This window comes from Polyodon spathula, chromosome 5 (assembly GCF_017654505.1).
Source record: "Polyodon spathula isolate WHYD16114869_AA chromosome 5, ASM1765450v1, whole genome shotgun sequence".
Taxonomy (NCBI): Eukaryota; Metazoa; Chordata; class Actinopteri; order Acipenseriformes; family Polyodontidae; genus Polyodon; species Polyodon spathula.
Genome location: NC_054538.1, coordinates 26,511,084 through 26,655,262, shown reverse-complemented (window position 1 = coordinate 26,655,262; position 144,179 = coordinate 26,511,084). Strand labels below are relative to the sequence as shown.

The window sequence follows — 144,179 nt, the reverse complement described above, 5'->3', positions numbered from 1 at the left end:
GTAACTAAAGTCTGGGCACCCCTGGTGTACAGTATTTTCTTTAGTTAAACATTGGTATTTGTTATGCACATGTAGCCATTATTTAAAGTCCTTATTTCTGTTTTCGGTTGAATCACTGAATTGCCATGACATTGCTAACAATAAATTGACAAGTGTAGATTAGAAAAATTGCCAGAAGTAATTACCTCATGTAAACCCACTGCAACAAGATGGCTGAGTGATGATGGTCCCAGACCAAAAAACTGACAGAGACACAGGAATTAGCGGATGAAAGCGCTGGTGCGCCCAGCACGAGTAGCAATTGCTTTTACTTTCTGTTTTGTTTTAGATTTTCTTTCAGCTCGCTCACGTTCCTCCTTCCAAACATCCACAATACATTTATTTACATGGAAGGCTTTGCCTTGCCCCCTCTAATTATGTGTATGGCTTTTCCTCTGCCCTGACATACGCACCCTAAAAGGAAAGGCAGTATTTTAGTGTCAGGAATCAATGGCGCCTCATCCCCAAAAAACAGGTTGCCAAAATATTCTTAGGTCGCAAGGTGACCATTTTAGTCGCAGTCTGGAGCCCTGCTATTGCCACATTCTTATTTTTTTCATATGTAACAAATTCTATTAAGGTCCATTTAAGTAAATTGTTCATACTTTGCGTTATTTTTTTTTATTTTTTTTTATGTCAGTACCATCTTTAAATATATTTTAATATTTATCAGTTCTTATATTTCTGAACAGCATACTGAAGTTGTTTAAAGACAGCGCTCACATAAAAAATGCATGCAAAGTAGGAACAATTTGTAAAATTGCAGGAGGTGGACCTACAGAGTTTGATACACATGGAAAACATAAGAATGTGGCAATAAGTTAAGTTAATTTCTGCAAATATACCCTATGGTAGTTTCATTAAAGGTGAAACAATTTCCAAGGTAAATATTTATTTTTGGTCATCACTTGCAGGCAAAATTCCCATCTTCCAGAATGTTGCCCTTTCTCCAAATAACCAACTCAGGTTCACAGGTTCCCCACCTCCCTGCCCATCTTCAGATGTAAAATGATTTATTTGGCTGTCATTACCATAATCCAATTAGTAATGTCCAATAATTGAATTCCTGCCGTTGTACAGCTGATCTCAGTTGCTGCTTGTTTTAGCGTTATTATATCCAAATTGTTGGGATTCAAACAGATGTAAACCCTGAAAAATGAATAATGTTGTTAGCAATCTTGAGCCATATCACATATGTACTTATCAACTCTTTGCTTGCGTAAATCAGCATACATCATATATGTAGCTCAAAGAAAATACACATAATGAGAGAAAGAACAAGGTAGAGACATTGCACATTTTCATTGTCCTACTGTTTTCTCAATTGTCACGTTTTAGGATCATTCTTTTTTTTTTGTCCAAGTCACTTGTACTCTGGTATTTAAGATAACAGGGGTTGGAACTGAAGCTGGAATGTGGCATCATAGATTTTTCCATTATTAATTGCTGCGGTGACTATAGATAGTTGCACCAAATATTTGTTGTGTTGCTATCTGAGGGTTTACTTGGGTATGCCAAGTAATTACATCATACAAGTATCGGTTATGACTCTGGATTTTTCCACATTAATAAAATACTTGTACTTCTTACTTGTAGCACATTATTTTTTATATAAAAAATGCATTGTTAGTTCCAGGTTGCAATTGGACAGGACTACTGTCTAAGCCATCCAAGACGTAGGAGAGATGAGCACTTCACAAATAGAGAGCACAATAAAGAATAAAGACTAGGTTAAAGTGAGCTATGACCTTGAGGCTTCACAAGAAGCTGAGTCACAAGTGATGGCCTAACACAAAAGGATTTGGGCATGTTAGATTTATATAATTATACCTTAGTCTGGCTATGAAATATAATTTTGTAAGTATTTCCTTTTTGATCCAATTTTCCCTTAAATTATGGTAGCACAATTTAAATCTAACTTGCCATCTTTACTTGTTAGGACATTAGTCACCAGAGTGGAATTAATCACCAAGAGCACAAGATGAGAAAACAGGAAGTTGGCAACCTAGCAACCATTGTGTTTGTTTGTTTATAAATCAAAAGGGCATATGCATGCTTATTTATTATTATTTATTTCTAGCAGACACCCTTATCCAGGGTGACTTACAATTGTTACAAGATATCATCTTATTTTCACATATAATACACTGGTACATAAAGATAGATACAAACTGCAGAAATGACTGATCTGTGAACATATACTGTATTACAAATAAAACACATTAGTATATAGTTTTTTGTTATTTTTTGCGCACTTTAAAATTATTTGGAGATGTTTTTGACATTGACATTGACCAATAATCACATTATTGGTTATTGTGCACTTTTATTTTATATTTTGTTCCCAAAAAATATTTGATAACTGTTTATAAGCTAAACATTAACAAACAAACAAACACATACTTATTTTTTTAACACATATAAAACAAGGAATTTAGACTTGAGTAAGATAAGATCTAAACTTGTCGCATTTTCTAGGTGTACTAAAACTTATAGGGCAATACTCATAAAGCGTGTTTACCAGTCATTCAGCTTTAGAAGTTGCTAAAAGTTACAGGAGTACAAATTGAGTTTAGCGTGTCTACCTAAAAAGGGCTTTCTATGAAACTTTGATTTAAACACAGTTTTAGCTATGATCATGCAGATACCAGTAGACTATGCTTATAGTCTAGTGCAGGGGTCTGCAACCCTGGTCCTCGAGGGCCGGTGTCCCTCCTGGTTTTTATTCTAACTGTACACTAAATTAATTAATTGGACCAATTAGCTTTTAATAAGCACTTAATTGGTCCAATTAAGTAATTTAGGGTACAGTTAGAACAAACAACCCTCCAGGACCAGGGTTGGAGACCCCTGGTCTAGTACAATCGATTATATTTTTATAATGCAGTCAGCACTTGGATGTACGACACTCAGATACACGAGTCACATTTTACCATTCTTGTATTAAGAAACAAATCAATTCCCATTATATTTATGTAACAAATTAATGCACTTACCCGTCACATGCAATTTCCAACTCTGTCACCAGTTTTCTGATACATCTCTTCAATGTTATAATGTACTTGTTTATCTGTCACAGCCTGCGTTATTTTTCTTTCTTTCGTTATTTGTCTGTCTTTATTGTGCAGTTACACAGCGCTTCCTCCAATTTCACATAACGAAAATGCAGCAAAAACAAAGTGCACGAGACAAGCTACGGTAATGTAAAACAGTTACTGGCAATCATTAAACAGTTTTAAACACTGTGATGTATTTTTTTTTTAAATCTGTGATCTTTAGTTGTTTTTGTGCAATTTCATTTGCAAGTGAACTGTGATAGGGTCGTATCGAGTGCTATATTCAACAATTTTAGTCAGTTCTTTGCTGAATAACATTTTGATTTAATTTTGATGTTGGGTCGCTTATGGGTGTAACAGGGGAGACCTGTGCTTTTTGTCTTTTTGATGATGTCGGACAGGGTCCAACATTGGACTGGAAAGGGAAAATTGTAATGTCGGACCTGGAACGACATAGGACAGCAAAGGGTTAAATTATAACGACTGTATTTCTCACATACCTCTTTAAAGACGTGCATACTGATAAATCCTCCCCTGAGCACTTGTTTTATCACCTCAATAATGTGATCCAAGTCATTATTTTATTACTATAACATCTCAAAAAGCTCTGCAAATGTCTGTGATATTCTTTGAGCGCTTCAATTTGCAGAAACAGCTATTTCCTTTGTTTATGTCCATGTTATCTCTATGGTGCATGGGGCTATTAGATACACCCTTTTTTCGGCTTTATTCTGCTTCTATCAGTCTCACTCGGCCATTGAAAGGTTTTCTTGGCTTTTTCCGGAGAAAAAATGACCAGAGACCTGTTTTTTACGTCTTTTTGACAGGGTCCGACATTGGACTCGAAAGGGAAAATTGTAATGTCGGACTTGGTCTGACATAGGACTGCAAAGGGTTAAATCATACAATAACAACATCACCTGTTCAAACACCAAAACAATACACTATTTACAATACATTTACCCTGCCCGCTAATTATGTGCAGGGCACATAATTTACTTTGCCCTGCCACAGGACCAAAAACCTTTTGATACATCAAGTTCAGAATAATACTTGGCATCAGATAACAGTGAAGCTATTACATCAGGTGGGGCAGCTACTATCGATGGATGTGTGGGTGTGTGTTTGTTGAGCTCCCCGTAATCAATAGTAAGGCACCAGTTGCAATCTAGCTTCATGGCAGGCCAATTGGGTGTCTACTAATCAATTGTCACAGTGGCCCCGACCTTAACTTCAACTACCAGCCTCTCCCATTAATCCCTAAGCAATGACGCCTTCTCTCTAACAGAGGTCAAACACTTCTATGCAGAATTGGACTGGGCGTCATCCAGCCCCGCCTTTTTCAATCTCTCCTTTATTTCCTTCAATTGCAAATGCAAGTCATGGTAAGACTTTACTGTCCCTGCCTTCACACTCTGCCTTTTTAGGGCAAAACTTGGAAACCTACCCTTTGTCCTCACAGTAATAACACACAAACGTAGCCTGTTTATTGCATGCAGGGAGTCTTTCACCCTTTACCTGCTTACATCATTAGGGACCTATCCCTCTGTCTTTCACATCTGTTTTGTCTGTGCATCTTCTACTGGTTTCTTTTTCCCCTCCCATTTATTGTTGTTACACTCTGTAGATATCAATGAGGTTATGTCCAACAATGCAAGTACTTGTCATGAGTGTGTTGTAACATTATTTCAGTTGCTGTAAGCATAGGTGGTTTTTGTTATTGCCTTTTGATACCATATCAATGAAAAATAAGTGCATTTATCCTGTATGATGGTATAGTTGGCAAATATGTGATTCCTAAAGATTTTTTAGCAGTTGATTTGGTATAAGTAAGTAACTTAGTGATTCTCTTTACTGTTTACATTGTGTACTACAGCTGTATCAAGGCTTGCCATGATGTTTTGTTGTTTGTTTATTTCAGCCCCTCCACAGGAAATTTGATAAATCGCACACTGACCAAAACCATAGATAGTGTGTGCTTTAAATTGTTGCAGTTAACAAATTAAAAGTCACCTCATTCTTGATTTTTCTTCTATTTAGTCAGCAAGGGGTGGCGATCCTGTCTGTTATTGAGCAGCTAAGAACTTTTATTTATTCACTTCAATTGCATGTTGTTGCAATGCCTTAACAGCAAGTATCAAAGTGTAGAAACATTTTACTGAAGTGTAATCATTCCTAACGTTCTGTAATGGGTCAAAGTTGTACTAAATTGTATTCTTTGATGATTTTCAAAGTTTCATATATATGGTATGTTTAATTAGAGTATTTTATTACCTTTATTAACTGTTAAGGTTTTACTGGATTGTATTAATGGAACGATTGGTAAAGCGTTGTCATTCTGTCTGCTTAATGTGATAGCACAGGTTACTACCTATATATCATCAGTAGGTAATTGTGCACTAAGTACTTGTGTATGTTAACTTAATTCTATACATTATTAAAGGTACAGTAATTGTTAGTAATACCTGTTCGATTATCCATACAAATTGATTATGTGGACTAGTATCAGTCCCAGTTAGTCTGGATCATTGACTCTCTACTGTATACTTAAAGTAAAAATAATGCAATTATGTTTTTCTTTTTTTTTTTTTTAATAGCTTTTCATAATAAAGATAAAATTGAACAAATGTTACATTGCCTATTGGTACCAAGTATTGGAGTCACCCAGATTTATATTAAGTTTGGTGCGATGCCTCTCTAAACTCTTCTTCCTCCTTCTCCTCAGATCTCCCTCTCCCATTCATCTTCTGCCTTCAGCGTCGGTCGCTGGCTTATTTTGAAAACGCTGTGTTTAACATATGTCTCGATAAATTCCTCCATGCTAATATTCTGTTCCAACAATTGTCATTTACTCTCTGCTGTACCCAAAACGGTCTTCTATTGAGATCCCACCCAAGACTTATTTGTGTGCTCGTCTGACAACTGCAGGTATACTATTGCAGTCTTCTGTGCCTTGATGTAGCGGGACTTAGAAACCTATATTCATATTACTGTTGCTCCTATATAAAATGACCCATTTTCTGCAATAACTATTTATACATTAAAAACAAAACAATGGGTTTGCAAGAGTGAGATTCCCTGAACTGTCCCTTCTCCACCTCTACATTCTTAAATGGAGCATATTCAGTCGAGCTTAATGCAGAGTACCTCCCCTCTACTGTCCTTTTGTCTAACAGGAGATAGAAAAAATCGGCTGTACCAATGCAGATTACTCAATTCATAGTCATTTGGGGAGGGGATATTTAAATGTCATTGTCTGCTTAATAAGTAGAAAAAGAACGACTCTGAATATCGTGAGGTGAGCTTCATGAAGATAAAAACATTTAACAAGAGAAATTAATTCACGTGTTGTTCAGCAGAAACATTTCGATCAGAAAACTGCAAAGCTGCAGGTTGTAACAGCTCAACCTGGATTCTGTGCTACGAGTGACACATGCAAGATAAATCATATGCTGCTTTTGTTTTAGATTAAAAACTATTTTTGTTTTCACAGTTTTGAATGTGCATATACCTGTTTGCACACCAGTTGTGCTCCGTCTTTCACGTCTTGGTTTTGATAGCAGGCAGCACGCAGATTAGTCTCATTCATAAACATTCTCAAAATTATTTTATTTCCTCGATTATCATATATCCTTTTTTATCCTTCAAAATGCACTCACTTCTATACATTGACAGCTATTAAATACAAAATAATGTAGCCATTATACTCGAGTCTAGAGAGCAGCATTCAAAATTACTAAATTTAACTCATTTGACTTCGTGCTGCTACAGCGTCTCTCAGCCTCTCCCATGAAGCAAACTTTCCTCCTGCCACCAAATAAATTTCATGTAATACATTAGTTACTTAACAAAATTGTGTCAGCAACACAAATGCCTAGAAGTAGTATTATCTGTACATATCTGTCATGTCTTGATCAGGACCCTCCAGTTTTCAAGACCAATCTCCTGGTCAGAAACAATCTCCTGCCTGGGACCCGTTTAATCTAGGAATTTCCTGGTTTGTATATTAGGCTAAGTATATTATTTTTGTCTTATTTATTTAAAACATATATCAGCCCAAAACGCATCTTGATTTATTGGTACGCTTAGGTTTTATAATTTTGGAATTATGAATCACTGTTTTTGTCGAGCCAAAAATATGTCTGCACCTGCATTTTGCGCTTTGCTGCGTTTTTTGCTACCCTGTTTGAAACGGCACAGCGCTTTGAGATGCTTTGCATTAAGGTGCCAAATAAAGTAAAAGTTATTATTATTATTATTATTATTATTATTATTATTATTATTATTATTATTATTACTATCGCACCCACCCCCCACTGCAATAATGTATAAAGTTACAGGTATATTTTAAATGACTAAGCTGCCCGCTGGTGCATTCACAGAATAATGTACTTGATCTTATTTCCATGTGATTTTGTGTGTGTGTGTTTTGTGTGTGTGTGTGTGTGTGTGTGTGTGTGTGTGTGTGTGTGTGTGTGTGATTTTGTGTGCGTGCGTGTGTGTATTGTATATAACTGAATTTTGCAGTTTCCATCATCGTGCTGCTTATATGTATACGTTTTAAAATCGTATATATATATATATATCTATATATATAATATATATATATATATATATATATATAAAAAAAAACCTATCTTTGAATCGATACTGACAAAGGTTTCCATTGTTTAAGTGTTAACAAATTCAGACCTCGCAAGTTTCTCTTCTCTATGAGCTGAAATTGCATCGAAGCAGTTTGCCTACATCAATTGACTGTCTCCTGGACTCCATCAATTTACATCTCAATGGCAGCTTAAACTTAATTCTATATCATGCTTATTGCTTATAATAATAATAATAATAATAATAATAATAATAATAATAATAATAATAATAATAATAATAATAATAATAATAATAATAATCAGAAGATTTGCTGAGTTCATTTTATTTTTTTCTAAAAGTTTGATGTAAAAGATGAATTTTAGAAGCGCATATGCATATATGTGCAATACAAAATGAGAAGAATTGTGAGGCCTATGAGTCATTGAATATTACTTAAGTTTCTATGTAGATTGCAAGTAGATGAAAACCAACCATTTACATATATATATATATATATATATATATATATATATATATATATATATATATATATATATATATATATATATCGTATATCGTGTGTATCAAGGATGGGCCACCACCCAAAGGACATCCAGCCAACGGCAGGCCAGTGGTTGAAAGTGGCTCATTGATGAAAGAGGCCAAAGGAGGCTGACATGAATTTTGCAGAGTAACAGACGGACGACAGTTAGTCAACTGACAGTCAAGTACAAAATCGGTGGCGAAAGACCCATAAAAGAAATGCACAACTCGTCATACCTTAACAAGAATGGGGTATGGCAGCCGACGACCTAACAAAGTTCCACTTCTTTCAGCAAAACACAAGAAACTGCGGTTACAGTGGGCTAGAACGAAAAAACACTGGACACTGGAGGATTGGAAAAACACTGCCTGCTCTGACGAATCCCGGTTACTGCTGTTTCACGCTGATGGGAGGACTAGGTTATAGAGAAAACCACAGGAGTACATGCATCCATCATGCCGCGTGTCAACATTGCAGGCTGGTGGTGGTGGTGTGATGGTGTGGGGTTTGTTTTCATGGCACACACTTGAGCCCCTTGATAAAAGTGGAGCAACGTTTAAATGCCACAGGATATTTGAACATCATTGCCAATCATGTGCATCCCTTCATGGCAGCAGTGTATCCATCTGCTAATGGATTTTTTCAGCAGGATAATGCCTCATGCCGCAAGGCTAGGATTATCCAGGAATGGTTCCTCGAACATGACAGCGAATTCAGCTTACTGCAGTGGCCTGCCCAGTCACCAGATCTCAATCCAATTGAGCATCTGTGGGATGAGATGGAACGAGCTATTCGGAGTAGAGATCCACTACCAGCCAACTTGACTTGGAGTCAACATGGGCCAGCATCCCTGTGGAATGCTTTCGACACCTTGTAGAGTCCATGCCCCGACAAATTGAAGCTGTTCTGAGGGCAAAAGACGGTGCAACTCAATATTAGGAAGGTGTTCCTAATGTTTTGTATATTCAGTGTATATAGCATGTTTGGAACATAATTTGAAGTTTGTAGCCAAAAAAATAAGTTGTTGTAATAAAATGTTAATTGGTTAAATGCTTTTACTGACATGAGAATGATCAATAAATACAAGACCACATTTGTTAATATAATTCCATATTCATGTTTTGTTTTCTAGGCATCTAAATCAAAAACATCCTTCTATTCATGCTGAGTATGGGGAGTTCCCAAAGCTAAGTGCAGCTTCCGCTTCTAGGTCACAGCCATCTGTTGCAGTAAATGTTTTTATTCACCTTTTCAGGGTGTGTTTTTTTCAGTTGTTACATTTATTGTATTTATTTTGTTTATTAAAAAAAATATAGCTTTCAAAAAATAAATAGTTATTATTATCATTGTTGTTCTTCTAGCTCGTACGTTTGGTCTTGGTCTTGGTCTCAGTCTCGGTATGTTTGGTCTCAGTCTTGGTCTTATTCTCGGTACGTTTGGTCTTGACTACATCATTGCAGGGGCCAGGCAACTTTGTGGGCTTTCCTTCATGGCACCTCCTTAGATGAGTTACGCAATGCTGCTCCATGGACAGGTAGTCAGACATTTGCATGATTTTACTGCCTTGATGTTGCAAACCGAGCAAGACCCTCTCTGGGCTCTAGAGTGTTGCAGGCGGCATGCCCTTAAGCGACATGTGGGCTCTGAGGCTATCGCCGTGGGGCTGTACTCTCGGTAATCTAGAGCTACGACAGCTTTAGTACAGTTTTCCATTCGGTACTGGTTGTCATTCAATTGAAAGGGAACATTAGGTTATTACCATAACCCTGGTTCCCTGAAAGAGAATTAAAACCATTACCCTTCGAGGTCGTGTTCCCAGCTGACCTCTGTTTTCGAAAGAAAATGGCGATGTGTTACTGTGAGGACGTCCCTCTTCAGCAGGAGGTGGGAGGGACTTTCCCCTCACAGAAGGGCCCTGATAGGGCAGCTTTTTTTTATATATGCTCAGTGATTGGCAGTCAGAGAGGGGGGCTCTTCCCATTTGGTAATGGGTGTCATTCTCTTTCAGGGAACCAGGTTTATGGTAATAACTTAATGTTATAATACATGTAGATATGAGATGAATATGAAAAATATTTGGAATGGTTTCATTGGAATTGTCGGTGGGTATTTCCTCTTCATGCCACACGTCTCTCTGCACCTGTGATGAATGGATTGTTAATCTACTAATATTTGCATTCTATAATAGCCAACATGCTAGTAATAAAACTGCAATTTATATAACCTGATGTTCCAGATTATGTGCATCAACCTCTATGCTACTGAATGCGATCACAATCAGTAATTCGCGTTATAAAATTTAAAAAAGGATTCCTAGGTTTAATTGGATATCAATACTTTTCTTCTATGAAAAAGTTTAACAGAAATTATATAATAGTTTTTTTAAATATATGATTTTCAGTTTCTGCCTCGTGCGTGTGTACATGAGGTTTGCAGTCTAGAAACGACTTATAAATAATAATTGATGCATGCCATGCACTGACTGCCATACCTACTGGAAACTTTTAAAAGTATAATCATTACCTATTCCTTATCAAGGGTCCAATTATGCACAATGACTAGTAATTTGTTTTGGGTAGCAATAGTTTCAGGTGTGTTAACTGCCCCACCCTTATTTGTCATATGAAAGTTTTTTTTTTTTCTTTTTTTTTTTATGGAGAGATGTCCTATGGAGAGATTTGTTCTTTTGTTTGTAGAAAGTCATTACAACACTATATGTCTGACAGACACTTACAAAAACTGAAAGAAAATCGCTGTGCAAGAGACAGTTTTAAATAGAAAGGATGGGAATGAATGGAGAAATTATGAATGTATTGTTTAACTGGTGAAGTGTAACTGATGGCCAGCCATCTTGCCATTCAGGTTAGAATAGGCTAGTTGTTTACCACTTTGTTCCACAGGGTCTTAATGGAGGAACTATTAGTTCAGTTCAAATGTCTATCACAGGTATTACATTGCTGTTTTTGCAGATTATATTTCAGTGTCCAGATCTGTTCAGAAAGAATAATGGCATTCAAAATGTATTTAATTTGAATGGTGTCATGGCTCTATTGTAGACCTACACAGAATAAATCAACCGTAGGAATTTACAGGAATGAAAGAATGGGACTTCACTAAATGGACCAGCAAAACACTTCTTCAGCATAGGGAAAGTGCACATTATCCAGACTAAAAGAAACCAACTGTCTCTGGGCTGTGGAATCATACCCCTATACTGTAGATAAAAGAAATGTTAGCTCAAATTTTATTTGACCAAAGTTCCTTATTTTTTTACAGTGTAGACTGGAATTTTGATGCATCATTTTAATAACCACAAGAGCACATGCCTCCACCCATCAACCCTTTATTAACAGTTGTCATACAATAAAATGAACTTTGATTAGGGGTGGACTCAAAGGAACACACTCATAAAGACGAGAGTTGACCATCTGATGTTTAATTGGAACAAGACTCCCAGTACATCTGCAGTCACCTAATTGTTGTTTTTTTTTTTTTTTTTTTAAAGTTATTTCTAGGAATCTAGCTAATACTATTCAAAAATGGAGGAGCAAAAAGATAGATCAAAAAAAAGAGAAAAAAGACATGAGTGAGTTGCTGTTTCACCTTTTCATTGTTTTGATATAATTTGGGAAATTTTTATTTATTTAATAAAATAGAACATTTAACATATACTGCTGCACAGTAGCACAAAATGTCATAAATGTCTACTTTTGTTCTTTCTGTTCTATGAAATCATTTCATGATTACCTTTAATGATTATTATGTTATTTCTATATTAACACTGATAGCAAACAATAAAGTACATTTCCTGATATAAATTATATAGTATAGTAAAGTACATAATGATTAATTTGTTTGACACAATTATACATATTTATTTGTAATTCTGAATTTAAAAATATAACTTTCAATGGATTACTAAAACTTGAAGTAGAATTCCATTATACATTTGCATTATTTTATTAGAATTATACTTTGAATAACGTTTGTTTGTTTGTTGGGGGACTTTTAATTACCCATTTGATTCCAAACAACTGGAAAAAAAGCTTTGTATAGCTCAAAGTAGGCTCACATCTTGCTTGCTTTGGAGAGAGGTACCCAGAAACCAAGTTATAAACCTGCTGTAAAAATATCCGTCCAATTCTTTTTACAGTACCTGTATCAGTTTTGAACTGTTTATAAGCCAAATGTGTCTGCATTGTTTAAAATTATGATTTGAAAATGCTTTTCATATATCATATAATATTGTGGAGTATGTTCATAACTATGTTGTTGAATTGACATTTTTCTTCTTCTTTTACACACATTCTTTTGAGTAACTTAAACATAAAGCAGCGCATAATACTGTCTAATACTGGTTTGGCTAATAGTTTTACAAGTTAGTTTACAAGTTAGTCATTGTATCAGATTGTATAAATCAATAGTCAGAAATGAATTTGAATTGGTATTTTTTTTTTTTTTTTTTTTAATGTTTTTATCATACCTGTATTAGTTAAGGTGATGTGCTTTTGTTGAACACTGGTTCAGTAGCTGGCTGTTATCTCAGTGATATGAAAGCAGGTTAGCTGACTAAAAAGTACAGGCACTTCTAGGTAAAAGTACATCTGACAAAATATATACAACACTTTGAAGCACAGGCTTATGGTGTAAACAGAATTATTATATGTTTGTGCCAGTGATATTTATGAAACAATTTCCTGTATACAAACTGCCCCTTTCTCTATATTCAACAGCAGAGCAAAATAGTTGTACAAGTTAAAGTTAAATATAGGACATTAACATAAAAGTAAAAGAAACTAGTTTCACTAGAGCATGTATTTAACTACAAACATTAGACACTAATGATACCATCTTATAGTTCTAGAAATAAGCTAACATTATTTACTGGTACATTAGAAAACAAAAAAAACAAACGTAAACGTTTTCAAAAATAGGATCTCAACTGAGTGATCTCGATTTCAAAGGTTTAATGTGTGCATTATGTATTTGTATGATCTCAGTGGCTAAAACTAAAAACTTTAAATGTCTGAAACAGTTACAGTAAAAAAGATGAACCTCAGAAAAGGCACTCGAGTCCCAATGGAAATCTCTAATAGAACAGATTTTTGTTTTGGCAGAGAGACCTGGGATCCTTTTCAGCTAAATCCAATTGGTGCCGAAAAAGAACGTAAAAGAAGAGGTTTTGTTTTTTTGCAGCATCTGTTTGCTTTCTTTGTTGGACTTTTAGTTCTGGGCTCTGCGTTTATTAGTAAGGTAAGTTACTGTTCAAATCTGTCATAGCAAATTTAAGCTTCTTCACTGGCTTAGTATGATGCATCACAAGCCAATGTAACAGCCTCATTAGTTTTGTTCATTATAAACCTGAACTATGACATATTGATTGTGGATTGTTTCTACACTTCACTTTTACAACAGGTATTATTTCAGAAACTGCTTGTAGTAATTATATTTTCACTCCCAACGATGCCGAAATCTACAGTAATATCTCTGTGTCTCCCCGGTCACATGTCTCATGCAATCAGGAATGAATGCTACAGTAAGAGCTGGAGATGAAACTTGCATGGTATTTTACTGTTTGTGGATTTATAAAACATATAGCAATATTTTTGTTTCTTTCAATACAGGGTTCCCTGCTAGTTCTTACTACAATGGCAAGTGAGAATTCTTTGATTAAAAAGGACAGGGCTTTCCACCTCCTTATGGTTGCATGCAGTTTAGCCGTACCAAATGTGCTGCTATTTCTGAAATCACTTTGGAAATGTGCATTCAAGAGCTGTGTGGCACCTAAAATTAAAACAGTGCTTGTGGTAAGTTGCTTGTGGTCAATGTCATCTTGTGTAGTTTGGTGAGTAAACCGCAAAGTAAAACTAAGTGGTTCTGACTGCCCAAACAACAAAATCTGTTGTGAAATCTTTACAAATCAGTAACTGTGATTGGTTGATTTTCTTATATGTGTTCTATAATGCTTTACCATGCTTGCCTGTTCTTTACACTCCAGTACGTTTTTACCAGGAAAGCGTATTTTTTGATAGAACCTCCCCCAAATTTATTAACTATATTTATTCTTTTTCAGCTGTATTTAATTGTGCATTTTTTATTATTATTTTAAAAAGTCTAGTTGCATTTCATATTGTTTTTTATTTGGTAAATTGTATATTTTCATACTAAAATGTGTTTTGTTTTTCTTCTAAACTGCAATTTCTCTATTTTTGTTTTAGATATGCCTGATTGAATCCTTTGTGTCATTTGGTACTTCACTCCTTGCACTAGTTGCAATGCCCCATTTTGATATTCTGACCAGCCTGTTCATATTAGGCAGCGTTTGTTTTTTCTCATCAATTTTCCAGGCAGCATTCCATTTACAGAAGAAAGCTTGGAAAATAATTTTTCCAATTTGTTCTGTTGTGTTTGTGTTAGCCGGCTACATTCTTTTAGGACTAGATTATTATATACGAACAACATCGACTATTACTAATGGGAATTCATCAAAGGACTATTTGTATGTTGGTCTTGGTATATTTGCATCTATCCTGGTGTCTCTTAACTGGTGGGAAAATTCATTCCAAGCTAGTGATAAACCGCATAATACCCTGATAGAGTTGGAAGGATTCAGAGACTTTGTATTTGTGATTTCTAGCATTCTGAGGACAGCTGTTATTGGCATAGTGTTTGCAGTATATATCACAATTGAAGGTGTTGATTGGTCAGTTTTCAGTAACGTTCCAGCTGATACTGTCCAACGAGGTGTTGGCCTTTTTCTATTGCAAGCTTTTGCCTCTGCTGTGTGCCACTGGTTTGGGGTGGTGAGCTGTAAAATACATGCTGTCCGCTGCAGCTTTGCTCTCCCCATTGTGCTAACAACACCTGCGGTAGTCATTGCATTTGTGGCATCATTCTTGGTGCAGTTTAGCAATATCCTTGAAAACAATATCAATGCCACCATTGGAGGGTTTTGCTCAGATTTTTATGATTACAAACTTATGGACACTTCAAAGCTGGTCTTGGATGAAATCTCCAATAGCATTTGCCATACATCAGTACGGTATAACGAGCCCTGGGGCCCTGCAGTAATGGGGCTAGAAGGTCTGTGCTGGTGGGTCGGGCTGTTGTGTTCAACCTACTACATTTGGACTCAGAAATTCCAGAGAATAGAACGGACATCTCAGATATTTGTTCGCCGACTCTATGAAGCTGCCTTCATCGATCAATCCTTACTTTTAAACACCAGGATCATCAAAGAGAGAAAACAAGAGAGGTACATCCAATTTATTTTGTGTTCTTTCACAAACATTTAGTGTTACCTGACCTATTGTGATTAAAAACCTATTGTAAAAGAACCTTGGATAAAATTTTTTGAATATGACCAGAATATGTAAATGTATACATTTTAGGATTAACTGTAACCCGCTATTTTTTTCATATCAATTTTTTTTTTAAATAATATACTTTTCATGTTTTTGTTAGATAACATATTTAATACTGTGATGAGAATGTAACTGTTAATATTTATTTATCTTTTAGTGGTAAAAAAGTTGAAAATTGCGTAATTTACCTCTGTGCAACAATGTGGCACGAAACTTACGATGAAATGTTAAAGATCCTCACATCAATGTTCAGGTAATATTACTGCGTGCCATTAGTTTATATTCATGTTACAGAAAATAAGTTATTTAACTTTTCATAAACCCCATTGTATTATATTTTTCACTTTAGGTTGGACAGATATAGGGGTGATGTGAAAGAACAACATAAAGATAAGTTTGATTTTGAATGCCATATATTTGTGGATGATTCATTTGAGAAAGATACCTGCCATGTCAACAAATACGTGAAAGATCTTGTCAGTGTTGTAATAGAAGTTTACAGGTAATTAAAACAACATTGCTCTTCTTTTGAGATTTTTTAGTTTTTGTTTTATTTGTGTTTCAGCTATTACAGTTTATACTGAAAGGCTAGATGTTCGAAACTACAGGATAAATAGAAAATCTAATGGAACTGCTGTATTGATAATACAAAATATTGAATTTTGTGTGAGGAAAATTACAAATATAGCCATACCTCATTAGTTATGTCTTTCCTCACTTGTGGTTTATTTTTTTGAATAGTTATACAATAGATACATTGCCGTAGTTTCCTTGACATTTAGTATTCTCCTCTCAACCTCCCCTGTTCATTTTGTAGGGTATTTACCAATAAGGAGCCTGATGAGGTGTCAATATTTGAAACACCATATGGAGGACGATTAACCTGTATACTTCCAGAAGGAAATATGTTATATATACATCTGAAGGATAAACAGTTGATCCGTAACAAGAAAAGATGGTCGCAGGTACCTTTATTGAACATTCTCTAAAGCGCTCCCTGTTCACATGCTCTAAAGCGCTCACTGTTCACTGAAAAAGCTTGTTATGCTGTACACTATTTTTTCAAAAGATGAAAACTACTATATTGCATTGTTTTTTTCAGATTATGTACATGTACTATTTGCTTGGATGGAAAGGCTATATTGCTAATAATCCTCAAAGATTGCAGGTAATAGACATTTTATTTTCATTTACCCTTCATTTCATGTAAATACCCATTACACATGAGTAAATGGTCAAGGGGTATGGGGTTATTACAAAAAATGACTACATGGTGACAACAAATCAATTGCAAACGTCAACATTAATTGAAATATTATTGAAATGACACTGGTCTTCTGCTTCCTGAGCAGGCAATGAACCACTTGGGTATTCAATTAATATATTTAGCAATCGATTAGGAAAAATACGCAGAATACAAATGTAGATGCTGTGCAATAGCAATTTTAGAATTATTCTATTTGCATGTTAACATAGGATAATATTCTCAAATCTATTTACTGCAAATCGTCAATGGCAATTTTTTTTTCTGGAAGAAAAAATACCAAATACATTCTAAAAAATGAAACAACTTAAGACCACTTATAAGCAATAATAAAATGTCTGAGTTTTTTTTTTTTTGTCAGGTGTGGTAAATTAGTTTGGTGCTTTTTTTCAATTTTGAGTAAAGAGCTTTGAGAAAGATCTCATTAAGACATTTTACAATATCCAGTAAAGTATAAGCAGTGGTGTAGTCTGAAATGTGAAGACATTTTTAGTTCGTAATAGAAGACGTTCCTAATGCTGTTTTCATTGCATCAAGACGGCTACTGACTGAATCAGACAGTTGTGCGGGTGATGTTAGTCATGTGACTTAGCTTGCTTATTATGTGAGTTCCGGCTTGACTTCGCCACTGCTGCCTACAGAAAATAGAACTGGAATGGTGTTCCGGAATATTCCGGCTTGACTGCACCACTGATTATAAGACGGTTACAGTCCAGCCTGCTTACACTTGGCTCTCAAGAAACCTCATGGTCTTTAGACACTGTTGGCTTTTATAAAGGTGACTTACAACAGGAAATATTTTCATAGCAGCCTTTTTACCAGAGTCGTGGACATACTATACATGACATACTATACATGACATACATGACATACTATGCGTGACATACATGACATACTATGCGTGACATACATGACATACTATACATGACATACATGACATACTATACACGACATACATGACATACTATACATGAAACATGTTTTCATACTATACATGACATTTAGATTTGATGGTAAACAGAAACACCAAAATAACAAAACCAGGTGTCTTTTTACAGGCAGCCATTTTTGTTGTCTCATTTACCTGTCTTGCTTCTTCCTTTCACAGACAGTAGTTAACCCCTGTCGAGCAAGTCTTATATCAATGAATGGAAATGCCTTCATTTTGCCTCACGATGAAAATAACAGGAGAAAAAATATATCGGATGATAACACATTTATCATGGCTTTGGACGGGGATACTGACTTTCATCCATCAGCTTTGATCTTGCTGTTGGACCGACTTCGAATGTATCAAAATGTAGGAGCAGCTTGTGGAAGAATACACCCTACTGGAATGGGTATGTAGAGGTTGCCATACCTGCAGAATCAAAAGGGCAAGTGAGCAAACAGAAATGCTGTCTTACCACTGTGTCACCAGTCGGTGATAGTATACTTTTATAATATATATATATATATATATATATATATATATATATATATATATATATATATATATATATATATATATATATATACTCAAGTCTCAATTTTTAATTATATGTTATCTCTTTTTGCCTCTGTCATTATTATTATAAAATACATTTGAAAGACTACATTTGATAGATTGCTGAACCTTTGGTTTCCTTATTGCAGGTCCTATGGTGTGGTATCAGAAATTTGAGTATGCTGTGGGCCACTGGCTCCAGAAGACAGCTGAGCATGTTTTTGGTTCTGTTCTCTGCAGTCCTGGATGCTTCAGTTTATTTAGGGGATCAGCACTTATGGATGACAATGTTCTTAAACGATATACAACTACCGCAACTAAAGCCTCGGAATATGTCCAGTATGATCAAGGTGATTTTCATGCCTTTATTATTTCATTAATATCAAATGCATCCTGTTAGATTCCTTGTACCTGCACTGTACATTCTCACTGACCTTCAAGATTACAAGATTACTATATGCAGATGAATATATGTCATGTGCATTTTATTTCTCCTTTGAAAAAAAAAACATTTTTGAAGTGTTTTAGTTTTTATATCTGCTGGGAGAAAGTAGTTCCTTTAAAAATGTTGTGATTAGCCAGTTATTGAGGTGAAATGGGAGATGATGTTTGACCGTGTTGTTAGCAATACTAATATGAGGCAAGAAATGTAATCCCTTGGCTATACCTTTTATTTTATTGGAAGAGCTGGAAGGGGTACTGAGAGAGATGAGAAGTCATTGTAGAGTATAGTGTAACAAATATAAAAGAAAGCAACCGAAGCTTAGCTGACTGAGGAAATACAGTACTTAACAGCACAGGTGCTTATTATTAAGAGCTTTGTCCATCATGTAATATAAAAGTAATACATCTTCACTTTCTTATGAACCAATTAAACAGAGACTAATTTTTTTCTCATACTGTAGTCTCTTTGATGATTTCAATGTAATGACATTTTTGTATGTGGGTATAGAGGTCAATGTTTGGGTTAGGTGGGGCCGTCCACTTGTGCAGTTCATTACAATATAGAGTGCAGTACATTTTACTTTAGTTTATACAGCAAGTTGCTCTGTGCTGAGCTGAATACTATTTATATCACTACTCATTGAAACATATTTATACCACCTTAATGGCTTTGTAATTCAGCAGTTATTAAGTCTTTATGATTTGTGCTATAGTTATATGTAGTCCCCTCAGATATGTTCTTTACGTTGTGTGTTATTATCTACTATTTTTCTAAAAGGCGAGGATCGCTGGCTGTGCACACTGCTTCTTCAACAAGGCTGGCGAGTTGAGTACAATGCAGCTTCTGATGCCTACACCAATGCTCCTCAGGAATTTAATGAGTTTTACAACCAAAGACGGCGCTGGGGACCCTCAACGCTGGCCAATACCCTGGACCTCCTGCACAGTGGTGCAGAAACATCTAAAAGGAACAGCTCAATTTCCAGAGCGTACATATTTTACCAAATATTCACAGTTGGTTCGTCCATTCTGGGACCTGCTTCTGTTTGTTTGATGATAGCAGGTAACTGACTTACTTTTTTTTACACATTAGTTTAGTTTAGTGCAATCCCACTGCAATCTGCATTGTCTTTGCAAATGCTAGTGTGTTACTGACTATTCTTGACGTGACACAACTAGAGTAAACTCATTTGTCATACTTTTTTGTTTATCTTTTTTTAGGTGCCTTTTCTTTTGTGTTCAATTGGAATGCAAACTTTGCTATTTTATTAAGTGTTATTCCTCCTGCTGTCTACATCATAATTTGCTACACAACCAAACCTTCATTCCAGCTGGCAGTGGCTGCAATTCTGAGTGTATTGTATGCCTTTCTGATGACTGCAACCTTCTTGTCTATTATAGGTAGGTTTCTACACAGCTCCATCTTCATAACATCAACTTCATAATTCAGTTATACTAAAAAGGAAACTTAGTAATTGAGTACTTGTTTATGACAAGGAATGCTTTAGGTCTTTTTTTTTAAATCGTGTTAACTGAATTATGAGTATCTACATCTGATTTATATTTGATTTCCGCTTAAATTGAATGATATAATTGAAGTAAATTTGTACAAATCTGATTTGCTTCTTTTTTGGTTTCAGAGCTGTATCTCATGCATAAAATGTAACCACAGAGTATGTTCATTATATAGTGTCCTCACTATGCCATTTATTATTTTTCGTCAGGTCAAATGGTAGAAGAGAAGACCTTTATCACACCATCAGGCCTGTTCCTTGTGTCAGCCAGCATTTTATATGTAACGACAGCAATCCTCCATCCCCAGGAGTTTGGTCTACTTATTTATGGCCTGATGTATGTAATCTGCATCCCAAGTGGGTACCTGCTGTTAGCTATATATTCAATGGTCAACCTCCACATTGTGTCATGGGGTACCAGAGAGTCCACCAGTGAGGTGGGAAAAAAGAAAACTATGGGTGTGGTGTGTGACAAGAGGTGCACAATGTGCTGCTGGGATATAAAAATAGAGGTCAATCAAGAGACTAAGAATGTGGTCTTACAACAACTCCAACAGACAATTCAACAAAAAAATCTAAACAAACAACAAAATATAAATAATCTGCAAGAAATCCAACTCCAGACCCTCCCACATGGAAATGAGGCAGCACGTTCCAAAAGGTAAATATGTAATGTTGGAGGTTTTAGGGTGCCTTGGTGATCTCATTCAGAGATGTCCGAGTGCAGTAAATTGCATACTGTATCTTTCCCATTTCTCTTGATTTTTTAAAATACTTTTAGATACACATGACCCTTTGGATTTGATTCGAGATTTGATAAGTATAAATATTACAGCATAGTAACTCAATATTATCTCTTTGATGGCCATACAAATGATATTGTGCTACAAAAAAAATGTCATACAGTACTGTAGTGTCATGTAATAGTGCACTGCATATAAAGCAATGTATTTCTTTATTTTATGACACAATGTTTTAAATGGCTGACAGTTACTATATTCTTTGATGGAATCTGTCCCGGCAGGTACTGTTATGTTCAAAAGTTTTGCATCACCTAGGATTTTAGGATTGAGACATAATACAAAAAAATATATATGAACATAATTTAGATCTTTTATTTACCTTTATGCAATCAAAGAAACTACAAAATTATATTGCAAAAGTTTACCGTAGTGCAGTATTTCATGTATTTTTTGTATATGGAAAACTGCAAATTCTGCATGTTAATGCAACATTATTCAATAGGTTTCATTCGATTTATAAAGCAAAAATAGTTAATTCTATAGGGTGATGCAAAACTTTTGGCCATTGCTGTACTGCTGATTCTCTGTATTCTAGCATTAGACAAATGACAACTGTATTTGCAACACTGACAAACTACAATAAGTGTAGCCTGGATCTACAATGGTCTGTATTGTATAGCGAGATTTGTTTTATATACATACCGCTTGGAACTTTATGAGTTTGTTCGCCTCATGAAATTCCTTTAGTAAATGTCTACTTACACATAATTACAATGTAAAGTGTTACCATTTTTTACATTTTGTTACAGTGAAAACTCTGACGATGAATATGAAAATGACAAAGAAAATCACAATCACTTTGAGGTTGAGGATGAGGAGCAGGAGCAGGAGGAGGACAGGCAGCAGGACGGAATGCAAGATATACCTGAAAGTGGTAAGTATATACAGGGTATGAAATTCTTTGCATCACATACTACTAATCAATCCAAATATGTTATAAGAAATTTATAAAAAATGATTTTAACATGTTTTGTTACGAGCATCATATACAATTTCCTTGAGCTGTATTGTTAAAACTATTTATGAACAGACAATCAATGTTAAACCCAATTTGAAAATGAAACTGGAAAATAAAGTTAAACACATGTTTTTTTTTTTCACTTTTCTTTAAGTTTGGATTAAACCGGTTCAAGAAGAATTCCTAAAAAAACTTACTTACGCTAACTTGAAAAGAAACCTGGCCGAGCAAATAAAGCATGTGCTGAGAGACAAAAGGTACAAAGATGTGTGTGATGAATTGGTTCTCATGCTAACAGACACTTTGAATCAAGAACTATATGGCACAGTAGGTCCAGAAGATATATTACCTGACAATTTGATAGAAGAACTTAAGGAGTCCCTATATTTTTCCGCAAGAAGAATTCTGGCAATGGATGAAATGGAAATTCTGGAAATGAGAATAAAAAGAGCTATTGAAAAAACCCTAATGGCTCCTCAGGTGGAAAAACTACTTGATGTAAGTTATTTTTGCTTTGATATTTAGGTTAGAAACACCAGCCTTAAATAGCACACACTTTTGTGCTACTATGATGATCGTTACATCACTAATGATTTAAAGGGAACTTATATGTTTTGTAAATCTGACTCCATCACAAGTGCTAATATCTCGTAAACTCTAACCTTCACTTTGACCCGTGACTTAAAATGGCTGCCATATTTAGGTCAAGTGACTTTGGAAGTTTCTGCTTTCGTGAGGCAGTATCCATTGAGTTTATAAAGATTGTTTGTTGTATTTCTCAGGAAGAAAATGTCTTTTGGATAAAGTTAATTGAAAGATACTTGGAACCTTTGTCAGAGGACCAAACCCATAAAGAAGAGGTTAAAAGGGAGCTGAAATCACTTAGAAACAAGGTAAACTGAATTGCACAAGTGTAAATATTATAATATCTTATAGATAATCAGTTAGAACACATACATCAGATGTATAAGTCCAGACGTATCTAAAATAATTTATATTTACTAAATTAGTGTCTGGAATTCTGCAAATTTACATTTTAACAGCATCTGTGGTATCCGCAGAGATCCCCTGGTAACATTATGTAATGAGCAAGTCCCTCTGCCCTGTTGATTTAAGAGATTTATAGATTTATATTGTCACACCACAGCATTCCTTAATTCAGCACTGGATTTTAAAATATCAACACCAAATTCCAAAACTGCCATTGTAAAATCAGTAGTATGAAAAGCTGATGGATGTCAGTGGTCACAGTAACCCCTATTCTGAAAGTCAACAGAGTGTTCCTTAAAATGGCAAACGGTGACATTATCCAAATTGATTTGTTGACATTCATTGCTGAATTTCGGAATGCATCCAGTTCTGTCACAAGAATACAGTTTTTGCAAAACGTTATCACTGACAAGTGTAATACGTTGTTTACATCCATCTTATGTGAGCTCAGTTCAATAGATATATTTACATTAGGTATGCAAGTCCAAACTTTGTGTTTATTGGAGTTTCTTATTAGGAACTTTACAGTACTGTATTTTAACAAAGATTTATTTTTATTTATTTTTTTATTGACTGAATGCATGTTCTTCATATTTTCTGTCCCAGGCAACATTTCTTTACTTCATTGTCAATGTCCTCTGGGTGGTTGCTACATTTTTCCTTCAAGCCATTGGGGAAGCTATCAGTATCAAGATTCCCAAAGTCTATCCCAATGGCACAGTCACGAATGAATATCTTAATGTGGAGCCCATCGGATTGATGTTTCTGCTGACTTTTGCAGTGCTACTTATTGTGCAGTTTTTGGCAATGCTGTATCACAGGTACAGTAAAAACAAACTTCCCTAAAAAGGCCCTTTTACACTATCAGTAAAATTTTAGCAGTAAATAAGAACCAGTCCTAGTTCTAAATCAGTTTGCTATTTCCATTATTGCAAGGTTCAAAATATCTGTTAGAATAAACAAAGCTGATATTTCAAGATTGCCATGCTTCATGTGTGCTTGCACTGTTGTAGCTCCTTTATCTTTATATGCAGTACCGTAGTAAAAGCTTCCATCTATCTTTTGACCATTGCTTATATTGTTGTTTCCCTTTGCAGGGTATATACCCTTATTCATGTGGTATCCTACAGAAGTAAGGAAAAAGATTACAATACCAAGGACTCTGTGAGTGGCAACAGACTACCATAGCCAGCTTTGTTTTCTGTAAACATTAATTAAACAATACATGAAAATACTAAATCATCTTTGCTGTACCACTAGTGATAGTCAGTTGATTTGATACACAGTGCACATTTTGCTATCCTACAAATAGCTAAAACAGTGGCATTTTTTTTTTAATTCGGAATAATATAAGTGTTATACAGTTGGATTCCCATATCATTATTAGATCATTTGAATGTAGACATTAAAATAGACCCTGAATGTCTTTTGAATTGACATTTACTATTTAGTGCTATTCAATGGCCATTTTAATAAGGAGTAATTCTGATGTATAATCACTAAATAATGTCCCCCAAAAAGTGAAATGTTTTTTTTATTGTTTGTTTGTTTGTTTTCTCTCCTAAACACTGATATGTTCCTTTTTTTACAGGATGATGAAGGTAAAGATGGATTGACAATTTCTAACAACCTCTCACCTATCTTACTATAGATGAAGGCACTCTGATGTGAAAATACAAAATAGGAATTATTGTTACAGACCTGTTCTGTGCTGATTTATTAGCTGTTGGGACCAGTCGTTTGCTTGTTTTATTGAATGTTTGTAGGGCAAGCATTGCATTTTAACATTCTAGAATTTCAAAGATTTACCCCAAATATAATAATGATTGAGAAAAAAAAAAAACTTTAACATGTTTGGAAATATTACATACTGTATTATTATTATTTTTATTATAAAATTCTAATATAATTCCACTTTCAATACACACAAATGAATAACACATCAATATTTCGGTACATAAATGGTCAAATAAGTATAATTTATAGTCCCTGCACATTAGAAGTGTTTTGTTATTATTATTATTTGGGCTTCATAACCTCTCTATTTATAAACTACAGCTTTGGCCAAAAGTTACAGGCTGAAAAGGATGTCAGTCATTTGGGGAAGCAGTTGATTGGTTACTAACAGGAAAGGCAGCCTTGAAGGAGTGGGGGCAATTTCATTCCAAGAGCAAGACTATCAGAAAGCAAGCTATTAGAAATGTCTTTTACTTAGTGTGCAGCTATGGCCAAAATGTTGCATTACCTAGAATTTTAGGATTGAGACATAATTCACATTTGTCAGTTTTTCATTAAGTATATGTAAGAATATGAAGTGCTATGTAATTCAGTATGTTAACGTAACAGTTTTCATTTGAATTTATGAAGCAAAATTAATTAATTCTATAGGATGATGCAAAACTTTTGGCCATAGCTGTATACTAGTGTGTTGGTATTTTATTATTTACATTTTTGGCTTACTTTAACTTGCTTGATATTTATTCTCTTACCTTTTATATATGTGCATTTAAGCACAGTTTATTTTTAATTAGTTTCATTGTTTTACTACAAATTGTAGCTTATTGTAAATTATGTTTGAAAACTTTGTACAGATAATAAATTATTTAATTATTTGAACAACTTATTTGTGATATCTATATTGAAGCCTATTTTAGCCATCCGGGGTAATATCATATCTTAAAGCAACAGAGGCATGCAGCATGTATTGCTTTTGTGCCTGCTACAATCATTCCCAACATGATTAATTTTTATAACGCCATGAAGATAAGACAAGCTTCTGTCCTGCTGCTGTATGGGATAGAAGGGGGCATTGATGCACAGTGAGGTAAACTAACCCCAGAAGATTTTCCGACCAAACCACACGGCAGTGCAAAGGTCGATGCAACACTCCCCACTGGTGCCCAGCCAAGATTAGTAACTAAGCACAACCAGGATTCAAACAAGCATACTATTATTCGCATGACTCCATGCAGCAGTGCCTTTACTAGATGAGGCTATAACCCTTGTGCACCCAAAGTTATCTAATGTAGTACTGACTATGCCACCCCTTGTCTACAGGAGACCCTCTAACCCCTCAATTAGAAACTATGCACACAGGTTCTTTGTTAATGTAGTTAACATGCTTGTCTTTCACACAATATACCCAGCATGAATCAAAACCAAGTCCAGCAATAGCATTTAACAGTTTATTCACAATTACTGCTAACAGTCTCAAAGTAGCAAGTATCTAATTAAATGGTTTTCAATAAGAGGAGCGTTTTGACTCAATAGAAATATGTTAAATGCAATACAGGGTATCTAAAAGTAATACAGTGTAAGAAGTATACAGCAGCTACCAATCTAACATCTATATTCATCGTTCTGTCAAATAGGCACAACTGTTGCATTTGTAGACATCAAGTGGCAAATAATCAATTAATGTATTCTAATTAAAACTAACAGTTTTAATTCAATACAAAGATTGAAGTGCATCTAAAATACAATCAAATAAAAATCAGGGTACTTTTTTTAATACTTATAAACAATGCAAGTTTAAAACTATTAAAATAAAAAAACTGTATCAAACGTTCTACCCTTACATACAAACTACAGGTAGAGGATTTACAAATAGCAGACAGCACAAAACCACAGCAGCAGCGAACTGTCAACTATATTGAATCTGCAAGTGTTTAAACTCAGTCACAAAATATACTGGCTTTGATTCCCTTGACTCGAATCTAAAGGGAACGGCCATCCATTTCACCCCTTTAATATACTTAATAATATTATTAAATTATATATATTTATTATAATATATTATATTCATATAATATATATATTATATATATATATATATATATATATATATATATATATATAACATATACTGTCAATGCAAAAGTGTCGGTTTACAATACAGCTGAAGGAAAAACTAAATAATAGCATTAATTCACAGGGATGGGTGAAGGTTCCTAGTATATATCAGTAAATTAGGAAATGCCACATGAAAGGGATATCTTTTTTCATATTTTTGCAAATGGTTGTCAATAACTTCTTATTACTCTTGCCTTGAAATCTATTGAGGTATTTGCTGAACAAGACAGGAGCAACCACTAGGGGAGCTGTAATGTGCCTTCAATGATAGATCAATTAGACCTTAAATCTCATGACATGACGGTAAATTCCTTTCATTATCCCATAAGATACGACACACTATCAGTAGCTCCCACATTAATCAAATGTGAAATAAGATAAACGTTAACCATCCAACAATCGTTTGTGTAAATAGGTATTGTAATGAGGAAGAACTCCCATTTTAAGATTTGCATGATCTCATTTACCAATATTTACTAGGAACTTTCACCCATCCTTGTGATTTAATGCTTCTGTTTAGTTTTGTCTTCAGGTTTATTGTAAACTGTCATTTTGCGTGATGGTTTTTTATATAGGCTATAACAACGCTGTGTAAAACAACAACAACAAAAAAACAGTCGTGTTGGACTAGTAATTATTAGCTATTAAGTATATTAAAGTGGTGAATTGGATGGCCATAGATACAGGCAACTGAAACGGAAGTAGAACAGTTTAGGTGATCTTTTTCATCTATAAACCTTCAACATGTGTTTCATGAAAACAGAAGTTTTTGGCTAAAAAAAAAACAAGTTATGTATATTTTGAAAAAAATTAAATAAATTATTGACCACAATTTATATTGGATCAATCAACAGTCTCCATAATGTTTGACTGAAAACACATAGCACATACAGTATTTATGAACAATAAAAAAATGTGTACTTTTTTGTAGTGTTGCCCACATGCCTACATAAGGAAGGCATATAACAGTCACAGATCACCAGATTTACATTGACAAATGCTTGTAGATCATGGTTGACTCGTCGGGGCAGGTTTGCAATGGTGGCATGACAGTTATTATATTATTGGTTGGCAGGTTATTACATTATCAGACAAACCAAGTTATTACATTGTGAGTAAAAAATTATTACATTATAGGGCAGAAATTTTTATTACATTATTTAAGTTATTACATTATCTGGTGATTATTACATTATAGGCAAAAAACTATTACATTATAGAGTATTATTACATTATCGGTTAGTTATTACATTAATAGTTGTTACAGGCGACCAACACTGCAAATCCAAGGGGGTGTTCCCAACCAAGTAAAATAATTAACCACTTGTATCTCCTTGTGCTGTGCTGCAAGATCTGCACTGCTGTTCTCTGTAGCTGCTGTGCTCTGTCCTTCTGCTCTGCCCGTGTGGCTTTTATCTGTATGTCACTGGAGCTGTAATCAGGACAGTGGAAAAACAATGAGAGGCTGGTGTCTTGCATTTAGATATTTTACTGGTGATGGCAATAGGTGTAAGTCTGTATTAACTGTGCAGCTAAACAATTAGTGATTCATCTTACAACTACAAAGAAAATCCAAGTGCAAAAAGTAAATAAATCAATGCATCACAACAAAATAACATGTTCCATAAAATCAAGAAAGGAAAAATAAAATAAAATCAACAAACGTGTGCTCGCTATACAAATAAAAAATATTCATTACATTGTTACAAGGGTTCACCATTGGCTTTTTTAAGAAAAAAATAATATACAGGTGGTCATTTTCTTTCAATTACCTTGCTTTTTATAGCAAATATGATTTAATGTGGAGCAATGGATTTAATGCAAGATCATTTTATGTAAATACACAGTAAAATAATTGTCAAAGCTAATTACCAGTACACTATAAATGAATGATGGGGTTTTGGTGAACTGACTGCTTTTCCACTTGAACCCATGGAAATCCAAGCTTTCAAATTGTTACCACTTCAATCTGAATACTCACCCAATTAACTTCTTCTTAGATTTTTTTTAGATTTTAGCTTTGAGTGAATATTGCAATCCACCAGACTTTGAGCAGGTCTGATATTATACAGATATTATTAGAAATCATGTCACAGGGATTTCTATTTGTCACGTGGTTGTGCGAGTTGGGTGTGTTGCGCTGGCAATATGATGATAACCCCAAGCCATGAAAGGGTAGGACAGTAAGAGGCTATTTTTATTTCTGCCTTTTTCTTCTTGTATTCTTGTTTGCATTGGGAGAGACCCAACCCTTTTTATACTGTGTTATGTGCATTATAAAATAATTATTAATTGTCTGATCTTATATTAACTGAGTAGATGAGAGATTTTTTATGTAACATGTTATGGCAGCCATTTCATAAACAGCATTTGAGATATACTAATTGGTCTTCTTTTATGATCTTGGAGTAGTGTTGCCTCCGGGAATTGGCATCTGTGTCCAGGTGGCAGGAATTAACAAACCCGGACGCCCTAATGTCCGATCTAAGTGAAACACATAAGAAACAACATCCTTCTTTTAATATTTTCTTTGACTAAAGTATAATGTGAAATTTTGGTGGAAAATTTATTTTGACTTTGTTGGTGGTTTTGATTGGTATTGCCAATAACTCTCCCATCTTTGTTGTTCTCCAAGTTCCTGCAGTGACATTGTACAGTAGGCCCTATAATGAGTTACTGTAAATGAGACAGATTTCATTAAGTAAACATGTATTTTAATGTTTTTGAATTAAAAGTATAAATACAAAACTGTGTGGCATTTTTCGTTGTGAAAGTGTTAAGAGACATTTTTACTCATTTTGTCTCTTTTTACCGACACACAATCAATTGTGCCATTGTTTTGTAGTTTTTTACATGCATTAATAACGTTTGTTAATATTTCTTATGGGGGTGGGGGGGGTGGGGGGGGGATTTGCCTTGACATAACGGTTGTAAAATAATTCTGACTGTCACAAACGGCCTTTTCAGGCTCAGAAACCCAGTGATTATTGATTTGTACTGAGTGGTATTGTGTTAAACTGTATTACAGTATACTGCAGTTTTACAGTATACAGTATACTGTTTTGATAGACCTAGGATGACTGAGACATATGTCTGTGGAAAAGGTGGCAACCCTGCCTTGGAGTCTGGTCAGGGTTTAATATGTTTATTGTAACAGTGTAAATCAGTGGTCCCCAACCCTGGTCCTAGAGAGCTACTGTGGCTGTTGATTTTCATTTCAACCAATCTCTATTACTTAATTCAACCAATTATTATCTTAATTAGTCAAGATTAGCAGGTGTTCCAGATCTTTAGCCACTGATGATGTAAAGACACCTATAAAGCCTGCTGGATAGGGGCTCTCCAGGACCAGGGTTGGAGACCCCTGGTGTAAATAATCTGGGGTGATAAGGAGTTACATTGCTATACAGGCTGTTAATACTCATTGAATGTCGAAATCACCTGTTGCATAGTAAATATTTCAAGACTGATAATGACATGAAAATAAACCCTGTCACATCTGTTTGAACCTCTTTGATTGCCACACGAGTGAGACGTATTGGGTTCTGTTCACAAAGTTTTAATGCATAAGTTATTTATTGAAACTGAAACTGTTTTGGGCTATTGATAGCTTCATTAACAACAATAAAGAACAATTTGATACATAACTTTATTTTGTTGATAAAAACATGCTTTGAAAAAAAAAAAAATCTTAAACCACTCATGAGTTAAAACAGTACTATAGAACTCTTAAAAGGAACTGGTAAACTTGTTAAGCATGTTTCTTTAGAATTTCACTGTCAAATTTCTGATGCAGCTGAACAGGATTAATGCAGAAATGCTTTATGACTAAAGTGGCATGTTAGTTTGTTAGACAACCATAGTTACCATAAACATACCTTTTTTTTAATCCATTGTTTAACACATCTATTTTGGAGGTTTGTGTTTGAAAGGTGCAAATTATTTTCTCTCCACACCTGTAATAAATGATCAGGTGGTTTTAATTTACATAACTCTATTTGATGATTAGTAATTGCTGTACAAAATATAGAACATAAGAACAAAAGAAAGATTAGAAACAAGAGGAGGTCATTCAGCCCATCTTGCACATTTGGTTGTTAGTAGCTTATTGATCTCAGAATCTCATCAAGCAGCTTCTTGAAGGATCCCAGGGTGTCAGCTTCAACAACATTAGTGGGGAGTTGGTTCCAGACTCCCACAATTCTCTGTGTAAAAATGTGTCTTCTATTTTCTGTTTTCAATGCCCCTTTATATAATCTCCATTTGTGACCCCTGGACCTTGTTTCTTTTGTCAGGTTGAAAAAGTCCCTGTGTTGACATTGTCAATAACTTTTTAGAATGTTAAATGCTTGGATGCTTGGATGCTCTCAGATTTAATTGTCTTTGTTCAAGACTGAATCGATTCAATTCTTTTAGCCTGTCTGCATATGACATGCCTTTTAAACTCTGAATAACTCTGGTCACCCTTCTTTGCACTCTTTGTAGAGCAGCAATATCCTTTTTGTAGCAAGGTGACCAGAATATTCTAGATGAGGTCTTACTAATGCATTGTAATGTTTTTACATTACATGATTTAAATTCAACACTTTTTACTTTATATCCAAGCATTTTGTTGGACTTTTTACAACTTCCACACATTGTCAAGATGAAGACATTTCTAAGTCAACATAAACTCCTAAATCTTTTTCATAGATTCCTTCTTCAATTTCAATGTCTCTGTGGAAGAGCAAAGCTCTGCCCTTTTTAAATTGGCAGGGATGGGGTTAACTTCCCCTACCTGCCTTGGTTCATTGTGTTCAGGTGGCTGGGGTTGATTAGATGATTAGTTTAATTAACGATCAATCAGCGCCCAGCCACCTGACATAAAAGGAGGCCTCTGCGTCTCATTTGGAGAGAGGGAGCTGAGGAAGCAGGTTGGGGTTTTTTTTGGTTGTTTGGAAAGTTTGAATCCAGTGAAGGCATTGCCCAGCCTGGAAATTGTTATTTTTGTAAGTTTTGCTTTTTGTCTTTCTTTGTTTAAATTGCTTTGTTTTGGCCCTTGTGCCCTTTCATTTTTGTGTTTATTTATAATAAAATAGTTATTTTTTTGAACTGCAGTCTGTCTCTGGGCCTCTTTCCACTCGCCAGCCTGCCACAGTCTCCCATATGGTATTTATAATGGACATTTTTATTGCCTGCGTGCAGTACCTTACACTTTTCTCTATTAAATGTCATTTGCCATGTGTCTGCCCAGTTCTGAATCTTGTCTAGATCATTTTGCTGCTGCAACGGTGTTTGCTACTCCTCCTGTTTTTGTGTCATCTGCAAATTTAACAAGTTTGCTTACTATACCAGAATCTAAGTCATTAATATAGATTAGGAAGAGCAGATCACCTAATACTGATCACCCTATGGTACTCTAATTAGTACTTTCTGTTTAGTACATGTTAACTAGTCCCTAATCCATGTGCATGCATTTCCTTGAATCCCTACTGCGTTCAGTTTGAGAATGAATCTTTTATGTGGGACTTTGTCTAACTCTTTCTGGAAATCTAAATAAACCATGTCATATACTTTGCGATTATCCATTGTTGATGTTACATCCTGAGAAAAATCAAGCAGGTTAGTTAGACACACTCTCCCTTTCCTAAAACCATGCTGACAATCACCCAGGATACTGTTACCATATAGATAATTTTCTATTTTGGATCTTATTATAGATTCCACAAGTTTACATATAATACAAGTCAAGCTTATTGGTCTATAGTTACCTGGTTTGGTTTTGTCTCCCTTTTTTGCAGATTGGTATTATGTTCGCACTTCTTCAGCCTGTCGGTGCAATCCCTGTCTCAGAGACTGTTTCATGATCTTAGTTTGTGGTTTGTAAATAACTTCTTTCATTTCTTTGAGTACTATTGGGAGGATCTCATCCAACACAAGGGGTTGTGTATTTAAAGGGCTCCTAGTCCCTTTAACACATATGCTAAAGTTGTTGAAAACTGGATAGGAACAGGTCAACATGTGGGGAATGTTCTCCGTATCCTCCTATGTAAAAACTTGTGAAATGTAATAATTTAATATATTTGCTATTTTTGTCTCTTCATCTATGATTTTGCCATTTGTATCTCTTAGGCATTTTACTTCCTCCTTGAATGTTCTTTTGCTGTTATAATATTGGAGACACTTTTTGGAATTGGTTTTAGCCTCCTTGGCAATTTTTAGCTGTTACTTTTTGGGGTTTTACAAGCACTCCAAATGAGACCATGTTGTGATCTGAGTTTGCCATTGGTTCTCTCACCTCTGTTTTGGTTATTCTGTCTTTGTTATTTGAAAAGACTAAATCAAGGCATGCCCCCTCTCTAGGATTTTAAGCTTGACAAATTGCATTAGGAAGCAGTAATTTGTCATTTTTACCATTTAAATTTCAGCTGTTGTGCTCCCCACTGGGTTTTACCATTTTATATGGGTGAAGTTAAAATCTCCCATTAGTATGCTACATGCACTTCTAATGTCATTGTAGAACAGATTATTTTGCTCAGTATCTGAATTTGGCCTTCTATAGCATGCCCCTATTATTATGCTCTTTGAATTTTTGTCCATTATTCTGACTCATATTGATTCTGCGTTCTCCCAGATTTCAAGCCTGGGCTTCAAGACTATTTTTAATGTTTGGCGCTACCCCTCTGCCTCTTCTGTCCTGCCTGTCTTTCCTATACAGTGTATACCCACTAATATTATATTTGTCTCCATCACTCTCTGTGGCGGAGTTTCCCGCCCCTTTGTTTATTTTGTATTGTTATTATGATTTAGATTTATATATGTTGTTGAAAAGCTGTGTTTTACTTATGCTTTCTATTTTTAAAAACCTTGTGAGGATGCGTGACTGATCAGCTACTGATTAATTAACAAGCTGACAGTCACACATCCTTATTAAACTCGTGCAGACTATGGCCGAGGGGTAATAAGGTAATTAATTAATAGCTAGTTAACCCCTCGGCCAGAATATAAAAGCCTGAAGCTGTCTGCGCTCAAGGTTGTGTCAGAGGAGAAACATGAGTCTGGAAAAAGAGTAAACAATTGCTAAAAACCAGCACGATACTTGTTTTGTTTCTGTTTATTATTTGTTTATTTGTTTGGCCAACGCACCTTTTGTTTTGTGTTTATTTTGTTAAATAAATATACTGAGCGCCATGGCTCAGTTTTCACCCGCCAGCAAAAGTGTGTTTTGGAGCCTGTTTCTGGTCTGATGTCACCCCTGCAAAGAACACCAGTTCACACTCTCCGATAACCAAGTTTCAGTAACACCTATCACATAGTAGTTACTTGTTAGTGCAGTAGCTTCAAGTTCTAACATTTTGTTTTTGAGACTTCTAGCATTTAGATAAATACATTTAATGTCTATCTTACCTGAGTTGTTACCCTTGTTTTGATGTAGTCTCTCCTGTTTTTTGTTTATATCTCCCCCCTTCTTTTATAGTTTAAATGCATCTGAACCTCCTTGAGGATCCTTTCTCCAAGTAGATTGGTTCCCTTTTTTTTATTTAAGTGCAGTCCGTCCTGCCTATATAAATAGTCTTTGTTGTAGAATGTGGTCCAATGTTCAAGGAAGGTGAAGCCTTCCTGTGTGCACCACGATTTCAACCATGCATTTAGCTTATTTATTTCCAGCTGTGTTTGCCGGCAGTTTCCCAGAAAATACCAGTTTTGGTCTTGTCTTCTAATTTCCTTCCTAGCTCTCTGAATGTGTTTTGCAGGGATCTAGGTCTGTCTCTTCCAACGTTGTTTGTTCGTTCTAGGAACCTGTACATGTTTTCAGTGATATGTGTGACAAAGGCACCTGGAAGGCAATACACTGTTTTTATAAGGGGGGGTCCAGACTACACACTGAACTTGTTGTGTTTCTCAATATGGAGCCCCTGACTATCACAACCTCACTTTTGTTTTGCTGCCTGGTGAGCACCGTTTATGGGGTCCTGGATGCTGTTCCTTTCGTTCTCTTGATGCTGGTTTTGATCATCTCATTTCGTGCAGCTCCATTTCTAGCACACTTGTTGAAACAAGTCCTGGATCTTGCATCACTTTACACACACTTGGTTTATCATATGGTTTCACACATATGATGAAATTTACCCAGCAGCATAAATACACAATGGGAAACAATCACCAGGTGATGCCACAGATAACATGGGTGGCACTGATTTTATTAATTTGATGTTAAAAACTGTTATCAACATCAATTGCAGTGTCAGTGAAGCTACCATTTCTTTATTAACCCTGTAAAACCCTGTGTCTGTATCACATATATAAATAAGCTTTTTTTTTGTTTAACAATATCACTAAACCTCAGAACTAAAAAAAACAAAAAAAAATCCATCCATACAAAAACGATTTAAACACATTATCAGAATGGAGAATCCGCTATGAATGAATGGCAATCAATTACTGATGGTGATTGCAATTGCAGATTTTACTGTGAAGGGCGCTCAGGGCCCAATGACTGTGGAGGCTGCCCGACGGCTACTTGCGGAAGGTCGGCTGGAAATACATGAACAGTTACATGCATACCAGTGCCGTAGATAGGAAATGACTATGGGCAACCTCCCCCCGGGACGAGGCATTCTGTGAGATGGTGGCTGGGGAGGATGGAGGCTGAATCAAAAAGAAGTGACAAGAATGAATAGTACACAGAGCTTTTCTGCACATGCTGATGACGTATGAGTTCAGGGCGGACTCTCCTTGCAGAAAAGCAACCAAGTTTACAATTCAGCGTGGAGAATCTGCTATGAATGAATGAATGGCAATAAATGAAAGGCAATGAATGATGATGATTGCAAAAGCAGATGATTTATAAACTGTGAAGGGCACTCAGGGCACTCAGAAAAATTTGGCCCGACGGCTACCTGCGTGAGGCCGGCTGGAAATACATGAACAGTTACATGCATACCAGTGCCACAGATAGGACGTAGCTATGGGCCACCAAACCATGAATGAATAAAAAACAAAACTCCTTCAATTCTTGCACTCTGACAGTGTGCATGTAAAAGTATTTGTATATTTTCATGACTATGCATTCCACATCAATGGACAAAATGTCAGCAGCAGTTTGCAAAGCACTGTGCACTACATGAGCAGTACAACCAATGCCATGAGTCTCTCGTCCTATGTTATTCGCACAGAAGGCGATGCACTTACTATCAATGTTTTCCTTCTTTAGTGCTGCAATGAGGAAATCCTCAAATGTTTCTGTTTTTTCCATGGCAGGTCGTCAAACTCCAGTAGATTTGTTTAACTGCCAATGACAGGATTGAAGTATTGCACAACAACTGGAACCATTTTAACGTGCTTGTGGTTACAAGTGTCCAAGGCAACACTCAGAAATGTTGCTTCTTTCAACTTAGCTCTGATTTCTTCCATACAAAACAAGAGCCAGTATGTTAGTTCCAATTGCTTTGGTTTTAGTACAGGCTGAACACAACATTTTCTTCACTAATTTTGTGGTGCAATCCATCGACTTGAAGCTTTGCGAGTGAACAAAACAGCTTTAAACCTGTGTTTATGACCACAATCGTAGCATGCACTTCCGCTGTCAGCTGTCGTCGTCAGCATTTAAAAAAAAAAAAAGGTGTTATCCTTCTTAAAGTAGTACTGTAGCTTGTAATAGAAGTACTAAATGTTCCCTTCAGTGCATCACAAGGATGACTGAATCAGACAATTGTGCGGGAGATTTGACTACACACATTTAAAATACACGCTATTCAGACTCAGATGCTGAACATTCCATTAAAATTGGTATGTAGGGAATAGGACACTGATTTATTTGTTCCTAGTGCTTATTCAATGGAAAGACACAAAATAGACCGCTTCATTGATGCCCAGCCACCAAAATTATAGCAGTCTGGCTCTGTATAAGCATTTTCATTTAAAAAAAAAAAAAAAAAAAGGGTAAATGTTCTTAGTTACTTCATAATTAAAGATTTCTATTGTGGGGGGGGGAGGGCTAACGGTAAATTGTGTAAGTTTCAAATTGAAATCTTATTTAGGGATATATTTATATAAAATACTATTAACTAAAAGGCTCAAAACTATAGTCCCTTTTTTTTTGTCCCTTTTTAGTAGCTGCCAGTCTGTTTTTCATTCAACAGTTTCCTTGACAGTTTTTGTAGATTGGATATTCGGCCAAATCTTTTGAGATGGATTCGGTATTCGATGCATCGCTAGTAGAAACACAGACCCGGTGGAGGAATGCAGCAAAAATTCACATCACAAAAACAGGCAAAGTGGGGTTGTGCAACAGTCAACACACAGGTGGACAGACAACAACAGTTGTACAAATACTTTTATTTCGCCAAGCTGCCTGAAGGGCAGCCGGCAGAGTCACTCAACGGCACTGATACGGCCCTGGTAGAGAAACGGTGTTCTCCCTGAGAGTGCAGGCTGAAGACAACACACACATGTAATCACATACTGCACACGCAGTCACTCACACACGACGGTCATATACAGACAGTCTGCAATGCAAGTGAGGCTGGCTGTGAAAAAAAAGGCGCAAGGAGCTAACAATTAGAGCTGCTGATTCCATGAAAGCGCCAAGCCAGCTCTCAGCACAATGTAAAGGAACTGCAGTCGACTCAGAATAAGCTTTCAAAAACACGCTCTGTGTAGTAATAACAGAAGTTTACCTTACCTTAGGTGAGCGGCAAAAGAGAAAATGGTCTCCGCGGGTTGACGGTTTAATCCCTCGGTAGGTGGAACTGAGGACGTTACCCCACGGAGGGGCCTATCAGCAGCTCTGACATAAAATGCTCAGTGAATACCTACCCAGGCATATAACAAAATTAATGATGGTGGTCATCTTCGACTTGAAAGAGAACAGGCCATCTCTCAGCAGTTTTTATCATGTGACGCAACAGGGCTAAATTACACTACTGTTCTAAGTTGTGGTCTCTGACTTCAGTGTGAAGCATAAACAAAAAATGTTAACAAAAGAACAGTTTCAGGGAATAAAACAATTCTAACAGTATAAAACGTACGCTGTAAGTTTTAGTGTTAGAATTATTGTTATTGACGCAATTAGATATACATGTGTGGTATTCTTTATTAAATCATCATTTTTTTTTTTTTTTAATGTTTGAAAATCATTAATAATAAATGTCTCCAGAATGTTTAGGGACTTAAATGACTAGGGTGTTTGGTTTGGGTAGTTTTGTAAAATAAAATATCATTTTAAAAAATAAGACAGAACACATTGCAAATAGATTCATGATATGTTTCCTAAGTATTTGCAAGTAATAAACCCATAACTGTACACAACAGGGAGAATCGTGACTCCAACTTTAATTAAATTTATAAATCTAGCGTTTATTAGATTACTGAGTAATGTACTGCAGACAAAACCTATTTATTATTCATAATATTTTGTAAAAACAAGAGGGGAATCACTTGAGTATTTACTTGAAAAATTCATAGTAATATTATATACCCAAGTTTTAAATTTGGAAAATGTTGTACAGTTCCATAAGTTTAGTTACATTATTTGTAGACAGCACTTCCTGGAGTTGTACTGCCCCCTAGTGACTTGTACAACTCAAGCTTAAAATTAATAATTACATTTTTTAGAACCAACGATTTATACCAATAATGAATCACTTTGTTATGTAATAAGTATTTGTACACCATCAATCTGAAAGCTGAACTGATCAGCTGAGAAAACAGTTTGATCATCATCACTCTTTTCTGTTGCAGAATGATGAGGGAGGGCAGAATTCACTGCAGTAGAAGTAACCTGTTATTCTAATACTGCCATCTTGTCAGATGAAGAGAATGACACTCATGTTAGCTTTTTTTTTCATAAAATGACTAGTAAACTCTTGGAATGATGTTTGTTGCAAACATTTACAAGAATAAAAGGATAAATAGACAAATTAAAATAAAATATACTATCTAGTCTACACATACTCCTGTTAGTTATTATTTATTTAATTTACTGCATACAATTACAGTTGCAGTAGGCATTTTACAAAAAAAAAAAAATAATTAATTACTTTATAAATGGTGTATAAACAGGCCATCGAGTTCATACACCACAGACGACACTACTGCACAAGACACAACTGAGGGTAATTTAGAGGAATGCAAGAACATTATTAATAATCACAAATGTCGCCTGATGGGTTGCCAAAGTAAAAGCTTTTCCGGGTCCTTGAATGGCACCCTCCAAGCTCTGACTTGAAGCAGATTGGTTTTTGGGAGGAAATGCAGCACCACTGTAAAGGACACACCACCAGCAAGCACTCACTGAAGGCCCTGTTGTGTATAAGCTGGTTGTCAGCATGCTGCTAGGCTGCGACCCATACATGTGGCTCAGTACTAGTCTAGTATTGGACCTTTTTTTTTAATAGAACATACTAAAAATAAAAAACACACACTAACAAACTCAAGCGCACACTAAAAAAAAAAATTATATATATATTATAAACTTGTTTTCGACATCTGTAGAAATAAGTTGACGTTAACAATGGCATCCTTGTTTCTGGCCATGTGGTGTTCCATTGATCCGATTTTTTCCATCTATGAAACCTCAGTGCTGCTTATAACTGCAACACCCTTAAACAGGAACGTTACTGCTATTTAAAAATAAATAAGTAAATAAATACAATGTTATAAAAGACAAATGTCAAAAAATCACAAGAATGCCCTTTTTTTTCTTTTTTCCAATAAATTCAGACTTCATCTTCAACCATTTAATTGATCAAATATTTCAATAAACCCTGTTGACAAAGTAGTTAGCCACTTGGAAATCACCTCTATCAACTCTATCACCTATTAACAGAATGGGTCGGTTCCATTAGCGTATCTTAAATATATATGATGAACAGCTTCTATGATTAACTCACAATAGAACCAGGTACAGGTAAAATAAATTCAAATCAGCATCACAATATGTTTCTATGCCATCAGCCTATTAAAACTTCAATGCTACTTTTCTATTAAATAAAAAAACAGAAATAAAGTGAGTGAAAGGCTGTGTTTTAATTCATGCTGGCCACTCTGTGTGAGATGATTTTTAAAATCAGAAGGCTTGATTTTATTTTTGCCTTGGGTGATGGAAATTCGGTCTGGCTGCTCCTTGAAGTCTTCTGGTTCCCTATTATTGAGAGGCTGCCTTCTTTTCCAATCTGTTAAAGATAAAAAAGAAAAGTGTTTAAACTATTTAGAAGAATTGAACTTGGCTACAGTGGTAAGCACAGACACAAATCTGAAATACCCAGGCCCCCCTTTTGAGTAATTTCAACCTCACACATATTTCCCCTCAAGAATTCTCTGCTTTCCTCAGATTGTTTAGTTCTGAAAATTATGAGTAATCCCACACATTTTTGAGTATCTGTCAAATTGGTGGTAAGAGCCCTGACAACATCAGAACTTTAAATTGTTCCAACAGAAATGATATAGCTGTATGTCTCACACAATGTTTTTAGCTTGTAAATGGGTGGCTCATTCCAAGGCTGTTACCAGCACTTTCAGAAACTTCCAATTTAGACACCTTTTACTGCTACAGGTACAGCTTTACACTATGCATGCACAAGAAATGTAAAAAATAAAGCCACAGCCAGCATTCTGATACACTCAAGACACAGAGAAACAATCAAACAACTGACCTGTATTTAATAAGCCTTCCACCCTGGATGAGCTGCGAAGCTTCATTAGTTATGTGGCAGGCAAAAAGAAGCCAATTCCTAGGCTGCACTTTATAGGCAAACCTCATAAATAGAAGCGAGTAACAACACAAAGCTGTAAAATGAAAACAAAAAGTATTTATTAAAATAAACCAAACACCAAGTCATATCATATTATTTGCATACATAATAAAGCAACCTTACCACCTTTAAGGTAATATTGCATTTTACCCCCTGAAAATACATTTGACATTCTGTGCTAAGTTAGTCCCAGACCCAATACCTTATCTGGAGCGCTGCTGTAGGATTTGGCACAGGACTTAGTTAGAACTTTATCAGCACGAGACTACATTTCTTTATTTTGTTGTATACACTTTAATAAATTAAGGATGGGACAGTGGTGAAATGCTACTCACCAAAGGTCATTCTTCCACTGATGATCTCTGGGCTTTTCTTCATATCATTTATGGCAGCAATGGGAAGTCCCCAGTTAGCAACAGGACCCCAGAAATGCTGGAATTGGTAAAAACAGTAAATTGAGTTCAAACAAACAAATGGTACATATATTTTACCCCATCCCTTACTTTACACATTGACCTCTCTTTAAGTTGAAAAAATGGAAATACATTTTCATCATGCAGTATTTTTTTTGTATTATAAAATATTAAATTACAGTCCAACATTGCTTGAACTTGATGGTTAAAATATTAACATCAGTACACCACTGCAATGTTTAGATTGTATACAACCCTTTCATAAATCGATTTGATTTTTTTTTTTTTTTTTTTAATGAGTTTCCACACCAAGTGAAAAGACTAGGGGCTTGCACAGCTAACCTGATTAGTAAAACATTCAATTAACTTTGTAAGTGTCTAATTATAATACATTAAGTGCACCACCATTATGTGTTTTGTCATTGATACAGAAGGTCTGTAATTACTTTAGGTAAATATAAATAATGTCCTTACTGTGCTGTTGTTGAAGGTTGAAGTTCAGCATTTCGAGGTTACCACCAATTCAGAAAAGAAAATAAATGTTAGTTTGTTACAATTAAAATGTGCATTATTTAGCACCCCCAAAACCAGACCACTCCACACACAAACATAGGCATGTCTAAAATGAGCAGGCCAGCACCACTGCAATGAAGTGCAGAAAAAAAAAAAAAAAAAAAAAAAGGTATTTAAGTTCAGTCTGTGACTGAAGAGGAAGTCTTGATGTTTGACAGCACATAATGTTGGCACCACGTTTTCGGTGATTAGCAGAGAACCAGTCATGTGCATGAGGCAGGATAGAAACCATGCGGCTGCAAATAGTGTTTGTTTGCGAATGGTAGGTTGGCAGGGATGGGGTTAAATCTATCCCTACCAGCAATCACAGGTGTTGCACTTCCCCAGTCAGGTAATTGGTGCTAATTGGGAGTGGCCAGATGCATAAAAGGAAGGAGAAATCCTCTGTCTGGGGGAGGGAGTTCAGTGAGTTTGGACCTGTGTTTGAAACTGTAGTGAAGGTGAATGCCCAGCCTACTTAATATTGTATTGTTTTGTTTAAATCTTTATCTTGGCCCTAGTGATTGCAGCTTCTGTTCTCCAAGTCTCTCTTCCTGCCAGTATCAGCTTGGGCCGTGACGCTATCCTGTCATGGTTGGTGTCAGAACTGCAAAAATAATTTTTTTTTTCTTTAAAGATAATGGAGGTCTGGCACAAAGAACAATGCCAGTTAGAGGTGGAAGAAGTTCCCATTTGCAGAGCACTGCTGTGAGGTGTGCCAATACGAAGACCCCCTGTTTATGAAGGCTTTCTATCGGGATGAGGTGGAGTCGGCTAAGGAATGGCTCAGCCATAAGGCTCTCCAAATGCCAGTCTCGCAAACACCTAAGATGGACCCCCCTCCCCCTCCTTCCCTGTGCTGGGGGATGGCGGCCTGGACACCTTCCTTGAGGACCAAGAGGAAGAGGAACAGCTGCCTGCCTGAGTACCGAAGAAAGGGAGTGTTAGCCATTCCCAAAGGGAGCCATCTCCAGCATCAGATGGAGTGGCCCCGCTCTCTCCAGAGCAACAGGGAGAGGCCCCACTGTCTCCAGCACCACAGGACGGTGTCCTATTGTCGTCTCAAGAGCTGGAAGTGGAGGAGCCATGCCAGCGCTACTGCTGGAGTGCTCAGCATGGCAGCTGACAGCGTTGCCACTGCAGGAGTGCCCAGCACCGCCACCCCCACTTGAGCGCCGCCGCTGCCACCCCAGCCGGAGTACCCAGCATCGTTGCCTTTGTCGCCACTGCTGGAGTGCCCAGTGCCACCGCCCTCACGCCCTGCACCACTGTTGGCGGGCCAAACACCACTGCCAGTGTTGGAGCCACCCTCTATAGAAAAGCCTGAGCGTGGAATAGTCACTCGGGCATAGGGGTAGAAAGGGGGTTAAATGGGCACCCCCTTACAGAAGCCAAGGGGTCACAAGAGAGAGGTTAAACAGACACCCCTGACAGAAGGCCACCTAACCTCTACCAAAACCCGACCAACCTGCCCACCAACAAGAATCTGGAGGGAGAAAAACAGATAACGGGGAAGGGGCTTGGTGTTTTAAGGGGGGAGGTGGCCGATTGTGGCCATGTGTGTGTTACACAATGGGAGGGAAGTATGTGGCAGGGTAGCTGCTGTAAATAGTGCGTGTGGGGGAATGGAAGGTTAGCAGGGGTGGGATTATCCTGTCACAATGCTGCTCTCACATGTACAAACGTACTTGAAAAATTGAACTAGGAAACAAAATAAATATACATCAGCACCACAATTTTTTTTTTACCCAAAACATCTTGTCTAAGAATTAAGTTATGTGTTTGCACTCTAAAGGCACAATACTGATGGAGACATGCCACAGTACTCAACCAGGGAAATGCAATAACAAAGCAATAGTTTTTTCTAGTTGAATATTTAACTTCAGTTGTGCAACATAATACACATAGACACTATGTGGTTCATTGGTCCAGTTAAACCCAGTCACCCCTCATCCAGTTATATTATACTACAGTTTACATTAGTGAAAAAAGAAAAACATCAACCTCAAATACAGTAACCAGATTTGGCTTGGTCAGTTGTATAGAAGTGTATTCATACAGTTACTGTACTATTGCATAATTTACCAACATGAAGTAGTGTTGATTATCTAACCTATTGGTACAGTGATTAAAGTTTGCCTTCTGTTTGACATATTCCTGGAATACTGTTCCTTCTGTTTTACAATAACACTTTTTATGTGGAACAATAAAGCAATATATAATGGTCTTGTAACTTATACTACAGTATCATGATATTCAATATTATCGCGATACTTTGGATCTTATGTCCATTACATGTTTTTTTTTTTTTTTTGCAAGTGTTTAAAAACAAATATATATATATATATATATATATATATATATATATATATATATATATATATATAGACACACACACACAGGATGTGCTTTTGGTGTGTTTATCAACGTTTAAATGCTATGCAGGTGTCAGCGTTTAAACATTATCTACATACACTTTATGTAAACCTTATAATTAATACAAAATCCAAAGACTATAAAAACATCGATAACATTTTACATGCTACAGTTTTAATGACACATGTCGGAAAATTATATTTTTTGCAGCTTCTAGCCAACGCTCTGTAATGATGAAATAAAGCAGCATCAATGAACTCCCCCTTGATCAGCTTCCAGCGCGTTCCTGTTTTACGCGTTATCTTTGCTGTGACTTTGTTAATATGCACTGAGATTCACTTACTGTACCTAAACTAAAGAACGGAAGTACAGTAAAAGCAAACTTCGGTAAATAGATCGATGGCGATCTGACAGATGTTTCAATAAATTGATGGCATTTCCTCCTTTGTTTTTCAATTCTGTAAAACGCTTTCAACCAGATTGCTGTTGTCATCTTGTTGAAATCCAGAATAGTTCCACAGTAGGCTTCTCTCTCTGGCATTTGCCATGACTGTTACAGTAATTACATTTTCCCAGAAAGCGCAAGGTAGTTGGTCACTTCGGCAAACCAGAAACAAGTACGTTAATTCATACTGTTTTCAAAACCACACAAGTATAGTTTTGTTTTTAAATCGCATCACCTCGATATTGGGTATAATAGGATTTTGGTATCATGATTCTACATGTATCGATATACCGCGGAACACTATACAAATACACTTGCCATTCTATATTCACACTGCTCTACTGTTAATAAATACACTGAACAAACAAACAACACTCTGGTTTACGGAATATTAAGGGAAACAAATGTACTGCCCTTTCACAATTGGCGCATTTTAACTTCAATTTTCAGTTCTTCGTGTGCAGACTGATAACGTTTACATTTATATGTCGACTATGTTTGTGTGTTACAAATTACACTTTGGTTTATAATAGTGTATATGTAGTTTCATGAAATAGGAAATACAAAGTCTGCGTATTCTTCACAGGTTCATAAAGATTTAAAAAGGGCTGAGGCACAATTGTTAAATCATTGATCCAGCCCCACTAGATCATATGATTGTGTTTCTCCTCTCTGCAATGTATATAAGACGGATATTAGAGATGTCCAAGAAGTGAAATACATTTTTGTTTAATTACACAGGGCGGCTTAATATGTCTGTTTCAGGTTCACAAGTGGCCTCCCCATTTAAAACCTGGGTGCCAAATAGACACAGACGCTGGTTACCATGGGTTTAAACGAAATTTTAAGACCTTTAAACTCGGGGTATAACATGCATGCACTGTGTTAAAATTGTGTTGCACACAAGTAGTTTACAACTGCTGCTGTGGCCTGTACTAGTATTTATAAGTACTAGAATGTTTCAAACTGAAAAGTCATGTACATTATAAAAATTATATAACTAGACATAAAAACTAAAAATCTAAATTTTTGGTTGAAACTGCCTCGTCTCTTTTGACAACATTCTGTTGTGCATATGTGTTTTAATTAAGTGTTTTAATAGCTTTAAAATCGCGATTACTAAAATTTTAAAACTGATTTGAGAAACTGTATAATTCAGCAAAGTACGGTAGAGTACAGCAGATTCTAAACAACTGCATTTAGCAACATTATAGACGATGTTCAGTGTTGCCCTTCAAAACAATGGATGGTGCTCCACGGCTGCTGCCTGGGTGGTAAAGGTAGCAAGTGTACTTACTGCACTGAGCGGAGTGTGCAAGGTTATTGCAGGGAAACCGGAGAAAAAAATTAATTAATAGCAAAATAATTTCGCCTGGAAGACACTATGTATTACCCAATCACAACAAGAATCAGAAGGCAGTCGGTATTATCACAGACAGACACAGGGCGGTTGACAGTGGTGAATCTACTGTGAATACCACTGTCCTGAGGAAGGACGCTGATCGAAAGCTTTACTTAAACAATATTTTATATTTCACTACATACCTCATTAAATAATCCCGAAACTCCTTGCTTTTAAGGTGATCTACAGCTTTGCGAGCCAACACTCCAGCCATGATTCCGATTTGTTATTTTTCTTCACCAAAATTATAAACAAACGATCAAGACAAGACGATCAGCTCCAGGGTCACAGCTTTCCACAACCTTATAAATTACAACATTTACACATCGCTTTACGGCAGCCTGAATGAGTCTGCCGACCAGACCTGTCAATCAACCAGAATCCAAATACCGGTTGGCTGTCGATATGCCGTAAAATAATTTTGTATTTGCTTGCTGTTCCCCAGATGATGTAACCAGCGTTCTAAAGAAAAGTGGAAGAAGGGAGTGTTTCTCAGTTGAAGCGTTGATTGGTCTGGATTGAGCCAATGTAATTGTATTTACTCAAGGACAAAGCATGACATTTAATTTAAACCTGTTTTTTCAAGCATGACTGAATAGAATAGCAACAGCAGGTTGTCGCTGAGGCGAATGACTCAAAGACACAAAAACAATCCCAAACACATTCTACTACTATTTCAGCGAATCTACTTTTGAATGTAGATATTGTTTAAAGAAAGACTGCATTTTAGTATGCAAACTGTATGAGTTCCAACCCCCCTTTCATTGAAGTAGTATTTCTTTTTGTGTGTTACTTTATTTTAGTTTAGGTTTGAGTACAAGAGAAGGATGGAATTGCAGATTTTTTTTTTTTCAAAATTCTTAAAAAAAAAAAAAAAAGAAAAAAAGAAAAAAAATCAAGTTTAGGGCAATGTGTTTACTTTTCTATCAACACAACTGAACAATAGCTTTTGTCCAAAAGGTCCTGTAATACATCCCTTTTTAATCACTTTAACCTCTTGTGTACATCCTAAAAAACATGTATTTTCATTTTGGTACACTGCTGTTACACCTCCTTTCAAATCTATATACACACATATACCAAAAAACATGTATTTTCATTTTGGTACACTGCTGTTACACCTCTTTCAAATCTATATACACACATATACCAAAAAACATGTATTTTCATTTTGGTACACTGCTGTTACACCGCCTTTCAAATCTATATACACACATATACCAAAAAACATGTATTTTCATTTTGGTACACTGCTGTTACACCTCCTTTCAAATCTATATACACACATATACCTGTGTTTGTTGTTTCATAGATTGTAAACATTTAGCCCATTTTTATTTACTAGGGTTACTAAGTTTGTTTGTTTACCCTTTGTTACTGTTTGTTCTGTATAGTATAGTGTGTTTTCCAGGGTCAACTAATTTGTAGCATGCACCTCATGTTCTTAAAAAAATAAAAAATGTAAGATCAAATATCATGAAGTGTTCATTGCAGGCAAGTCCCACTGGAATTGTAGACAAAATATCTACACATCTATATAACACACTAACTATTGGCAAAAATGCGGGTATTACTGCACATTTGGTGTCCTGTACTACGCCTTACTTTTCTATCAACACATGTATTTTCATTTTTGAGTCCACTGCTGTCACCCGAAGTTATTAACTCACAATTCATGATTTCGTTTCAACGTACCCCGTACACGGGTAGGCCAGATCGTCTCGAACAATATCTTGGTTTGTCGACTTCTAGTAAACCGACCCAATAAGATGTAAACTGTAACATATAAATAACTTTGTAAGGCCTTCAGCATGTGGAATTACCAAATCTAAAGGCGTCACGTGTAGCTGCCAATACTGGTGGAACGCGTGCAGAGGCTGTACTGTTTGGACCCAACGGTTTGGAGATGGCGTATAGTGGACCCGCACGGAGAACTTAGAGAGGTAAATTCTAATAGCGTAGATATTTAGACACAACTGAACAATAGCTTTTGTCCAAAAGGTCCTGTAATACATCCCTTTTTAATCACTTTAACCTCTTGTGTACATCCTAAAAAACATGTATTTTCATTTTGGTACACTGCTGTTACACCTCCTTTCAAATCTATATACACACATATACCAAAAAACATGTATTTTCATTTTGGTACACTGCTGTTACACCTCTTTCAAATCTATATACACACATATACCAAAAAACATGTATTTTCATTTTGGTACACTGCTGTTACACCGCCTTTCAAATCTATATACACACATATACCAAAAAACATGTATTTTCATTTTGGTACACTGCTGTTACACCTCCTTTCAAATCTATATACACACATATACCTGTGTTTGTTGTTTCATAGATTGTAAACATTTAGCCCATTTTTATTTACTAGGGTTACTAAGTTTGTTTGTTTACCCTTTGTTACTGTTTGTTCTGTATAGTATAGTGTGTTTTCCAGGGTCAACTAATTTGTAGCATGCACCTCATGTTCTTAAAAAAATAAAAAATGTAAGATCAGTCTGAACTTCTTAATATTACAAACGACTATGACTCCACATAAAGCTGCAATTTTGACAAATCAAAAGTTGTCACAGCTTTTGCAAACGTGGATCCTAATATATGAATAGATAATATCATAATATACCCATATATATATATAATATATATATATATATATATATAGATAAAGTCATCACGGCGAGACAGGAGGGGGCTTCATAATGAGGAGTGTTAAGCTAGGCAAGTGTGCATGGGCATTTGCTATCCTTCTAGCAGAGCTTATTTTGCTCTCTAATTGTATTATAACCAGCTGAAGTATATGGCCAAACAAGCTGACGACATTGGCTGGGTTTCTACGCAGCTTAGAAAGCACATTTTATATTTATTGGAAACATGTCCGGAAGTCGTACATTATGTTTACTAGATTTCAGCAGTGCACATCACGTTTATGACATAACCTTGCGCAACTTTGGCAAGCTTCTTTGAACAAAAAGAGAAAAAAGCATACAGTATGAGGCGTTTAAAGAGGAAAGAAGAGGTAAATAAAGTGTAGTCTAATAACGGTATAACGGTAAACCTAAGATGATATTTAGTTATCGCCTGGTGTTGCCTGCTGCTCTGCATCGCCTGGTGTTGCCTGCCGCTCCGCATCGCCTGGGGTTGCCCGCCGCTCCGCATCACCTGGGGTCGCTGGGACTGCTTCGCCTGGGGTCGCCTGGAAGCGGCGTAGTCGCGATTCGGTAGGCGTGTATGACCAGGACATCGGGCGTTAGCTGCGCCCTGCCGCCTCATGCGCCCCCTAGCTAGTCTTGCCCCTAGTTAAGCCGCAAGCCCGCGACCCGCCCGCGCCTAGGCCGACGCAACTAGAGCCAGCTGCGCCGGAGAGCCAGTTCGTTGTCTTATGCTGTTGCAGCGACGGCAGCCGCCTAGCCGCCCTCGCGCCGCTAGATGTAGCCAAGCCTCGCGCACAACTAGGATCTAGCAAAGCTTGCGCTTAATTTTCGCCATTGGGGTTGCCAGCCTCTATTATAAGCTGCCCATTGCCCCGTGAGCCGACCCTCATTGCTATCCGGCGTTTAAGCCTGCTAGCTGTTGATCCGCAGCCCTATAGCTTGTGAGTTGTTTGCGGATTAGTTTGTTTTTCAACCCCACTATTGCTGAGGCTTAGCTGCCATGCCAAAAGACGGGGCAGGAGCCCGTCTGTAGCAAGGCTCCCAGTTTAAAGTAGACATTGCAGCCGTCAGTTCACCTGGGCGCAGTACAGGAAGACAGGGAGCGCCTTAGCTCGCAGCTGCAAGGCTAACAGCAGTAGCGCTTGAGCGCGCGGAGGATGAAAGGCTGGAGGGCCAAGGGACCCGCCTCCTTTAGCATGTGCAGCGTTTTGCTCTCTAATTGTATTATAACCAGCTGAAGTATATGGCCAAACAAGCTGACGACATTGGCTGGGTTTCTACGCAGCTTAGAAAGCACATTTTATATTTATTGGAAACATGTCAGAAGAAGTCGTACATTGCAGCTTTACTAGATTTCAGCAGTGCACATCACGTTTATGACCCAACTTTGCGCTGCCTTTGGCAAGGTGGTTGGTGAACAAAAAGAGGGGAGCTGCCGCTTACAGTAGGGGGCGTCAGGAAAGACCGCCCCCCAAGCAGCCTCGCCATTTATGGCAGGAGTATTTCAGCATTGCTGATGACAGCCTTGCCATTGAAGTCTCCGGTGACCCATGTTGGACCTTTGGGCTTTTAAGGAGGGAGGTTGCCATTGAGGTCATGTGTGTTATGCACAAGGGGTGGGGTATATGTGACAAAGCCTGGGGTTGCCCACCGCTCAGCATCGCCTGGGTTTATTGCCCACCACTCAGGATGCATCACCTGGGGTTGCCCGCCGCTCCGCATCACCTGAGGTTGCACATAATTCGCTTGGGGTTGCCAGCCGCTCCGCATCGCCTGGGGTTGCCAGCCGCTCCGCATCGCCTGGGGCTGCCTGTTGCTCCGCATCGCAGCAGGAAGTACTGTGAGCCGGAACCCCACCAAGGGGAGCTGCCGGCCACAAAGAAGGGGGAGGAGGTCTGGAGACCACCAACCCCAGCAACAGTTTTGCTGCCGGAGATCACCGGGGAGGTCAGTGAGCTTGCACGCACACAATTTCATATCAAACAAAAAACAAATTGGCTAAATAATGCCTTTGTTCAACTGCCGGAAGCGTCTCATCATTTCACTTCACCTGTCCTGTCTGTGTGTATTCCTACGATGGCGAATGTCCATGTTCGCCTTTTGTCGTTTAAAACTTTTATTTAAATAAAACCGGCGCAAGCAAGCGGATCTATCCGCGTAGCACTCTGTCCTGCATACATGTTTCAATCCACATTCTTGATCATGGTTCTGCACGGCCACTTAGGCCATGTTTGGAGGAGGATTTGTAAAGTCCTTATTAGGAGATAAAGAATGGTTTCAGTAGGCGAACTATTTTTTTTAATGGTATGTTTTAAGTGGACTAGGAGGACATCCAATTTCTCACTAGTAGCTTTATACATGGCAAGCCTTTTAAAAAGTCACCCTTTATGTAGCAATTCTCATTTTTGAAGTTCAGGAAGAATTCATATGATGTGCTTTCAAAACTTTGAGAGGATATTATAAGCTCTTTTATGTTAATTTTGCATGGTATATACGTGTTGACACCATCGCCAGACATTATGCAAGGTATTACATAGTTTAAAGAGACCATAAATGTAGAAATGGTCAAGGAGCAAGACATGGAACTCGTTTTGTGACTGCGAGGTCAGGTAAACAACAGTCACCAAGGGATTTAATGAAATGCTTGAGGGAGGAAGGGAACAAGCCTTAGCATTGATCAATACTTCATTACCGAGTCACTCAAGTCAGTAGAATGTGAACTCAAGGACGGGAAGGAAAGAAAACTACATTTGCAGGTATCACCAGAGTGGGAGGAGGGCTTCCTGAAGGCAGACTTTCCTTAACGCGTCTATAACGGACTGGATATCACCTGGGAGGAGCCTGTCGAGAAGGACTGTGTGGGCATAAACCTGATTCTCAAAGCTTAAGGGGCATAGTGAAATTTGCATCATCTACTGTGGAAGCAGCTACAAACTATTCCTGGAAAGTATACACTGATCGCTTAGTTAGAGAAAGGAGGCAGTTGAGGAAGCAATGGAAAAAAGCAGAACAAAGTCAAAAGGAGGGAGGTCAGAAAAGATAAGCTTGCAACATTGAGAGCTGAGCACCTACGGAAACTCCCACTAACTTTTTTATAAAGATCAGCTGAAGAAAAATGAAACTTGCATTTGGCTAATGAATTTGGTTCAGTGCTGCTGGAGCTTTTGTACATGTGACAAAAACAAATTTAGTGAAAGCCTACTTTGGACATCTGCAATTTAGTTTTTCAACTTCAGAATTATGGCAGCACGAGGCACACTAAATCAAGGAAAGTTGTAAGAGGTTCCAATTAAAGGTGAAAGGTAGCTGTTGAAGAGCATAGATAGAAATGGTTGGAGTTCCACGCTGTCACAGTAGAAAGGGACACCCAAGGGGATCAGGAGACCACCCCCCAAGCAGCCTTTCCGCTGCCAGGACTACCCTGGCAGGAGTATGCCACCCCACTGTCAGCATTGCTGCTGACAGCCTTATGACCTGTGGGCCCCTTGAAGCCTCCGGTCCTGACACATTTTGACAGGATGTAAGGTGGGTCTTAGACAAGGACGATTTACTTGGCACCATGACCAGGTGCTGCGATGTTTGGCCTTAGCATTGGAAGACAAGCGTAACATGACCAATAAGTTGCCACCAGTTCCATCAGAACAGTGCACACAAAAGACAACATTCCTCTGTCCAGGAGCGCAACTGCCAAGAAAAGATGTTAAAACCAAGCGTCGACCAGGACAACTGGAAGCTGCTAAAGACTGGAAAATGCTGGCATCAGCACGCCTTGCTCACCTAGTAGAGTTAACAGCGCCATGGAATGAGGCTGTAAATGAGGCGTATGAGAGGAAGAAACTTCAGTTTGCTCAACTAACTGCTGAAGCGGAATAGTGAGGATGGAGTGTCTGGGTCTACCCAGTGGAGGTGGGTTATCGAGGATTTGTGGCTCACTCTACAACTCGGTTTCTCAGAGACATCGGATTCAGTGACCAAGAGTTGCGTCACACAGTGAAGAACTTATCTGAAGCAGCAGAGAGGAGCAGCAACTGGTTGTGGTTGAGACGGAAAGATTCTGGTTGGGGATACCAAGCACAATAGAAAGACAGAAATGTTGATGTACATAAGAACATAAGAACATAAGAAAGGTTACAAGTGAGAGGAGGCCATTTGACCCATCTTGCTCGTTTGCTTGTTAGTAGCTTATTAATCCCAGAATCTCATCAAGCAGCTTCTTGAAGGATCCCAGGGTGCCAGCTTCAACAACATTACTGGGGAGTTGATTCCAGACCCTCACAATTCTCTGTGTAAAAAAGTGCCTCCTATTTTGTTCTAAATGCCCCTTTGTCTAATCTCCATTTGTGACCTTTGGTCCTTGTTTCTTTTTTCAGGTCGAAAAAGTCCCTTGGGTCGACATTGTCAATAACTTTTAGAATTTTGAATGCTTGAATTAGGTCGACGCGTAGTCTTCTTTGTTCAAGACTGAACAGATTCAATTCTTTTAGCCTGTCTGCATATGACTTGCCTTTTAAACCTGGAATAATTCTGGTCGCTCTTCTTTGCACTCTTTCTAGAGCAGCAATATCTTTTGACCAGAACTGAACACAATACGATTAAGTAAGCTGGGTTGAATTGAGTGAGGGATGGAGGGGGAGGGGTGGGGGTGCTGGGATGCTAGAATCACCATCGAGCCCTCGAGAGGCTAGTCGACGAAGCACCGAGGATGGAAGGTGCCCACTTGAAGGCTCCAGAGATGTACCTTACTTAGCTCAATCCAGACGGTTGTCATGCTGATGTGCTGGGGAGACCGCACTGTGCACTGTTTACAATTTTTATGAAACATGATACTGATACTGAAGATGGAAATCATTCTATTCCATTGTATTTGCTTTCTGTAAACAGCAGCTGACCCATTGACATTGAGAATTGTGTATACACAAGTAATATACATTTTTTAATTGTAATTTTATTCTGTCACTGTACTGTGCGTGGGGAATGAAGATGCTTTAACTATATGTTTGGTTAAAGAGCAGACAAGTGTTTAGAATTCAGAAATGTTTTTGACAGACAAATAGGCTACTATATGTTAAGGATTATATTTTGGACACACAGCTTTGTTTTTAAAGAATGCACTGATTGACTTTACAACATAAAAGTGCTTTCTTAGGGTCAGACTGTTGATTTATTCATTAGATCAGATTCTGTGGCTTCCCATGGCGGTACACGTGGACCGCAATGAAGCAGTGGGCATGTACAAAAGCAAAAATTCAAAATGGATTGGTTGGCTTTTTCATGAATGTTTTTTTTATACTGAAATGGAAACAAATGGTGGAAACTGAGTTCTGGAGCACCCCAAAACAAAACAAAACAAAACCCTTAGGTGTAGCTTTTCATCCAATAAAAACTTTTTATTAGTTAAAATAACCAACCAATTTGGAAAGAAAATTACACTTGTTGTTCCAGAATAAACTGTTTTCATTGGACACCAAATCCTACAGTACATGCTGTATGCTGTAGAGATCTGAAAACAACACAATGAGTTCCAGCCTTTGAAGACTTTAATCCAGATAAGTAAACATTTTTGTCACCATAAATTATGGTGCCTCAGTGTTTTTAGTTACAGTTATTTATAACGTACACATAATGAAAAAGGGAGGGCTACGTCAGCCATGGTGTCCTCAGCTCACCGCACACCAGCGACCACTGTGGTCTGGCCGGGCGCTTTCAAGCTGCCCGGGGCTGCGTTGTCCACCGACACTGTCGCTCTGAGGTGGCTGTATGGTTAGTCTGCAGCGTGTAAAGAAGCGGTCGGCTGACGCACACGCTTCGGAGGACAGCTCATCCTCGCCGCTCCCGAGTCAGTGCAGGGGTGGTAGCGGTGAGCTGAGCATAAACACTACTTAAATGGCGAGAAAATAGCAAACAATAATAATTGAAGATGACTAAATTAAAAAAAAAGAAAGCTATAGAACAGAGCAGTTGCGCAAGACTAAACTGCAACTCAGACACAAACATTTAATTGACCCTCTCGTATTTTAATATTAATTAGGTTATTTACATTTGGAATGAGAATCTCTCTAGTTAAAAAAAAACAACAACAACAAAAAAAAAAAAAAAAACATGGAAACACACACACCCAAAATAGTGAGTAAAAGGTGAGACTTATTTTTCTTTTTCCATGGAAATTGCCCCATTGTTGCTTTGACAAAGTTACAGTAAGATTAAAACATGACAAAGTAACATGAATGCATCCAGGTTTTTTAAGTTGTAATTTTAATGCTTGCCATTAGTGGGGTTTTTTTTTCTGGGTAAGTATTGTTCTTCTTGCTTCCTTGTAAAACTATTTGGAATGTTGGCAATTTGATACTACATTAGCAGCTAGGCATCCAAAAGTGAAACAAGGGACACTGTCAGTCACCCAGATCTGGTCTCTATGATGTCAGGTACTAGAGATATTTGTAAAAATAAGATTCAGAGTTAGGTCACTTCTGTGTCACAAGGATCTGCTATAATCGGGTGGAGGTGAGTCTCTTCATTCCTCTCCGTTGGGCCAGGCTGGAAGAGAGAACTGGTTCCAGTTTGGGGGCCTGAGGTGAACGGTTCAAAGCAAAGTATGTGGCTGCCATTGCTCCCTGAGGTTTAGAAAAAAAAAAAAAAGTTATAGTATTACAGTATAGGAACAGAACTGTTGATGATGGTTCTTGTTGTATCATGAGATTATTGGTCTTAGGCAGCTTAATAAAGAATTGAGCAGTACGGTAGCAAAGAACTTTATGTTGCCTGAGGTCAATAGTGAATGCATGAATCATGAAGCGTGAGACTTTATTCCAATAGTACACTGTCTGGCACCTTTTTTAGGATCTGTCTACCCGAATGGATTTGACATCGCCCTGGGGTAGGTAAAGTTCTCCTGATATTCCCTTGGTTTCCTTGAATACTCTAGAAGGCTGAACGAATGCGTAGTTTACTGTGATCAAAGCAAATGGTGGTCCAACCCAATATTAGGTACAGGTCTTAACTAAGTGGCCAGGCAGTGTATATTCACATGGATTAGGAACATTTTTTGTTTGAAGACCATTTTCAGGATATTTCTGAATACTACTTCTTTGACTCATAATCTTAAATACTGCAACTAAGTATAGGTCATACACAAATTAATATTATGAGTACAGCAGACACATAAATACACTAGTAGAACTGAAACAACGTTAGTTAATGACTTACTGTACCTTGACTAACTGTACATCTTGTCTGATGAGTTGACTCTGTGATAGATACTCTCTGCTCACTATCCAAGGGTGATGAAGTACTTGTGGTGCAGTTAGCCGCTGATGGGGATCTACATGTAACATTTTGGATACAATATCCTGTAACAAAACAAACCCCACTCTGTTATTTGGATAGCATTGGATAGGATATATATATATATATATATATATATATATATATATATATATATATATATATATATTATATTATATATTATCTATATATTTCTGCAAGCCAGTTTCAGTTACAATTTGCTAAGATTTAACAGACTTTTATAGAGGGCATCTCCCGTTCCCTATCCAGTCTGAAAGGTGAAGACTCTATGGACCATTCTGGTAAGAAAATTTTTAATATATATATATATATATATATATTATATATATATATATATATATATATAATATATATATAATATTGCAAATTTCCATATTCCTTCATAACCATTCAGCAGCATTCAGTCAGGCAGTGGTGCAGACTGGTTAATGAGGACAGTAGCTACCTGGGATTGCACAAGGCATGAAACTGGTAATTGCTATATAAAAATAAAATACCACATAAACACTTTATAATATCAGCTATCAAACTCTTTCTAAACCACTTGGGGTTTGCATGTAAAGGCATAAAATTGGTAAAGCAAACATTGTGTACATTAAGTCTATAAAACAAACTGATTTTTTTCTGTTTAAGACGGATAGCTATACAAATGGAAAGTAGCTGTATTTTGATGTGGGGATAGAATACAGTATTGTTTTCTATGCTGAAAGTAATGATAAAAAATTTATATGATTGCACAAATTAGTTAAGAACATAATCAGATATTAATAATGTGTTTACAGCAATCATGGTAACAAGATTGACACTAAATGTATGGGAACATTGGTTACCAGTCAGGGGTCTATGATTAAGTCCCCACTGGTATGAAATCAGAATGCATTATTTATTTATTTATTTTTTTAAAGCATTAAGAACAACCTTTGCTGTATCAGAGATAGTGTCCCAGTTTCCTCCAGAAAGAGCAAATATTCCACTTCCAATGCGTGCCAAGATTTCTTCAGGGGTGTCATCAGGTCCATTGGCAAATGGTGTGAACCTGGTGGCCAACATAGACTTTTAAGATAAAGTTAAGTAACACAAATTGAATTACTTGTTTTGCAATATTAATATATTAATGTTCCTTTCACTAATCTAGATTGCATCATCGAGTAAACACTTGGATAAACATGGCCTATACAACTGTATATATGTAACTGTTGAAGGATTAGTCCTTACATTTTATCTTTTCTTTGGGGGTGTCACAGATTGCCTTGGTGGGTGACGTCAGACCAGGGAGACAGACAGACACAGACAGTACTGATGTATGAATGAATGCGCTGGTGCGCAAATTTATTGAAAATTAAAACATTTAATCAAAACAGAAACACTGAACTCAGAATAAAACGACACGGTGGCCAACACAAAAAAGACAGATACAAAAAACAAGTATCGTGCTGGTGTAAACCAGCAGGGGTAGCAACTGCTTCCTAATAATATAGCCTCTTGTCTCGCAACTCGCGCCTCACATTCCGCCTCTGAACACACTCCCTGTGCAGCCAAAGCTGAGGGTTTCTATATTGTGGCAGAGGGATTAACTGGCTTTTAATTACCTAGATTATCCCTCAGCCACATTCGTCACAGGGTTTCTCATATGCGTCATGAACAGCCTGTTTGTCAGTAATCACTAGGTGTTGACCATGCAGTCTAACAATTTTATCTGGATGGGGCATTTTAACCCCATCCAGGCTGTAAACAATAATAACAAGACATTATGTTTTTACATATAAAACAGTACATTTAAATAATAATAATACAACACATACAAATACAAAATAACATAAAACATGAAATATGCACAGGTGCGGGGAGTACTCCATCACAGGGGGCCGGGTTTTAACATCATCAGGCCAAGACTCATCAAAAGTAGTGTATTCCTATACTCTTGGACTGAGATGGTGTATTGTGTTTGAATCCAATCAATGTCTGAATCAGCTGTTCTGGATTCCACAATGATCACTTTCACTGACTGAAAGCAGTTTGTACTTCTGTTCTCAAAAATGGGTTTCAACCAGCACTATTATAACTGATCAGTCCCTTAAAGAAGCACACTAAGTTACTCACGTTTAGTTCAGTTATTTTATGAGGTTGGACTAACTGTTTGAATTAAGAAATGTATTTTACAGTACATCCCAACATTCCTAAATACATGTGTTTTTACAGCATATGCAATGTTGGGACATTAGTTTTCACCTCCCCTTGTTTAGGATGCTTCATTATCTAAAAGGAATGCTAACCAATGCTTTAAAATAATACCTCACTGGTTAACACATTCACTGATTAGGTAACAAGAAGCTGCAGCAACTTTTCATCTGCAGCATTCTTTCAAATCTATGCATATTCTAAATTGAAGTATAAAATACAAGCGAAAAACCAAAGGGTTGTGAAAGATAGCATTAATAGGGTAGGGATTAAATCTTTAAATAGAGCACCTGAATTGCTGTGGTAACCCTGTTATATCGTGACATTCAATTGTTACAAAAGTACATTTTTGATTGAATCTCAATGCAATATAGTGGAAAGAGGTCAATGATAAAGTAGATTTACATGCAGTAAGATTGCTTGTCCGGTTCCTATTGGCTGGTTTATCTCAAAACTTTGTCAATTCGGGTCTTAAAGGATCCCAACAATTCAATATTAGCAACATGACTAGGTAACCAATTTGATACCCTCACCACTCTATGTAAAAAAAAAAAAAAAAAAAAAGAAAAGAAAGTCTGTCTACATTTAATTTTCAAGCTGTCTTCTCTGGTCCTGGTTTCTGTGCTATGCATATAATACTGGCTAGATCTAACTTCGTCAACTCATTGTAAAGATTGTTATTAAGCTTATAGCCTGTATTTCAGCTGAGTTGAGACAAAAGGGACTAAAGGGACTACCACAAAGTCACACAGTGAGTCAAGATATCTTGGCTCTAAGTACCCATCTCCAACCAGAAGATTACATTACTTGCCAGATGGCTGTTGCTACCTGCTCTCGTGTAGCTGAGGCAATACATTTAACAAGAGGTCACGCCAACTGATAATATAAGCTTAGACATGTGTTGAGTAAATCACTGTCGGCAAGAAACTAAAAATACTAAATAAAAAGAGCTCTGCATTTTTAGGACAACTTCCACCCCAACACAGTGAAATAGTGTGACATACTATAGTTATTGTAGCTAACAATATCGTTAGATAAATAATATCATCCACATCCATTATATAGGTGTGAAATGTGCAGTTGTGAATGAAACACATGTTTTAGGAAACATGTATTTTCATTTTAAAACATGTCAATAAAGAAATGTGTTTGTAATCCATGCTTTTCAAACATCTTGCACTTCCTTGGTCATATCACCTAGAGGGTAAAATTGCCCCACCCCTTTATCAGCTTCTTTCCTGTCAATAACCATTTAGCTGCTTCCCCTATTTACTAACTTGCTTTTATTCAGAAGATGCCACTGAGATGAAATTATCCAATTCATTTGATAACTCAAACTGGCATTTAAGGCGATCTCCTAATATGGTCATCTACTGGAAATACGCAAGTAGGACCTTGTTTTAAAGGCCTGACTCTCCTCTTTCCAATGACAATAGGACTGTCTCTCACAGTGCCAAAGTAAAATGATTTAAGGTCGCTGGCTGGATATTTAACATTGGACGGACTCTAGGAAACATCCTATATCAAATTGTATTGTATTATTATTAGGGGGCTAAGCAACAAAGTTACTGTGACCTTTGACCTATGTAGTTTGTTAAAAGTAAAGTTGCTGCATCAAAAAAACATGGATGCCACAAGCAAATCAAACTTCAGAATATATTGTACTATTAATCTATGGTAGAATATAGTACAGTCTTCACAGTTCAAAGACTAGTATAGGCCAATGGGATACTATACCACAGGGGAAATATACGGTCATAGGTCACATGGTCTGGCACTTGGCCCCCGGTCATTGCTGCTTGCAGCTATTATCGTTGGTATTACTATTATTTATTTTTCTCAGAAAATGCTTACCCTGCCAGCATGGTGTACAGCAAAATACCAAGACTCCAAATGTCACAGGCTGCATCATATCCTTGTCTCTTCAGGACCTAAAACAGAAGAAAAGTATTTGCAGAACTGATATCTGGGGCAGACAATAGCATAAAGTCTGGAAGAGTGGACATTGTTATTGAGGCAAATGTAATATTACCTTAACAAAACCACCCATTAAAGTAGAGCTCTATTTTACTTTAAAGTCATTCAAACAAGGTATGCTTAGAGTTTGTTGAATGTTTTGGTTTAAATTCCAGTCTATATTTACAATCCTCCCAATTTACCTGTGTGAGTAATGCTAAATATCAAGCGTTTTAAATAATATCTGTACTCTAGTAGGTATAAATAAAGATGGGTCTAGTTCAATGATAAAAAAAAAAAAAAACAACAAAAAAACTGGCAGATCTAAATGCTCTATATTGACCCCATATATATATATATATATATATATATATATATATATATATATATATATATATATATATATATATATATATATATATATAATAGGCAATATTTGTCCCGGTCAGTACAATAAGGACAAACCGCTTTAATAAACTTGGAATAGCACTTTACAATGTATTAGAAAATAGTAAACCTGCTGTTTCCTTCTTTTGACACAAGAGGGTGCTTATGCCCTCCATTAAACAGTATCTTTCTGTGCAACCAAACCACAAGGTATTACTTGATCTTTTCACAATAGGGGTTCTAATTTGTCATTATAATAAACACTACTTTTTCATAAACAAGTGAATTGCTATGTCAGACAAAAATCTAGTATGATTATAGCGGTTGTCTGGTATATGCAATGATTTTTTCACCTCTGGGGCCACAAAGTTTGCTGTATAACACGGTGTCATTAGTAACCCATTTTCAGCTCGTAACTGTTTGGCAAATCCAAAGTCGCAGATTCTTATAGATTCAGGATCTCCAGTCTCGTCCACGTACAGTATGTTGCTGGGCTTCAAGTCTCGATGAACAACCTTAAATAAATTCAAATGAAACAAACGAAATAGATAAATAATCAAAATAGTATTTTTTCTACCTTTAGTTTTTATAGAGCTACATTTTTATGATACCAATTTATCAGTATAGTTGGTGGGCATAAGTTGTAGTGATAGTACACTAATTATGTGAAAAAATAAATATGGGTTTTGTGTGTTTTATCTTTACTTACGTGATGTTCAGCTTATTACCTACCAGCACCCTCTTTAGTGATAAAAGAGATTTGTAAAAAATAAATAATTGAATGCCTACAAAAACTATTACAATACCATCAACACAACAATTTGAATGGAGAAATCAATAGATTCATAATACCTATAGTAGATTTATTTTTATATAGTGCCTTCCATAGTGGGACACCATCACAAAGTGCTTTACAGAGGTAGGCTGTGAACTGTGCATTATATGGAGAGTCACTTACAATAGGACACTGATTTAACATCTCATCCAAAGGATGGGGCACAAGGAGGTTAAGTTACTTGCATAAGGTCACATGGTGAGTCAGTCACTGGCAGAGATGGGATTTGATCTGGTGACCATCTGGTTACAAGCCCTGGACTTTAACCACTGGACCTCAATGCCTCCTCATGATAATGTATGGATAATGCAAATAGCTTCCACAATGTAACGTCATAAAATTTAACCAAAAATCAGAATATGTTAGATAGCTTTAAATGTACCTGTATGTAGAATAAGATGACTTTAATAAAGTTGTACATGTACCCCTTGTGAGTGAAGATACTCCACAGTTTTCGTGATGGTGTAGAGCACTGCACTAGCTTCTCTTTCGGAGAAACATTTCTGTCGTAGGATTCTGTCCAACAGTTCTCCTCCTCTCATTAGTTCCATTATCAAGTACACATACTTCCCATCATCATACACCTAGGGAACCATGCAACCAGTCAAGAACATGATCTACACAAGATACTATGTTCTTATAGGTATAAAGAAAAATGCCTGGTGCTGTATAGTATTAGATAATTGAGCAAAGCAGAATAAAGCACCAATCCATAGCTGTGTCATGTCACTAATTGTTGTGGACAGAGGGCTTTCTTTCAAATGTGTACCTATAAAAATAAAGAGAGACGTATAAACTGCACCTACAATGCCATTTTATGGTAACTCCAGGGTTCACTGTCAATGCAAAGTGACAGATTATGAACTGATAATTAACCTCACTTTGACATTGTTACGTAGTTCATGGCAGCTGGATTTGGATTTTAGCACAGTTCTGGGGTATATAATATAGGAACAAAGACTGGTGGGTGATTAGTAGGGATAATCTAGGTAGTGCAGGTTTATCCGTTTATGGTATCCTTATTGAGAACTTGTTCTTCAGATTGATGCCTAATAAACTTAAACAGATTACTTCCCTGTTTATTTCTTGTGTCAAATCTCTATAATTCGATGTTCTAGTCACTGAATTTCCTTGCTGGAAAATAAAAACTGACATTTTTAAGAAAAATACTGTGTAGAAGTTTAGGCTACAAGTAGGACAGCTATTCTTTGGTATGGACTTGGCCCTGGTAGGCCCTAATAAATGGTCCCTCTGGCTTCTGTTATTTGCATCTTCATATATTAGGTTTCTCAGCTAAAAACTAAACTGGTGTTACAACTAAGAGAGGACAGTTAATTACATACATCCTTCAAAGTAATGATGTTTGGGTGCTGTCCATATCGTAAGAGGATCTCAATCTCTTCTGATGGGTCTCTCTTACTCCTGTCGATTATCTGAAACAAAGCCATCATCATTTAGTGCTTGTTGGTTCCCAAATTTGATATACAGTACACTGGGGATAAAAAATAAATAAAATAAAAATAATAATAATAATTTAAGGAAACACATGTTAAAATTCCAAAATACCAAAGGAGTTAGTGGATTAAATAAGAACAGACAGTTATGCTAAAAGTCTTCTTTTTTTTTTCCCAACAGCAAATTTATTTTTTTTGGTCTGTGAAACCACTGACATTGTTCTCTATACATCTCCATTAATGTACCCATCTATACTTCCTTCGTGGATCCTGCAAAGCTAGCAATAACAAAATAACCACAAACACCAGCTTTGGTAGCATCTTGAGCATTCACCCATGTCAACTGAAGATTTGCAAAAAAACAAGTCACCTGTAGCAATTATATTGATTTTGATATATTGTTTCTTTGCTTAATAGGTCGCACAAGTAGTAGGCTAAGCTTAAGACAAGGCATGGCAAAGAGCTGTGACTTAAAGCAGAGGTTCTCAAAATCACATGCAAGTAATACAATTGCAGAATCACAAATCTCACCACAGCAGTGAATGACTACTTTTCGTACATTATGTATGTTTTATGTTTTTAATAAGTGCTGAGAAGTTTCCAGAAATTGTATATAAAAACAAATCAGTAAATAAAAGACTTGAACATGTGGCAGATTGATATAAAATGTGCTTCTTTCGAAACTGCACTTGTGAGACCTACATGTACATATCTTTTTGTAAAACCATGAATAATGGTATCAGATCAGATCAAGTGAAAACTGCACTGACCTTGACGGCATATTCCACTCCAGTAGATTTGTGAACACATCGTTTACACACCGAATAGGCCCCAATGCCAACGTCTTCCTTGATTTCATAGCCATCTCTAAAATGAATATTTTTCCCGTGCAGTCGCTACAGGGCAAGGAAACAGGAGAGTGAAATGTTTAGACTGAAGAGAGATATAGGTGATTGTACTGATCACGTTTACAATACAATTAGAAAACCAGTGGCCAGATTAATTACTCCGTAAAGCCAAACCAAGAAACAAAAAAAAAACAAATGATGACACCAACAAAGCAATCGCTGCAGCACATAAATATTCCAATGGATCCTCTCAAAATATACAGTATCACAACAAAAACTTGTGCTTGTGAATCAGCATAGATTATCATGCTTTAATTAGCATTGTTAATTTTGGGATAATAAATCTACATATAAAAGATGCAGAACTGGCTACAAGTATTATAAATCTGTTTTTGTGCTTTGTGGCTGGGGGGGTATTAGATTGGCAGGGAGGGAGTTACATTCCTCCCTGCAGAAACGTGTGCGGATGTGGCTGGAACTGAAAACTGAATAAGTGATGATTAAAGGTTAATGAGGCTCCTGCAACAGGTGTATAAAAAGGGTGATCATGGGCGTTAGAGAGGATTAAAGAAGGTGTGTGTGTGTGTGTGTGCTGTAAATGAAGTGCGCATGAGTGCTTGAACCGCAGCTTTCTGGTCTCTGAGTCTCGTTGCCAACATTACCTGGTCACAGCTTCTTAACTGAAACAAACCACCAGCTCAGTAATGAAAAAGACACGGCAGTCATTTTTTCCATTTGTTTCAGTTTGCAGTCTTACATTTTTTATTACCTGAACACATTGAAAAACAAAAATGTATCTTGACCTACATAGTTACACTGTGTTCGCAATATGTGGTTTATTATAATTACTCCTTCTGACTGCACAATGTTTTTCTTCATCAAGGTAACCAAATTGCTACCAACCGAGTGACAATGTCTTTTTCTTTTAGATATGAATCAGAATGTACCAATCTATTTAAATATTTAAAGGTGATGGATACATTTTAATGAACTAAAAAAAAAAAAAAAAAACTCTGGAAAAAGGACAGTTAAAAAAAAAAAGTGGGGAGTTCTAAATGTACAAAACTATTGTTAACTGTCCCACCAACATCCCACCAATAGTTGTTAACAAGTAGCTGCAGCCCTAATGTACCTGTACAATGGGGGGCACTGCAATCTGGTGGCTATCGCTCAGAGTTTGCTCTTGTCCAAGGTTAGTAGCAACAAAACTGAATCCTCTGAAAAGCTGGTGATCACTAACACTTGGCGGGGCGCCAGGGGAATCTGTGAAGAAAATGACTCAATGAAAATTGGCAGTACTAATGGGAAAAAAAAATATTGATCTAAATGCAAAAATATAAGTTGACTTAGAGGTCAGTTATTTGTTAACTCTAATAACCGTTGAAACCATTTCAGGTCTGTTGAAGAGTGATTCAATGCAATTTTTCTGTTTTTTTTATATATATATATATAAGATTGTATAGTAAAAGAAAAATGTAAGAACAACACTGTGTTAAAATAATTAAAAAAAAAAAATCTTCTATTACTTCTCTCTGCGTAAACCGGCATAACTTATTCATAACACTGTTGTCAAATGTATACTTGTTTTTATACTGTTGCAAAATCAAACTATTTACTGTAATGGAACAGTGTTTACAGTAAAAGTGATGATGTCAGCAAGCCACAGAAATGTACATGGAATGATGAATTGTCCATTACATACTGTACATTTGTTTTGTAAGTACTATGAATACTTACTGTATATGTCTGTTACATAGGTTTTCAAAGTGACACTGAAGGATTATAGACACATTCCTTATCTAGTGTGATGTAACTTGGTGAATATGTTATGAATACCTCCTAGTGTCCACATGAAATATGCAGTTTACTTTAAATGATCCAGTGACATTTCTTTTCTTTAAGAGTAATTATACTAAAAGGCCGATTCACACTTTTGTTTTAATATGAAATGACAGAGCAGTTCTGCTCTGTGCCATATAGAGGGGGCCATGTGCAAGTCATTACCCTCGACAGATCCAGACAAATGTAAATTAAGAAATGAATATGCTTGCATTAATAAATGAAATAACATGTTCCTGTCTTGAGGGCAACATACCAATACAATACCTTATTGGTGTTTTAACAGTGAGCAGGTTTGGCAAAACCTATTCTAACCTGAAACCAGAATGTGCCTTCTTGTGATTTAAACATAAAAAATGGAAATACTGAGGGCACTGGATACGTGATGGTTATTTATAGTACAGTGAATAGCAGGATGAGAGGCATGAAAATATTAAATGCATTTATTATGAGCGAGTTGAGTGTTGGGGGAACAGGAGTCTGTGACTTCGTTATCCTGTCTCTAGAGGTGCGCATGGACCATTTTCCAATAAATGAAAAAACTGTTGAAATACATTTGAAAAATATTTGCTTGCTTTAGGGTTAATTTGTCACTTTGTGCTTGCTTTGTAAAATTATCTCTGTAACTAACCACAGGTTTACGTTTTATTTTTATGCTGCTGTTATGATTAAACAATACCTATTTACAAAATCTGGAAAACTTTTTGTAAGTTTTTAATAGTGTAACTGGGTCTTACTCGTGTCACGCGTGTGGGTCGCCGCTGTTCAAGCATACAGAGAGACAGAGCTGGTGTTGAAACGCCGGCACAGGCGCGCAGGATTTATTACCAAAAACAGAAAACGAAAGTAAAATAAAGGCGGTCATGTGACGTTACCAGTGATGGTAACGCACAGAGGACTAATACAGCAAACTGTACAAAAAGTGCAAAATAAAACACAATACCCCAAACTATAACTCAAAAGGTGCCGTGAAAACGGCAGGCCTTGCAGCAGCCCCGAGCAATCTCCCGCGGATGTTTTTAAACTGACGGACACTCGGACGAGACCCGCCCACCTGCTGATTGAGAACCAGCACAGCCAATCACTTGCTGCCCTTCCGTTAACCAAGCATAGCAGGCGGCAAGTCTTAATCAAGCGCCCGTCTGTAAACAATAATTCAATCAAACAAATCAAGTCCCAGAACGACACAAAATAAACCCTTTCCCACATATAAACCATACCAACACTAATCTACCACTGTGCAGGGCAATCGCACTGTCACAGATACTAACACTTCTTCAAATGCCAAAAACATAATCTAGCACTGTTATTGTTGGTCTTTTTTTTTCTTATTTGGTACTGTTCAAAAGCTGCTGTAAGGATTACTGTTTCTCCAAAAGATCATGCAAGGGTTTTTTTTTGTTTGTTTGTTTGTTTAAACTCCTGAGTATAAGCTTGGGGTACCATTAATCTGCTTTTATTGTAGTCTTTACAACGCACTGCCCCGGTCTCAGAAAATGTGACTTCTTCCACTTATTTGCTGAGAAGAAACTGATGTTCCAATGTTCAGCTATAGTGCAATCTATTAAAGCCTTTTTCATACAAATCTTACCCTGGCTGACCTATGGCAGTTCCCCAGTCAGTAGGGCTGAGATTTTGTCTGGAAATACAGACATTTCAGTGGACATTTCAGTGGAGGAGATGTGTTTAGTGTGTACTGTGGTGAGCTGTTACTCTATTACTGAAATTAGACATCACGAAAAAAAAAACTGGTACGTTTAAAAAAAAAAAAAGAAATTACATTAAGTGTATTTAAATATAGTGTGTGTGTGTTTACATAGTAGTTACAGTAGATGCCGGTTATAGCAACCCTGATAAAGACAACTTTCGGTTATTAACAACATTTTCCCAGGAACCAATCCCGTCCCATGGACTTTAATGTTAGGAATTTTGGTATTAGCAACTGCACGCCGCATACTGACAACTGTATTACTAGTTGCCAGTGCTACAGAGCTTGCTTGCATGATGTATGCACATACTTCATGCAGCTTTTATAATACACTGCCTTCACAACTGCACATCTCTGGCGGACTGAGGCAGAATCGTAGCTTTGAAACTGATATGAAGCTGCGGGCAAAATTGAGATGGATTTCCAGCGGGAGGTGGCACATTGTAAAAATCAGACAACGTTGGACAATTTCTTATTTTAAAATTGTATTCTTTAGAGTTGATTGTAAGTACAGCACATAATTTGTATGTTTGCTTTACTCGTTGTGTAGAACTATTTAAACCTATTCCGTTTTTGTTTTACACATGCATGAAATAAACAGTTTGGGTATTTCGTGTTTTCCATGTACATTTTTTAACAAAGTAACATTTAAAACAAAGGTATTTCAGTGCCATATTTGTACAACTACAGTATATATCGTTCCCTATAAATACACTTGAAAACGGGGGGTTTCGCTTATTGGCAGCTTTCAGTTAATGACAACTTTTTGCAATTAATCGCAGTTAACTTTTCATTTTTTTAATGCCCATTAATCACCCTCTGTCTTGACCCTCTCAACATACCATAATTAATTCTCTGCCGCACTATTTTAATATTCTCGAATGCATGCGACACAAAAGTGCAGACAGTGTTTGAACAGAAAGTTAGTCATGGAACTGCATTATCGAGCATTATATACTGCATTATATATATATATATATATATATATATATATATATATATATATATATATATATATATATATATATATATATATATATATAATATATATAATGTATATTATGGGAACTAATACTGACTGAGTAACACTAACTCGTCAACCAAGTTTGTTAAATCGTCGTTTACGACCTCAAAAAAGACATATTAAGACACATTTTATTTATATTTTGGTATTTCTCCCCAGGTATTTTACTAGGTCTTTATTCTTTTGTCCTAAAAATACTACACGACAAAAAACCCATTACAATGTGTTATGATAATTATTAACAATACATTATTATTAATAGTAGTAATTGTTTAAACTTACTCTAACTTGAGACATTGTTCATAGTCAATAAATAACACTAATTTTGGTTTCCTAATTAACTGATAATTAAAACTATTAATGCACAAGATTAACTGAGATTAAAATGTGTGATTATTTTTTTTAATCACTTGACAGCCCTAGTACTAACACATAATTATAATGTCATTATGCATACACTGTAAACCCCAGAGTCATTCTAAATAAATTAAATCAAGTTACATTAACTTAAAAATTCTAATTTTACTCATTACACTCATCCATTTTAAGTTAGTCGAACATTCAAGTTTACTTTAGTTGTTCAAACGTAAATGGTTTAAGTAGAATCAGGGGACTAAATTCCCATCAGCCCTTGCGGGACTTGTACAATTTATTTTTGGAATTGTTTATTGTTTATTGTGTTGTTGTTTCGTGTATGTAGGGTTGTACAAGTGTGTTGTGTTTGCTTGTCTCTGGTGCCCCCACCTGCTCCCTTACATGTGTTCTCCTTGTGTTGTGTGTGGCCTCCCCCGTTCGGTGGACAGTGTGCGGATGTGACCTCCTCCCTTCTCCCTCTGTCTACAGCTCTGCATCTGCCTGGTTCCAGCACTGGTAAATGCTGCCATAAGCGCATAAGCAGAAGTGCTGCACTGGCAGCTAGTAAAATAGCTTGTTGATTGCACATTCGGTTACCTCAGGTAAGTTTTTATTGTTTAAATGAAATAAAAATGTTTGAAGGAAGAGAGAAAGTTGTCATAACAAAAACTTTATTATATCAAGGCAATGACTGTACTCAATTTTTTTTAGTAAACTTGACTTATCAGGGTTTCAGTGTAGTTACTTAATGTGTAAATATGTTTCCATGATATAACCATAACTCTAAACTTAACCCTAACTCTAAACCTAACCCTATCACTAACCCCAACTCTTGCCCCCTAACTCTAACCCTAACCCCTTTCTGATAGAATCGTGTACTTACATATATTGTGCAAAACAATTTACACGTTAAGTACAATTTTACTATGTATAATAACACTCCAATTATGTGTAAGTACACATGTATTTACTATGTAACTACTATGTAAATAAAAAAATACAAAATAGACAGTAATTACAGACATTTAACATAGTGTTTTCATATTTGGCTTGCAGATAGAATTGTAAAATTGCATGCAGGAATATACAGTGTAATTCTGTTGTTTTATCCAATACAGATTTATTCTTGAAAGATGCTTTTATTGTTGTGTCATTAAAAAATAAAAACCTGATGATATCTAATTATTTTCTAGTACCTCTAACATCCTTTCGTACCAAAAAGAAAGACATCCTTCTTGTGCTATATGATGCCATACTTAACTATATTTTGTTGTTGTTTGGTTTTATTTATGTGCAGAAAGACCTTATTCTTGCTTGATGTGTCTGTTTAATGTAGTAGCAGATACTACAGAACTCCTGAAGTAGCAGAATGTGTTGTATAGCACACAGAGAGTTGGAACAGGCTTTTTCACGTGATCAGATTTAGTAATAATCGTAGCCTAAAGCTTCTGAAATGAACCCCGAGAGCTTTTACAAAGTTGTATGCCTTTATCTCTTCAAGACCATAAGTACACTTCTAAATCACTCTCAAATCATCGTGTCAAAAGAAAAAAAAAAATCTATTTTGTATCAAAGCTGCATCAATAGAACTGATCTTCAAGCACACAAAACTCACCAGTTGGTGTTCGTGATGTGAATTCTGGATCAAAGTGAAAGGTGTCTTCAGGTCTGCCAACAGCAGGTTTAAATGGGGGCTTGATTTCTATCCTATATAATTTCTTTATTTGGGGGATGGGTATAAAAAGAGAACAAAACAACATTTTAAATGCTGATAAATAAGAGTGATTGCTTGAAACAAAACTTGACAACCTCATTTTTTAAATCAAATTCCAGTGAGGTGACATGTTATTGAAAATGTTTTCCCTCAGAGATGAAGTAAGACTGATTCAAGTCATTTTTCAAATTCATCCATTCAGTGCTAACTGGACAGCCGCATTGCGCTTGAGTTGAAACCAATTTTGTTTCTCTAGAAATGGCTCCAAAATAAAGTCTTTTGTAAATCTGTCACGTAAAGCAGTTAATGAAAATGTATTGATTTAGAAACAGGCTTTACATAAGTAAAGTTTTTACACCATGTGAGAAATTTCCAACCTTTATTAAGTGTTAGCGGTAAATGAAAACTATGCTTACTGTACAATTGTGAGCAAGGTCAAGGCTGTAGAAGCAGGGTAAAAATAACTAACACAGCTAACAAGGCACAACTCAGCAGTAAAAGGGGCAACAAATAAACACATATTGTATACTTACAAGATTTGACACGATTTCAGATCGCAACAGTAAACAGTACACTACCTGCTGTATCTAGAACATTTTTAAGGGTGGTTGGTGCATGTGGAAGGAGAGTATTTCCAGGCTGTCAATGCATGTATAGCTGTGGCACATGTCTAGCTCAATTACATGTGAATAGGCCAGTCAGGGTTAAATGGTGTTAGTAGACCCCTGACTGGCAAACACAGAAATGCCACAGATATAACGTGTGCAAGGACACCCTGAAATAATAGGTATGTTATAAATACATCTTTAATGTTTAATAATAATAATAATAATAATAATAATAATAATAATAATAATAATAATAATAATAATAATAATAATAATATGCTAGGTTACTTACCGTAACCTTGGTTCCCTGAAAGAGAAGACCACCACCAACATTACTTTTGGGATATGCCTGCCATAGGCACACCCAGAGATACAGAATCAACGGGGGCATGGCATACAGAAATGGCCGCCAGATACACCTTCAAAATCAAAGGTGACTTACAGGCATCCAGCAGTTCTTACAGAAACGGCAAGAGCCACTTGGAGAACTGCTGCCTTCTCTAACCAGACCTTCTCTAGAAAGGCCAGAGCAGCGATACTTGTGGAAACGTGTAAAGGAGTGTCATGGGCCACTCGTGGGCTAGGGCGTCAAAAAAGTGTGGACCGCCTAAGCTGTTGGAGGTAGTACCACCAATGCGAAGAGATCGGCCTGCGCCTTCCTGAACCATTCTCAAATGTGCTCCACCTCCAACAGATGCGTACCCTACCTCAAGAGGAGGTACGCTGCCCAGTTTGTCACTCCAGGAAGATAGATGCGTCACCCGTAGGGACAGCAGGTTCCGTTAGGCCCAACCATCTGGTGGTTGACATATTCCACCACTGATGTGTTGTCCTTCCGGAACAACACATGTGCTCCTTGGAGTACCAGGAGAAAATACTGGAGAGCTAGGTCAACCGCATGCAACTCCAGGATACTTACGTGAAAGGATGTCCAACGACCGCGCCAATAACTTCAGGACCTGGGCCATCTATGCCTTGAGGTTCATTGTCCTTCGTCTGCCTCGAGCACTTAACCTGCTTAGCTTGCAGAGATGCGGAGCGATTACAAGGAGTTAGCTACTGAGTGTGTGTGCAGGGAATATCCTGCAAGGGCCCCTGGGACATCTAGAGGAGAGGGAGGACTGGGGACCCAGGGCCACTGACAGCTTGGCCACAGGGGACAGAGCCTCCGCCCTGTGACCCTAGCCAGCCTATTGCGAAGCACCCGGGGCAAAAGGTCTGTTGTGGCGTGCAGGACTCCCAAGCACTGCGCACATAGTGAATGCCCATCCTCCTTGGGCATGTTCACCCTGCAGGACGTGCAAGCATGGAACCACAACATGCCTGCCGTTGCTTCTCAATACCGATGGGTATTTAAACCCTATGTGCCGCACACCGCCCTGCACAGAGTTCAAGACACAGGAGAGCTTTAGCACTGCAGGCACTGAGGTACCAAAGCACCGAGGGCACCATGTGCACTGGGCTATGTGTGCTCCAAGCCACTAAAGTACCGCATGCACCAACCCCAAACACCGTGCACCGACTGCACCAGGCACAGTGCGCACCATGTGCACAGAGCACTGCGGGCGCTATGCGCACTGAGCTCACCGAATGCCGCAAGTACTGTGTTCACAGAGTACCGCGTGCACCTAGTACTGCGTGCTCTCTGTATGGGCACAGAGGTACTATACACCGTGCGCACCAAGCACCATGTGAACCGAGCACCATGTGCACCCAGCACCGTGACCACCAGGCACTGTATGCACTGAAGTACCATGGACTGCGCGTGCACTGAGGCACCAAATCAGGTGGGGGCAGCTAATCCAGCAGTGCCTACCCTAACCATGTGTAGTTACACACCTGGTCAGCGCGCAGCATACACCAGGGAGACAGACAGGCTGAAGGAAGCCATGGCAGACGAGAGTAAGGACAAAAAAGGGGAAGAACACACGGGGGTGGACGGGCCGATGCAGCCGGCGAGGTCTACTCGACAGCGGGCCTGTAGAACACAGCCCCTGTGGAGGAATTACATGGCTGACTAGCTGCTGCTGTGTTTTTTTTGTTTTTTTTTAACTGCACGCAGCCAAAATTCACAGCACAAACACAGGCAAAGCAACAGGGTTATGCGACAGGGTCAACACACAGGTGGAAACACAACAACAGTTACACAAATAATATTATTTTTATTTTTATTTCGCCCAAGCTGCGCGATGGCAGTCACTCAACGGTACGGATGCAGCAAAGCTTAGCTCTGTGGCGGGGGAACGTTGTCCTCCCTGAGAGTGTAGGCTGAAAATACAACACACACGCACGTTTAATCAAATACTGCACAGGCAGTCGCTCACACACGTCAGACAGTCATATACAGGCAGACTGCAGCGGAAGCGAGGCAGGCTGTGAAAGAAAGGAGCAAGAAAGAAGCTAAGAATTAGAGCTGCTGATTCCATGAAAGCGGCAAGCCAGCTCTCAACACGAATGCAAGGGAACTGCTGTTGAAAAATCTATTTCAGTGTAGTAATACACAAGTTTACCTTACTTTAGGTGAGTGGCAAAAGACAAAATGGTCTCCGCGGGTTGACTGTTTAATTCCTCGGTAGGCGGGACCGAGGACATTACCCCACAGAAGGGCCTATCAGCAGCTCTGACATAAAATGCTCAGTGAATACCTACCTATTGCACGCATACAACCCAAAAGTAATGTTGGTGGTTGTCTTCAAATTGAAGAAGAAGAAGAAGAAGAAGAAGAAGAAGAAGAAGAAGAAGAAGAAGAAGAAGAAATGTAACAGTGGAATATACAATTATTTTGTAAGAAAATGTGGTCATCCATAAGGGTTACAGCTTTTTATAATTACAGTCCAGTTCAATACTCACATTCCAGTCTATTGGTGTAAAGAAAGGGTGCCTCTTAATCTCCTCTACTCCATCAGGCCCAGCACCTGAAATATTATTAAAAAAAAGAAATGTACTGATGTGTAAAATTATATGTATAATGTGAAGGATACTTTGAATAAATTAACAAGATACAATTAAGAATGTATCCATCCATAAATGCTGCAGTGTCACTTAAGTTATAATTCGAAAGTTTGTCTCGTGTTCTACTACAGTCCAGTTTGTTTACATAGTTTTAGCTACAGTAAGGACACAGCCCCCCTGCTTTAAACCCTGCTGTGAGGCAAATAGGGACGCTTTCTAAAGCATGTAAGAAAACCACAGGGAGCATGACACCTTAAACCCAGATCATAAAATAAACTCTATTTTTGGAAGCATGACTCAGATGTACACTTGCTAAATAGAGATGTTGATTTACACTTTAGTTGCGGGAGAGTACATTTGTAATTCTTGTTCCGCCTCATCTGGGCAGGACAGCTATGGCATAATTAGTACCTCAAGCTCTTTAGCAGTAACTGAGATGTGGAACTGGTCTCTCAGGAGGAAGTTTCTGTCTATTATTATTAAATGCTGCTACTGGAGCTGTTTATCCTTAAATGGAATGTATTCATTGCACACTGAAAACAGGCATGACATTCTGCTTAATAAATAAAAAAAAAGGCATTATCATGATAAGATACACTGGACACAAGTGTTTTCCTGTTCATTTTAAAAACATATTTTACAGTACATAGGTACATACCTAATCTGTTGGTAGGATTTCTTTTAAAAAGTGCACGCAACAAACTTTGAACTTCTGGGCTTAAAAACTGTGGCATTCCAAGCTTTGCTCTGAAAAGAAAAAGCATTAGTGTGCAAGTAATTCAACAGAACGGCAACAAATTTACTGGCTTTGTTAATGATTTATGAATTGTAAGGAAGGGCAAATAATGGATTTCAACATAAATAAATCATGTATATATATATATATATATATATAATATATATATATATATATATATATATATATATATATATATATCTTTAGTAATATTGTAATATTTATGTATTATGGCTGTGTACAGTATAATGTTACTATGTTTGTTAAAGCTCCTGTATTTCTCTACCCATACATCTATATACAGTATGCTATATCCTTTTTTAGTTTTTTTCATACTTACTTCAGTATTAGTGCCATTGTTTCCTTTCTGTCCTTGCCTTGGAAAGGCAGTGACCCTGTCAGCATCTCAAACTAGAGAAGAAGAGAAGATGGTAATACCGTTGCATTACAGGCATTATTAACATTAGGTAGATCGATTACGTTTAGAATTTGGCTTGCTTAAAATTCAAAGGTAGAGCACAGCACACAATCACGCTAAAGAATCAAAAAGTGCAGTTAGCATTAGCATTGACTGGTGAAATACAATTCATAGCTGCTGCAGTATGTGCAGTGTTTTGTCATTTCAAATATTTTCACAAAACATTACACATTAAAGCTACAGTTTGCAGTGCAAAAGTACATCATGAAAAAACACATTTGTAGGTAAAAAAAAAAAAAAAAACGCTAGAATAAAAGTAGCTACATTTAAAAAGAAAAAGTGGACATTCTTCCATATTTCAATCGTAATGGATTTGTGTTTTTTATGCTGAAAGTGACAGAGGATATGCTGTAACAACCCAATTCAAACATTGCTTTGATATTTGACACTGGTTGTTTCTGAACGTATCTTGTTAATATATGAATCTATTATCTAAATAAAATGTATAGCTTATGTGGCAAAGTGCCCCGCCCCCCGTGTGTATTTTGTGTTTTATGTTGTGTGTTAACACGAGTGTCACACAGACCCGTTTATATCCCGTGTACCAATGACTATACACCAACATTAACACACAACACAAAATACACACAGGGGCGAGGGACTTTGCCACACTAACCTTTTATTTCAAATCTTTCCTTTTACTGCCATAATACAGACAACACGTAACATCTGGTTCAAACAGGGCTCCATTTAAAATAAGAGAAAATCTCATATTAGCGCAGGTTGTTTTTAATGTCTGATTAATTTAAATTAGTAATTGAATTTTCTCCACAAGTGCACAGCTGTTTGTTATTAGTTTGGCTGCCGGAGAGCATCACCGGATACATCATTGGCATTCCGTCTCCGAGCTCCCTGGGTGGTTTATTCCTCTTCCGTGACAGGAATAAACTATCACCACCTTCATTGTTTTTAATCCAATTAATCTGTGACAGGTTATAAATTTGAACAAAATCTAAAATGGTTAGACAAATAAAAGTACAAACTGCTGCTTTCAGTTTATGTACTATTTTTGTTTTGTTTCTTTCTTTGTTGTTCTTACATAGAGAGTATGAAAAAAAAAATAACTATTTTATTAAAATAAGATTTTTTTTTTTTTGCTGTGTAGTATGCATCTTCTATACTTTATAATGATATTTGAGCTGCATTTTCAGGATTATAAAAAAAAGGATATACATATATTACAATGTACCATTAGAACACCAAAAGACCACCAGTCTGCACTATGTGTGTGTCCTCTTCTGTTGACAACCTCTGGGGCCATGTATTCTATCGTCCCGCAGAAAGAGTAGGCTCTCTTGTCATGGTCTATTGCCTCCTTGCTGAGACCAAAGTCTGAATGATGGGAAAGGCTACATGTTACAGTAGAAATCTCATCAAACGTCAAACATGATGGATGAAGAGAGAAAATGGAATCCCACAGCCCCTGCACAGCAATCTTTAAACAATTAATCAACTGCTTACCTGTTATCTTGATGTGACCCTCTTCATCTAAAAGGATGCTGCAATGGTAAACAATGCTGAATTAAACTGTACCTTTTAAACTGCATAAAAAGATATGAATGCATTGTTATTCTAAATGGAAGTATAGTTTTTTGTTGGATATTTGTAATCATCTTCATAATTGCTAGGCAATGCAACACACACAAATGCAGACTGTTATAACAGAGCACACATTGGTAAATCCCTTTCCAGTTATACAAAGTTTTATTTTAAAAGTTTCTTAATGGAAACTAGAACTGGTGAACTTTTAATTCCTAGACAGGTGTTGATTTAGTATGCCCAATTATTATCTGTACCCTCAGCTCAATACTCGCACCCCCCCCCCCCCCCCCCCGCGCCGACTTAGGAAACGGCCACAGGAACATGCATCCTCTAAAACGTGCTCCTGCCAATCTGTCATTTTTCACACTTCGGATCTACAGACCTATGGTGCCGGAGGACAATGCAGATCTGGTGGCTCCACTCCAGAACCACAGGCTTCCTATTGGCCACAGGTGTTGCTGATGCGTAGTGAGCCGTGGATTCCCCTAAGCTCTCCCTACCCAGGCAATGTTCGGCCAATTGTGCGCCGCCCCCTAGGAACTCCCGGTCATGGTCGACTGTGACATGGATTTGAACTTGTGATCTCCAGGCTATAGGGCACATTCTGCATTGTGTGTGGAATGCCTTTGCTGGATGTGCCACTCAGGAGCCCCTTATTACAATATCTTAATAAATTAAACTGTATTGTTGACATATACTGGGTGGTCAAAACATCAGTATGACACAACATTTCTGTTAAAAAGCGCTCACTGTTGAGCAATGAAACCTGGTGGGGGAACCAAACTGATGGACAACAAATTGCAGAGACTCCCACCACAGGCCTTATAGCTGATGACGACAAACTAGACTCAAAGGATAACAAACAAACAAAAAAAATATGCAGAATGCAGCATTTTCCCAAGAACATATAGTACACCACCTCTTGGTGAAAGGCATTCTTTAATTTAGACAGTATTGTTTTCCACACCTACAGTTATAGTATAACCACCTTATATACTTCTAATATGATGTACATTATGCACTATACACTGTATACGACCTGACCTTATAAACGCCTGTCACTTGGAGCTTGTATTTAAGCTATGTGTGGCATGAGGATTCCCAATGTCTTGGTTTTTATTTCTCTGTTTTCTGCTGTGACACTGATGTATTAGACTACTCTTTTGAGGCCCTGTTGTCACTTGGTTTACGTTCTGGAAGAAGGGCTTGTAAACCAAGTGAGAATAGGGTACTTCTTGGTGAACACAGCTTTTTAATAAGCTTGTGTTTCCTTCTGGGATTAACACCAAACATGGTTTACAGTCGGTTTGTTGTTCCTTTTTTATGTAAAAAGTGTTTGCTTTTTTATGAAGTGGAATAACATATTTTTTTTGTTCTGCAAAACCAAGAGAACAATAACAAAAACGTCTACGCAAGACTGATAATTCAGCTTCTCATTTATGTGTATTTAGAAGTACATGGCGCAACTCATATTTTCAAACTTGGAATGGTAAATAAAGGATCTAATTTTCAGAGCTCTAGTTGTCATTGTTTAAAATTGACATACTTCCATGCACTGTATTTAAGGCCTTTACCATTGTTTAGAATGTGTTAATGTCTCTGAAAATATAGCATACTTGAAAAATATTATATACACCAACATGTAAAGGCAGGACCAGTCATATATAATATATATATAATATATATATAATATATATATATATACACACAACAATTGTTGCGAGATCGTAGCATTGTACAGTAACCCTACCGAAATTTATTGGGAAAACCCCCCCACCTCACCCCCCCGGGGGGGGGGGGGGGGGTGTTGGTTTGTTGGTTATTTTGGCTAACTCATTCTTAGAATAATCTAGAGTACTCCATGTTGTATCATAGGAAACAAGCTTGTCACATTTCATCTACACATATTGATTCAAAAAAATCACCCTTGTTTGTTAGGATTTATCTTACGCTAACGCAAGTCAAGCAAATACCAGCATCCAAACATTGTTGACTGTTTTGCCGATTTAAAATTTTATGGTCCAGAGATAATTGATTGAAACCTTACTATGGCTTAACTGGTAGTGAAAGCATAAACTACAGTTCTAATGTTTACACCACAGAAAGTAATTGATTTTAAACAGACATTCTTTACAAGTCCTTACTTTTCTGGCTTGAGATCCCTGTATATAATTCCAAGACTGTGGAGGTGGTCTAAAGCCAAGGCCAGCTCAGCTAAATAGAACTTGACATCTTCTTCTGTGAACATTACCTATGTAGAAGTAGACAAGTCATGTAAATGCTCTTCCATCTGTATTTAACTTAAGTCAAAATAAAACATCAAATCAGGACCTCATATGTCATTTTTTTTAATGACTCAACACTTCAGTTTTTGAAACAGAAATGAAAGCTTCATGAAACAAGGTTTCATAACATACAATAATAAATAATGCTGTCTTAATATGAAAAACCTGTACCTTGTTTATCTTTAATCCATGTAGGTAATCAAGACAGTTACACACATTACAAGGAGCTGGACCAATAAGCCACTCAGGGACCCAAATTGTTTATAATGTTTCTTATGAATACGCAGACTATCACACAGGCTAACCAGGAGTTAAGCGAGGCTGAAGATTTTTACATTTTTTATAGGTTTTTCTTTTCACAGTTGATACAAAGCTGACAGAGCAACTCATTACACATGTGTGTGTGTGTGTGTGTGTGTGTGTGTGTGTGTGTGTGTGTGTGTGTGTGTGTGTGTGTGTGTGACCCTTTTAATTAACCTTTTAATATGAACCCCAATTCTGTGAAAAAGCTAAGGATTAAACTCAGGGATGCAGTAGAGAAGTTGCAAAAACACTTCATATGCAGTTAGCAAATGTGGATTTTTCATGCTGAATTATAATTCTCTCACTTAACACAGTCAGAAAATGGTTTTAAACATATATTTAAATGGCCAGTTAAATTCTAGTATTTTTCTCTGGTTGCTATTGGAGACAGAGTTAGAAAAAAAAACATATTCTCAATTTCCATATTCTTTATGGTTTTACTGTGTTGCTGTGCCCGTGGTAGTTGTATACATGCATTATGGGGAATTTGATTAGAGATTAATTGTATCAACATATAGCATGTCACAACTGTATTTTTTTTTAGTATTTTAAAAACCCAAGGAATCCACTAGGGCTGCATCAACCACTTACTTTTGCAGGTAGCCCCAAGGTAACTAAGAATAGGTTGGCAATGCAAGGCATTTTTCCAGTGCTGTAAAATGTTCTAAAAACCCTTCTATGTCTTATCCTGATGAGCTACAGGTTGATAAGATCAATCTCTTGCGATTGCGATCAGTTTCTTTTTTTTTTTTTACCCAGCTTCAATGTAAAATTTTCCATTTCAGTCTCTGATTCTCTGCTTCCATTGCACATCTCATTAAGCATAGACCTTTGCAACCCAGTTGACTCAGATTGGTTCAGCAGTTCTGGCAGTAATACATGCAGCTCATAGATGAGACTGATGTCATGAGAATTCCAGAACACTAATGGACTTGCTGGAACTCAAAGAAAGACCCCACTCACAATCTGAATTCTGAAGGTTCAATACAAAAAGACAGTGACATAAAGTTCTCCCTTAAACCCAACATTTAACATGCCATGTTTTTAAAGTAAAATGCATGTCATGCAGTCAACAAAAGACTGTTCAGCCTACAAAAATACATTTAGGTAATCATGCCCATCAGCAGAATGATGGTAATCTCTTTTAGGAGGAGACACTTTGCCTTTAAGAGCAATCTGTATTTACTGATTATCACTGCTTATGTAGGTTCTGCTAAGTGAGGTCACTTAATGAATGGAATTCTGGTTTTAGTCATTTAAACTAGCATGAGTCCCAAGGATGCTTAGCGAACAGCATGTGTTCTACTTCCTACTGCTTGTAAGTTGCTCTGCTTCAATGTTTCAAGGAAAGTTATTCTCTTAAAGCTACTTTTTGACAAATATATGTACTTAATAATGCAGCAAGAGAAGATAATAAATAAAATCATTAGGCTATCCCTGCCACATGTTAAGGTCTCGTCGCAAACAACCTCAGATTGTAACACGTCACATCTTTAACATTAGAAACCACCTGCAACTTGCGATATCTGTTTCTCTCACAAACAATTAGTCACAAATGACTGTACATTGAAAAAAAAAGTACAGTCAGCATCACATTACACTAATGTATAAATAATGTTATTGACTCTTGTTAGCATAAGAACATTGTCACAGCCATTAATGATATATAATATATATATATATATATATATATATATATTACGTATTGTAACTTACTTGGTAGGGTTAGCATCAGAAACTTGTATAATATACTATATCTATATATATATAACCCGATTATAATATATATATATTTTTTATATTTATGAATGTACTTTATAATTTTACCAGCCACAATGCTATACAGTGTGTTGACTTCCAGAGTCTTTTGAACACCATTACATGGGTCATGTAGGGTACTGCCTTTACCACAGTAAATAAATGAGTGGCAAACTTATTTTCATTTAAGGTACTCCATAGAAATCTACAAGTAACTTGTCTTGTATTTCAGGGTGTTAATTAAAAGCATTATTACAGCAATTACTGTGTAGAGACCTAATTTTATGTTAACTCAATAAGGTTAACCCATTTTTGAAGCCAACTGTCTAATCCCATGCATCCAGGTTTGGGGGCCTGTCAAACGTTCTAATAGTAATTATAGCAATAATAAATCTAATCTAAATAAAATGTTACAAATAAGTCACAAACTAACTCACAAATATTTTGTTGTTGTTTTTTTGTGTTTGTTTTTAGTTTACTGATGATGTAGGTAACAATGCTTAATCTGTGCTTCTCCGATAGAGATGGTAAACAGAGGGTATTTTGAAACCAAAAAAAAAGAAGGAAGAAGACACAAGCACCTCAAGCATGGCTAATTTTTTTTAGCAGTCAGGGGCAGGGGGAAGGGGTGGGTGGGCAATGAATACTTATGAAATAAAAAAAGTAATCTATAAGCAAAAGTAGGTTACATAAATATTTTACATAAGAATTTAGAATCAGGAGTTTTCCTTAAGTTAGGCACGTATAGCCCACCTTTGAAGAGTGTGCACCATCGCTGCCTTTATTATAAATGCTTTCCTGTTAAAAAATATACTGACAGCACGCATTTGCATCTTATACACCAATAACTAAGTATGCATTTTTTTATTGGTCTGCATGCATACTTGTGAATCCCCGTCTAAAAAGCTTTGTCTGGCCTGCCTGGCACTTACAGCATCTGCAACACCCACCACTGGGGCTTCAAGTTCGTCATATGCTTCCCTCAAACCCTATAATCTTTCCTCTGTAAGTTCAACACCACATCCATTACGCAGAGCTATGTTGTGTAAAACACAACAAGCCAGGATGATATTGCTAACCATCTGAGGAGTGTACTGTAGTGCTCCGCCACAGATATCCAAACGTCGGAATCACATTTTGAGGATTCCAACTGTTCGCTCAATTACAGTATGAGCACATTTAAAGGTACGATTATACCTTCGGCAGGGGTCGTGGGGTTCAGCGTTGGTCTCAGTAACCACCACTGCAGTGGATACCTGTTGTCCCCTATCAACCGGCCTCTCAGACTGTCATACTGCTGAAACGCAGCTGCCACCTGCGAATTAGTGTGGATAAACAAGTCATGCATGAGCTGAGCTATGATAGTTTGCATACACATTTGTGATGTAGTTGTTTGCATCGCAGATCACCGTGACAGAGAAAGAATGAATCTTGGTTATAAATCTCTGTTCTGACCTGTGAGGTTTCTGGGTGAAGGGAACAAAATGCCCTGGACTGGATGGTCCAGACAATTCATTCCAAGGGTTAGGTGGAAGTCGGCCATCTAGAAAGGGGGTGGAGCTACGGTACACCAAGTCAACGCTCCAGAGGGAAAGCGATGTGGCAACCGCGGATTGGAGGAGAAACAGTTGCACTCGCTAACGAAGAGGGCGTGACTGACAGTACAAAAGAGGATGTGGCTAGGTGATTTGTTCCTTTGTAATGGTCAAGAGAGAACCGCTGAAGGACGAGTGTCAAACAACTGTGAGTGTTTTGTTTGTTTGTATCATCTAATTGTACTGCTTGTTATTTATTAGACGGCTAACATGATCCGGAATTGCTGCTACAGGCCAGCACAAAACTGGACAACACTTCACCACTGTGCATGAGTAAATTGTATTTCACCACGAGCACTACAGCACTCACTCTGGACTTGTGACCTTGTCTGTGTTTTGTGTGTGTGTGTTCATTATTTCAAGACTGAACCCTGTGTTTATTGAACGGTGCAATACACATCGTTGTGTATTGCTGGCCCTCCATTTCTTTACTGTTGTCATCAGACTTTGGATTATAAATAAATCACCATTTCACCAGTACTTTGTTGGTTGTCATTGTCTTGAGCACTGCATCACCTTTAGACCTGCACACTGCAAACCACTTTGCCACAATCACACACTACTTGCACGTTGACAGAATAGGTCCCCTTGCGGTTTAAGTAGAGGTGTCTATTCTGTGTTGGTGTGTGTACTTTAGTGCTACAGGCAAGCAGTGTGCTCTCTGCATGTCTCCTTCCAGGTCAGCCTGAAGCAGTTGGCAGATGTCAGTGATTGTTCGTCTGTAGAGGCGAAATGCTGCATATGTTGAGTGTCAGACAGGCTCAGAAAAGACAGATGACTTTTAAATATTTGGGGACATCTCCTCCTTGACTGTTTGTCTGGCTATGTAATAATAATTTTTCATATGATTCGGGAATGTCTGGATGCGTCTATATTCTGGGATAGAGTTCGTTCAGCTTTATCCGCTATAATAGAGAAATCTATTCCTTGTTCCCCTTTAGTCCTTTTGTTGAATGATGATTCATCACTGGATCTGTCTCTATGGCAAAAACGGATTTGGCTTGCTGGCCTTATTGTTGCTAAGAAAATGATAGCCCTGCACTGGCAGCCTCTGCATTCCCTGCCCTGGCATCAGTGGACCCTTGCATTCCTTGACATTATGTATATGGAGCTTTTTATCGCTCGGGTTCATGGGGCAGCAGATACTATAAAATTGCTGATAAACCAGTCCTCCGCTCTCAATGTCTGATTCTCATATCCTTGTAGGGGGGATGGGCTGGGAGGGGGTTTGCCACCTGGGAAGACGGGGAAGAGGTCGGGAGTATATGGGGGTGGAAATGTTTTGTTGTTTTGTTGTATTGAATAGTATTTTCCATTTTCAAATAAAAATGTGATTACAAAAAAAAAAAAAAAAAGCTGGGGCATGATTTAAAAAAAAAGGTTTAGCCCCCCTGCTCTAAAGTAACAAGAATATTCAGTTATTTTACAGACAGTGACACTGTGAATTGATCAATATTTATTAATTCCAGAGTATAATTTATAAAAAAAATGCATCAAAATGTATTTGATTGAACAAAAATACAACTCAATAACTAACCTCTTTGGAGAGCCGTGTAAACAGATCTCCACCTCTGAGGAAATCTAAAATTAGATACAGTTTTCCTTCAGTCTGAAATGCTGCAGTAAAAAAATAAAAAAAATAAATTGAAAGTATAATGTTAATTATGTGTTTTCTGGTGTTAAGATGAAAATGCAACAGTGGAATGGGCAGAACACAGGCATGTTTCAAGGGCCTTTTATAAACTTCCCCTTTTAAAAGAAACATTTTGTTCATGCCAAAGATCTAAATCACAGCCAAGAGATTAAGATTTGTATCATTGTTACTCACATTTCATGGAGTTTAGTTTGTTTTCAAGTTTGTTAAAGTGGAAACATTACGTTACTTAATAACAAATCCCAGACTACACATAGAATTCTCACACAAGTAGTAAGAAACTTACTGTTATAAAAAGTGAACCTTCTTGTATATTACTTGTATAAAAAGTAACCTTTCTTGTATAATGTAACTTTTTCTTTGTGTTTTAACGCATGTGTTGCTTGTTTTGACCTTCCACTCAGGCACCTCTATTTCCTGCCTGAGTGGAAGAATGAATTAGTCCTCAACTGTATTCACCTTGCTTACTCTCATCAATTAAATGGTTGATGAGCCATTCATTTACCTTTGATGGCTCAAATCCTCTATTCTCATTTTGTAACTGAGTTTCATGAAGTGGCAGACAGTAAAACTGAACTGCTGTCTATAGGCTAAAACTATTACTGTTAACCTATTTTTTGCACTAAAGTTTTCCAGTTTGAATTGATACTTTATATAACCTTCAGTACCTTATCGAATATTGTATTATGGGGGTGCTGTATTCTCTGTTGTCGTTTCTGCTTATATCATTATTTGCCATTATTACAAACTAATCTGACAAAAGTCTCCTCAAGTTTGATACAGGAGAAGTGAGGTGTGGAAGCTATTAGTGTTGTACTGTGCTCAGAAGCCCATAGGCGAAGCATGGGGCACTTCACTGCATCCAGCCTTAAATAGTCTTTTCAAAAGCAGTTTTGCTCTTATAACTAGTAATCATGGCAAATAATAGTCTAAGCAGATATAAAAATACATAATCATACAAAACACACATAACCTAATATTAAACAGTTAAGAAATAAAATAGAAGGGCCCTGGGTTAAAGATTCCTCTTAACCTCCAGTGCACTCTGCTTTATCACAAACCATAATCTAGGTGGCTTTCTATTTGTTGTATTTTTCCTGCTGGTAATGTAAGCAGTATGAACACATACTTTCCCTCTATGAAGACATACAGCCTCTATCTGTGAATTAAGCAGACATGTCTGAAAAAGGGGATTTGACTTTTTTTTTTTCAAATAGTTTTTTTGTTATACGGAGCGAGTACCTACGAGCAGATCATTTCAACATATAAAGGAACAGCCTCCTAAACAATCTACAGCTATTTTAAAATGACACCTCTGGGACATCAATGAAAAGACAAAGTTATTTTGCATTGGAGTTTGTATATTAATCAATTATAAATGCAGCATCATTGTGTTACTATGCTGGGTGGCTATTGCTGCTTCTATATAATAAATTGCATCACAGACTGAGCACTTTGAATAAATGTTTGTTTATGAATGAATAATGACTTCTGCTGCATAACTAGTTTACATAGTAGATGTTATAAAAACCTTAGTCACAGTCATTGTTTTTAATTCTAAAATGTGCTTTTGGTAGAGGATAGTATTTGTGTAATAATGGTTGTATACTAATCTAGAAAACCCTTATACCTCTGTACCACAGAGAAATGTAAATGTATCAGATACTGAAACCTCAGTAACCTGAAAACATTCAACCATAAATATGTGTGGGATCTCAATCTATAATTATAATCTAATCCTGCTAGCAGCTAAATGTTAATGATAGAAAGGTTAGTGACTCAGGTCTGCAAAAGCAAAGTATCTATTTACCCTGAGTGGACACACACATGCTTTCCTTCCTAACAATGCTAGTATATTTCAAGAGTGGACTATGCGTGTATTACCATAATGAAGTTTTACTATGAATGGATGATTCACTTCAGCCAAAATATCCCGCTCCATTTTAGACCTCACTCGGTCCCGAACTGAAAGACACAGAAAGTATAAATTAGTGTGGTTCTACCACTTTGTACGGCAGTTATTAAAATATGTTTCTTTATTACAACCACTCATGAGCTATTACTTACAGTAACAGCTAAATAACAGTACAAAAATAATACAGAAAACCAATCAACTAGAACAGTTTGATAAGAACAGCCTGTGAGGTGCTGTACAAAAATGACCACTAGGGGTGTTATTTGGGGTGTGCACTGGTAATTCCTTCCTCCCTGTAACAGTAAAAACGTGTTTGATATTTTCCATACCAAATTATTAACGAACACACTACACAGAAGACACTTTAGGGTTTATTAGGTTTGTTTTTCTTTCGAGCAATTATGTTCTGTATTACCAAATTAGTTTCTTACAACCTTATCCTCATTCTAATCTTTGTAACAAATCTATGTGTCTTACAAACAGACCAATTCATATATTTCTTAAAAAAAGACTAGACTATAAATGTATTACTATAGTCTCCTTTTACAAGTATTGTGAGTGGTTCTTTTTTCAGTATTTGAGTAATTGCAATAAGACTGCAAACATCCTAAATAAAGATAAGATGGCAAGGACAGAAATGTGAAGCTGCTTTTTATTTATACCAACCTGCATTTTGTGATGCACAAGTACAGTTGTAAAATGCCTTAAACACACATTTTTTCTCTGCAAAACAGCTGTACTGTAACCTAGAGTTTTGCTTATGTAAGCAGCATGGGCATATTGTAACAGAGCAAAAGGTTTTGCCCCTGGCACTCACTTAAATATCTGAATATTATGAATCCATAGTCAATACTAACAGCAGTATTGTAACGAAGGTTACTTGATTTTACAAGAAGCCCATTCTTGCTGAAATGTTTTCCCTCACTATGACTTATAGCTGTAACCATGGTTGCAGTATAAATTGGGGCCTGTATTATAGTTTTAATCCATCTTAATTTTAAAACTCTGCCAGTGGGTTTTACAGTAAATTGAGTGAGTCAACCTCTCCTGTGAGCCACAAAAATTTAAGGGTGTCTCTGGGGATCTTCCCCTTACAGTATACAGTATATCACTTTCTGATGATACTACAGTAATTTACAGTTGCTGCAGCCATTGATTATCTAGGTCTTAAATGTGCAGTTTTGACAAAAAAACATGACATTGGATATATGTATTTTCAACATGACATCTGATACGACAAGTAAGAGTTCTCAATTTGCTTTTCTTCCCTTTTAGGAAATTTATTACAGTTTTTTTTTTTTTTTTTTTTTTTCCCTGGGGTCATTTCACAAGTGTCATCAGGGTTAAGTATCTTACAGGCTCTCAAAGGATGTCAGTCATTTGGGAAAGCAGTAATTGGTTATAAAAGGTGGCCTTGAAGGGGTGAGGGCAATTTCACTCCAAGTGCAAGACTACCAGAAGCAAGCCTTGCTATCAGAAAAGTATTTAACCTATTTAACCCACACATTTGAGACTAATAAGTGTATAGATGTGCATTGCCTGAAATGTATTTTATTAGCTATATACTATTACAACCAAATAAAATGAAAAACTCAAAATGAAACCAAAAGTACTGGTAGTTGCCCCTCACCCGCTTACACACATACCACTATAAAGAAATTGTTTCTATAAACCTGCAGTAGTTTCAACATACACTGTTATCTCAAACTGGACTTATGTTTAAAATTTTAATTTTTAAATGGCTTCTTCAACTTGTTTGAATGAAAACAATAACTTGAACTGAGTAGCCAAATTTCAACAAAATGTATTCAAGTGAACAAAACATCAACAGCAATAACTTTAGGGGTTCAATGCTACACACTTTGCTGGAATGTGGATATCTCTTTGGAACGCTCTTCCAGCTTTGATGCATGATGCTCTCACCGTCACTCGCTTTAAATCAACTCTCAAGACCCACCTATTCTTTCTTGCTTACCATGCTCTTTAAGCCTGATATGTGCTATTAGATGCTGTGTTCCTACTATCACGTATTATGTTACTATCATGTATTATGCACTTTCCACTGTATTTAATGTATTATGCATTTTTAATTTTTTTTTACTGTATATCATGTATTATGCATTTCTCTGTATTTAAAGTATTATGGATTTTCTTCTTGTTGCTGCATCTTGTAAAGCGCTTTGTGATGTTGGTCCACTATGAAAGGCGCTATATAAAATAAAGATTGATTGACTGATTGGATATCAAGTAAACAAGTGTTTGTAAAATAATGCAGTCTGTCGAAAACACTGTTCTGGGTTCACTAACTGTGTTATTGCTAGAGATGTTCAATGTTTTAACCTATATTTAAGGCAACATTAGTAGCTCTAATCAAAAAGGGATTTGTAAATTAAAATCCAACAATTGATCATTTATACTTAAAGACCCTCCCCTTCCCTTACATTTACCTTTTACTTCCTCCTATCTTCCTCTTTTTTCTCAATAAGTGAGAACTTCAGCGCATTCTAACACAACATGAGCTAAAGAGAATTGCAATAAAACCTTTGCAGTTTTTTCATACATGATCTCACACATATGAATACTGGTACTTGTTTAATTGTAATCAGTCAGGAAGATGGGTCGAAAGATATGAATGATAAATAATTGTTTAGGTCTGGGAAATGGTGTTTAATCTGCAGCATTTTTTTTAAACTTTATGCATTATGTACATAGAATTACTAGATTGAATTTTTGTTACTGCTTTGCACAGTATTAATACGACAAAAAGAAAGACTAAAAAGCTTAATCTTAAATATTATATGAACCTTAAATTCAGGCTTTATACCTATATGTGTACTGCAAATTGTTATTTCTGTTTGCAAGGAAACTACCCCAAAGTAAGGGTGCATGTTCTTCCTCTTGTAACAGACAGCAATTCCTTAATTTTCTTATGCAGCAGAGCAGCAAAAATAAAGAACAGAAGCAACAGTTACAGCATATATATTTTAGCTCTGGGACCAGCATGGATACTGTACCACTGGTCACCATATAACTGTCCATGCCAAATCTCTGTTGAGTCAGCAGAACATACTTATTTTAGACTCACCACAGAGGCTGAGTCAGCCTTGGCTAGAAAACAAGCCTGGAATGTTCTGGGTAATGACAGGTCTTAGGTAACTGCTGGTTGACTCATTTGACTATAATGAAAGAGTGAAAATATTGTGAAATATTGTGTAATAGTGAAAATAGTGACTGAAGTGTGAAAAGGGTTTGATTCTAAAAAGACAGGCATCCTAACAATTTAATAAGTTAACTGTTTAGAATTCTGAACTAGTAAATGTAGCATGTAAGTTCAACCTCAAATGTAATTTAGTATCCTTTATTTACCTTTTAGTGTTGCTTTCTTCAGTACCTTCATAGCATAGAGCTGCCCCATATCAGTGCCTTTAATTTTTCTCACCAAAAACACCTACAAATGAGACAAATAAGCAACACATTACTATTTCACCATTTTTATAATTCAATGGCAACAGGATGCAGCTTATTTATATATGCTGACAAAGTTATTTTTAAACCAACTCGAAGTCTATATAACTTCCTTGATGTATGCTGCATATAAACAGCATTGCACTGTATACTGCTTTGTTATTTGTGTACCATTTCAAATGCTTGGCTATTTAATCTGAACTGTAATGTCTGTACTGATATGTAAAAATAACAATTGGAAATGAAAGTATATACTTAACAGAATAATTACTTTAAACCACACATAATGAGACTCCAGGCTTATGCCACGCGGCATCCTTGCACTTCAAGAAGTCAAATGACGGAACAAGGAGATACTGAATTGCTTGCAAGTCAAATGGAAAAACATTTACAGGCTACTGAGAAGCCGAGTTTTATATTGGAAAATGTGAGACCTATGAAATGATGGAAATATGTATTATTATTTTGATTTGCTCTGTGTACTTGTTTGGGTCAGTGATAGCTCTTTCATGTAAAACACAAGAAATCACAATTATAATTTTATGTACAGTAAATGCTGATTCATATAAGAATATAAGAACATAGAATGTTAATAATATATACACTATTGAATATTTACTAGCCATCATGAGTGAAATAACCATTGCACTGTGAACATTATAATGTGTGTAAAAGAAAAGTTTCAAACTAAATTAAACAGAGGAATTCTGAGAATTACTTTCCTTAGATCGAGCTCTGCATCTGATTAGCAGCATGTCATAACAAAAACTGTGATCCACCCAATCATTTTGATATCCCCCCAAAAATATATATATATATATATACACACACACACACATATATATATATATATATATATATATATATATATATATATATATATATACACACACACACACACACACACACACACACACACACATATATATATATATATATATATATATATATATATATATATATATATTATATATTTTAAAACATTTAAAACATTGAATAAGAGAAAGTTTCGAATACTGTGGAGTGTTTGTTTCTAAATCCTCTTTCAGCTTGTTATATAACCCACTGTAAATAAGAACATAAGAACATAAGAAAGTTTACAAATGAGGAGGCCATTCGGATTATTGATCCCAGAGTCTCATCAAGCAGCTTCTTGAAAGATCCCAGCATGCTGCACATAGGGCCTCATTTAAGAAAGTGCACTAAATGTAGCTGTAATGGCACATTGAGTAGTGAGTCTAATGTGCACCATAAATCTAAACTAACCTAAATGTACTGTCCCATGTAATAACAGAGAACACATTAATATTCGTGCACACTGTTTGGTTTATTTACATACCATAGCGTGCACATTACATGTATTGTGAGCAATAATTTAATGTGCATGATAATGTCAGAGACTTAGCCATTACCACCGTGCTATTGAAAGCCTGTGCAGTCCAGACGTATCTTTTGGTCAGTGGCTTATTGTGAAAGGTGGTGTGGGAAAAAGTCCCTGAATATGATAATAATACATGAACGTGTATTAGAAATGTAACTGGATTAATTAATGAAACTGTGTGTCTTGAGAAACAGGGCAAACTGCTGTGTCTTTGGAAAGGAGGTTTCTTGCTTGCAGACATACTAAACTATGTGACCTACTGATTAGGTGACCGGTGCCTCTACAGGATTAGGCTGAGTGGACAGTTGAATTATGGACAGATAATTCACACATACAACAACAATTGTTTTGATGCAAGGAAGATAAACTAGTGATGTCCCAGTGGAAAGGAACATTAAAACATCAAAGGCAAGATACACAAATGATCTCATGGAAATGGCTATTTAGCAGAGTGAAAAAAACTATAAATATCCAAGCAAAAATAAACATTTTGCGCTCCACATCGAATGCTAAACAAGGTGCTGTCACTCTGCTAAGCAAAGCTGCAACTCCAGGGCTCTGCTAAAAAATGGACCCAAGACGAGAAAGCAAGCTGCAACAGAGTCGACGACCAAAAACAACAAGACTGAAGCCCGGCTGGAGGACTGCCGTAAAACTTACAGAGACTGTTATCAGACAAACCAGTCTAGGTCTGTTGTACACCTAAAAGCACAGCATCCAAAAGAAACTGTACCCTACCTACGAAGCTAAAAGATTCAACGAAGAGGACAGAGCAGACGGGCGCTGTTGTGGATCACATACCGAGGACTGAAGACTTTATTGCAGCTGTTTGTTGATTCTATCAAGAATTAAAAGCTTTGTTGTCGAGTTTGATCCAATGTGGGATGGAAGACTTTGTTGCTGAGAGGAGAGCCTTTTGTACTGGACACTTCAATGAGAGGACCAAAAGTCTAAGATTCAAGGAATCGTTGAGTATAATTCCAGCTGCATTTTCCTTTCATGGAACTAAATTAATTAATTGTAACACATTCACATAGAATTGAACTGTTAATTATTTTGTTTGCACACTTTGCAAGTGAAATAACTTTTAGTGAAACTTGATGAAGTAACTATAAGTAGTCTACCTCATATTGGTATGATGAATTTTTTTACAAGTAAACTTGACAAATACTTAATCTATATACCACTGATAAGCTTAATGCGATATATTCTAAGATTTTCTACATCATTTCAGTTAGGCTGGGTGTGTGCTTGTATGTGGGCCTGTGTGTGTGAGCAAGCTACTAGCTACGTCACAGCTTGCTCGAGCTGCCGCTTTGTGTGTGAGGAGACAGGCAGTGTTATATTTCAATTCCCTGCTAGCCAGCATGAGTGCAGTGAGAGTTTGAATTTGTGTTTTGTGCTTAGAGATTAAGAGATTTACTTTCTGACTTTTTTGATTTCTGTTTAATATTTGTGTATTTAATAAAATACTACTGCTGATTTAACATTCCTTGTGTCTGTGCATGTATGTGTGTTCATTGTAAATCCTTGATCTTTGTAACACATCAATTAAATATTATTAATCAGAGAACTAATAAACCCAGATAAACATTAAATTATCAATTATTGAATTGTCCCTACAGTAAAGGTGGCTTACATTGATCAAAAATGAGGAATCAACAGATGCAGACCTCCACAGGGGACAGGCAGAGGCAATACAAACTAAAACTGTATGCAGAGGAGTTAGAAATTTTAGTGGAGGAGGTATTTTTAAATTAATACCTTGTTAGGTCAATGCCCTGTGCTACAGCCAAAGCGAGATAGACTTGTTGACAAAATTGACTGAGCTGAAAAGAAAAACTAAAGAGAAGATTGCTCAGTACCGGTCTGCGACTACATGCACAGGAGGAGGACCATTCGGACAGGTGGAACTGACCAGCCTGGAAAATAAAATTGAGAACATCTCCCCAGAACAAATAGAAGGTGTGCAGGGCATCATTGACACCACAAGACTTAAATGATTGTCAACCATGTAAGTTACAAATGACACCATGACAGAGACAGAATGATTCTTGGTGATAAATCTCCCTCCGACCTGTGAGGACGCAGTGTAAAGGGAACAGAATGCCTTGGACTGGATGGCCTGACAATTCATTCCCAGGGTTAGGTGGAAGCCAGCCATCTAGAAAGGGGGCACAGCTGCGGTACATTAAGTCATCGCTCCAGAGGAAAGGTGATATGGCAACTATGGATTGGAGATGAACCAAGGGGGCGTGACTGAAGGTAAAAATAGGGGAAGTGGCTCGGTGATCTGTTCCTTTGTTTATGGTTAAGAGAACACATGGAAGAGCGAAACATTTCCGTGAGTGTTTTGTTTGTCTTGTCAAGTCTAATTATACTGTTTGTTATTATTAGACAGCTAACATGATCCGAAGCGGTTGCTAAAGGCCAACACAAACCCGGACAACACTGCACCATAGTTCACGGATTAAAATTGTATTTCACCACAAACACTCACTCTGGACTTTTTTTGTGTGTGTGATTAACTGTGTCTATTATTTCGGGACTGCAGCCCATTGTTTATTGAACTGTATAATGCACACCGTTGCCAGCCCTCCATTTCATTACAGTTTTCATCAGAATGTGGATTATAAATAAACCACCATTTCACCAGTACTGTTTTGTTTGTCGTTGGCTTGTGCACTGCATCACTTCTACACCTGCGCACGGAAAGTGTATTTCATAATTATGCAACATACAATATAATACAACTGGTTTTTATTTAGTGCCTTTAACAACATAGTTATCCCAAAGCACCATCAAGATTTCCATTACACGAGAGTAGATGTTTTAAAAAACACCTGATTTAAACTCGGCTGATTTAAACTCGGCTCTCACCAAAATAAGCACCAACTAAGACGTAGCTTTAAAGTAAACCAATGTGATACATCTGCATCTCCATCTATTTGCGTTTCTTTCCATCTGTTGATGTAGATATCCTTCTGCCTGGTGTTGATGGCTGAAGTGTAATGCTGGCTCCAGGGATCAGCTTATTTTGCCTCCCCTGCACATCAGCACACACAACGGTTGTGATGCTGGCTCCGGGGATCAACCACAGTGCGGTCTCCCCAGCGCATCAGTATGACAACCGTCTGGATTGAGCTAAGTAGGGTACATCTCTGGGGTCTTCAAGTGGGCACCTTCTGTCCTTGGTGTTTTGTCGACTAGCCCACGACACCTCAAGAGGGCTCGACAGTGATTCTGGCATCTCAGTATCACCTCCCTCCATCCCCCACTCAACTCAGCCCAGCTTACTTACCCGTATATCAGTTTCTTTCTTTCTATTGTGCTTGAGATCCCCATCCAGAATTTTTCCATCTCAACTACAGTCAGTTGCTGCTCCTTTCTGCTGCTTCAGATAAGTTCTTCACTGTGTGACGCAACTCTTGGCCACTGAACCTGACATCTCTGAGAAACCGGTTTGTAGAGTGTGCCAAAAATCCTCGACAACCCACCTCCACTGGCTAAACTCGGACTCTCCATCCTCGCTGTTCCGCTTCAGCAGCTTGTTGAGCATACCAAAGTTTCTTCCTTTCATACACCTCATCCACAGCATCTTCCCATGGCACTGTTAACTCTACCAGATGAACAAGGTGTGACAGACAACAAGACAATGTCTGGTCGAAGGTTAGTGGTGGCAATCCCAGGTGGAAAAATAAGCCATTGATCAACATCTGCCAGCATCTTGCTGTCCCTAGCAGCTTCCAGTTGTCCTGGGCAAGGCTTGGTTTTAACACCTTTTCTTGGTGGTTGCTCTCTGGAATATTATATTTTATGTGTAATGCTTTGATGGAACTGGTGGCAACTTATTGGTCAGGTTATGCTTGTCTTCCAATGCTAAGGCCAAACATCGCAGCCCCTGGTCATGGTTCCAAGTAAACCGTCTTTGGCTAAGACCCACCTTACATACTGTCAAAATGTGACTTAATGTTGCAGGTGATGAACACATAGGACATGAGGGATCCTCAAGCACCCAGAGGTTTAGGTTCTGTGGTGATGGGAGAACATCATATGTTGATCTGATGAGGAAACTGATCCTGCTCTGTTCCATTGTCCATAGGTCTTGCCAGCCGATCTTGCGTTGTTGCACACTCTCCCATCTCATCCATTCTCCCTGCTTGACCTGGTAAATGGCCTTTATACCCCTGATCCTCTCCTCCTGCTTTTGCACCTTGTTGACTACCAGCTTCCTCCATTGAGCTGGGGTTGTCTTGTGCTATGTAGGAGCAGATGTACTGAGATCAAGACCCCCTCTTCCATGCTGAACTTGCCCCATAATATAATCGATTCGAAGGGCAGCCTTAGCATCTTCCATAGCTTTCTTTGCCGCCCATTTTCTTCCAGTTTTCAACACAGATGCTGCCTCCCTTACACATGTGTCATGTGAATCCACTAATGTCATTTCTAGTCGGAATTTTGCGCACTTAAACTCCTTTATTAGAGCAGAGATTGGTAGCTGCAGTATTCCTTTACTATAAAGTCCCACTCTGCTGAGGCAGCGTGGAACTCCCAACCATTTCCTGACATATGAACTGATTAAAGCTTCCAGCTTCTCAACTGTTGTCAAGGAAACCTTGTACACAGTCAGTGGCCACAGCAGTCTTGGCAGTAGACCAAACTGAAAGCACCAGAGTTTCAGTTTGCCTGATAAAGCGCTGCTGTCTATGCTCTTCAACCCTTCCACTGCTTGTTGTCTAACTTCTCCCACATGAACTGTGTCCTTTAGATCCCCATCGTACCATCACCCTAGACTTTTCACTGGCTTCTTGGACACTGTTGTTACGCCTCACCATTAATGTAGAACCTTTTACCTACTATTTTACCTTGAATTATAGAGATGCTCCTTGATTTAGTGGGCTTGAATTGCATTCGTGCCCATTCTATGTTATTGGATAATTTGCCCAATAACCAATTAGTGCAGGCTACTGTTGTAGTCATTGTTGTCATGTCATCCATGTATGCTCGAATTGTTGGTAGATGATGTCCCCAAATGTATCCAGCTTCTTTTCAACTGTTCCACTTAACCTTTCCAAAGCAAAACAGAGATCCACGTTTACTGTGTCCCATGCAGTTTTCTCACAAGCTCTTGGCCATTTAACTCCAGGCTTGTGCCGGTTGAGGTTCTTTTCTGTCTTACACTGGTTCATCTGACCGGGTTGGCAAGGGTCATCAGGCTCATCACTAGCTGTATCCATGCAAGTCCTCCTCACGTCTATGACAGGGTGCTGATAACTTGCGAACTGTGGTTTGCTTCCTGTCGCTGGATTTCATTCAGCTGACTTCGTAAGAAGTATTGATCAATGCAAGGCCGTTGTCCCTTCTCCCTCAAGCATTTCATTTGCCCTTGAAGAATCTTCAAATCCCTGACCGTTGTCGCCTTGCTCCAGCTGTAGACACAGACCTGGAGTTCCATGTCTTTGCTAACTACAAATCTTGAACTAGTCTTTTGTGAAGAACTCTCCATTCTCATATCAGTTTCCGTTCCTAAGCCGTTATACATGTTATTCAACGTTGAGTCATCTTCTGCCCCAACTCTCGTAGACTCTATGGGTATTTTTCTTTTTAATTTCTTTAAGCCTTGGGTGGATGTCTCCAGCATCCTGTTTACCTTTGAAAACATAGAGCTGGATACTGCCAACAAGGGTAGCTAACCCTTGCCAGCCCCAATGGGGTCTCTTTCCTCCTGTCAGCTGTCTCTCCATGCTGTCACAAGGTCTTTCCCTTGTTGTCAGCTGCACTATTCACAGCAACCTCTGGACGTATCCAGATCTTCATGATTTCTATTACATGAGAGTAGATGCTAAAACTTCAAACTGATTTGAACTCGGCTCTCTCCAAGATAAGCACCAATAAAGATGTAGCTTTACAGTAAACTAATGTGATCCATCTGCATCTCCTTCTATTTGCGTTTCTTTCCATCTGTTGATGTAGATATCCTTCTGCTGGTATTGATAGCTGAAGTATAATGCTGGCTCCAGGGATCAGCTTATTTTGCCTCCCCAGCGCATCAGCACACACAACAGCTATGATTGCTGGCTCCGGGGATCAACCACAGTGCGGTCTCCCCAGCTCATCAGCATGACAACCGTCTGGATTGAACTAAGTAGGGTACATCTTTGGGGAATTCAAGTGGGCACCTTCTGTCCTTGGTGTTTCATCGACTAGCCCACGACACCTCAAGAATAAGCCTAATCAAAAAGAAAAGTTTTTAATGATCAGAAAACAACATCTTAAGGTAAAACTGTCAACTGATTTAATATAATTAATATAATCTGTTATTTTCAGGTACTTTTCACTGCTCTATATGAAAACTTTAATGCAAGTAAATGTTGAATTTAACGAGGCAAACAGGAACAGGATGTGGAACAGGAACAGGTTTTAGACATTTTGCTAAATAATTTTGTTAGTTTTTCAAACACAAAATTTCAAGTTGTAAAGACAAAATCTGCTGTTTCAAATTCATAACTCATTGATTTTCTGTAGAGCTTCGGATCTTACCCATACAGAATCTGTATGCAAGTAATGCCTCCATGATGCCAGCTCAGAAAAACATGTTTAAGTAGTGAGTCTATCAGTGGTTAAAGCCTGGTTTCCTAACAAACTAATAATCACTCACCTTAAGGTGCACACTACGATTAGCGCCCTTTAGCAAATACGACGTGAATAAAGCTCATCTCATTGTTCTCATTCATTTATTCTCATTCAATCAGTGTGCACCATAATATGCCCACTATTTTGCACGATAATGAATAAAATTGCAATAGTAAATACAGCAATCATAAATCACTAATTGCAATTATGGTGCATCAAAATGTTTCATGCCCTTTTGTAAATTTGCCAATAGAATAATAAAAGTAAAACATTACCAATTTATAAATTCTTAAACAAGTTATTTATAAACAATGTTTACAGTTTCATTTTTAATTATTATTATTGTTTATTTTTATTTTTTTACAACAGTATTTCATTCTTAGACGTATACTGTGGTAGTATAATAAATAGTGCAAACATTAGGGTTATGTAACAATGAATAACAAGTTAGCGGCTTACCTTTCCGTAAGAACCTTGACCTAATACTTTGAGAAGCTCAAATTGTGAGGGGTCTGCTTTTTCAAAGCCTTCTTTGACATGGTGGCTGATGTCTATTTCTTTTACAATACCTTCATCCTGTAACAAACAAACACATAAAAAACACTGTTAAATGATTATTTAAAGATTGTGTTTGGTATGTTGTCAGAAAATATACTTACTGTTTTGTGTAAAAATTATGTGATATTTTGTGCCCTGGCCCTTTGTTTCTTTGTCCTAACTCTTGACTCGCACCCCCATTTAAATGTGAGATGTGGATTCAAAATCTGTGATTGTCAGTGGCCTGTAATCAAACATGTTACACCCCATCCAGCTCCCACTGTGTTTCCCCTACAGGCCCACAGTAATTCCCTCCCACCTTTCCTTCATTAGTCCTAAAGACAGCTGTAGAAGTGGTAGCATTGTTCCTCACAGAGTATCAGGGATCAGATCAGAAAACACAATGAAAATAATTACAAAAATATCACAATTTTATTTTTTCAATGTAATCACCTTTAAATTGGTTCATAGGAATACAAATAAACTTAGCACTGAATTCATTCAGACAAATGTGATGATGAGATCTTCATGCTTTTACATGTTACATAATGGGGAAAACATTGTTGAATTTTGTTTACTCTATTCCTTTGTCATACTGCTCATATGGGTAGTTTGAAAAGTGAAAGGTCGGGTTTAACTGTAGATAGAGGCACATACAATACATCAACTTCAATTAATACTTGACTGCAACTTCTAATTAAAACTAGAAATATAAGGATCTTGCTTTCTACATGTACCACTTGAAAGACTCTATTTAAATGACATATAATCATGCATAACCACTGGGTGGAACACAAGGGTTAGGCCTACACACTGGGAGCCTGGGGAAACTGGTTTGAGTCTCAGCTCTCCCACTCTCATGCTTAAAGGTGATTCATCAGTCTCTTGTGATTGTTTAAGGTTTGATTGACAGTGTCCCTGGTAAAACTCTACATTAAGCTAGTATTCCATATAAGTAAAAGTAAATAAGCTTCTTGGTCTAGTAAATATATGTTTTAATGTCTACTAGACGTAGAAAACTGTATATCAATTAAATTGAACTGCTATAACGTACACTCAAATTTTAATTCTCGTGATGACATTGAAATTTGTGCTGATTTCACCAATCACCACCGAATGGACATCATTAACACTCAAACATACATGTGCAACTCTTCAATCAGTGAAAATGTGAACTGCAATAAATGCAAACCTGGGATCCGCAGTGTGTGTATCTAAGTGCTTATAATCTAGGTGCTGGGTTCAGCACCCAGGACATTGGAAGCATGTCTAATATGATGATTCCTGGATGATGTGACTGTTAATATGTGGACCAGGTGCAGCAAGTAAACCCTATGAGAAAGAATCCTAAATACAGTACTATTGCCAGCACTGTGGGTCAAATTATAACACCAAATTCATTCATTAATGTTAAAAACATGTCTTTTTGCGGTGCAGTTCCAAATTGGCTCAGATTATCTGATTGTTGTAGCATGAATGAAATAAGATTAATCTGAGGATGCTTTTTTAACTCTGAGTTCACAGGACATAGAACTCCAATATTTTCCCATCCTATAGCTGAACTTATTTTTTTTTCTATAGCACCTTTTCTTTACACATAGCATCAGTTAAACTGATGCAACATTATGCAAACACATTAACTGTATTGCTATTTGCAAGTTATCAGACTACACTAGAAACAGCAGGTGAATATTACATTGCTCAATTTTGCCATGCAGATGCCATTTCTAATATTTGAGTTCCTACACCATAGGATAAGAAATCAATCCTAATAAATGAATCACATCTACAATATTCTAAAATGGCGTTTTTCAAACTGGGGGGCGCAGACTGAAGCCTCAGAGGGTATTAGAAGGTTCAGGATTTATTTATTTATTTTAAATTACAGTGCACATCTTAACCTATACATCATATAACAGGTGGATAATTTTTTTGGCTTTATTGGTGGTTTTGATTGGATCGCCAATAATTATTTCACCAATCAGAAGGTTGCACACAGTGCTCGTAGTGGTCCCACTTATGGCAGACTGCTCTGCAAAACAGGAATAGGATAAAGATATGCTAGACAAGGGAAAAAATGTGTCAGGTGGCAAAGTGGATTTGAGAATGGTAGTGATAAAGCCAATTTGCTTGAAAACATTAAAAGTAGACCAGACATTTAAAAAAATAAGAACATAAGAGAGTTTACAAACAAGAGGAGGCCGTTCTGCCCATCTTGCTCGTTTGGTTGTTAGTAGCTTATTGATACCAGAGTCTCATCAAGCACCTTCTTGAAGGATCCCAGTGTGTCAGCTTCAACAACATTACTGGAGAGTTGGTTCGACTCCCACAAATCTTTGTGTAAAAAATTGACTCCTATTTTCTGTTCTTAATGCCCCTTTATCTAATCTCCATTTGTGACCCCTGGTCCTTGTTTCTTTTTTCAGGTCGAAAAAGTCCCTTGGGTCGACACTGACAATACCTTTTAGAATTTTAAATTCTTGAATCAGGTCGCCGTGTAGTCTTCTTTGTTCAAGATTATATAGATTCAATTATGTTAGTCTGTCTGCATATGACATGCCTTTTAAACCCGGAATAATTCTTGTCTAGAACTGGACACAATATTCTCGATGGGGTCTTACTAATGCATTGTAGAGTTTTAACATTACTTCCCTTGATTTAAATTCAACACTTTTCACTATATATCCAAGCATCTTGTTGTTGTTTTTATAGCTTCCCCACATTGTCTAGATGAAGATATTTCTGAGTCAACATAAACCCAAGGTCTTTTTCATAGATTCCCATAAACCATTGAATTTCAGTATCTCCCATATGGTATATATAATGCACATTTTTTATTGCCTGCGTGCAGTACCTTACACTTTTCTTTATTAAATGTAATTTGCCATGTTCTGAATGCTGTCTAGATCATTTTGTATGATCTTTGCTGCTGCAACAGTGTTTTTGTGCTGTCTGCAAATTTAACATGTTTGTTTACTATACCAGAATCTAAGTCATTAATGTAGATTAGGAAAATCAAAGGACCTAATTCTGATCACCCTGTGGTACTCCACTGGTGACCTCGTTCCATTTTGAGGTTTCTCCTCTAATTAGTACTTACTGTTTTCTACATGTTAACCACTCCCTAATCCATGTACATGCATTTCCTTGAATCCCTACTGCGTTCAGTTTGATAATTAATCCTTCATGTGGGACTTTATCAGAAGCTTTTTGGAAGTCTAAATAAACCATGTCATATGCTTTGCAATTATCCATTGTCGATGTTGCATCCCCAAAATCAAGAAGCTTAGTTAGACGCAATCTTCTAAAACCATGCTGACTGTCTCCCAGGATACTGTACCATATAGGTAATTTTCCATTTTGGATCTTGTTATAGTTTCCATAAGTTTACATATAATAGAAGTCAGGCTTATTGGTCTATAGTTACCTGGTTCAGGTTTCTCTCCCGTTTTGTGGATCGGTATTGCATTTGCAATTTTCCAGTCTGTCGATACAACCCCTGTGTCAAGAGACTGTTCCATACTCAAGCTAGCGGTTTGTAAATAACTTCTTTCATGTCTTCGACTACTATTTGGAGGATCTCATTTGGCCCAGGGGATTTGTTTAGTTTAAGATCTCCTAGTCCCTTTAACACTTCTGCCTCTGTTATGCTAAAGTTATTTAAAACTGGATAGGAACAGGTCAACATGTGAGGCATGTTGTCCATATTCTCCTTTGTAAAAACTTGTGAAAAGTAATCATGTAGTATATTTGCTATTTTTTTTTCTTCATCTATGATTTTGCCATTTGTCTCTCTAAGACATCTTACCTCATCTTGAATGTTCTCTTGCTGTTATAATATTGGAAAAAAAACTTTTTGGAATTGGTTTTAGCCCGCTTAGCAATGCTCATTTCTATCTCTGTCTCTCTTGGCCTTTCTAACTTCCTTTTTTATTTGAGTTTGCAGTTCCAAGTACTCTTTCTGTGTACTTTGTTCTTGGTCCCTTTTAAACACTCTGTAAAGTGCCTTTTTTCTCAGATTTTTTTTTTTTTTAAATGGATCTATTAACCCTTTGTGGTCCTATGTCAGACCAGGTCAAACATTACAATTTCCCTTTCCGGTCGGATGTTGAACCCTGTCCGACATCATCAAAAAGACATCAAGCACAAGTCTCTAGTCGTTTTTTCTCCTGAAAAAGCCGAGGAAACCTTTCAATGACCGAGTGAGAAGCCGAATAAAAGGGGTCGATCTGAGCAATACACAAACCTAACACAAACAAAAACAAAAAAATAGCTGCTTCTGCATCCAGTGCTCAAAGAATATAACAGACATTTGCCAAGCTTTTTGAGATGTTTTAGTAATAAAACAATGACTTGGATGGCATTTTTGAGGAGTTTGGTGATAAAATGATTGATCAGGAGATGATTTATCAGTATGGACGACTATGAAGAGGTATGTGATAACTACAGCGAACAAGGGGTGTAGCAGAGCTGGAGATGTGGTACTGAGTGTCCTGTTCATATGCACTGCCCTTTAAACCTGTTTTACTTTAAATAAAATTACTTTTAAACAGCGCGTGTAAAATTAATAGCATGTGTGAAAATAAATTGGACCTGACGCGCCTGACAGGTGCTGAATAAATGAACCGCTAAAGGTTAAAACATTTTGGCCATTTTGTTTTAGATTTTGATTTGCCTACTTTTGGGATGTAAGCGTTTTACGCCTCTAGTACTACATTTTTGAAAAACAGCCATCCTTTTTCAGAGGATGTTTTCTCTATTTCACTCCAATCTACTTCTGCTAGTCTCTGTTTCATTCCTTCATAGTTTGACTTTTTAAAATTTTAAACCTTAGCTTTAGTCTTTACTTTTGGGGTTTTAAAAAGCACTTCAAATGAGACATAGTTGTGGTCTGACTTTGCCAATGGTTCTCTGACCTCTGTTGTAGTTATTCTGTCTTTGTTATTTGAAAATTACTTTAGGAAGCATTCATTTCTACCATGTCAACTTCATGTGTCATGCTCCCCATCGGGTTTTCACATTTTATACAAGTTGAAATCTCCCTTTAATATGACTTCTCCTTTACTGCACGCATTTGTAATGATCAGAAACCCAGAGGCAATGTAAACTGCCTGCTACTGTATTAGGACTGTTCTATTTTATGTTAAGCATTTTTTTTACAATGGTTTCGTTAAGTAACAGCCAAAATTGTTTGTGTCAGACTTGTTAAAACGTTTGTAACATAATGTTTGATTGTTATTGTCAATACGTTGTAGATATGACTTTTACTGCATAAGTCCATAAACAAAACACAATGTTAAAATTAATAATTAATATTATAAAACTAAACTAATTTTGCTAGCGCTTGCTAGTCTATCATTACTTGCTAGTTTAGCAGCTTACTATGTAGTAAGTGTTGGTCACAATCGGTAAACTGCAATTTGCAGCGTTAAGTTTAAGAACATAAGAACATAAGAAAGTTTACAAACGAGAGGAGGCCATTAGACCCATCTTACTCGTTTGGTTGTTAGTAGCTTATTGATCCCAGAATCTCATCAAGCAGCTTCTTGAAGGATCCCAAGGTGTCAGCTTCAAAAACATTACTGGGGAGTTGGTTCCAAACCCTCACGATTCTCTGTGTAAAAAAGTACCTCCTATTTTCTGTTCTGAATGCCCCTTTGTCTAATCCCCATTTGTGACCCCTGGTCCTTGTTTCTTTTTTCAGATCTAAAAAGTCCCTTGGGTCAACATTGACAATACCTTTTAGAATTTTGAATGCTTGAATCAGGTCACCGTGTAGTCTTCTTTGTTCAAGACTATATAGATTCAATTATTTTAGCCTGTCTGCATATGACATGCCTTTTAAACCCGGAACAATTCTTTTCCAGAACTGGACACAATATTCTCGATGAGGTCTTATTAATGCATTGCAGAGTTTTAACATTACTTCCCTTGATTTAAATTCAACACTTTTCATAATATATCCAAGCATCTTATTGACCTTTTTTATAGCTAGATGAAGACATTTCTGAGTCAACAAAAACTCATAGGCCTTTTTTTTTATAGATTCCTTCTTCAATTTCAGTATCTCCCATATTATATTTATAATGCAGATTTTTATTACCTTACACTTTTCTCTATTAAATGTCATTTGCCATGTGTCTACTCTTATTACAATGGATTGGTGGCTGGTACATGCAAAAGAAAATAAAAACCACAACAGCAGTGATATACGTACAACAGCAGTTTCTTATACATGAGTTGTATTCAGAGGTATAGGTCTATATATTATATATAATATATATATATATATATATATATATATATATATATATATATATATATATATATTTACCAATATATGTACATATGTGGTAACATCACCCACCCACCCCAAGTCAAGTCACAACAGACAAGAGGAAGGGGGCAAGGTCCAAAAAGTTTGAGAACCACTGCTCTAAAAGACAAAGCACAGAAGAATTGCAAAAACACAGCCTTCTTCTGTGAGTAAACACAAGTCTGCAAGTCAGTGTCATTGATGGTCTGACATCATTTTACATATGGGAATTTAACTATAGGTATATAAGACATTTCTGCAAAATAGATATAATGGGAGTGCTTGAATGAATAGCCATGCAATTACATGGTAATAACCAGGCAATTACCAATGGTTTATGGTAGTTACTATTCTGAATGGTAAGTACTTTGCCTTATGAACAAAATTGTGTTACCTGATATATTTAAATAATCACAGCATGTAATTATCCACCAGTAGTTAATCAATTATCACTATGGAATTAGATGTTTATGTATGACATGTAATATAAAATTCTACCCACATAACTACTTTTTAAAATCAATATTTTAACTATAAAATCTAAAATACTTGTGACTTGTGACAAATAGGATTATGTTATAATCTTGTTTTTATTACTGATGCACATTTAGATTTAATTATTCAGAATATTACATTTTTCAAATCATATACTTGTAGTAGCCCAGCAGCTCTTGGAATTGTGTCTCAAATGATACTGTAAAAATTATTTCCTACTGTATTTATCCCCATCTATCTGAATTATATTTGTGTTCCGACACGTGCATTAGTATTATGAAACAATCAGTACTTGTGGGGTTGTTTCAAACTGATGAGTTTTTGAAGGCAAGCTTAAATATCTGATATGCTTACATGCAGGTCGTTATCTACATGCAGCCTGCTTCTGTATTTTGTTTCTATTAGAGTCACAGCTGAAAATGCTGCTTCACTAAGATAGAAGATAGTGAATGGCAATAACATTGAAATTGCCTTACTAGCGAGTTCTGAGTATTTGCCTACAGCAAGGAGCCAAAACTTCTTTAGAGGTAAATTGTTCAATTTACCTTTTATTGAGAGGCAACATGACAGATTGATACGATGTGACTCCAGTTGGATGGCAAAGGGAGATTTGCTACATCCACAGCAAAAGGATCAGCAACCCAGCCATACTTATCATGTGGGCTTCTAGGAAAGTTGTCCTGAAACTTATTCTAAAGGGCTTTTAAATGATGTTCAATTACCCATTTGGTAATGGAGACATCAAACTCCTCATTCTTTTCAATAAATTCAGACAGAAGTGGAAACATTTCATAACAGCATTCTGTCATTCGTTTCTGCTACAGTTGCAGCTTTTCTTTGAATGCCTCAATTTTGCAGTGCTGCTCAAAATATTACCACCTTTTCCTTGCATTGCTAAATTCAATTAGTTTAGGTGAGTGAACACATCTGCAAGGTATGCCAGCGAAAGAAGCCGATTCTTATCATCAAAAAAATCAGGGGTGCTTTTTTCAGTGAGCAAGGTACACAGCTGCAGCATCTTCCCATGGGAAAGCCAACGTATTAAAATATGCATTAATAGCTGTTCATGATCGGCTCCTAATTCACAGCACAAAGCCTGCAAGCAATATATATTTAAAGCACTGGTCTTAACATAGTTCACAATGTTCACTGCTGCATTTAAAACACCATGAAGTTCATCAGACATTTTCTCACAGGCCAGAGCTTCACAGCATAGAAAGCAATGATGCCATCAGCTTCAGAGACATGATCTTGCACTAGTCTTATACGCCAAACCTCCTACCCGTCTTCACCGCAGCACCATCGGTTGCAATCCCCACGCAGTTCTACCATTCCAAACTTTGTTACTGTGGCAAAGTGGTTTGTAGTGCACAGGTGCAGTGGTGATGCAGTGCTCAGGAATGATAGACAGAAGACAGTTCACGGTGAAAAAGCAACTCTTTATTTGATGACAAATAATAATACCTGGCTCTACACAACAATGTGTATCACTCAAACAAACCACAGGGTTCAGTCCCGAAATAATAAAACACTAAACAAGACACACACAAACACAACATGGTCACAAGTCCAGAGTGAGTGCTCTTAGTGAAAGTGGTGATTTACAGGTTTATTTGTGTACAATGATGAAGTGTAGTCCGGGTTTAATTGCTGGTAGTTTAGCTACAGCTCCTGGAGGTTAGCCTTCTATAATGACAAGCAAAGTCAATTAGAAACAAACAAACAAAACACTTAACACTCACGATATGCTTATCACAGTCTATTTCCTTTCTTGATCATTCCCATAACCACATCAAAGGAACAGACTACATCGTCACACCCCGAATTATACCCTTAGTCATGCCTCCTGCGATTGCTAGTTCAGTCATGTCTCCTCCAATCCATGACCGACACATCACATACCCTTTTAGAGGGATGACTTCAGGCATTGTGACTCAACCCTCTTCCTGGATGGTTGGCTTCCAACTGACCCTGGAATGACCTGCCAGACCAACCAGTACAAGTCACTCTATTCCTGTTATACAGCACCCTCACAGATCGGGAGGGAGATTGTTGACTCACAGCCTGAAGTGCCTTACTGCGCTTATAAAATTGGTTAACTAACTTAATTGAAAAAAAAAAAAAGAAAAAACTTTTTTTAATAAACAAAAAATTTATTGTTATTAAATATCTTTCCACCTAAAAGTGAACAAAAATAGAAAAAATAGTTCCATATACAGTAACTTTAAAAAATGCATTATTTAAAAAAAAAGCGATTTATAGATTTTGAATTGAACATTGCCATTGAAAGTGCAGTTTCTTTATTTGATTTGTCAAACTTCTTGTAATTCTTGCTTTGTTCACACAGACCCTTCTTCACAAGATCTGTGACAGTATGAGCTGACAGGTTTTTTTTTTTTTTTTTTAATAGTGCTTTGTTATCTGGGGTAGTGACAGGAGGTATCCATACCAGATTAGCGCTGCCGCTTCACAGTGGCAAGAAAGACATTATTTGCATTATGGAATACCTGGTCACTTGTCAGACTGACTTTGCGGTTTATGGCTGGAAAACTTGGAGAACAACTGTGCCTGTGTTAAACAATTAAAAAAAGAGATACCATCGTACCTGAAATAATTTATGTGGAGAGAAAGGTACAACTGTGTAGGTGGGGCAGGAGATGCAAGTGACCGAACAGACACACAGCAGACTAGGAGCAGCGGCAACTAAACATCCATTTAACCACAAAAGGCTCTTTTAAGAGCCACCCAAATCTTTTTTAAAGCTGAAAGTTTTTTTTTTTAAACTATGCATTTTCAAAATGGGCTAGGGTAACCTGTAGTTTTGGGAGAAGGGGAAGAGCGATCAGAATGGTGAGTTTTGAATTGATTTGAATACTTACTTTTGCTTTTTTTACTACCTGGTTTAGAGTCAGTGATGTCCCATTTAGACTCATTCAAAATGTCACCTATACTTCGATTTGCCAAAAGGTCAACATTTATATACATCTGGTTAGTTGTTTTGATTATGATAAAATGGCTGTGTTTTTTTTATTTATTTATTTATTTATTTTTCCAAAATTCTAGTGGCGTATGGATATCTACCAGTGATTTGCTCCTTTTTGAAAAGAAGTGATGACCTATGGTGATATGCTATAATAGCAACACCCCCATTTGACCTGTTTTGACCAATCAGGATAGAATATTTAAAATACATACTTTATAAAAAGTAGTTATCCAATGCATAGAAAATTTCTTTTGATGTTGTTCTTGGTGGAATTTTGTGGCACATTAAAAGATCCTCATGAAAGTCTCCATCCCATGTGCAGCGTACAAATACCAGAAGTATTGTAGACCCAGCAATATTAAGAACATAAGAACATAAGAAAGTTTACAAAAACGAGAGGAGGCCATTCGGCCCATCTTGCTCGTTTGGTTGTTAGTAGCTTATTGATCCCAAAATCTCATCAAGCAGCTTCTTGAAGGATCCCAGGGTGTCAGCTTCAACAACATTACTGGGGAGTTGATTCCAGACCCTCACAATTCTCTGTGTAAAAAAGTGTCTCCTATTTTCTGTTCTGAATGCCCCTTTTTCTAAACTCCATTTGTGACCCCTGGTCCTTGTTTCTTTTTTCAGGCTGAAAAAGTCCCTTGGGTCGACACTGTCAATACCTTTTAGAATTTTGAATGCTTGAATTAGGTCGCCACGTAGTCTTCTTTGTTCAAGACTGAACAGATTCAATTCTTTTAGCCTGTCTGCATATGACATGCCTTTTAAGCCCGGAATAATTCTGGTCGCTCTTCTTTGCACTCTTTCTAGAGCAGCAATATCTTTTTTATATATTAGTTGACTCATCCAGCTGAATAGAAAATTTGCCTGAGGATTGTACTCAATTTATAAGCGGACATTCTATATCCTGGGATAAATCATCAATCCATCAACTAATCTTATTGTTGGACAGTGGAATTACTTTCAACTTTTCTACAGTACTGGCACCTAGGATTTCGATGCACCTGTCAATTGCCGCTGGTACCATTAGTGTCTCAGCAATTGTGTGCGTTTTTTAGTTTTTTGCAATATGCTTTGCAACTAGGTCGGATGCATTCATCGTCTTCTCTGAGACAGTGCCTGATTTTTTATGAACATCTTGCTGTTTAGCTAATTAATCAGCTTTCTTCTGGAAAAACTTGTGTCCTTTCACAATGCAATCTGAATGCTGGGTCTCAAGATGCCGCTTCAGTTTGGACTGCTTAAGGCTTTCGTTAGTCAGTACTTCACAACAAATGACACACTGAATATGCATCCTCGTTTCCAATGTAAGAAAAAAACAACGTTAATAGGTAGGTAATTGCGAGAATGTTTTTGTTTGTTTGAGCTGCAAGTAGGATTAGACATTTTTCATTTTGCATCCATTTTAACAACTGAAGGGTAAGTTTACTAAATTGTTACAATGTTGCAATAGTCTCAAGCCAGTTGCAAATGAGTTGGAAGTCTTGGGTGAAATGTACTAGACAAGCACAATGCTATTTGTAACTTTTTAGGGAATGCTTTGCGGCAGCAGTTTCTGCTTGCAGTTCAAGCGTAGATGAATATGTAGTTATGGGCGTTCCTGCATAGATTCGGAAAAAGAGGTGGAGATAGTGTGCATGAGGGTTCTTAAATATTCTAATGAGATGTACGAAAGCTGCAGGCAATTGCAACACTAATTTGTTAAGAACATTTGAAAGCATGTTTTAAACAGTCGCAATTGTTGCTGGCATTTCCCAGTCCGGTTTTTCTCGTGCGTTGCCAGGTGTGCTCAATGCATTTTTGAGGTGAAAAGTCAAATACCTATTTTACCCTAAAAGCAGGGTGTACATATAAGCCTTGAAACCAAATTTATATGGCATTTATGGTTTCCCCAACGTGTTAGGAGCAATAGACTGCACACATGTGCTGCTAACCCCTCCAGCTCATTCTAAACATCTGCATAGGAATATGTTTGCGTTATGTTTGCCCTGTGACTGGCCAATCATAGTACACCTACCCCTGACTGTTTCAAAATCACAAGTAACCGCACTTTAGGAAACGTTGGATTAGACAATCAATCTCATATACCCACTGATTAATACCTGCTTATAAGTTAGTATTGTGTTCTAGATATTAACAAGTGTGTCCGTGCCACTCATTCTATTATCATGTGCTTGTAAAAATGTAAGTTTGAAATTGTGATGGAGTGTATATGCATTCCTGCAATTATAAGCAACTTGGACCATGGGTTTCTGAGCAAGATTGTTGATCACCACAGTTCCATAGATTTGTGGTATACATACTTGCTTCACTGTGGGTGGAGTTGAGGGCAGACTACTACAGTGACTTGTGAAAGTATTGACCCCCCCTTAGCATTTTTCCTATTTTGTTGCCTTACAATCTGGAATTAAAATGGATTTTTGGAGGGTTTGTATCATTTGATTTACACAACATGTCTACCACTTTGAAGATGCAAAATATTTTTTGTCGTGAAACAAACAACAAATAAGACAAAAAAGCAGAAAACTTGAGCGTGCATAAGTATTCACCCCCCCCCCCCCCCCAAAGTCAATGCTTTGTAGAGCCACCTTTTGCAGCAATTACAGCTGCAAGTCTCTTGGGGTATGTATCTATAAGCTTGGCACATCTAGCCACTGGGATTTTTGTCCATTCTTCAAGGCAAAACTGCTCCAGGTCCTTCAAGTTGGATGGGTTCTGCTGGTGTACAGCAATCTTTAAGTCATACCACAGATTCTCAATTGGATTCAAGACATTTAAATGTTTCCCCTTAAACCACTCGAGTGTTGCTTTAGCAGTATGCTTAGGGTCATTGTCCTGCTGGAAGGTGAACCTCAGTCCCAGTCTGAAATCTCTGGAAGACTGAAACAGGTTTCCCTCAAGAATTTCCCTGTATTTAGCGCCATCCATCATTCCTTCAATTCTGACCAGTTTCCCAGTCCCTGCCGATGAAAAACATTACCACAGCATGATGCTGCCACCACCATGCTTCACTGTGGGGATGGTGTTCTCGGGGTGATGAGAGGTGTTGGGTTTGTGCCAGACATAGCATTTTCCTTGATGGCCAAAAAGCTCAATTTTAGTCTCATCTGACCAGAGTACCTTCTTCCATATGTTTGGGGAGTCTCCCACGTGCCTTTTGGTGAACAACAAACGTGTTTGCTTATTTTTTTCTTTAAGCAATGTCTTTTTTCTGGCCACTCTTCCATAAAGCCCAGCTCTGTGGAGTGTACGGCTTAAAGTGGTCCTATGGACAGATACTCCAATCTCCGCTGTGGAGCTTTGCAGTTCCTTCAGGGTTATCTTTGGTCTCTTTGTTGCCTCTCTGATTAATGCCCTCCTTGCCTGGTCCATGAGTTTTGGTGGGTGGCCCTCTCTTGCCAGGTTTGTTGTGGTGCCATATTCTTTCCATTTTTTAATAATGGCTTTAATGGTGCTCCGTGGGATGTTCAAAGTCTCTGATATTTTTTTATAACCCAATCCTGATCTGTACTTCTCCATAACTTTGTCCCTGACCTGTTTGGAGAGCTCCTTGGTCTTCATGGTGCCGCTTGCTTGGTGGTGCCCCTTGCTTAGTGGTGTTGCAGACTCTGGGGCCTTTCAGAACAGGTGTATATGTACTGAGATCATGTGACAGATCATGTGACACTTAGATTGAACACAGGTGGACTTTATTTAACTAATTATGTGACTTCTGAAGGTAATTGGTTGCACCAGATCTTATTTAGAGGCTTAATAGCAAAGGGGGTGAATACATATGTACGCACCACTTTTCCGTTATTTCTTTTTTAGAATTTTTTGAAACAAGTTATTTTTTTCATTTCACTTCACCAATTTGGACTATTTTGTGTATGTCCATTTCATGAAATCCAAATAAAAATCAATTTTAATTCCAGGTTGTAAGGCAACAAAATAGGAAAAATGCCAAGGGGGGGTCAATACTTTCGCAAGCCACTGTAGATTGGCAGGGTTAAAACACTTGATAGATTAATTAGGCCCTGCCAATCATTTTGCTTTTTTTTCAACAAGCCAACCTCCCATCCTATGTCAAGCTGCCTCTCTTATGTGAGTTTGTCCAGCAGGGAAGAGAGCTAGATTCTGCAGCAGGAGAGTGTGAAGAAACCTCTACGTGTAGTGTTATTGATAAAACAAAGAGTAGAATTTTAAGAAAAAAAAAATCCACAAAAGTAGTTTCAAGTGTAGTTAGAGCTCCATGAGGAGTTTTTTAACTATAGTTTGTGTTCTTAAAGGGCCAGAGACACATTACTTTTGTTTTGCCAAATAAAATTGTACTGAAACACATCCTTATGTAGTTTCACCTTCTCCAACAGTGATATTCTGTAGAGTCCTACCACCCTGATCACGAGGGGCACTATACCACAGACATACAGATAAATGTAAAAAAATACAAAGGTAAAATAAGAAAATGACTATGAAATATGACATACAATTGAAGTACAAATGCAATAAGGCCACACCATTACCAGACAAACCAGGTGATGCCTTCATAGTGTTTAATGATGTTTCCATGGAAATACTGGTATCATTCTTTTACGACACACAATACTCTTGAATTACTGTGGTAAAGGACATCTTTCTATTGCTTAGCAAAATGATTTCTATTATATTCCAACTCACTGGAAATATGACTATGTTTGCTCAGCTGCAGGTTAATCATAATCTCAGATTTCTCTATAGACTTTGCCTTATACATAGATAGATTTGTTTGCACTCATCAACCCATTTACCTTAAAGTGTGATGTATGTGCTTCAAGCCATATGAATTGGCTTTTTTTTTTTTTTGGTTATTTCATCTCTATCTACTACTTCCATGTGTCCCATAATGGAAATTGTAACAATTGTCTTAAGTGTCTTGTTAGACTACAACCCAATCATATGTTTGTCTGGTCTAACCCCTGTGCATTTGTACGTTCTGTATATACATCTTATACTATACTCATCACAAACAAACAAAAGAAATAAGAAAAATTTTAAAGACACTTAACAGAACGTTTTTTATCATGCACCTCAAGATATCTAAAGTAAAGCATGTTAATAACAACAGTCCATGTTGCTTAAAAGGTTTCTTTGATTTGAGCCACTATAGCATGTCTGTTGTGTGCCACAATACATTTCATACACTGGATACCAAAGCATACGGTTTCTTATATCCATGCAGTTTCAGAAAGGAACTATGTTGAGGGGATATTAACTTGGTTTGGGTTTGAAATTAAATACACTGATGTACTTTGGTTTACATGAGTATGTCAAAGGAATATTCTTGACCAAGCAAATAGAAAAAACACAAGAGAGGAACGTTCTACAACAATAAGCATTGCACTCTCATTACAGTATAGCAGTTAACAACATAATGTTTTTTTTTTTTTTTTCAGAAGCTAGTCCGCAACTAGCTGGCTAAAGAGGAAGGAACACACAGAACATGCTTTGATTACTATCTACTTGTAACTGACACAGAATTGATCATTATCACCACTCGTGTAATCACTAAGGGGGTGTCTATAGTTAAACACCCAGCTGAAGGAATGCAAACAATCAGAAAAGAACAGTAACAACAACACTAGAAAAACTCTTTCACGCCCAATGTTACTCAGGGTATGACATTTTACTACAGTCCAATATTTAATATGATGAAATGACCTACCTAGGATCAAATAAACTCTTATAATCTGCTCTTATAAAGCACAATATAGTGATATCTTAAAACACCCTGTCAGAGTTTTGTTCCAGGCTTTTCAATGCATGCTTATTTTGAATTTGCTATTCACTATGAGCCAATGACATAGTGAATTAGAACAAGCCAGTGATGGCTTTGCCATTCTAGTTTTTTTAACAATCTGTTTCCATGCATCCCTGGAACACGTGTATAGGAAGGGGGGTGTCCTATATTTTATTCTATCTTTGAAATGAGTTGATGACTATTCAACTGTTTCTCCTTATACACCGACTTGCTGATCCCACACATATTAAGACGATGTAATTTTAATTGTAGGGAACTATAATTTTGTGTTCTGGGCATAAAAAGCATTTTGTGATTTTTCTGAAAGCATCATTGATTTTAGTTTTAGGATCAGAGCTGTTTGCAACAATTGCAGAGCTTTGATCTGCTCAGAATTGTATAAAATGTGATGACAAACCTAATGCTTATCTGCTCTTGAAAAATTATATTTTTATATTTGGTTTTGAATAAAACTATGACTACTGAAAAACAAATTTGCATAGGACAATGTTACATGTATTTAGTTCTTAACGCCCTATTCTTAGTGCAATATTCCAGTCTATTTGTATCCTGGCAGATTTGGGTAGTATCTTCAATACCTTCTTTTAATTGCAGTGATATATTTTCGATTACATTCTTTCATTGTATTCAAGGATGAAAGGCTGCCCTTCATATTGGACTGTGACCCTGCACAAAATAATCACATTTTCAATTGGTTCTTCAGACTGTGAACCTTTTTCACTCAGTTGTTTCTGATAAAATGCAAGAAAAACTTTCAACTTGTTATTTGGTTTCAGTCATGAATCATATTTGAAGCCAGAATGTGTACTTCACCTAATAAATCATCACATTCTCTGTTCTCATAAAGAATGAGCAATACAATCTGCACACAGTGGTTCAACCAGTGTCAACTCAGCCCGCTGACCTGTATTATTGAACTTAATGAATTTCATATTCATTTAATGTTATGTCTGAAAATGATATTACCTTCTTCAATTGAAAACATTTGTCACGCTAGTTTATGTTGCCGTATAATTTTTAACTCAATAGAAAATGTTAAAGCATTGAATATTGGTGCTTTACTGGAAATACTGACATTTTTCCACGAAGAGTTAATTTGTCCAAAATTACAAAGCATTACAAAAAATGTATTTGATGTGCACTGAACTTGAATTCCAGCCCTATACAGAACTTTTTTGTGAGTAAAAATCTAAGTGCTGGAATGTTGATTGACAGTTAGTATATCTTTGGTAAACTGCTGTATGTTTAAGAAACACTAATCGTAAACAACATCCCTAAACAGTCCTCTGATTCTTTGAGGAGAAAGGAAGGAGGTATTCACATGTTAAAATACAGTCTAAATGTTGCCTACCCTAATTCATCTAGAGGTAGCAGAGGATTGAACTGATTTTAAAAGACTAAGGCCTCATTTTAAAGTCTTTATTTTGAAGTTATTTTAACTGGTGCTTTTAGGTCACACTTATTTGTCTTGGTCATTTCACAGACAAATGGTGTGTCTGAAATGTAAAGTGTTGGGGTTGGAAATAAAAGCTAACAGTCTGATCCAAAGGGATAAGCGGCTGGATTCAATATAAATCCGATGTTCTGTTTGACAAGGTCAAATACAGTAGGCTATTTTTAGAAATCAGTTTAGAGGACACATTTTCATCAGAATAACAGGTTATGATTTTTTGATGTCAGTGGAATTGGATTCTAATCTTTAACCTGAGATACTAAAAACAAAGGAAAGACCTTCTACTTCATATATATATATATATATATATATAGATGATATATATATATAATATATATACATATATAGTGTAATATACTATGTGGATATATATACATATACACATTCTTGTACTGTACTGTATGAATTGCAGATCACATCAGCTATAGAATTTATTTTAACTAGAGTGAAGGAAATTGGAAAATGCACTAATTGTCTTCAGAGTATATATTTACACCATCATAGTTACAAGTCATACCTGCTACAATACTTAAGAAATTTCAGGACAGACCAAACATTTTAATGTCACACAACGATCAATTCAATGGAAAATGGCATTACCTATTGAAGGGAACACTTAACTACGTCTTCTCGATGAGAAAATAAACTTTTGCAACCTCTTATTAACTTACAAGTTTAATGTTTTTTTAGTTCTGCAAATGTTAATGCTTTATATTTGCACATTTTAATGAACCGGTACCATGGATCAGTGTTATCACTGAATGTTAATGAAGGGTCAGGTTGTAGATATTTAGGGGCTCGATAAATACAATTTATCAGAACTATATGTTGGGGTTCATGCTTAGAGACCAAGTAATTTCACACACCAGTAATGTCCTGTTTGCAGATGCAAAACAAGCTGCAGGGGCCGGTTTTTCAAAATTTTTAAAACCTGGATCAAAGTGACCTGGACTTTGTAGTTCAATATTTTGTGATAGATGTTATTTTTATCTGGATCATTTTGATTCAGTTTTTCAGAAAATGTCACTGCTGGATTACATTTATCCAGATAACAAACAATCACGATTACAATATCCAGTTTTTTGAAGTAAGCTAGTTAATATTTGTATTTAAAATATAACCTATAACCTTTATGATATAACCTAATTCAACAAAATAAATAAGATTGTGGTAATAATAATACACAACTTTATTTTGTTTTATATTTTAACAATCTTTTAATTTGTTACTGCACATATAACACATGCAAATAATGGGTGTTTTATTTATGCCTACTTAGCAGAAATTAAATTACTAAATCTCTAACAAGCTTTAAGTAGATGTATGTGAAGGGATATGCATATGCTTTTAATATTAAAGCTAGACCATTAAATACATGTCTTCCTTTTTGCTTGGGTTGATACAAAACTTAAATAATTATGTAAATATTATATTCTAACACCCTATTTGGACATATTGTGTGTTGGTTATGACAATTCAAACAAATTATCAAAGTTCTATGATCATTTAAAAGCTAAATCCACCAATCACAGTAGAATCACAGTAATCCTGGTATTTTGGATCAAAGTAATCTCTTTAAAATTCTGAAAAACCCAATTGCAACATTTACTCAATTTAAGTGCGACCGGACTACCAAAGTGAAATCTGGATCACAGTAATCCTGATTGCATTTTGATGCAACTTCACAATATAATCCAGATCAAACGTGGAAACCTGATTACCCAAGTTTTGAAATGCCGGCCCCAGGAGAAAATGGGGCACATTATCCTAGATCAGAGTTAATTCTAGTTGACTTTATGAACTCCAAAAGCAACACACACTTCACTCCTACATACTCCATTTAAATCCACACATTCACAATGAGCATCTGTCACTCGCTGATCCTGTTACCTTATCCCCGCTAAAAAGAAAGCATCTGGTTAATAATAGCGTTACAGAAATCAATGGGAAAAACTCAATGTGTCATGGAAAAACTGAACAGCATTCATATGCGTTTGGTTTAGAGTGAGATCACAGCGAGACAAAGAAGCAAAAGGCCTGTTTATTGCACCACCACCAATTGCGTCAAAGGCACTATCCAGGTACTATCTTCATATTTTAAATGAAGTTTGCTTTCCATCTTCAAGTTTAACGTTTTCCAGAGAAGGCGTTGCATTGTGAGGTTTGCAATAATGTGTCTGTCCTGATTACTTTTGCTCTTTCATACTGTTTAAAGTAGTGTACAAATGTAATAAGCTATTTGCTTTAAGAAATCATTACAGTAAAAGTAAGATCTAACACTATCAAACTGTGTTTAAACAAATTTCAAACAAATACAACTTCGTAAGCAAACTTGGGCTTCAACATGATTTTATCTGAATCTCCCTGTTTTCCTGCTGCAGACCACTGGTTCATCATCATAACAGATGCACTGTGGCATACTCTCAATAGCAGAGGTTAGGTCATGCTGTTATTGTCCCTCTGAAGCAGTTTACCTGCGTATACCCTCGACTACACCACTGATTGAATAACCCTACACACCCATTGTTAAATGCATTGGTAATGATGGGAGTCTGTAAATCTGAACTGTCTCAGCCTATCCTGGTGTTATGCCAAATAGTGTCTTCAGAAGAAAAGTGTCTCACTGGCAGTGACACTGTGCCATCTGGTCACTCCAGTAATATAATGACTTATGGGTGAGTAGGAAGATTTGAATGTGATGACAGTAGTTTAGCTAGTCAGTTGTAAAGAAAAGCATTTAAAAAAGCATTTTTACCACTGACTTCAGCTCACATCCGTAAATAGTATTACATGTGTATTTACAGTTAGTAATATTGTCAGTGTTATGTGATAGGCAAAATTCTGATTTATTGATTTTTTTTTTTTATCGATTGATTTGGACTTCAGAGAATTTAACACATTTTATTAACATTGGTATTCACTTTCAAAATACCATAAATTCTGTATGTTAAATTATTAACATACCAAATTCTTGTAGAAAATCGATGTCTATCTAGTGGCTTAAGTCTTGAAACATTGTGTCTGCATTAAGGATGACGAAAGTCAGTTACAAAGCTATTTTTTCTATAGAACGGCATAAAAAAACAAATGCAATTTACTATTGATCACTCCATACCATGCGAAAGAACATGTTTGGATGGGATTCTTCAGTGCTATGTCAGTTACCATGGTGTTAAACATCAACCAGAGCGGTGCTTCGCACATAATGAAGATTCATTGCTTTTATTTTTAGAGTTTGTTTTTGCCACCCCTCAATCCCCCTCCCCCTAAAATTTGCCAACCTGGGCTGCTGCCTAGTTTGCCTAGGTCTCCCTCTGGGCCAGGTAGTAAAAATTCTAATCTTGAGGACATGCAGACCTGTCAATTCTCCCTTATTTGCCGGCACACGTTTTTTGGACACTTCTCCAGGACAACTCCTGGGACAGATTTTCTTCCGTATTTTGCTAAAAAAAAAAAAAAAAAAAAAATATTGCAAAAGCCTATATTGCAAAAGTCATGTATGGTGTGGTTACTGTAATTCCCGTCTGTACTTATCAGGGGTTAGGACCCAGGGCAGCCCTGTGGCAGGCATGCATTCAGTACTTAACCATCTACGATGGCTTCACTTGCGACATTCCCTCCCGGTAAAAAAAAAAAAAATATATATATATATATATATATATATATATATATATATATATATATATATATATATATATATATATATATATTATCATTTGGTAAGCACGAGAGATCACAAAAACACCAAAAAGCCAGTGACGCTTAGAAAACCAGCCCTTTAATTAATAACATCTTTCACTGCCAAAGGAAAAATGGAGATCAAGAAATTTACATATGCAGAGACCTTTACATGCTGTGACTAATTCATTCATTTTTTTATACACTTTTACCTTTTATTTTTTAGAGCCAACTGAATAGCTTATTTACCAAATACAGTAGGTTGTTCAGTCATTATATTACCATATGTTTTAAACTTTGGTTTAGTTCTAAAAAAAATTTTTTTAAAAATGTATGTTAAGTAATATATCATATATATATATATATATATATAGATATATATATATAGATATATATTATATATAGATATATATATATATATATATACACGAATTTTGTTGAACTTTACCTACAGGAGAAGGGTCCAAATCTTATGTCTAATACAGTCATCTGCAGCCACATCATTATTCAGTCTTGTGAGTAAACAGATAGTTGTCTTTTTTTTTTTTAAACAGCTAATTACTGACATTACTGACAACTGGTCTATCCTATATGCTGTCTAACCTAATTGACACAACAGTCAGGTCAGTACATGCATAGAGCTAACCTCATAAATAAAGCCCACCTGCTGTCTACATATAGTTTGAAATAATACATACTCAGTTAAGCCTTGCTAAGTCCACCGGTAGTGTGACAAACTGATATGCTGAAAAACACACATTACACTGTCGAGATTCATTTTTAGTGCCTTAACAACCACTTGAACCAAGCATTCATCTGCTCTTAACAGCCAGCAATTGCAAGAACAGATATTCTTTATTCAATAAAAACGAATGACAGAGGGGCCTGTATAGTGTAAAGGGCACTAACAGAGTTCAATAACAGTGCTCATTTCAATGTTTATTGCTGTGCATATCATTAGCCCTATTAATATCATTATAATCATCTTTGTTATGTATCTAAATAGTTTCCAAGGGGTCTCAATAACATGTTCCCTGTTTGTGTGAAAAAATACAGTGGATGTTTTTTTTTTTTAATTTTTTTTTTACTAAATGTAATTAATTAAATAAAAAAAATAAATGCACACAACCCTACTTGCAACATTTCTCTTTAGATATAATGTGTTTGTATAATTAATTTAAAAGGCTAAAAAAAGGCTTTCAAACCTCAGAATACATAAATCAAATGTGCCTAAGTATGCAACTCCAATAGCAGTGTACCTAAATCAGCCTGATGGTCAGTTTGCTAAAGGCTAAAATACATGGTTCAACCAAAAGGTCACTTTTTCAGTCACATACTCCTTCAGTAATTACTATCAAATTCCCTGAAGATTCCAATGAAAAGCATATAAACAGCAGATTTGTTTATCTAAACCTACCACACAAGATATGTTGCTAGCTGTCAAAGCACATACATATGCAATTGCAAACCTTCTTAGCTTAAAAAATATTCAGTTTTGTTGTTGTGAATAAAACTATGAGAACACAAAAAACTTTCCATTTTAAAATATGGGAAGCCAAATAAAATAGCATCAACAAAATATTTAGCACTCTGTGATAAGAGGATGATAAATTAATTGATTGAAAAAGTGTAGCAAAGTGCTTTGGGTAAAAAATAAATTACCTTTGGCAAATATCAGTTCCAACAGCACAGTATGCATTTCCTGAATCCCTGCTGATAGTATAAGCGAGACAAGGAAAAACACTTCCAGTAAGCAAGACACAATGATCAGAAAGCGATTAAACTGCTTGGCTTTAAATTACTTCATCAAGGCAATCAGTAAAAATAGCAAGAAGCAACTATGCATCCAGGGGGGAAGGGGAGAACTACAAACCTCTAATTTACTTGAGCTCCTGGAGCGGGATTTCTTGCGCAGATAGACTGAGAAGAACCTCCTCACTGTAAATTTCCTCATGCTTGTGTCCATTGTCTTGTTCTTATGGTCACACCTTGTCTTTGTTCATTAAAAAACAAAAATCCAAATCTGTGCAGATGAAAAAAAAGATTTATTGCATCCTTGTCACCTACTGGTAATCCATAACGCAGAAGAATAAGAAATTAAACCGACTGAGCAAAGCATTAATGCTGGCAAAATCAAAAGGAGCTGCTGATAACTGGAGATGCCATCAAAGCTAACATGAGTGTTGTTGCTGTCCTCAGCACCTACCACTCTCTCGCTCTGTGTTCAGTTGATTCAATGCAGTGCTGCAATATAAACTGCCTCCCCACTCCCTTCCTTTGCTTGAGGTCCTGCTGCACCCAATCAGACCCAGCAAACTGCATGCACAGCAGGTCTATGCAGATGAAAGCTCCCTCCTCTCAGACAGCAGCCCTTCTGACAAGCCTACATATATTATAGATGCCTCTCTTCTTCTTTCACCTTCTATCAGGGGACCTGTAGGACACAAATGTGTCCCCATGTGCATTGCTACTGTATGTCAGCAGCCAGGAGCTTTAATTAGGCTGAGTTGTCAAGACGGAGAGGAAAAAAAAAGCCTCTTAAGACACAGGGACTCTTGGGAGACATACGAATGTCAGCATCTGCTACTGCTGGGTTCAAATAGATTTTTAAACATTTCAAAACTAATGGTACTAAGGGAAAGAGGAGGGGTCAAGAGAATCCCCAGTACAGAATCTAATTAGACTCAATGCAATTTACAAGTAATGCATTCATGTGTTTGTTTAAGCTTGGGAAGTATTTTGTACAGCAAATGGAAACACTAGAAACTGGACCCTTGTAGATCAAGTAAAGTGAAAAATAAGGAACTCGGCTTTCAACCTTACTTTTTTTTTCTGCAGTTCAGCATAGAGTATACAATACGCGGTAGTGCTGCCACTGCTTGAATTGCAGTTTAGACCAAAACTAGCCTTTTTATTATTATTATTATTATTATTATTATTATTATTATTATTATTATTATTATTATTATTATTATTTTGTGGACAATGTAGATAAGTACATACACTGTTACCTCAAGTCATTCATCTTGAATTCAGCAACTAGAATCTGTTATCTCTTTCAACCACTCTTACTGGGAGCAACCAGAATGTGAGCAGCTGTGTGCTTTTCTAACTGTAATTATTAATTCTGACTCCCAAGTCGTCAGTGAGCGCATTGCTCTGTGATGCAAAGCTTATCCTGGCTACATCCTGTATGAGAGCCAAATGCTTAGTCCTTTTCTCAGTCCAATGACAGCTGGACCCTACAACTTATAAATAGAATGCAGACATTTTCTGTAAACTCAGATCCCAACATAACTGAGTAAGGCAATATAAACAATTATGGGCTTCTGATATTGTTATTCTTCAACAATAATAAAGGGAATTAGTTAGCTGCGCTAGAAAACTGCAAGGCAAGGAAATAAATACATTTGCTCTATGGATTGCAGATTCACCAGGATATGACTGAGCTTTTCTGTGTATTTTTACACCTACTACATATTAAGTACAAAGGTTTTTCAAGTTAAGCATAATCTCAATTCCAATACGGGGCCCTGTTTTCTAAATTGTCTTGATTATCACTATTGATAATGAATACATATACAGTTAAGAGATCCCACAATAAAAAACAGGAGCTCATTCAGGACAAGGTATATTAATTGAATTCCAGTCCTCTACCAGCATGGCCTAAACTCACCCTTCTGTCTAAACCTTATCAGGCTATTAATGTGCCATAATCTGATGAGTGGCCACAGGAACAGTTTACCAGCTAACCTTGTGTATTCTGGAATTCCTACAGCTTAAATAGGTCTAATGTATCACATGACATGTCACATGACCACATACATTTCACATTGCAGACGAGGAGATTTTTTGGGCTACTCAGTATAATTCACAAAGGTTTGTTGCAGAATAGTACTTGGTTAGTGATTGACATTATCTTTGTACTAGTCTAAAATAATAAACATATATACATGTACAGTAAGTGCAACTACATACCCTGATATCTTAGCATTTTTAAGCAATATGAGTATGCTGTGCATTACAGCTCACTTCTAAACTGGCCCTGTACTAGAATACAAAAAACAACAGTGGGTACAGTTGACCTAGTTAAAAAGATCTAAAGAAACACCAGAAGAATTCATTTATATTGATCCAGCATCATCTGGTAGGTTGAAGGTCTCCGTTAACACATAAGCAATCTGTTCAAAACAACCATCCATTTTAGGATCTCAACAATTAAATAGCAGCCTGATTATTTTGATAGAAAAATGAATGTACAATCCGCCATGGAAGGGGGAAGATTACAGTGTACAAAATATTCCTTTTTTTGCTGAACATACTGCTTATGTAATTGATAATTACAAAAAAGGCCTCTAGAATGTTGTGTGAAGCTGCTAGAACGTTCTGTGGATCTAGTCTTTAAGTAATGTAATGACATTCTGATATAGTATAGGAATAATGACAGGAATGTAATGTTTTTTACAGGTCACCAGGCAGAACGATAAACGTATCGTCAAACCTGAATATTCAAGGGACAAAGTGGTATTGAAGTAGAGGTCATTCAAAACTTATGGGCTTCTTTAAAAGTGTTTTGTATAAAAGGTTTGAAATGAAGGTTTAGTTTTGCATTACTAAAGTAACATTTCTAAACCTATTCTATTCTAATACCTGTGATATCACTGCTGTGCACTGCAGGCCTATTTATCATCACCACCACAGTCTAGCAGTGTGTGAAGTGAACACCGTCTGGCACGCGTGATCAAGGAGAATGCGTGTGCCTCTAAGAATGCATTGTACACTTAGTAAGGCTGAGGAGTCGGGACACCAGGGTAATCTTTTATAACCAGGAATCCTTTTTAATCACAGTTAATATAAGTCCCAAATGAAATTTAATGCAGCTGTTAAGCACATATCCTATTTAAAATATCCAGTGTGCATGATGCAGTCTGTTTTTGGTGAACAGTTCAAACTGCACAGGTTTTTTCTTTCATAATAAAGCTGTAGCATTACTGTGATGGGACAGTATAATGTAGCGTTTTGAAAACAAAAGTCAAAAGAAATAATCGAAGGTTTGCATCCACATGAGAATGCGTTAATTTCCTTAGCTATTAAAAAAAGAGAAGAAGGTCCCGAATATAATTATGCTTTAGGGTTTGGGGGTAGCAAAGCAAGCATCTATTTATACCACTTTAATGAGACACCACTCTAATGTGATTAGATGTCATTTTTATTAATCATTTCCAAGCCCCAAAAAATAAGAAAATGTGCTCACTATACACGACATATTTATTGTGTTAAGGGCTAAAGTTTAAAGGTTAAGGCTAGGATCTGATGTCACATTTCCCTCCTAGTGACATCAATGTCCTTTCTAAACTCCCTGTTCATAATCTTAAATATGTTCTCATTTTACCTTCCTTTGATCCTAGATGATAAATGCTCTTTTTAAAATATGTTATCTGCATCTGCTTAATATTATATTTATTAGCGGTCCTGACTTCATTCTTTCACTCCAAGGCTTTGTTCCAACCATGTCCTTAATTATTGTATTCGGCAGCTTTGTTCTAACCAGTACTACAGTTATATAGTCTCTGACTACTCCTTTTCCTTTGTTCCTGATTTTCTCAATGCAGACAACCTTCATTTTGTATACAGTTACCCTGCCTCATCTCTCCCTATCATCATTTTGGTCATGGAACAGTTTGGAAAATGTTCTGGGTATAACTTCAACTGATGAAAAAGCTATTTCTTATCTGACTCCTCAGCTATATTACCTTATCATGTTTCCCTTTTGCATTCAATATGAGTTTTGGTCATTTGTTCTCAGTCTTTGTCAAATGTTATTAAACTCCTTTACTGGAAAATACTAGGCATGACAACCTTGATAGCAAGAGGTACCAATTTTCCAAATTTGTAGGGGGTTCACATAGGCTTCAGCGATAGGGGATTTGACCCCTGGTACCTTCAGACAACAGTACTACAGAACAACCTGTTGTGCATAACTTCTAACTCCACTGATTTCTTCCATACTAGTCCCAGTACTAACAAAATTAGGAAGTACCAAAGAGATGCTTAAATGTAAAATCCAACTGTTTTCTCTGTTATAATCAGGATATGCAGAGTACAACAGCTGTTTCTATAGCAACGCTAGAACTATAGTCCTTGAAGTATTTTTCAAACAATTCAATGGAAGGTCTCTTAACAAAAATGTTGTTCATATACTACTAATGCTCATTATGGTCCTCTATTTATACTTAACTAAAAGTACGTCAAAGTGCTTTTCACACTACACAATGCCAGCTGTCAGTGTCGAATGAACATAGAAACATATTTTAAGTAAAGGTAAATTCAAATGTCAATGCATTTCCATTAAATATTTCTTCATTTTCAAAGTAATGCGAATGTAATGATTTAAGAACAGGCTTAGGATCACCTTTTCCTTACAGTTAGCATTTCTCACTTGTATTTCTACTTGGTAATTTGCAATAAAGCTTGTAGTGTGCAGTTAATTTGAGTTAAAAGAATGTTTAGCATGGCAAAACCTGGCAGTTAGCATTTCTCACTTGTATTTCTACTTGGTAATTTGCAATAAAGCTTGTAGTGTGCAGTTAATTTGAGTTAAAAGAATGTTTAGCATGGCAAAACCTGGCTTAAAACTCAGGATCTTATATCAAAATAATTTTTTAATAACGATTAATCAAATAAAGAGTTGATTGCTGATTAATTTACAATTAAATTCTGCAGAATTATTATTTTTTGTATATAAAATAAAACCAACAAATAGATCTACATTTCCTTTGTGGAAATCCAGAAATAAGTGAGCAGAGGCTGGACATATGCAATTGAAGGTATTCTCTCCCTTGGCTGATGATCTTGAGTAAGTTTAACCAATGGGATAGTCAAAGATCTCATGAGTGAGCAGAGGCGGGACATAAAGATGCTAGGCCATAAGCAGTGCAACAAAAGCTGAATTTTGCACAAAATTGCTTATTATAGAGCATTATTGAAAATGATATTGAGGATGTTGGAGTAATATTTCGATTGACTTTTTACAAATGAAAAAAAAATTAATCAGACAACGGAGGCACTGTACTCCATTTGGTTACGAATCAATTTTCAAGACGAAATTTCTGAGAAACAATTTGGAGATTGTTGAAAAAGGGAGGTAAATAATTCCCAAACTGACACAGGAAGGAAAGGGATATACTCCCCACTTCCAAATTATTCAAGGTATCTGTGGCATACCGATAGCTGTCAATTAAAAAAAATAATACCTCTGGAACTGACTTTTGTTCAATAGAGAAAAGATGATATGGAACAGCAATCTAAGATATTTAACGAAGTCAGCACAAAAACATGAGTGTTCTCAAACTCACTTGCGAGCCACTGTTACACTCAAAACTTTTGGACAAACTGGATTGATAATCAAATGGTTAAGCAGAAGCGTAGGGATAGAATACATCACACTGACGTTTAGAGGGCACGATGAAGCACCGATTCCTCAAATAGAGGTAATTATGTAGAATTACTCTCTATGATACTTTCTATGACAGCATGCTAAACAATCACTTGTCAATAGCCACAATATTCTCAGGTACCTCTAACAAGATTCAGAACGACTTCATCTCTTTGGAGAAATATAGGAAGTATGTAGCTGTAATGGGAAACCCAGCTGTCAGGTGTCGTTGTTCTGTGAAAATGTACTACATTTACTAAAACATTTTTTTAAATGCTTTTAAAAAGAACAGAGTATTAGTATGCAGGACAGCCGCTATAAGAACATTAATTTTATAAAAAATATGGACGGATTAAACTACCGACTAATCAACTAATGGCCACAGATTAACCGATCAAAAATCTGTGGAAAATTATTGACCCGAGGGAAGATTACTGTTAATGATGGGTCTTTAATGCTCGAAGCCGCAATACATATTTAATATATGAGTCAGTCAAAATAATAAGAGGCAAGGTTGGCTAGTAAATATGGCTTTATATACTGTAAGACCATACATATTTGTAAGCCTTTTATTATGCATACAAAAAAATGTTGGCACCAATATCTTCATGCTGTACATATATTGAAGTAATATACTCCTACCAGTTCAACAGGTCGCCAGCACTTCTGGAGCAGAATAAGTTTTATGGGTGTGATTCACAAATATTTCTGACACTACATTATTTTTTTTAAATATAGCTGATACAGCATAAGTTTATAACTAAATAACAGAAAATATTATTGAAGTTCATACAGCAAGTTTTTTTCTTTCTTTTGTAGTAGATTTTGTTGAGTCACAGAACTGCAGTTCAATAGTTTTTTAATTCAGCCATTTTATGTTGTTGTTAGAGTAGAGGGGGAGCACGTTCCTTTGAGAAGGGGTGGGACTGATAGTGATGTGAACCAATCACATGACAGATGGAGACTATTGCCCGTGGTGTAAGGATGTATGGGCAATAGCTCAATCTATTTTTGCTACTATAATTAAGTTTAAACTAATCACAGGCCAGAATTTCCAGGCACTGTCTTGGAATTTCTACTTTTTGTTCTCCATTTAAGCGGGTGAGGATTATCAGCAGTAGGACCTCAGTCTCTTTGGTTGCATGCATCTTTGCATTCACCTGGCCAAGTCACCCCACAGCCAAAATAAAATAGCCTTAAAAACAATCCCACCAATATCTTATTCAATATGAAACAAAAGTATTCAGTAACAGAAATAACAAAACTTGATAGGCTTAACAGAAGGCAAAAACACTCTGAAAAACCATTCTGGTTGCTATAGTTACTATAAATCATAAAATGCTGTATGATTATTTTAAGTCCTGTTAAATAACACCCACATAGAACATCACCGCAAATATATGATGTATCATAATCTTCATAAGAAAGTTTAAATTAAAAATTCCCTTTCAATTCAAAGATGACCACCAATAATACTTTTGGGATATGCCTGTCACAGTTCAATATTCGCTGATCATTTTATGTCAGAGCTGCCGATAGGCCCCTCCGGGGAGTGAAGTCCTCAGTCCCGCCTCCCGAGGGAACAGACAGTCACTCCACGGAGTTCACTTCCTCTTTTACTTCTCACTGCTGTAAGATAAGGTACTATTTTATATTGCTGGAAGTCGGCTTGGAATCAGAAATTGCCTCTGTCATTTTTCATGGCTGGCTATGGCCCTGAATATGTTATGCAAATTCATGTTTTACTGTATACTATAAATGAGAATGCTTGAGCCATCCTGAAAGTTTAGCCGTGCTATGTCGTGCAGCCAATACAGCCTGTATGCGCCGCGGCTTAGAGTCTATCAGCCTCTGGAATTCTGCAGGAGGGATGCAGCACCATTCTTCCAAGAGAAAGTCAGTCAACTCACGGCTGGTTGATGGAGGTGGAAAACGCTGTATTTGTAATTAATTTAGAACAATTCGTAGATTTTATTTTTCACTTTGACATTATGGACTATTTTTGTGTTAATCAGTGGCAAAAACTCTTTACTAAAACAAAAATGAACTAAAACTAAAATTAAAAAAAAGCCATGGTCTACATACAAATGTTTAGTATGGAAATTTAAAAAAAATAGTTCAAAATTGTATGTAAAGATTTTTTCTAAAAGGCATCACTGTTTCAATATAAATGAAATGGTATGTGTTCAGTCTGGCTTGTAAAAAGCCAGTGCCTGATGCTAAATACTATTTAAAAAATAACAATGTTTCTCAGTGGAAGCAATGTTCAGCGATATGATATTACTCTTTAGATGTACAGTATAAATTATGTTTCTAGACATGTTTAAATAAATTTTTAATGTGCATTCCCCAGAATAGATTCCCAGTATAACTTTCAAGATGGATGAGACCCAAAAGCAATCTGTTACTTCTAAGCACTTTCTTTGTATCCATTTATATACAATTCTCTTAATATTTTTTAAAACTTCTTATTACCAATTCAGTTGGAAAGAAGAGTTATCTGGGCCATTTCATTCCATGTCAATGTTGAAATCAAAATTGAGAAAAACCTGATTAAAGAAGCATGCCTCATACAGGACAATAAGTGTCTTTTCCAATTAGATGACTTCTGTAAAAACAACATCTTCTCAAGGGAAATGCTGAAAAAAATATATAATGCCAACTGAAACTGGAGATAATTTAAAACAAGAGAACCACACTGACAACAACATAACCAGTATACAACCAACATCCAACAGCGCTGAACGTGAAGGAGTAGTGCTGCTACTGTAAAGTGTGTATTGTTTTGACATCTCTCAGGGGGGAACTTACATGTCAACCAACTAGTGGCTGTAAACAATCAAGCATTGGTATACAAGATTTTCTTATTTATCTTTCTTTATTTTAATTGGATGTTTGTATCAGTTGAGTACCTCTGTAGCTGACCTGTAGCAATTCCTCCTCTAATAAGAAAGTATTATGGCAATACCTAGCAGCAATGACGTGTTTTATTACAGATAAGTTAATCAGCAGCAATGAACAAGTAAACAAAGCTGATCAAAGTTACAAGCCCACAAAATGTGGTTGTCATGTTGAGTTGAGGCCAATTTAGCCATATCTATGTTACAAGCTATTGTGGTTGGTTTGGATCTGATGGAGTGGTTCCTTTTATAATTACACAGTATTTTGCGTAATCATCAAAAAAAAACACAGTTCAAGACCTTTTAAGTTCACACCCTATATTTGAAGCCAATGCTGCATTTCCACAAACTTATCTACAAATTTTATTTTATTAGAAAGGCCTTTTTCAATCCCTAATTCCAGATTTCCTCTGACAGATCACCATGTCACCTCACAGTAAGCTCTACAGAGGCAGATAAACTACTAAGCATGACAATACCAAACCAGCCAGGGATCAATTATCTTTATTTAAGGAGTCTGCTTGGCTATATTTCATAACATTTCAAGAAAGCTTGAATTTCTTAGGCGTATAAAATATAGACCAAGGTGTTGAGAGTGTTCTAGAGTGTAGTTCTAAAGTGTTCTAGAGCAGGGGTCTCCAATCATCACTTAAACTTAACATAATGAAAACTGAGCAAATGGAATCAGCCCTGCCATTATGTTTGGACATGTGACAGGGCTGCCCCTTTAAATTAATGTATATTTGGTCATGGGTTATATTATAAATATGGTTTGTTGGTTTAAAAAATAATTTGATTTTATTTTTTCAATAGTGTGTGCTGGATATGGCAGGGCTGGCAGGTTAAACTTCCATCCCTGCCTAATTGAAAGGAATGTGCAGCAGGTGGCCAAGTGTAATTGAATAATTGACAATCAACTAACTCTGGTCATCTGCCTTTAAAAAATGGCTGGAAAGTGTTTTGTTACCAGAGGAAAAGACTCACGACTGCATGTTTAACCAGGGCTAGTGAACCAAGACTGAAGAACGTCTACCTGTGTAACCACGATTCTCCCTAATGAGATTATAACCATATGTTTAACTGGGTTAATTTAGGTAGGGGATTCATTTAGGGGATTTTAATCCCACCAATGTTTATACAGATTGTGTGAGGGAGAAGGTTTCTGGACCTCCCTGTATAGTGGCAGTAGCAAATGTCCCGAGCTTGACCATCTTTTGTTTTTTAGTTGTTTTTGCAATTAGTTGTTTTATTTTTTCGATATTAGGTATAAGTAGAGCTACTTGTTTTTCACAAATACAAAATACACGAAATAAAATGAAATGCAACATATAAAATGAAAAATTATTATAAAGCAAACATAGAATAACATTTTTAAATTAATTAAACTTTAAATAAATAACTTAGTTGTCAAGGCACAGCTGTTACCATAGGAACAAAGGGAAACAGAACTTCTGTCTGCAGCACTTGTGCAAATGTTTAATTCCCACTTTTGGGAATTAAAATTGTGAGGGAAGACAAGAGATGTTTGCTTTTAAAATGCCTAAACCGCAGATAATAATGAAACAATGCTGAAGAGAATTTGAGCATGAGGCAATATATATATAAAAAATGTGGGGGACTTAATATACGTTACCATCACTACTGCTAATGAGAAATGATGGTAATTATTTTTCAGAGCTAAGTCTGTTTATGTCAATATGTACAACACCAAAAAGCGCATATTGTTTTATAAGAAATATGTATATAGTTAAAACATGATGTATACTTTGTTTTTATTTATTATTATTATTATTATTATTATTATTATTATTATTATTATTATTATTATTATTATTATAATAATAATAATAATAATGTGTATCTGTAATAAAACATCTAAACAAATTGTGGATAAAACAAACAAAATTTGTGAAACTCCTCATACTCCTACACCTGAGTGTGTGTGATTCTCAATAAAACCTGGACTCCTGAGCGACGTTTCAATCACAAACCCTCTGTGTCTCTTTTGTTCACTCAGCAGATACCAACACTGCAACAGAACCCCCGTTACAGGACCATAAAATTTTGTTTTCACCATTTACCCATCATGAAATAATGTACTTTGTATACAGTGTTTCTTTGCTCCAGCTGATATGTACTGTAACAACCTAAAATATAATAATATTGCACTGTATTTGTATCTCAGAAGTAATAAAAACTACTATATAGAATACTGGTATATTTCTACATAAAACTATATATCAAGTTTTAGTGTAGATCTGCATTTACCTTGCTATGAACTTGATTCCCAACTTTGCCAGCCCCACTTACGGTAATATTTAAATGTATAGTAACTGGGGTTGGCAGTTCGGTTGATATGTCACATTGACAGTGCAGGGTTCTCTAGACAAGCGCAGAGACAGGTAAAGGTATATTATGAGAAAACCAATATTATTTTTGTCCTTAGATGTCACAATAAGGGATAGTCAGTGGCAAGAATTGATCTAAGCTGAAAAGAATATTAGAAGGTAACACATTAAGTACGAGGAAAATGTAAATGTTATAAAGTTTCCTTTTAAATCAATCACCAGTACTGTTGAAAAACTCCCACACAATGGCACTAAAAATAAATTGTGGTTATATATATATATATATATATATATATATATATAATATATATATATATATATATATATATATAAATCTGATCAATGGAAAGTACAATTTGATTGAAATTACTATGATTTACATGACTGTATGAATCACAGTACTGAAGTGTTTTCTCGTGATCCATGGTTAGGAAATGGCAATAATTGTATTGCAGAAAAGCCTAATACATTGTTGCATAAGTAGCTGTTAAAGCCCGAAAAAAATAAATGTAGCTCTAAATGTAATTGTGGTCCAATGCCTTTTCTTATGCATACATGACCATGTAGTTTGTGATGAATGTAAAGGGTGTTTGTAAAGGGTATTAGGAAACGCTTGTGATTGGTCGTTTCTTTGTTTTCCCCCTCTTGGATGGTAAAACAATAAATGATTGCATCCCATTGTCCACCCACCACATACATTAACTATTTATTAGGTATCCTGTGTGAGCGCCTCAGTTATCTTGGTTGATGCAGTGCTGCTGTAAATCATTCCTAGTGAAATTCATCAGGACTGTATCCTTTAAAATAGTATTCTCCCTTGTCTCTCTGTCCTCCTGGTGTGTAGGTAAGTGGAAAAAAATCCTTGTTTAAATGCATGAAACTCTGAAGCACTGACAGAACAAAATGTGAAACAAGTTCAAGGAGGTGTAGACTTTGTATAGGCACTGTAATTTATGCTGTCTCTGAACTACCTCGTGAGGTGGTTCAAAGATGCCACTGAACCATCATAACTCCTGTGTGAAACGCTATGCCGGCACTGAAGCGCTATAGTGGGCGTGGATTGAATGTCAACAACCCACGTGACAGCACGTATACTGGTTGTGTTGGGTATTTTTGTGGTTGGTGTTACACGCTAAAACATTTTTCAAATACAATGGCTGATCAAGAACGATGTAGTAAATGGAGTCTGGAATAAGTTAAGGATCTGTTGACTGACATGTTTGAAAGTTGTACTCACATGATCCCTTTGGTTATGATGGTATTACACCTATGTAGATTGTGCAACTTCGTGCTATGTGAATGGGTATTTTAAAGAATTTTGAAAACGTCTCCGAGAAGGCTCAGTAGCAGCATTTGTGTGTGAAAGGGTGTGTAAATCACAGGATAATCATATTCTTAAGTCATTCATAGGAGACACACCGATTCCCTGTTTCAAAAAAATCTTGCTGGGGATGCATTGCACCACATTCATCTATATTTAACAATCTGAAAAATATTTATTTTTGGAAAATAACATGAATTGAATTTAAAGTGGTCCCCATTCAAGCAATCTTTTTTTTTCTTTATTTAGCCTTAATAGAGCAATTTATAATGTGTGCATATTTATTACATAGTACTGCTACTGCTTAAGTGCATTTGTTTATCCCTTCATTGGCAGTCTTTTTTTAGTCACACTATTATCAAAGTGACACCCACTATAAAAATCAATTATTTCTTGGTTTCACACCAAATCAAAATGTATCTAAATATTTACAGTACTGTATCTATTTTCTGAATAATTTCTGCTGTTTTAAAGATAAATAATGATTATAGCCTTTACAGCAAATACCCCTCTTTTTGTGTTGCACCTGGTGCGGCATGAAAGGATTATCCACAGCCATTCATTCCCAAGCCTCCTGTTGTATCTTTTCGTAAACCTAATCTCTGTACATGGTTAGTAAGAGCTCAGCTAAAACAACCCGTCAGAAATCCTGGATCTCATCACAATAGTAGGCCACTCTATTTTTTGTTAAAAACAGACTGAGGCTCGATAGAGGTACCATACTGCATGAAAATAGTACACTCAAACTATATAATAAGAGAAAATATTATGTAACTCGCCCTTGATGAAAACACCCCACACTGTAAATGCTCAATCCATTTGGTTAATTATGCCACATTACTCTCTCACAGGAAAACTGCTGAACAGAATATCCAAGAATGGTGGTGGCATGAGGTAATCTTTAATGGACATTTATATTGTCACCAGAATCAATAACCTGATTTTGATGTGGCAATGAAAGGGTTATTATTTTTATTTTACTAAAACCCAGCAAAGGAAATCACTGTTACCTATACAGCAGAAATGTAAAGTCACACAATCTCTATATGGCATCCAAGTCAAAGGTCAATTTGAAGTTTACCAACACAATAAGCATGCAGGGCTTATATAACCCTGCAAATATGAAGTTACTACCTGAAAATGTTTGAGACTTTACACTTCGGAGATGGCAGCTTTGAAAGATAACTGGCAGAAAACAGTATTTTTTTTTTTTCTTGTACGATACCCACATCACAATCAAACTTGATTGAGACAATCAAAGATTTCAATTCTTTACTGAGTCTGAAACTGGTAACTCCAAGTGATCTTTTTATATCTGCAAACAAAAAAGGTCACAGGACCCCAATATGGCAGCCATCTTAGGTCATAGATCAAAAGGTGCTATTAGCTTTTGCATGATGAGTTTCCATGAAACTGAAAATTGGAATTGCAAGTTGAAATACTTAATGAGATACTAGGTACTGCAGATTCATACAAATTCCCCTCACAGGGATGCTTAAATACGTTCTCTTTGGTTTGGGGAAGTTACTCCTGACCAGCAGACCTCCAATTTCTACTAAAATACAAAGGGCAGCAGCTTCAAGATGGTTATTATATTTTTTTTAATATTAAACTCTAAATGAACTTTGCTAACCTCAAATCTTTTTTTAGATAATTGTGATTATTATAACGCTGATGTTATATATGGAGTAAAATATTGCCTTTTCTAGGTTTCATGTATAAATCCTAAAAAATATGCATGGTGTCATCATGAAAGGAGTTAGGACCTTACAAACAAAGTATTATGGGAACTTTGACTTCATACTTTATATGATGTTGTTAGACATTTCATTAGTTATATTTTCTGTACCTTTATTATTTAAGGGTTTTTAAGGGGCTGCCATCCCCAGTGTCAAGTTATAAAAATGAAATATTATAATTCAGCACTACATATTTTACTCAACAGTATAATTTAATTATTTATTTCTGTCAAGATTGTATAGATGTATTGGCTTATGTAGAAACAAAATAAAAAGGCACACATTTTCAGCAGTGGTAAGTTTAAAAAAATAAAAAATAATTTACATTAACAGCAAGAAGTCTGTTTTTCTGTTTTGCAAAATAATCAGAACTGCTGACTTCTAAAGCTCCCTCTCCTGAATTCAGTCAGTGAAATAAAACAGTTCCCAATTCTCCCCATTACAAAACAAACCTCCTTAGCACTGCCTGACTTGTTGTTTATCAGAACAGAAAAGATGGCTTTGTACTTATTTTCCACACACAGTAAACACTTGCTGCAAAACAGACAGGGTGCCCAGGTACAATAAGGGTTAAAAACAAAAACAAAAAAAACAGTGTACTAACCAGTGTTGTTATAGGAAGCTCTTGAGGTGATTCAAGTCCCTCGTCCTCTGTTAGGGAGGCAAAAGCACTGTCTACAGACAGTGCTTCCATATCCAGACACAGCATCTCCCAGCTTATCCGCCCATTCTTTCTTGTGTTATTCCGTAAATATAGATGACTCATTTAACTTCTTCTTTCCCACTGAATTTTCACTGAATGAAAAAGGAATTAAGCAGTTGCTGCAGATGTTGCCAGAGCATAAAACGCTGAGAAAAGTAGCCAGAATTGCATTCAGCAATAACCATTATCTCTGGGACACTATTCAATCCACAAGTTAAAGACAGACATGTTAACAACATGTTAACTTCCACAAATGGAAAGTCCCCGTCAGAAGCATTCAAAAGACTTGACTCTGCTGCCAAGTAGGAAACATATAGCCAATCTTAAAGATGTCATGAGGTGTATTACTGGCATTAAAGGAAAAGATGCTTTCAAGAGGCCCAAATATTTATTAAGACCTAGAAAAACAACTCAGGCGATTCTAGATTTTCAATGGCTGCAAGCAAAGGAATTTTCATGGCACACAATCAACCTGAATTCACTGTACTCTGATTAGCTGTAAAAATCTCATTAGGTTTAATACAGATCTCTGTAAGGGGAGAAACAGGACATGTTTCTATCGGATGTATGGAAGTACCCATCCCCCATCATTGTGATTGAAACAGTGCATTGACTGTGTGTTCACTGCATGCAGCAGGGAGATCGTGGACCATTGAAAAGCAGAAAATACTGTATAATAGACTCCTACCTCAAAATACCACATAGTCGACAAAGGATAAAAGCATGTCTTATACGGTACTATACTCTACATAATCCAATTCAATCCTTACAATTGTGCACTAAAAGGGTTAATCTGCTTGTATATCAATGACAACCCCCTGACACACACACACACACACACACACACTATTGTAGTGACAGCAAATAATTGCTTTATTATCCACAGCATTACCTCACAACAAAAAAGATTCCTATAAAAAATACACTACCCTTTAATAAGCAATGGTACCCTAGATTCAAGCATTTAAAATTAAAGCATGACATGTGGAAGCTTTTTGTCAAGTACAGAAGGACATACGATTCACTCTAATCATTCCTTGTAGATATGTGTTGTGAAATAAATTAAAAAAAAAAAAAAATCACTGCACATGTTTGAAACTTAAAAAAAAAAAAATAGGCCAAAGGTCTTGTTACAATAGAACCAGTAGTTTCATGTTATCATTATCCTTTTCATAACACATTTTTCCTCCCAACAGTAATCTGATGTTAAAAAAAAAAATGATATTACAGTATACATGTATTAAATTCAGAATCTATCCAGACTTGGATGTTGAATACTATCTTGAAAACAAACATCATTTAATTATGGTTTAATTTTTTTGCTAATAAGGTTATAAATATATAGTCTATGTGTAGTTTGATTGATTAAAATAAAATCCTACCTTTAAAAATATTCTTTTCAGTTTCCTGTGATGCAGTTTCATCATTTTTGGCTGAATTTATTGAAACAGGACTAACACGTTTCATATTTTATAATACTCTGGGCATGTCCCGAACAAATCATGTCCCCATTGTTGCTTATGGATTAAAAGGCGGGTGATTGTATTTAATATGTCACTTGTAACACAGCACAGAGAGCTTCCGATTAAGTCCACATCTGTGCACCAGCATAACAAAAAAAAAAAAAGCCTTTTTTTTTTTTGTTTGCATCTGTTTTTAGAAAACGCATATCATATACTGTACAGGCAAATGTAAATAACAATATATTTTGAGACTGGCATGAAAGTGTGGTTGTACAACCACAAAATACAATATTATGCCCACTTTGATTACCTATTTTCTACTATTCACAGCTAGTTTTGATGGGTGTCTGTTTCTCAACCCAGCGAACATCTACACTGCATGTTTATTTTACTACTGACCAGTGGAATTTAAAGAAATAAAAGCTAATTACTAGAAAATGAATTGCCTGTTTATTTAAATCAGGAACATCATCACTGAAAAGCTGATGTGATCATAAGTTATACTTTTAGGTAATACAAGGTTTACTTTAGATGCACACATGAGAATGGAATAATGTAGTCAACAGTTACTCAGGATATATATTTTAGTATAAAATGTAACAGTACTGAGGGACACGCCAGCTTTTCAGTACAGTAATAAATAATAAAGAAGGACATTTCTGGGTAGCTCAATACAGACATCCATTTAAATAAATGATGTTGTAGCAGATTGAAATCTAATTCATTTGGAATCTCACTAGAAACCAACTTATTTGTGTGTACTATACAATACAGTATATAGTCAAAAGTATAGATTGCAAGGAAGTTCACGATGAGCTTGCATAATCTACAGGTGAGACTTGCATATAAAATACTGTGATCCTTCAAATCTGGATCCAACATAACGATGAAGAGCAACACTCAAGGTATGAATTTCTGCTGAATCATTGGGAGCCAATTAGGAACACTTGTTTACAATGCTTCTTTTGTTCTTGTCAGTTTGTAACAGAATTGGTAGTGCCAGTCTGAACTTGTTATTAGCCTTCCTTTAACTTAGATAAGCTTAAACACCAGTAAAAGTCCCTTTGAAATTAACAGCAATGCACCATTATTTATATATTTATTTTTTATTCGGTTAAAAAACATCTATTGCTGGTCATTCATTAATATATTCGGATTCAGTATGTTTAGGATAGTCATACTTTGTTTTGACACTTCCACACTCCTCCTGGGTAAGTCCAGACCATTTCACTGTTTTAATATATGTGTGTGTGTGTGTGTGTGTGTGTGTGTGTGTGTGTGTATATATATATATATATATATATATATATATATATATATATATATATATATATATATATATATATATATATATATATATATATATATATATATATATAAAAAATAATAAATTGGACCTTTTTTTTTTTTTTTGCCAGGTCATGCCTCCCTCTTTTTGGCCACAGCTAACAGAACAGTTATTGACAAATTGTTTAAAATGAAGAATGTGGAAACATTCTTTAGAGTAGTTGGGAGACATACTATGCAATTATTTTCTCCTCAAAATAGTCCTAGTTTCCATTCAAATCTTTTTATACAAGAAAAAAAAAAATGCTATTACTGAGTAAGATAAAGGCGGAGCGACTGTAGTTCAAGCTAGTACATCTTACTGTCAGAAGGCACTAAATCAGTTTGTCTTATGAAACATTTTACCTTCCTTTACAATCTGATCCAACGTATCAATGCAAAAGAAATAAAAACAACGTATTACAAAAGGGATCAGTCAGCAAATGGATAAACAAGACTACAACTGAATTTTTGCAGCAAATGTATCTATCTGCGTCATTTTTTATACTCTCCCTAAATACTTAGAACATACACCAGGTAGACCAATAACAGGTATAGGATCACTAATTGAACCTTTGTTTATTGATGTTTCTGAATTTACTTCTTTAGGTATTATTAGATATTATAGGTCCTAATTCTTACTTGACTCAACTGATTTCCCTAGTTTTAAATAATTATTTCAGATTTGAAAGCACATATAATCAAATTATGCCAACCTAGTTACTTGCTAATTTGAACACGATTACATTTATAACAATAACCCCTTTAAATCTAATTTGTAATTATGGTTACACTATACTGATGACATATCGTCAACAATATCTATTTATAAGTGTAATATGGTTGTAAGTCCTAGTTATGTTACACTTTTAGATGTGCTGTTTTGTTTAGAAGGCAGGGCACTGCTTGACAATCACTGTGTATAACCTACTGATCTAATCTAGTCTTCTAAATGCCTCTAGTAATCATCCATTATGGTTGTAACATAATTTGCCCTTTGGTCAAGTTTTTTTTTTTTTTTAATTAAGATGTATCTGTGAGTCTGAGGAAGGTGTTTACTAATGTAATGTAAGTCTATGAATTGGGATGAGTTATTCAACCTCATACTAACTATTGTTTCAACTTTTACTTCCATTTCTAAAATGGTGAGATCTTTAATTCAGACACATTAACATATATTGTCAAGTGATCCTAAGTTAAAGTCTTTATTTAGTAGCCGCCACTCTGTACTTTTAAATAGGAAAAAATTCATCCATCTCCTTTTTTTAAAAAAAATTAGACTAGGGGAACACAAGAGTGCTTTTAGAAATAGGGACATAAAATCACCATAGCAAGACACTTTAATGAACAACAACACGATGTTTGTACTCAAACGTATGTGTGTTCAACTTGTGGATACCCATGTCTGGGAGGTGACCATAACAAACTTCTTACAAAGAGAAGCTGCATGGATACATATTTTACAAACTGAATCACCAGGTAGTATGAATGAGGAACTGTAATTTGCTGTTTCTAAAATTGAGTATTTTATTGAATTTGTAATGCTGCATGTTAGCATGTCTGTTTTTTTGTGTATAGTTTTGAATCAATATGTAACTTTTTCAAAGCAGTGTGTAATTAGAAATACATTTTTTACATGGGTATATTTAATAATGTCAATAAAATGTTTTATATATTATGAATGCATCCTTTTATGTGTAGTGATATAGTACTATCGAAATCGCAATTAATTACTTAATGTGGTGATTTTATTTAAGTTACGAATAGATCAATTAATATGAATAATAACTGAATAATCTGTTAATTGTATTTAATGCTCTAGGTATAGTTTGTCTCACAAGATTGGTTTGTGACACAATGATGAAGGCCCATGGGTGCAATGCATTTGCTTTGACCTTGAATTGTCTCTTTTTTTGTATTCAGCTCGTGTCTTGAATTTTCTAATGACATAAATATTTTTTGTGAATAAAACATGAAAGCATGATTGCTAGTATTTGGTGAGCGATTGGCATTTTTTCTACTTTTTTTTAAAATTGTGAATCGATTAATACCAATTGAAGCCTTTCAATATTTAAGGTGTTTACCTCACAAGTACATTACTTTATAGGTGGCAAATATTAGCAGGATAAAAACCACGGTGTCTTCAAAACACTATTCCAACTTTAAAATACTGGTAAATGAATCATATTTAAAAACATAATATATGATTGATAGACGTGTCAAGTTTCAAAATGTGGTTGCTTTAGGCTTTGCATCCTTTCAGTTTTGATGTAACCAAAGCACTTAAAAGACTCACATGAGCTACTAGATTGTATTATTTCTAACTTTAAATACAGTTGAACATACTTGTTAACTTAAATTGTTGTCAATTTTCATCTGTTTAGTTTTGAAGACACCTGATGGCGGCACCTGTAAAGAAATACATCAACATATCTGATTGTATGTTGTCATGCCTTTTTTTTTTAAATAAACCATGTAAATGTTCACTAAAGGTATTTGCACTTTAAAATCTGCTCAGTTATATTTGCATGCTGGTCATGCAGTACTACAATACTGTATACATATGACCAAACAACAGTACCTTCCATCTTCAACTGCAGGAACATTTTAGCATGGCACCGTCCCCATACAAATTAGTAAGACATCCTGGCTACAGAGTTTATGTGTGTGTGTGTGTGTGTGTGTGTGTATATATATATATATATATATATATATATATATATATATATATATATATATATATATATATATATATATATATATATCATATATACAGTGCCTATAAAAGGTCTATACTCCCTTTCAAAATTTTCACTTTTTGTTGCCTTATAGCCTGGAATTAAAATGCATTACATTTTTTTTTTTTTTTTATTTACACATCCTACCCCAAACTTCCAATTGAAAAAAATGTTCTAGAAATGTGCAGAACATTAATTAGAAATAAAAACTGAAATAGCTTTGTTGGATAAATTAGCTCAGATGTAACCAGTCACCTTCAAAATCACAAACCAAGTTAAGTCACCTGTATTAAATTGTAGCTATTCACATAATTTCAGGATAAACTCAGTAGTCCCTGTAGGTTCCCCCTCCCTGGGTAGTGCATTTTAAAATAAAGACTCAACCATGAGCACCAAGGCGCTTTCAAAAGTACTCCAGGACAAAGTTGTTGAAAGGCACAGATCAGGGGATGGGTATAAAAAAATATCAAAGGCCTTGAATATCCCTTGGAGCACGGTCAAGACAATTATTAAGAAGTGGAATGTGTATGACACCACCAAGACCCTGCCTAGATCAGGCCGTCATTCCAAAGTGGATGACCGAGCAAGAAGGAGACTGATCAGAGAGGCTACCAAGAGGCCAATGGCAACTTTGCAAGGGCTACAGGCTTTTATGGCCAAGACTGGTCAAAGTGTGGATGTGACAACAATATCCCAAGCACTCCACAAATCTGCCCTGCATTTTACTCAGGAAAGCCCACCTTGAATCCCATTTGAAGTATGCAAAAAAAAAAAAAAAAAAAAAAAAAAACCACTCCGCTAAAATGCAACTTTTTGTCCTAAATAAAAAGCATTATTTTTGACTCAAACCCAACACAGTGGATCACTCATTCCTAATGTGAAGCATGGTGGTTGCAGCATCATGTTATAGGGATGTTTCTTATCTGCAGGGGCTGGGGCACTTGTCAGGATAGGAGAGAAAATGAATGGAGCAAAGTACAGAAGTCCTTGATGAAAACCTGCTGACCTCTGCAAGAAAACTGAAACTGGAACAGAAGTTCAACTTTCAGCATGACAAACACCCAAAGCACACAACCAAAGCTACACTGGAGTGGCTAAGGAATTGAAAATTTGTGGCATGACTTGAAGACTGCTGTCCATCAATGCTCCCCAAGGAACATGACAGAGCTTGAACAGTTTTGTAAAGAAGAATGGTCAAATATTGCCAAATCTAGGTGTGCAAAGTTGGTAGACCTATCCCAACAGACTCACAGCTGTAATTGCTTCCAAAAGTGCTTCCACCAAGTATTAACACGGGGGTGGAGACTCTAATTATGATCTTTCAGTTTTGTATTTAATATAAAATCTTTTTCTCAATAAATCTTTTTAACCCCTTAACAGTGTGGAGTATGATGTGTAGAAAAGTGGGAAAATCCTCATTTAAATGCATGAAACTCTGAGGCACTGACCCACCAAAATGTGAGTAAAGTTCAAGGGGGTGTATACGTTCTATAGGCACTGTGTATATATAATAATTATTCTATTATTTTCTCCCAATTTGGCATATCCAATTATTTTTAGGCTCAACTCACCGCTACCACCCCCGCGCTGACTCCGGAGCAGCAAAGACGAACACACGCTGTCCTCCGAAGCGTGTGCTGTCAGCCGAAAACGGAGGACATCGCAGCTCTGGGCAGCTTACAGGCAAGCCCGAAGGCGCCCAGCCAGACTACAGGGGTCGCTGGTGCGCGGCAAGCTGAGGATACCCTGGCTCTCTCCGCCCCACCCCCCCTGTGAGGCGCTTAGCCAATTGTGCGCCGCCCCCTGGGAGCCTCCATCTACGGTTGGCAATAGAATAGCCTGGACTCGAACCAGCAACCTCCAGGCTATAGGGCTTATCCTGCACTCCACTTGGGAGCCCTCAGATTATTTACATTTTTATTGGTATTACAGGATTTGAAACTAAAATGTAATTTGTGTTTATGACAACACTATACAGAGCTTACTTCTGAGGTAATCTTCTGCATATTGTTTTGTTACTGTGCTTGGTCAAACACCAGTAGTTTTACATTATGAAATACCCCACAAAAAGCAATTTGTACAGTAGTACACACGTAAAGGTACAATAAATAAAACATAACGCAGAAACATAAATTTAAAAATGTTTTAATAGTAAACAAAAACATGTCATCTGTTGAAATGTATATAAAATAGACAACAGACACACTTAAATTACACTATGTAACACAATTTTTTGTTCCTGGGTAGTAAGTGCTATTTCCTAAGTGCTTATGCCTCAAAAGTATAGAAAATGGCTATTACTCCCCACAAACTTTGCTTTTGTGACCAGGACAGTGATATTTCAAAATGTCACTACTTCCAATGGGAAAACAGGCAAATGTGTGTCTTTTCATTCACATAAAGTCAGAAAAAACAACATATGAATCGAAATTAATATGTATTTATATTAAATTAATACAAAAATGACAACAAAAGATTTAGAAGTGAGTAGTTTTTCGAGATTTACGATTATACTGTAAATACAAGGCAACAAAAAGTGAAAATTTTGAAAGGGAGTATAGACTTTTTATAGGCACTGTATATATATATATATATATATATATATATATATATATATGCACACACACACACACACACACACACACACACACACACACACACACACACACACATATAAAATCTGCAGCCAGGATGTCTTACTAATTTGTATGGGGACGGTACCATGCTAAAATGTTCCTGCAGTTAAAACATTTTTTAAGCAAAATAACAGCTCTGCTCCATAGTGCCTACAACAGCTGCTAGTATTCCTCGTGTGCTGGAGGATAGTATATCGGCATCGACTCATCACAGACAGAAAACTCTGAGTGCTGAGCAAATTCAAAGACAAAGAGGTCATCAATACTGCTCGGCAGCTCTTCTTCGTATTCCACACAGTCCATCAGTTGATATTCTTTGTCAAAGCAGATTTCAATTTGACCCAGAGTTTGTACTGCCTCTCCCTAAAAATAATAAAAGAGATTTAAGATAATGCTTGTACACTTGTCAGAGTTTGTACTTCCTCTCCCTGGAGATAAAATTTGATATTTAGGATACCCACAGTGCCTGGCTATTTTTCTTTCCTTTAAAATGTCAAATGTCATGTACTAATGGACCCTGTTCACAAAACTTGAAGTCTTAAATTGTGAGTAATTTGTCAGTTAATCTATTTCCACAACCTTCTTACCACATAAGATTTAAATAGGCAGTGATGAGGCTAGGAGGCTAGGTCATTGTAGCTGAACGTGGAATTAAAAAGGATTTCAATGTGGACAAACATTACTGCTAAACAAATTGTTTGCTTTCAAGTCATTCTTCTTTCTAACTATTGTCCGCATCAATATCTTTTCTGCAGTTTAAAATGTTTTCCAATTACCTCATGTTTCAGTCAAGTAAATGGTCAAAAGATTTTGTGTCGACAGAGGAACTGAAGTATAAACAAAACAAGTACTGGCTCCTGATAGAGCTGCTTTGTTGGTTTTGTAACGTTGTGCTTGTACACTTCTCTTTATAAATGAAAGAACTTCCTTAAATTAC

At 36.6% G+C, this 144,179-nt stretch overlaps 4 protein-coding genes across 7 annotated transcripts in view; 1 reads left to right on the top strand and 3 right to left on the bottom strand.

Annotated features, from left to right (window-relative positions):
• The first annotated feature begins 11,765 nt into the window (after positions 1 to 11,765).
• Positions 11,766 to 24,700, top strand: LOC121316387 (chitin synthase chs-2-like). Its single transcript, XM_041251465.1, has 19 exons — positions 11,766 to 11,812; positions 13,344 to 13,479; positions 13,851 to 14,033; positions 14,445 to 15,481; positions 15,748 to 15,843; positions 15,940 to 16,092; positions 16,408 to 16,555; positions 16,693 to 16,758; positions 17,963 to 18,194; positions 18,490 to 18,690; positions 19,563 to 19,847; positions 20,006 to 20,185; positions 20,509 to 20,959; positions 21,851 to 21,975; positions 22,214 to 22,557; positions 22,842 to 22,952; positions 23,656 to 23,870; positions 24,147 to 24,213; positions 24,641 to 24,700. The coding sequence occupies exons 1-19, from the start codon at positions 11,766 to 11,768 to the stop codon at positions 24,698 to 24,700; spliced, it is 4,137 nt and encodes a 1,378-aa protein (XP_041107399.1).
• Positions 24,701 to 39,605: 14,905 nt separating this feature from the next.
• mpc1 (mitochondrial pyruvate carrier 1) lies at positions 39,606 to 46,148 on the bottom strand. Its single transcript, XM_041250151.1, has 5 exons — positions 45,966 to 46,148; positions 41,522 to 41,525; positions 40,970 to 41,066; positions 40,536 to 40,668; positions 39,606 to 40,055 (listed from the first exon to the last, which is right to left on the bottom strand). Exons 1-5 carry the CDS (start codon positions 46,034 to 46,036, stop codon positions 40,028 to 40,030), a joined length of 333 nt encoding a protein of 110 aa, XP_041106085.1. The 5' UTR covers positions 46,037 to 46,148; the 3' UTR covers positions 39,606 to 40,027.
• An 8,624-nt stretch (positions 46,149 to 54,772) lies between these two features.
• Positions 54,773 to 135,071, bottom strand: rps6ka2 (ribosomal protein S6 kinase, polypeptide 2). Of its 3 annotated transcripts, none has more exons than XM_041250148.1 (21): positions 134,981 to 135,071; positions 97,852 to 97,968; positions 89,280 to 89,361; positions 85,883 to 85,963; positions 83,882 to 83,961; positions 78,548 to 78,654; positions 76,323 to 76,360; positions 76,051 to 76,193; positions 74,724 to 74,794; positions 74,306 to 74,394; positions 73,546 to 73,610; positions 69,989 to 70,091; positions 64,581 to 64,711; positions 63,371 to 63,496; positions 62,490 to 62,579; positions 61,572 to 61,730; positions 60,665 to 60,826; positions 59,823 to 59,899; positions 56,709 to 56,826; positions 55,697 to 55,834; positions 54,773 to 55,099 (listed from the first exon to the last, which is right to left on the bottom strand). In XM_041250148.1, exons 1-21 carry the CDS (start codon positions 135,068 to 135,070, stop codon positions 54,974 to 54,976), a joined length of 2,193 nt encoding a protein of 730 aa, XP_041106082.1. In that variant the 5' UTR covers position 135,071; the 3' UTR covers positions 54,773 to 54,973. The 3 variants fall into 3 exon arrangements, with proteins under 3 accessions (XP_041106082.1, XP_041106083.1, XP_041106084.1); XM_041250149.1 differs by lacking the exon at positions 134,981 to 135,071 and adding an exon at positions 120,507 to 120,852; XM_041250150.1 differs by lacking the exon at positions 134,981 to 135,071 and adding an exon at positions 120,296 to 120,375.
• An 8,152-nt stretch (positions 135,072 to 143,223) lies between these two features.
• LOC121315763 (ribonuclease T2-like) overlaps positions 143,224 to 144,179 on the bottom strand; it is an 8,079-nt gene continuing 7,123 nt past the window's right edge. For both annotated transcript variants that reach the window (XM_041250145.1, XM_041250146.1), the window contains exon 10: positions 143,224 to 143,605. In XM_041250145.1, coding sequence (XP_041106079.1) covers positions 143,405 to 143,605 — 201 coding nt within the window. In that variant the 3' untranslated portion in view covers positions 143,224 to 143,404. The remainder of the gene's footprint in view (positions 143,606 to 144,179) is intronic.

Coding starts and splice junctions, on each gene's coding strand:
- LOC121316387 (XM_041251465.1), top strand. CDS start 11,766: ATGGAGGAGCAAAAAGATAGATCAAAAAAAAGAGAAAAAAGACATGA. Junction 18,691..19,562: donor ATATGTCCAGTATGATCAAG/GTGATTTTCATG, acceptor TTTTTCTAAAAG/GCGAGGATCGCTGGCTGTGC. Junction 22,953..23,655: donor TGAAATCACTTAGAAACAAG/GTAAACTGAATT, acceptor TTTCTGTCCCAG/GCAACATTTCTTTACTTCAT.
- mpc1 (XM_041250151.1), bottom strand. CDS start 46,036: ATGGCTGGAGTGTTGGCTCGCAAAGCTGTAGATCACCTTAAAAGCAAG. Junction 40,669..40,969: donor CAGTGGAAGAATGACCTTTG/GTGAGTAGCATT, acceptor TTCATTTTACAG/CTTTGTGTTGTTACTCGCTT. Junction 40,056..40,535: donor GGAAGGCTTATTAAATACAG/GTCAGTTGTTTG, acceptor TATCTTTAACAG/ATTGGAAAAGAAGGCAGCCT.
- rps6ka2 (XM_041250149.1), bottom strand. CDS start 120,599: ATGGACACAAGCATGAGGAAATTTACAGTGAGGAGGTTCTTCTCAGTC. Junction 83,962..85,882: donor CATAGTAAAACTTCATTATG/GTAATACACGCA, acceptor TTTTTACTGCAG/CATTTCAGACTGAAGGAAAA. Junction 73,611..74,305: donor AAATCCTACCAACAGATTAG/GTATGTACCTAT, acceptor ATAATATTTCAG/GTGCTGGGCCTGATGGAGTA.